Source organism: Anomaloglossus baeobatrachus, chromosome 4 (assembly GCF_048569485.1).
Source record: "Anomaloglossus baeobatrachus isolate aAnoBae1 chromosome 4, aAnoBae1.hap1, whole genome shotgun sequence".
Classification (NCBI taxonomy): domain Eukaryota; kingdom Metazoa; phylum Chordata; class Amphibia; order Anura; family Aromobatidae; genus Anomaloglossus; species Anomaloglossus baeobatrachus.
Genome location: NC_134356.1, coordinates 499,220,114 through 499,364,292, shown reverse-complemented (window position 1 = coordinate 499,364,292; position 144,179 = coordinate 499,220,114). Strand labels below are relative to the sequence as shown.

Genomic DNA, 144,179 nt, shown 5'->3' with positions numbered 1-144,179 from the left:
TATGACATAGTGTTCCAGCAGTACAACAACCCAAAGCATATGTCAGAATTGGCATTCAATGACAAAGAAGTAGAGGAGCTGGATTGGTTGCCACAGTCCGCAAACCTCAACCCAATTGAACTCTTGTGAGTGGAGTTGAATAAAAAGCTGTATACATACCCATGTGAGTCAACCAGTATGCACCAACTTTGGGAATGTGTAGAAGAGACCTGAGATCAAATTTCGGTCAAGACATGCATGCCCAGAAGGATTCAGGCAGTGTTGAAAGCCAAAAGTGGATTTACAAAATACTAGCAAAATTTTTATGAGTAAAACATTAACAACGCAGTGACATGACAAGAATCTGCATAACTAATCATATGCTGAATAGTTGCAAGTCAAATTTATGTATGAGATAGTCAAGATGATTGTCTATAAAAAGAAGAGAGTCACACATTCAAGTCTGTGGACAGGGAGATATGGAGTCTGAAAGTCAAAAGTTCAAAACATTGTTACCCTTTTGCTTGTCAGTGTATATAACGCCAATAACATCAGTGTTCATACAAAATTCCAATAAATGCCTAAAAAATGGCCAATACAAACATAGAGTATCGACTGTATACTTACCCCCAACACATGCTAATTGCTTCCATAATCCATCTTACCCTTGTCTGCCATCTCTTTGCTATCTGTCGGAGTTTTTCCATTCTATTAGGTTGTATATCAATGTACATATGCCGAATCTTTCATTGTATAGTGACCATCAACACTGTATAGTAGTAGGATATCGCCCCTATGAACAGTTGAAAGTGCTTCACCTTTAAGAGACAGGGCTCCCCTATTTCCTGTGTGTTATGGACTGGCTGGTTCACGTGCCGCCTCCCCTCTGAACTGTGGATTATTGGACTAACCCGGCTTAAAAGTGCGGGAAAGGAAGAAAGAGCAGGAAAGGAGTCTAGGTGGAACAGAAGAGGGCGGGTTGCCTGAGAGAAGCAATGCTGTCTGTGTGTCTTGCTCAAGCTCGACAGTGTGTGGGAAGAGGTGTGGTGCCGACTGCAAGAGATATTCCGAACCAGACTGAGAGAGAACCCCTGGCCGCCGTTAATCTGTACCAGATTTAGACGCTCTGGAGGCCAGCAAAGTCGATACGAAAAATGAAGACATTACTTGGAAGACTCAGGAGATTCTGGGTCCATGAAGAAGAAGAGTTCCCCATGCCTCTGCAAGGAGAAGGGCGCACCAATGTGCATCACAGCTGCTGGGAGTGGACTTGTTTCTCCTCTATCGTGCCGTGAGTCGTTACTGATGTGCACACTACTAGGGCGTAATGGAGGTCTCATTAGAGGCCCCAGTAGTGGAGGCCAGCGAGGTTGTAGTGTAGTGCAGTTAAACGTATATTTTCCCTCCTGTGTTGTTGTTTTCCTGATGTTTGTGATAGTTAGGGCGACGACCTTGGTATGCTCAGGCTAGGAATTGCAGTTTTAAAAACTTCACTGTTGCTGTCTTAGTGTGACGCCCCAGGGCTGTGGGGTACACGGTCCCGGGCTGGTCGTGCGCAGTGGGGTCAATCGTGGTTGTGGCCCAGTACTGTGGCTCTTGGGGTGCCATTCCCTCAGGAAAGGAAGGGGTTTTTTGCTAAAGTAAAAAAAAAAGGGTAAAATAAAAAAAAATAATAAAAGAGTTCTCGACTATGCCACTTGCGGTGTGCGGCCAGGTTATTTGGGGCCGTCGCTGCAGAGGTTTCTGCTGGGGGTGATGGAGTGATGCAGCCTGGATGTTTGGAGCCCTCTGCAAGCAGGGACAGGCCACAGCAGTGAATGATGTGAATAGTAGTGTGTGCACGGCCGTTAAGGAAACAGTCCACACCAGTATTGCAGTTTCAACTTGCCTTGTTTACTTTGGTACTTAAACCCATGGGAGCCGGTTCCAGGTGTACCCGCTCCCCTTGTTCTCCGTGCCAGCTGGGACCTGGGTTTGCTGTCCTACATGCACACTCATAGTGGTTGGACTCCCATGGCCTGAAGCTACTTGGAAGTCCCTTTTCTTTCTTTGGCCCTAATGCAGGCAGCCGGGACTATTTTAGGGGTTCAGTTCCCGGTCCCCTCTTTGCTGCTTGTGCTTCGGACTTGTTTGGTTGGTGATGAACCCTGGAGATCTTCTCGCCTGGCAGATTTAATAGCTGACCATAAAGTGTTCTACTGTCCTAGAGTCTGCACCCCACCTTGTGCTGAGTCGTGTGAGCCTTGGTTCCAGACTTCCACAGGCCTCCTGTGGTTCCTGGAGTTTTGCACTTCCACAGGTAACCCACAGTGCCTGGAATCCTGGTCCTGTACCCCACAGTCCCTCACTCCACAGCACTCCGGTGGTTCTTCAGGTCAGTTTCTGTACTTTCACTCTTTCCTTATAACTCCTCTACTTCACTTCTCTCTCCTTCACTCCCTCACTTGACTGACTACTACTCCCGACTACTCACTACTTCCTCCCAGCTTCCCAACTGACCACTGGCCCCTCCCCCTCACTGGGTCTCTCCCTATAGATTGGGTGGCTACTATCCAGTCAGTGCCCTTCCCTTTTACCTGTTACTAGGCAGTCTTCCAGTTTGGTGTTGGGATTGTGTATGTGGTTTGGGTTTCCACATGTTACATTTGTGGCACCTGGTACCGCAGGTGTGCTACATTAGCATACCCACGTTTGTTCGCATATACCTTTCACTTCTGCTTGTAAATAAAACACCCTTGTTTCTGCAACCTCATTTTGTGCCGTAGTCAAACGCTGCACCGCGTTGGTCCCTTGGCCATTGCTTCAGAGAAAAGAAAGTGAAATAATATATTGGGCGTCTAGGAGAGGATTTTTGTTTAATGATTTCACTAATTATACTTTTTATAAAGTGTTTTCTATTACAAAACAAAAAAATTATAGTTATTAGCATCATTCTGGGAATAATGCTGAGAACTTTATTATACTGAACTTTGGAAACATTGCTGCCTTCCCCGAGCGTGTCTAGAACACAAGAATGCTGCCTACGCTCCTTACATTCACCTTAGTGTGGAGCTGACAGACAGAATTCTATAGATAACATCATAAGTCTATCTTCCTGCTTTGTTCAGTATTTTGTTTTCTTTACAATTGTTTTCTGCATTATACTGTAGCTGTACTGGTTTATCCACTAAATTGTTTTACCCATTATATTGCTATACCCATTGTATTGGTTTACACGCTATATTTCTTTTACCCATTGTATTGGTTTACCCGCTATATTGGTTTACCCACTATATTGCTTTACCCATTGTATTGGTTTACCCACTATATTGCTTTACACACTATATTGCTTTACCTGCTATATTGCTTTACCCATTGTATTGCTTTACCCATTGTATTGGTTCACCCACTATATTGCTTTACCCATTGTATTGGTTTACTCACTATATTGCTTTACCCGCTATATTGCTTTACCCATTGTATTGGTTTACCCACTATATTGCTTTACACACTATATTGCTTTACCTGCTATATTGCTTTACCCATGGTATTGCTTTACCCATTGTATTGGTTCACCCACTATATTGCTTTACCCATTGTATTGGTTTACTCACTATATTGCTTTACCCGCTATATTGCTTTACCCATTGTATTGGTTTACCCACTATATTGCTTTACACACTATATTGCTTAACCTGCTATATTGCTTTACCCATTGTATTGGTTTACCCACTATATTGCTTTACCCGCTATATTGCTTTACCCATTGTATTGGTTTACCCACTATATTGCTTTACCCTCTATATTGCTTTACCTGCTATATTGCTTTACCCGCTATATTGCTTTACCCATTGTATTGGTTTACCTACTATATTGCTTTACCCAATATATTGCTGTACTAATTGGATTTCTTTGTGTAATTGTCTACCAAATTTAATACATTGCAGCATGGTAGCTCAGTGGTTAGCACTGCAGTCTTGCAGTGCTGGGTTCCTGAGTTCAAATCCCACCAAGGAGTTTGTATGTTCTCCCCGTGTTGGTGTGGGTTTACTAATTTAGATGATCACATCTGTAAAGCGCTATGGAATTAATAGTGCTGTATAAATGAGTTAAATAAAAAATAAATAAATACCTGTCACTAAGAATTTCCAAAAAAAAGAGGATCCCTAGCACAAAGATCGTCCATAGAAACTTGAAATAAAGTTAAAATTTTAAAAAGGGGGAAGAAGGAATAAAACATAACTCCTCCGATCTACGCGTTTCAGACGCGAACGTCCTTAGTGATGAAAAAATAGATTGGAGGAGTTATGTTTTATTTCTTCTTCCCCCTTTTTTAACCATTATTGGAATAAAATGAAATTGTAACTTTATTTCAAGTTTCTATGGACGTTCTTTGTGCTGGGGATCTGCCTTTTTTTGATTGACTACAGCCTTCTTGACCCACGAGCACCGTCTGGATTTTCCTTCCTGGAACGACTACATGGTGGGGAGCTGATTCACTCTTTTTTATGATCACTAAGAATTTCCCTAGGAACAAGAAGACAATGGATAACACATTTCCAAGGATACCTATTTCATTCTTATCTTGCTCTTTATGTTTTACTTATATTCACATAGACTCGTAACATAAGTGCATTGGTGGGCATGTCAGTGTACTCGCGGGCTTTGGCTTCCTCGCCAGTGTACCTCCGTTTCTTGATTGACAATGGAGACAAAGGCTGTGCTGCGTGACGTCACCTTGCACTCTGGGTGGTGCCAGCGGGGAGAAGCAAAGAGGAGCAGAGGACTGCAAATAAACTATGACCAACAGTGCACTTGTTGAATTTGTGAATTTCTGACAAAGGGGTGTAGGATGACAATACAATTGGTATCCTTTGTGTTATCTTCTCTGTCTTGCAATACTTTGGGTTTCCTAAGAACATTCTTAGACCCTGTGCGCACTAGAAAAAGGATTTTTCTCAAGAAATTTCTTAAGAGTCTGAAAGATTAGCATACTTGCATTCAAAAAATGCACCAATGACGCACCGAAAAACGCATGCGTTTTTACCGCGTTATTGTGCGTTTTTGATGCGTTTCTGGTGCGTTTTTCCGCAGGTTGGTCCCTGCTTTTGTTTACCATTATCTATAGCAAAAAACGCAGCTATCTGCAGAAAAGAAGTGACATGCTCATTCTTTATCTCAAGAAATTCTGCAGAAAGAATGTTCTTGAGAAAAAAAATGCATTATGCGCACAGATATTTTTTTTTCATAGGTTTTGCTAGGGGATGTCTGCAGAAAGGTTACAGCTATTTTCTCAAGAAATTTCTGCAGCAAAAATGCAAACAAAAAACGCAGGTAAAAAGGCAGTGTGCGCACAGGGCCTTAGTGACAGGTTCCTTGTAGCTTTTCAGACCCTAAAATTTAATTTTCACACCCTCACCCGGTGATCAGCTTTGACAAAAAAATGTCAGCACCTTAAAATTGTGTCCAATAAGCAAACAAAATATTGTAGTAACTATTTAACCAACTAAGTTGAAACTATTACCGCAAATGAACAGGACTTAAAAGAGAAACCTCCGGATCCGGCTCTGACAATAAAACCTCCACAGTCTGAACCCCACCGGCTTAACAAGTTAGGTTTTTCTACCTTCAAATTACTGCATGAGAGAAGCCTTAAGGAAAGGGATTAATTACTAATTCTAATGTATTCACTTTTAGGTTACAATGGAGTTAGAGCTACAGCGCTGTCTTTATTGTAAACCGCTGTTCCCCTTGATACAGAACAATGTATTAGGAAAATAACTCTCTCAAGGATTCCTACTAAGCCACACAAGATTTTTCTATATGGAAATCATTATTGAACAAGTGACAACTGAGAAGAATTAATGTCACCGATTGCTTAAATGGACATTTTTTTCCAACTAAAACAAGCTAAGTGAAGCTGTCAGAGCCCCGATAGATTTACATTCCTGTCATTTCCAAAAACGAGTAGGGGCGGAAGAGGTTAACTCATCTCCGATGTAACAACTTTGGTGGCACAAATCTCGGTCTCTTGCCTCTGTAGATATATTCAAAACAATTCTTTCCTTTTCTATTTACCTGCTTTTTAAAGATTGACAATTAACTCCCCAGGGTTCCCCTATTCAGTAGGAAAAAAAGCTCCTTAATCAAGTGCTGCTTACCTTCTGCCGAACGTGATCCCCCTGGGCTGGCGCCACTCCACAGTTCCTGTGTGACTCGCAACGCACATTCCCCATCAATTATAGCGAGCGGCTTCTTTTTCTTGTCTCACCCCACGTTCCAGCTGGGGCACTTTCCTTTTCAACAGCATCTCAAAAGTGTTTTTTTTAATGTAGTAAGACCTCAACAGTCGTTTTTCAACGAGTAATCTTCACAAAGCCGTGTAACAGGTTGGCAGAATACATGTATATTAGGCACATCTGTCTCTGCGTGATGGAAATAAACCATTACTTTCTTCAAAAATCTTTTCTTAAAACCTGAAAAGCCAACTGTGTTTTCTTTAGTATATTTTAAAGGAGTGTTCCCATATCCAATATCCTATCCCAATATGTAGAAGGTGTAACAATAATAATATTAGCAAATACCTCCAATTAGAAATGTAGTATAGTTCTCCTGATATAGCCATGTCTCTTACCTCATGTGCAGGGCATTGCAGCTCAGGTATCCATGGTTACATCCACTCATATAGTGAAAGCTGGTTATTTGCTTGTGGTTGTAACTATGGAAAACTAAGCTGCAATGGCCTGCACATGAGGTAAGAGGCATAGCTAATCAGGAGAACTATACTGCCCCTTTAATGTTTTTGGCTTGGGCTTTATTGTTACACTTGTCGTGTAGCATAAAAATTGCAATGTTTTAATGCCTCAAAAGGTTGTCAATGGGGTCACATTGTGACTTGTCCTCATCACAATTAATCTAAAGCAGTTAGATTTATGGTTGCAGATTGTTTGGTGTCTTAGGGGCACTTTGCACACTGCGACATCGCAGGTGCGATGTCGGTGGGGTCAAATTGAAAATGACGCACTTCCGGCATCGCATGCGACATTGCAGTGTGTAAAGGCTGGATGATACGATTAACGAGCGCAAAAGCGTCGTAATCGTATCATCGGTGCAGCGTCGGCGTAATCCATGATTACGCTGACGCGACGGTCCGATGTTGTTCCTCGCTCCTGCGGCAGCACACATCGCTGTGTGTGAAGTCGCAGGAGCGAGGAACGTCTCCTACCGGCCTCACTGCGGCTTCCGTAGGATATGCGGAAGGAAGGAGGTGGGCAGGATGTTTACATCCTGCTCATCTCCGCCCCTCCGCTCTGATTGGCCGCCTGCCGTGTGACGTCGCAGTGACGCTGCACGACCCGCCCCCTTAACAAGGAGGCGGGTCGCCGGCCACAGGGACGTCGCACGGCAGGTGAGTGTGTGTGTGAAGCTGGCGTAGCGATAACTTTCGCTACGCCAGCTATCACCACATATCGCTGCTGCGACGGGGGCGGGCACTATCGCACTCGGCATCGCAGCATCGGGCTGCGATGTCGTAGTGTGCAAAGCCCGCCTCAGGCCTAAGACACACGGCATTAAAAAACATCGTATTTCACTCGGACTAATATGAACTTATGTGCCAGCACCCATGAGCGATTATTTTCTCAACCCTAATCAGACCGAGAAAACAATTGCAGCATGCTGCGACTGTAATGCGATTCTGGTTTCTCTTGCACCCATTCAAGTCTATGGGGCGAGAGAAAGATCACACTGCACTCGCAGTACACTGGTGTACCATGAGTGCAGTGCGAGAATGGCAATAGCCGGCTACGGAGGAGAGAGGGAGATAAATCCCTCCCCTCCTCAGTGCCGGCCCACCCCCCGCAGCTGTGATCTGATCGCATGATCGAACCTCCGTCGCAATGACACTCGCATGACACTCGGCCCCTGCTGTGCTGCCAGCGTGAGCCGAGTGTCGTACGAGGATCGCAGTAGTCCCCCGTGTGGCCCCAGCCTTTCAGTCAATGTAGCTGTATGTCCCATCAAGAATGGAACATGAAGACACGTTAGGGCTTTGGAAGCCAAGGATGGGTTCAGATGACCACATGGAAAGTGTGAAAGTTTTTCCTCTTCATCCATATTGTCATCCATATGCCATCCATTTTTAGATATCAATCAGTTTAGAAATATACAAGGTCAACCTTTATTGCCCCCTCCTTTACCTGTACTCCACATATAGGCATTTATATATATTCTGTGATTATCCCATGTTATATTCTGAATGTTTTATATTAGTGTGAGGATTCTCTTTCTTTCTGTACATTAAATGGGGATTTTAGTTCTAATTTTTAGCTTTATCATATGCTACAATGGAAACCTCTTGCCTTTCTTTGCTTTTTAAATGTTTTTGATGAGATTTTTCCTTGTTGTTCAGTTTTCTTTGATTGTATAATACAAGTTTAATTTTTGAATGTGCCATGATTTTTGTGGATGTATCTTCATTGCTGTTATTCTTCTAATTATACATTTATATACCCTTTCCAGTGCACTCCCTCAATATGCGTTATTTTTCATCGTGCCCACCTAAGCCTCTTTGCTCATAAATTTACAAGGTCAAATACAGGAATCTATGTTCACAAATGCAATGGATTTGTAAATGAAAAAAGCCATTTGGATGATATCATTATGTAATTTGTTTTTGAAGCACTGATTGAGTTGAAAGGGCGATTCTGTTCTGAAAATCAGATCAGACTAGTTACTTGACATCAAGACTAACTCATCACTTCCTTCCATTGGTTCATATGTTGTTCATTAGGCACACAGACAGCATACAAAGGGATCATATGCTCCATATGCTATAGGAACAACAGACCATAGGAACATGATGACATTATTGATGTTGATGACAGTAACTACATTCTCACTAGTAATTTTATGGAGAAAGATTTAAGGTTCCCAATCATTCTTGTCAGTGGTGGACATACCGCCAATGCAGCCAGTGCAACTGCAGAGGGGCCAAGAAGTGAAGAGGACCCATGCCTGGCAGTTAGTAATGAAACAACCTGACCTGTTGTTCAGAGCCCGAGGCTCAGGGGGGGCACATAGTCAGATTACCCTCATCAATGATAAGCGTTGTGCCAGGCAGTGAGCAATCCTGTGGCTTTGCCGCACAGTAGAGGTAGCGGAGCAGCAGGAATCCATTCTCTATGGCTACAATGGATTTGCTCCTGTGAGGTGATGATGTCACCAGAAGGGGAGGGGCTTCCTCCTCCAGCGCGGAGCTGATCACTGTTCAGCTTGTGCTGTGGCTGCTGGAAATAATGAGGATGTGGAATGACCACACTGAGAGGACTCAGGGGCTGTACCATGGAGCGAGGGGCTTCATACATAGGACTAAGGGTGAGTATTGTGAGGTGGTGTTTGTTTTTTGGAGGCACAGGATAACTGGATGGTCCTACAGGGGTTGCATGTTGATGGATTGCACAGAGCAGGTGATGCATATTGGGGGATTGTATGGGAAGGGGGTGATTTTTCCATATGTGGAGCTGGATGGAGAAAAGGATGATGTGGAACTGCATGCTGAAGGGCTGTGCAGGAAAGGGGGTGATTTTACTTGGGGAAGCAGGGGGTGATGTTACAGTTGTGGGGCTGTGTGCTTGGGGGCTCAATGGGGAAGAGTTAGGTTTACTTGTGTGTGGCTGCAAGCTGTGGGGCTGCATATGAAAGGGGATTATGTTATGCGTTGTGGGCTGCATGGGGAGGGGTTACAGTTACTTGTTTGGGGCTGAGTGGTAAAGTAGGTGATGTTATGCATGCGGTGAATGGGGTACTGCTACTTATGTGGGGAAGTGGGTGATTACGTGTGGAAGTGGGTGATGTTACTTATGTGGGGCAGCAGGTGATGTTATGTATGTGGCACACAGCCTTAAAATTATTTGGGGGGAGAGTTACAGAGACTGATTAGTTTATTTTTATTGGGCGGCAGAGATTATAGTTAATGGGGGGACACTGCTGGCTCATTTATCACTTTATATTATGACTGGTGTGTGCCTAATTGTATATTATGGTGGGGTACATTAAGGTTAGGGAACATACAAACATCCTTATGCAATAATGTTTAATATGACATTACCCCCTTAAGAGCCAGACATGACACTACACACTTTGTACACTTAGACTGCTTTGCATACCTTTGCCTAATTGAGAGGATTCAATCGATTCATCGAGAAGCACAAACTGTAGAACGTGCGGCTGAGAAAAGCACTGCATAAGCAGAAAGCAATGACAGCCTATAAATAGTGCAGCCTATGTAACATTTAAGAGATTGCAGGCCAATAATGCGGATGAATCATTTAACCCCTATTCCCAGAATATGTGTCACCACTTTCTGTAAAAAGGGATGTTAAGCGTTAGCGGCTACGAGTGGCAGGGTAAGTTAGAGGTTCCCTGGTAGCACCAGTTTGATGGATCGCTAGCTCTTTCTGAACATCTGCTCCTCTTCTCTCTTTATGACAGATTCTACCTGCAGGCGGCTGAAAATATAAAGTCACAATATAACCCGATAGCTGAGTGACAATGCTACACTACTTGAAGGCCAACTTCACTGCTGTGTGTGTGGAGACATCCGGCTCAATGTTCCGCAGTGCACTTCATACCGGACCGCCGCACTCTTTTTTTTGTCATGTTTGTGACATGGAGCGAAATACAAAAGGGGATTAAAACTGTTCAAAGTGAATTTTTCCTGTTGCCTTTGTCCTGATGCTTATGTTGCCTTTGTCGCATACAGGGAACATAATGGCAGCTATGACACACATTACGGGAATATGCAGGGTTCTTCATCCACAGCAGTGTGCTTAACTCACAGCCTCCAGCTAATTATGTTCTAGTTGCCTGAGCCCAGTGATGTATGATACCAAGCTGCAAATTAGATATTTATGACTTTAATAAAAACCGCTGAAAATCCACATATTGACGTTTATATGGGCCATGCAAATGGAATTAAATGAACGCTAATGTATCTTAGCATTGCATTAAGAAAACGATTTATAAAAATAAAACTAAAATAGCAGTAAAAATGTAAGAAACTAATTGAATAAAGAAATTGGTGGAAAGGTACTAAGACCAGCCTTCCATTCTCCAGTGTTTAACAAAAGTGAAGCTCTCACCTCTAATTTTCTGATGTAAATTATAATAAATCTCCAGGGCGGTGGGTTGTCCCTCTCGGCTCACCTACAGACATTTTGTAGAAAAGCAACAAGAGCAACGTAAAACTGAGAAAGCCGAAACTTTAGTGCACAAAACAGACATGAGCCAAAATTTGCTATTTTTTTTAATCACAAAACTAGGGTAAATAGTTGGAGTAATTCCACCACTGAGCGTAGTACTGATACATGCGAAGCAGAAGAAAGCTGGTCATATACATTAGATGGTGTCGGACGAACACCCATCTCTCCCATACACAGGACTGCTCGCTTGGCCAAGCGCTCCTGTGTTCTCTATGAGACAGACATGTTGGCAGGTAGCTGATGTTTTCAGTGATACCAGAATTTTCCTCTATGACTTTTTGATCATACTTTTTTTTACATTTTTGATGTGTTTTTACATTCTTATTTATAATGTTTATCATATGGGTTATGCTACAGGTCTTCTTTGTCGTTTCAGTGTTTACATAAAACAGCATTTTTAGTGGCAAAATATTTTTAAGTTATTTTAAAATACTTTTATATTGAATAAAAAAGTTTTCCTTTCTTTTCTTTCCCAAAAAGGCACAAAACAGTAAAATTGATTTACCGTTAGCCCTGTATTGTAATTCTGGTCCTCATTCTGTAATAATGTCCTTTGTCTTGTACTAAGGGTCCCTTCATGTAATATTGGTCCCCTATTCCATTCTGTAATAATGTCCCATCCTGGTCCCCTTCTTGTAGTAATGTCCCCATCCTTGTAGTAATCTCCCTATCTGTGTCCCCTTCATGTACTAATGTCCCCATCCTGGTCCCATCTTGTAATAATTTCCCCCTCATGGTCCCCTTCTTGTAGTAATATCCCCATTCTGCTCCCATCTTGTAATAATGTCCCATATCCTGTAATAATGTCCCCATCCTGGTCCCCTTCTTGTAGTAATGTCTCCATCCTTGTAGTAATCTCCCTATCTTTGTCCCCTTCTTGTACTAATGTCCCCATCCTGGTCCCATCTTGTAATAATGTCTCATATTCTGTAATAATGTCCCATCCTGGTCCCCTTCTTGTAGTAATGTCCCCATCCTTGTAGTAATCTCCCTATCTGTGACCCCTTCATGTACTAATGTCCCCATCCTGGTCCCATCTTGTAATAATTTCCCCATCCTGGTCCCATCTTGTAATAATTTCCCCCTCATGGTCCCCTTCTTGTAGTAATATCCCCATCCTGGTCCCATCTTGTAATAATGTCCCATATCCTGTAATAATATCCCCATCCTGGTCACCTTCTTGTAGTAAATTCCCTATCCTGATCCGCTTCTTTTAGTAATATCCCTAATCCTTGTCCCCTTCTTGTAATAATGTTCCCATTTTGCAAGTGTCCCCTATTCTGCCATTTTTTTTACATGCACATAAAAAAGATTCTCATTACCTGTCTTGTAGCCTTGGTGAACAGTGTAGTTTTCCTCCTAAGGCAGTGCAGCGCCTAGCAGTGACGTCATGCACGGCCATGACATAGTGACAACTACAAGCCAGTTGCTGGTATAGATATTGTGGTAGAGAGCAGGACCCCCCCATTAGACCATCATCCAAACTTGTTGATATGGGTTGGTTCAGCCAACATTAGTCTAATGTGTATGGGGGCCTTAAAGCCTCATTCATACGTCTATGAACCACACACTGTGTGTTGGGGACATACCCATTTTTTATCAAAATCATAAGTCAAAATTATCCATACAACTCTTTTTTGGTGTCCATGAAAAATAACCCACAACACATATTTTAAACATTGCAACCGATCTGAGAAGTTTTCAAATGTATTTATTCTTTGGACAATGTCTCTTTATGTCCACTTGGCTCTAATGACCGTTACTTATTTCACAAAAATTAATAAGCTGCCTCAAGCCGTCTGTTAATTGGAATCTGTCATCAGGTTTTTGCTGTGTAATCTGAGAGCTGCATGATGTAGGGGCTGACAGACTGATACCTGTGATGTGTCACTCACTGGACTTCTAGGTGAAGTTTTGATAAATTCCATGTTTTCTCTGTGGTAGATGTAGAAATGGCTTAGAATGCTGAGCTGTGTATAACCCTGCCCACACCCGATTGTAAGCTTTCTGTTTATACTGTGCATTGTCATTAAGCTGCCAATTGGTATTGGGGGTGGGGTTGCACGGATCAGCTGGTCTGCTTGGGACACCTAGTCCAACAGTGATAATCTCCTGCTAGTAAAACACTCACTGTAGTGAAACTACAGCTGCTGGGAAAGTGACATTTGCTGGAATCAGGCTTCCTGACCCTACATTATGCTGCTCTCATATTAAATAACAAAAACCTGCTGACAGATTCCTTTTAATGTCCTTAGAGTTAAAAAGATAGAGATCATTTACCATTGCTATTAAAATGGCACATTGGCTGTACTAATAAATTGTTTCTTGTCTCTAACAAGATTTAACATTATGCTGCATATGATTTGTAGACATCTGTAGGAATCACATTTTTGCTACTGGGTATATTTACTGGGTATATTTACTTGGTATATTTACTGGGTAGGATCTGTTGTTAACAAACACGGATGACATTTAAAGGGCCAAAATATGTGATTAATTTAGAAACATTTTATGCACCATAGGATCAAGGTTGATTTTAGTGTGTAGTGCTCATTGCACAAGGTAATTTGAATTGATAATTTTTATATAATATAGGATCTTTATTGATTTTGTTGTGCATGTGCTATTAAACTGATTTGGCATCATGTAGATGTTATGAACACAGTGTGCTGTTTGAACATGTTGCTATTTACTTACTGAAGAAGGTGGTAAACTGGTACATGTAGTACTCCCCGCACATCTTAAGCCTGCTTTACATGTTATGATTTCGCATACGATATCGTATGCGATCATAACCGCCCCCATTGTATGTGCGGCACGTTAAATTTGTTGAATGTGCCGCACAAACGATTAACCCCCGTCACACGTACTTACCCGTCCATACGACCTCGATGTGGGCGGCGAACGTCCACTTCCTGGAGTGGGAGGGACGTTCGGCGTCACAGCGACATCACGCGGCAGCCGGCCAATAGAAGTGGAGGGGCGGAGATGAGCGGGACATAAACATCCCGCCCACCTCCTTCCTTCCGCATTGCCGGCTGGAGCCACGGGAGGCAGGTAAGATCTGTTCAATGTTCCCGGGGGGGCCCACACTGCGATGTGTGCTGCCTCGGGAACATTGAACAACCCGACATGCAATTCGTCAGGATTCAACGACGTGTATGCAATGAACGTTTTAACGTTCAATCACAATAGCACGTACCTGTCACACACTACAATGTAACTTACGATGCCGGATGTGCGTCACTTACGACGTGACCCCGCCGACACATCGTAAGATATATTGTAGTGTGTAAAGTGGGCTTTAAGCTTTATAGTTGTATACACAGTTATATGTTGTCACCATGCTATCTTTCCATGTGGTCTTCTGACCTAGACATGTCACAGAGGCATGTGTTATTTATTTTTTTTTTATTGTCTATGGGATTCATTTAGTCAATGCTGTATACTGATTGATAAGTTATAACACATACTAATTGCTCACTTGCCTTTAGTTCATGTGATCACCTCGCATTGCATTTATTATGCCAATGTTACGTTTTGGTCAAAGCTCTTTGGTGCAGTGTGCACAAATATATCTTCAGACATATATATGTGTGTGATAGTGGGATATGCTGTACTGTGTATCATGGTGTGTAGGTTCATATTCTAGTTTTGTCCACTGTCCATTATTTGTATTGCTTGTGTGTACATTGTATCGTCTGTAGGTAATTACCCCCTGTAGTTTTCCTGTTCCTAAGTCTGGGGGAGGGGGCCTGGGATCCACCTACTGTAAACTCTCTGCTTACCTGGTGGATTGGTCAGTCTGACTGAGCAGGAGAAGAAAGAAGGACAAAGATTGATCCTCTGAGTAGAGGCTGAAACCCCAGAGAGACTGTGACACCCCGATTTGCCTGGAAAAGGACTGCTGGAGGATTGTGACTCATCCCCAGGACATTTATGGAATTATTATTGGAATATTTTACCCTCTGTGTGGTGGATTATTTGATGGACATTCTGGATTGCATGGAATTAATATGCTTTGGATTGCTCACTAATCTCTTGCTCTGTTGATTGTGTGATATGGCAGAAGGACCTCATCACAATATACAGATACAGTCATATGAAAAAGTTTGGGCACCCCTATTAATGTTAACCTTTTTTCTTTATAACAATTTGGGTTTATGCAACAGCTATTTCAGTTTCATATATCTAATAACTGATGGACTGAGTAATATTTCTGGATTGAAATGAGGTTTATTGTACTAACAGAAAATGTGAAATCCGCATTTAAACAAAATTTGACCAGTGCAAAAGTATGGGCACCCTTATCAATTTCTTGATTTGAACAGCCCTAACTACTTTTTACTGACTTACTAAAGCACTAAATTGGTTTTGTAACCTCATTGAGCTTTGAACTTCATAGGCACGTGTATCCAATCATGAGAAAAGGTATTTAAGGTGGCCACTTGCAAGTTGTTCTCCTATTTGAATCTCCTATGAAGAGTGGCATCATGGGCTCCTCAAAACAACTCTCAAATGATCTGAAAACAAAGACTATTCAACATAGTTGTTCAGGGGAAGGATACAAAAAGTTGTCTCAGAGATTTAAACTGTCAGTTTCCACTGTGAGGAACATAGTAAGGAAATGGAAGAACACAGGTACAGTTCTTGTTAAGTCCAGAAGTGACAGGCCAAGAAAAATATCAGAAAGGCAGAGAAGAATGGTGAGAACAGTCAAGGACAATCCACAGACCACCTCCAAAGACCTGCAGCTTCATCTTGCTGCAGATGGTGTCAATGTGCATCGGTCAACAATACAGCGCACGTTGCACAAGGAGAAGCTGTATGAGAGAGTGATGCGAAAGAAGCCGTTTCTGCAAGCACGCCACAAACAGAGTCGCCTGAGGTATGCAAAAGCACATTTGGACAAGCCAGTTACATTTTGGAAGAAGGTCCTGTGGACTGATGAAACAAAGATTGAGCTGTTTGGTCATACAAAAAGGCGTTATGCATGGAGGCAAAAAAACACGGCATTCGAAGAAAAGCACTTGCTACCCACAGTAAAATTTGGTGGAGGTTCCATCATGCTTTAGGGCTGTGTGGCCAATACCGGCACCGGGAATCTTGTTAAAGTTGAGGGTCGCATGGATTCAACTCAGTATCAGCAGATTCTTGACAATAATGTGCAAGAACCAGTGACGAAGTTGAAGTTACGCAGGGGATGGATATTTCAGCAAGACAATGATCCAAAACACCGCTCCAAATCTACTCAGGCATTCATGCAGAGGAACAATTACAATGTTCTGGAATGGCCATCCCAGTCCCTAGACCTGAATATCATTGAACATCTGTGGGATGATTTGAAGCGGGCTGTCCATGCTCGGCAACCATCAAACTTAACTGAACTGGAATTGTTTTGTAAACAGGAATGGTCAAATATACCTTCATCCAGGATCCAGGAACTCATTAAAAGCTACAGGAAGTGACTAGAGGCTGTTATTTTTGCAAAAGGAGGATCTACAAAATATTAATGTCACTTTTATGTTGAGGTGCCCATACTTTTGCACCTGTCAAATTTAGTTTAAATGCAGATTGTACATTTTCTGTTAGTACAATAAACCTCATTTCAATCCAGAAATAATACTCAGTCCATCAGTTATTAGATATATGAAACTGAAATAGCTGTTGCAAAAAAACAAATTGTTAGAAAGAAAAAAGGTTAACATTAATAGGGGTGCCCAAACTTTTTCATATGACTGTATATATATATATATATATATATATATATATATATCTATACAAAGTGCTCAGCATAAATGAGTACACCCAACATATTTGTCAGAAAACCTGTAGTTTTCTCTCAGCATCAACATTTTTTTGAGACACCGTACTGTAACACACCCACACAAACATGGGCCACTTATTGCAAACGAGAATTGCTATTTTGCAAAAACAAAAAAAAAAATTATAACAAATTAATTCCAGACCATGTTGCAAAAATGAGAAAACCCCAATGAAAGTCTTAGGAGCAAAGCACAAGTTTAGATTACAAAATTCAAATTAACAAGAATTCAACCAAAGTAAGTTTGATTATTCATTAAACAGGTGTCCAGACAGTTGAGTATAAAAGGGTGTTACTTAACAAAGAAAACTACTTTCCATTTTGTGCTCTCAGTAATAGCACCACATGGAAAAGAAATGTGAGAAGACCTGGAAAAAAATAATTTCTTTACACAAAAAAGGTCAAGACTACAAGATGAACACCAAAGCTTTACTTATCAGTCAAAATACTGTATGAAAAGTAATTAAAATATTTAACAAAGATGGAGTTGCAGTCAACTCACAGAGATATCCAGACTAGTGTTAAGCGAGTAGTTGACTATTCGCACTCGCTGTGCTGTTAGTGAGTACTGTCCACTATTTGCATATTCGTTACCAATAGCGGGCACAATGTAAGTCAATGGGAAATACTCACTAAGTAGCAAGTAACCCGAAAGCTTTACTTTTCTTGCGAGTGGCGAATAGTATGGCTTTCTGGTTACTCGCTACTTAGCGAGTATTTCTTATTGACTTACATTGCGCCCGCTACTCATAACGAATATGCGAGTAGCCGACAGTACTCGTTAACAATATAGCAAGTATGAAGTTAATTACTCGCTCAACACTAATCCAGACCAACCATGGAAGTTTTCACATTAACACAAGCATCTTCTGGTGAGAAAGGTTAAAGAAAATTGGCTTGCATGTTCATTGCGGTTAGCTAAAGATATAAAAATCCAAACCGTGGTATTTCCTGTGACATACACTGCAGAGGCATGGCATGCATAGGTGTCATCTACGAAAGAAGCCTTTCCTGAAACCCATGCACAAAATAGTCTGACTACAATTTGCCAAGCCCCATGCTGAAAAATAAGACTACTGAGATGCTATGCTCTGGAGTGAGGAGACCAAGATAAATGTTTTTGAACTGTTGGCTTTAAAACTGTATGGTGTCGCAAAAATGAGTACTGTCAGGACTCTAGTTATTCTGGTTATTATTTTTTGCCCTCTTCCAAAATGGAATCCCCTGCTTCATTCCTCTCCATGTGTTTTTTGTCCTCCTGCCTTTATAAACCCCAGTCCACTGCTTGAGTATTCTGCCTTGTTTCCTACTCCTAGTGGTATCTCAAGTTTCTCCAGCTACCCCAGCAAATCCTGTGACGCTCCTGTTGCTGCTCATCAGAGGGTCTTCCACCTTCTGCTCACCTGCTGCTTCCAGCTGCTGATGTCTAGCCCCGATGCAGCTCTTGCCTGACCTGCCTTGCTGACATATAAGCTGGCTTGCTTAATTAACTGCCCTGTTGCTTCCGAAGCAGCAGAGCAAGGGACTGTTCTGGACATTGGTACCTGCTCTGCATCTCTTTTCTGAATGTTGTAAATTGCTCTGCATCTCGTTCTGGATTTTCAAAGACTTCCTTAAAGAGCTTCAAAGACTGCATTGCTAAATCATATTATTCTGTGAGTTTTTCAAGAGTTTCCTTAAAGGGAACCTGCCAGGTCCCCTATGCATCCAGAACCACTAACAGTTCTGGGTGCATATTGCTAATTCCTCCCTAACCGTACCTGTATACTGTTCTGGACTTTCAGAGACTTCCTTAAAGAGCTTCAAAGACTGCATTGCTAAATCATATTATTCTGTGAGTTTTTCAAGAGTTTCCTTAAAGGGAACGTGCCAGGTCCCCTATGCATCCAGAACCACTAACAGTTCTGGGTGCATATTGCTAATTCCTCCCTAACCGTACCTGTATACAATAGCATAGATAAAGAGATCTTTAGAAAAAGTATTTCTAAAGATCTTTTCTCATATATTCTAATGAGCGAGGGGACTAGTCCAAAGGGTGTTGCTTCCCTTGCTAGTCGGCCCCATTAGCATGTTAGCACGCTCCTGTGAGTGTGCTATCACGCTAATGAATGCGCAGTGTCAGAGGATGATCTCCCTCACCCCGGAATTTTGGTCATGCACACTATGAAGCTAGGTGTACGCATCCCGGCTTCAAACTGAAGTAACGCGCATGACCGAACGTCCGGGATCATGCGCACTGAGCCGAAATCCAGTGTCAGGTGGTGATGGCAGCGGAGAGGTGAGATCATCCTCGGACGCTGCACATTCATTAGCATGTTAGTACAGGGGCGTGCTAACATGCTAATAGGTCCGACCAGCAAGGGAAGCTACGCCCTTGGAACTAGTCCCCTCGCTCATTAGCATACGATAAAAGATCTTTAGAAATACATTTTCTAAAGATCTCTTTATCTATGCTAGTGTATACAGGGACGGTTAGGCAAGGATTAGCAATATGCACCCAGAACTGCTCGTGGTTCTGGGTGCATATTGCACTTGACAGTTCCCTTTAACCCTTTCACGACCGGCCGATTTTTCGCTTTCCGTTTTTTTTTTTCGCCATTCTTTTTCTGAGAGACGTAACTTTTTTATTTTTCAGTCAATATGGTCATGTGAGGGCTCATTTTTTGCGGAACGAGCTGTACTTTTAAATGAAACCATCAGTTTTACCATATTGTGTACTAGAAAATGGCAAAAAAATTCCAAATGCTGAAAAATTGCAAAAAAAGTGCGATAGCACTATGGTTTTTGAGATATTTTATTCACTGTGTTCACTATATGGTAAAACTGATGTGTGGGTGTGATGCCTCAGGTCAGTGCGAGTTCGTAGACACCAAACATGTATAGGTTTACTTTTATATAAGGGGTTAAAAAAAAATCGGAAGTTTGTCCGAAAAAAGTGGCGCACGTTTTTCGCCATATTCCGTGACCCGTAGCGTTCTCATTTTTCGGGATCTTAGGCTCAATGACGGCTTATTTTTTGCGTCTCGAGCTGACGTTTTTAACGGTACCATTTTTGCGCAGATGCTACGTTTTGATCGCCTCTTATTGCATTTTGCGCAAAAGTTGTGGCGACAAAAAAACGTCGTTTTGGCGTTTGGAATTTTTTTGCCGCTACGCCGTTTACTGATCAGATTAATTGATTTTATATTTTGATAGATCGGGCGTTTTTGAACGCGGCGATACCAAATGTGTGTATATTTTTTATTTTTTTAACCCTTTAATTTTCAATGGGGCGAATGGGGGGTGATTTGAACTTTTAGGTTTTTTTGTTTTTTATTAATTTTTTAAAACTTATTTTTTTACTTTTTTTTTTTATTTTACTAGTCCCCCTAGGGGGCTATTGCGATCAGCATTCCGATCGCTCTGCAGTATCTGCTGATCACAGCTGGAAGGCTGTAAACAGCAGATACGCTGTCTTTCTCTTTTGCTGTGCCCCGGGCACAGCGAAAGTGAAACCAATTCATGTGTAGTACAGGAGTCATCACATGACCCTGTACTACCATGACAACTATCGGGAGTCACGTGATCGCGTCACGTGACTTCCGGTTTCGGCGGTAAGTAAAAACTTTACCGCGATTGCGCTTATAATGGCGCTGTCATGTATTGACAGCGCCATATAAGGGGTTAATCGGCACGAGCAGATAACGATTCTGCTCGTGCCTAGCAGGCACACATCTCAGCTGTGAAAATCAGCTGAGATGTGTGCCGATCGCGGCATGCTGCCGCCGGAGGACCGCGGGCAGTAAGATTATGTCATTTAGGACGTAATTTTACGGCCCGCGGTCGTTAAGGGGTTAAAGGTTTCATAGATATTTTCACTGTGTTGATTGTTGATTGTTTTTCCTCTGTACTTGTTTGCTTATCACATGTAACACGCTTATTGTGTTACAATACAAACTTTATCACCTGTATACTGGGTTCAGTTGTCTCTTTGCTCCACGCAAATAGATTCCTGAGTTATCCATTATAATTATTACAAGTACAAAGAAAAATGCATGGGGCCTACAGTGAAATGTGGTAATAGCAGTCTCCTTATGTGAGGCTACATGAGATGTGTCGGTGTCTGAAAGCTACATTTCATTGATAGTATCATGAGTTCACAGATGTACTGCTCTATATTGAAAGAGAAGATGCTTCCATCACTCCGTGCCCTTGATAGACGTGCACTTTCCCAACATGACAATGATCCAAAACACAGATCTAAAGCCGCAGTTGTATTTCTAAAGAACAGAGTGAAAGTAATTCAGTAGCTAAGTATCTCTTGATCTGAATCTAACCAAAACACCTATGGGGAATTCTGAAGAGACAAGTTGAACATCACTCTCCATCCAGCATCCAGGCTCTATAAGAGGTCGTTCTTGAAGAATGGAAAAAGATAGATGTCGCAATATGTTGCAAACATGTTCCTTTCAGGCCTAGAAGAATTGGCGCTGTTACATATAAGTCAATTATGTGCCCTCTGTTTCTGGGAATTGGACATTGTTCAATTGTTTGCATGGGTATTAGTAATAATGTGAGTAGTGGTACATTGTATTACAATTTAAAGAAGTATGTACCAAAATAGTTATAACAGTGGTCCATAATGAGTAGGTCATTTTATCGTCTTGAACTAAATACAGTAGTAATTTTCTTAAAGGGAATCTATCAGCAGGTTTTTTCTATATAATTTGAAGACAGCATGCTGCAAGGGTTAAAACAGAATTCAGGGATTCCTGTTTTGTCAAGGTCCTGTTGTTTATTTGCTATGTTTGTAAACCAATCAATGAGAAGTCCTGCTGCTTAAACAAAGTCATGTTCATGGCAGTCCTGCACGCCCGCTCCTCTTACTGGCCCTCACTGTCATTGTACAATCTCTATAAAGAGCCTGGTGTGTGCTAGGCAGCTCTGCTACATGGCTAAATCTAAAAATTCTGATTGTGTCAGAACGACTGCACCCAGTAATCTAAGTGATACATAGTTGGATTCAGAGAAAAGAACAAAAACCGCTCACCACTGCAGAGACAAGCCTGAATATATCCTCCTGTTAATGTCCTTTAGTCCGGCACGGATTACAGCAGCAAGCTGAGAAGGTAATGGAACAGAACAATGGAAAAGATCCAGCTGTACTCCAAGGGGATGAATAAAAATGCTTCTTTATTTGTAACTTGGTTAAAAATAAATATCCATATTCCAAATGAAAACACGGGCTTGTGCACACTGATGAATGGCAGATGTATACCACAAAGCGTTTCGGCGAGGACCTGAGGAAGGCGTTCCGCTGAAACGCGTTGTGGTATACATCTGCCATTCATCAGTGTGCACAAGCCGGTGTTTTCATTTGAAATATGGATATTTATTTTTAACCAAGTTACAAATAAAGAAGCATTTTTATTCATCCCCTTGGAGTCCAGCTGGATCTTTTACATTATTCTGTTCCATAGTTGGATTCAGGATCTCTTTGCCTACATGACGCTGATCACAGATGAGGTGGCAAAAACCTGCTCACAGATTCTCTTTAATAAAATGTACTAACTTTTTACTATTCTATGTATGGCTCAGTACAATGTTTATGTCTGATAGCAAGTCTAAGTACATTTCCATGGTATATACACTGGGATCACACGCTGAACAAGCAATGAACAGAGCTTTATCAACAGGCTCTGTTCATGTCTCTGATTTTATTGCCAATTTAATATGGTGGTTTTGTACCATTGCAGCCAAATTAAGTTGACTTCTTTTTTGTCAATGTTTTCACTACATTAAAAAAACTTACCTCCCAAACTATGAGATAAAGGATGCTGACATGGTTTTGGAAAGTGAAGTTGCAGGGATACAAATTTAAACAAAAAAAGACAGTTTCACTCTGTAATGCTAAATCATACAAACAAATGAATGCAAGAATACTCAGCGGATATGCATTACTGCTTAAGAAAACGTAGGAAAAAATTGAAATATTTAGTGTACAAAAATGGCCATTTCGATATCTGCCCAGTAGCCACATCAAGGCATATCTCATATTCTGTAAACCTACACTGAATTGAAGCCTCTCTCAGGGTTACAAATCTCCATGTGTATTGACAAGTAGGAATCTGGCTACTGGGCAGATAGAAATGGCCATTTTTGTATGCTAAATATCTCAATTTTTCCTAGATTTCCTTAAAACGTAATGTATATCTATATTCTTGCATTCATTGTTTGCATGATTTAGCATTTCAGAGTGCAACTGTGGTTTTTTTTGTTATTATATGTCATGTTCAGTTTTGTACCTTTTCAGACTGCATTTTGGCAGTGCTGTCCATCTTTTTGTCTCAAGGGACAAACTGTGGACAAGAAAGCGTAAGAGTCTTAACTGATAAACAGTATGAAAAGAAGGCAATGGAAAGACTCACCTATAGGGGTTGTGCCAGTCACAACTCCTATATTGGCGCGATCACAGGATGAATCTGCTGCAGCCCCGAAATATATCGGTATATGTGGTTGTAGAGGAGACCGGGTTTAATGCCGCGTTTTTCACCAATTCCAGGAGGCAGGTAGGGTTAATCCATGTCTTTTTATTTAAACAAGAACAGGTCTACGCGTTTCAAGGGACTCAGGTTTATCCTGTCATTAACACATGTCCTGAGGAAGAGGGCTGAGTCCCTTGAAACGCGTAGACCTGTTCTTGTTTAAATAAAAAGACATGGGTTAACCCTATCTGCTTCCTGCAATTGGTGAAAAGCGTGACATTAAACCCAGTCTCCTCTACAACCACATACATCTTTTTGTCCAGGGATACAAACATGTCAGCAATTCAGGCATCAGAAACTAACCCTAACCCTGGAAGCTGTTCATGCACGCAGATCAATGATAGCAATACATCAGTCATATTTCTAACCATGACCATGCTTCCTCTTCATGCAGTAACGATCATGTAAATAATCCTGTATATGTCATTTGTTTAGTGATTGCCTTTCTTCTATGTTCATCTTTTTTTCTCTTTTTTTTTCCAGAGTATAAACATTAAGGCCCAAATATTTTTTTCACTTGAGTATTTTATTTTAACTTTACATGCGGTGTTAAAAACCCAAAAGTACAGAATTATTTACACATTCACAATACAACTTTACAAGATATCTACACGTTAAAGTACTCTACAGAACAAGATAGAGCAACTTATTTCAAAGGTTACCTTTATATGCTGGACGAATATAAAAAAGATACAATCTGCTTTTACCTTTTGCACAAATGGATAAAGCACTTTTTTTTAATGAAATTAATATTTTTTTTTCTTTTTTTAGCCTAGATTGAATGTTAGAAACATCAACATAAATACTGATCTCACGTTACGGTCTACAAGGCAGTACAATGTTATCCGGGTTAAGTTTGTGGCTTGACTTTTCCAGTCTCTAGTGCTCGCGACCACAATCTTACACATGAAAACACATCAGCATTTTCACTTAAAGAAATGAGTGACAACATAGACATATATTGCATAACTGGTATTAATTAAATTAAAGTATTGCCCCAAATCTAAAAAATTAAGAGTTCTCAGCTTTGGCCACGAGAAACACAGCTTGACAATTTTTTTTGTATTTTTAATAGATACGTTTTCTAGAACAAAAATAGTGAGAATGAATTCTGTTTCCTTCTGGTTTAAAAAATAGAGTCTTGTTAGACATGATTTAGTTGTAGGATCCTTTACGAACGCACCCTCTGCCTTCAGAACAGTCTGTGTATGAGCAATAAACCTTATGGTTAAGTGCATCTATACAAGTTAAAAAAGACATCTGCGTTAAACATCAGTCACAGAGAGGTACTTGATGGAGTTGCATTAGCTGAGTTGTATTCCCTTACTTAGGATTGATCCCTTATTGTTCTGGAGCAGATCGGAATATATGGTGTCCTATATAAAGGTCAATTGGGCTTTTCCCAAATGTTTCTGACGCTCAGAAAATATAGTGTGCTATACAGAAGACACTTTACATACTATCATAAATTGTATTTTCATGAATAAGGCACAAAATGCACAGATTCAGGTACCCTCACATATATTTACAGAACATTGTCATTGCCGGCATGACCCATAAAACCACTCATACATGAAATACACATACTGTCATTGCACTACTGGTACACTTCCTATTGTAGTCTGGGCAGTGGTAGACATGTTCTATTCCGTAACCTTATCGCAACGGTCTCCAGATTATTCCAATTTCAGCTCAAACACAAATTGTTTGGAAAATGGTGCAGCAAGATTTTTTTTTTTAATTTAAAGGGAACCTGTCACCACTTTTTCCGACTATAAGCTGCGGCCACCACCACCGGGCTCTTATATACTGCATTCTAACATGCTGTACATAAGAGCCCTGGCCGGGGGGTATAACATAAAAAACACTTTATAATACTTACCTAACGGTCGCGCTGTGGGCCTTATGGGCATCTCCGTTGTCCGGTGCCAGCGCCGCCTCTTTTGGCCATCTTTGTTCTCCTTCTTCTCTAGCCGTGGTGCATGACGGGTCTGTCGTCATACACACTTGCCGGCATTCAGGTCCTGAGCATGACAGATCAAAGTATTGTAGTGCGCCTGCGCAGGACCGGCGAGTGTGTATGACGTAGCCGCATCATGCACCCAGGCTTCAGAAAGAGGACGAAGATGGCCGAAAGAAGCGGCGCTGGCACCGGACAACGGAGACGCCCATAAGGCCCACAGCGTGACCATTAGGTAAGTATTATAAAGTGTTTTTTATGTTATACCCCCGGCCTGGGTGGTGGCCGCAGCTTATAGTCCAAAAAAGTTGTGACAGGTTCCCTTTAAACTGAGTGCCTATTCCAATTAGTGCTGCTCCACTGATTCTGGGACAGATTTTCTTTTTCTTTTATGCCCTTCTGTTCCAAAGTTATATCCTCAGTAAAGTAGGTGAAAATTCTCCTTTAAACAACTGAGTGTAGGCCGCGGAAATAGAAGAAAAAATGTTCCAGAATTAGTGGAGCTGCAGTAATTGGAGGAGATACTCAGTTCGCATACAAAAATACAGTGAAAGGTCCTCTTTAGGTCATTATATTACTTAGGGCACACTTTTTCTTACATCAAGAATTAGAATGTATATTAGGTGCTTTCTCATTATTAAAGGCATTAAATAAATTCTTTAAAAACATCAGCTGTTTTTATATAATCAATATTTCCACTAAAAGTCTGTGCTAATTGAGCACCGTATGTATGTAGGTTGATTAGTGTTGAACTACCTACCTTTTGGAAGTTAAGGCTGATTATACACGTTATGTAGTGGCCATGACCTGCCTTTTATATACATGCAGGATAAGTTCAGCCGAGTGTATATGTGTTCTTAAAATGGAAGGGATAGAAAGTGATTGGCAGAGATTTCTGGTGCTGGCTTTTCTCCTTGAGAGCAGAAGAATGGGACATGTTGAAATTCAACTGCTCTATTCTTCTTTTAAAGGAAATCTGTCACCAGGTTTTTCCCTTTTGAGCTGCGGCCACCACCAGTGAGCTCATATATGCCGCATTCCAGAATGCTGTATGTAAGAGCCCAGGCCACCCTGTATAACCTAAAAAACACCTTTATAATACTCCCCTAGGGGGGCGGTCCGATGGGTGTCGCTGCTCTCAGTCTAGCGCCACCAGCATCTTGTGAGATTGCCATCCTCCTGCCCAGCCCATGTGTATGGCGCGTCCTGCATCGTTCACAGAGAGGTCTACATTGCGCTCCTACGCATGTGCATGTTGATCTACCAGGCTGAGGGTAGATCAAAGTACTGTAGTGCGCATGCGTGGGCAGTCTTTGACCTTTTCTCGTGTCTGCGCATTACAGTACTTTGCTCTGCTCTCAGCAAGGCAGATCAAAGTGCGCATGTACAGAAGCGCAGTGAAGCCCATGCACATGGGGCTGGGCAGAAAGACAGCGATCGCAAGAAGAAAGGAGGCGCCAGACCGAGAGCACTGACACCCATTGGACCGGATCGCCTCCTAGGTGAGTATTATAAAGCTGTTTTTTACTTTACACAGCCCGGCCTCTTATATACAGCATTCTGGAATACTGTATATAAGGGCTCACTGGTGCTAGCTGCAGCTTCTAAGGTAAAAACCTGGTGACAGGTTCCCTTTACCCTGGGAGAATGGGGAGGTTTCATATACAGTAGATGCTTGTCTAGTTCCTGCCGAAACTTCAGTAGGTTGAGCCAACTTTAACAGAGGACCATACTGCTTTCATGCCATGGATTCACTCTGGAGAAACAAGGTGTTGTAAGATGGAGCTGTTTTTCAATGACTAAACCCCAGAGCCTTCTTTGAGGTGATGGAGGATAGGTGCTTCTAATGTCACGGTTGGCAGACGGTGTGTAGGTGGGCAGTGCTTGACAGGACAGTTTTTAGGCAACATTATATATAACAGTATCTCCAGATCTTTGCCAGGGATCTGAAAGGCAAAGCAATCCAGCACTACCAAACTGGTTTACCACTGCATAAAACGAGATCTTAAGGATGAAAATCATTTTCGAAAAAAAGACTCTTGAAAGAACTATTCAACCTAAAATGAAATTGGCTATTAAAAAGCATCAATCAACATGATTAGTGAAATATATGTGAAATAAGGCTGTGGTTGGGTGGGGGTACTATTTCTTTTGGTGCATTTTATTTCCCCTACCTCCGTTTACTAATGAACATCCGCTGCTGAACATCGAGTGTATACAATGTACACTTTTGCATAGATATTTATTTAACCGTTACCAGTTGCTGTCATATACGGGGTGAGTTGTCAAAGGTTTCGCGCTCATTGAAACTTCTTCTACAGACAGAAACACTGCTAGAAATCTATAGCTCACATGTTTTAGTGCTTGATTAGTATTACTCTCCCTTGATGGCTGGTAACATATATACACACACATAAACATTTCCCCCTCGTAATAAAAGGTAGCGCAGCTTATTTCTGAAGAATACACTATGAAGTATGGAGATATCTTGGCTTCATTGTTGGATTCAGGAGCTTTAATGGGATTAGACAACATGACAACAGTAGATTCTCACCCTGAAAGTGAATCTTATGAATGCAACTTTTGTGTAATTGCAGATGGCTGTAGTAATAACTGCAAATGTCACATGGGCTAAAGATACAACATTAGGATCCATTTATCTCCTGATGTTACCATTAGACTGCCCTCAATGTCCTCCATTCTGTGTCCAGCTTCTGTAAGCACGGCTCAGGATGACACGTCACTGCTGCACATAAGGTGCCCCAGTCTACACACCCTACATCATTGTATAATGTCATGTTAGGAGGCCTGCAATTCTTTCATGGAAGCTTTATTAATAAGTATTCTTTTCTAGTACTAGCCATTCTGATCCTTCTTCACCACCTGGTACAACATATGGTCTTAATTCACAGTGGCCAACTGATACCAAGAAGGAACAAAGCATGAACATAAATTCTCCCCATGATATCCAGTGGATTATACAATATTGTCTAAATAGCAGCATAACAAGTCTAAGAAATCTTTACATTCTTGCACGAGGTACCATGTTCAGCCAAGTTAATTATCTGGAAGGCAAAAAAAGGGGGAGAAGATTGACGCCCTCAGTTGCACAACCAGCAGAATACTTGTGGAAGGAAATCAACTGTTTGTTCAGACATGCTCAATGTAAACAGTTCATTAGTATAGAATGAGAATCTTAACGTGCACGTGTTTGTGTGTATGGAACAGTTATGCACACACACATAAAACACACACACCAAAACCATTTGTGGCATTCGTTGTGAAGCCACTGAAGACTGAGGGTATGTTTTAGGCGTGAGACAACAAAAATGTTGCAAACTTTTACAACTGGGACACTTTTTGTGACACTTGTGCAAGAGGCAAGGTGAATGCATACATATAAATGTTCACATTTAATGGGATGGCTACACACTGCGGCAGTTTAAAATGAAATCCCGTTTTTTTTCAAGTATATTTTTAAAACTTGGTACTGAATCAGTAACGGAAGTAGCTTCCACTGTGCTACATTTCTCCAACAAAAGAAGCAAAATGACCAGCACTTTCCTTTGCTTTGTTCCTACCCAGCTTGTTCTGAAGTTCCTGTGTTTGGCACAACTCGATGTTGCCAAACTAATGACAGCTTCTTTGGCCACTTAGGGACAGATTCGGCAAGCATGTCTCTGCCTAATAGGTCCTTTATAACACTATGCCGTATAACCATACACTTTTTATCCAAGGTGATATATCTCAGTAGCTATATTTGTTTAGCTGTCTAACTGTATTTTGCTGAGCAAATGAGGGTTTCGGTGGCACATCCGGTTTTATAGATGGTGTCCTCTTTATTCCCATACGAGGGAGAGTTCCGTGTCCCGTGTAACTGCTTTGCCGTGACAATGAAGTCTGTTGATGAACAATAACAGGTGTTCCTTGCATGTAGTCCATCCTTGGGTTAGGACTTGGAGGCATATAACCACCTCTATTAACACTGGACTGTCTTGATATTAAAACACCATTTGGTGAGTTCATAGTTTTAGGCATTGCTGATATAGAATGCCTCTGTGAAGAGTTTTTATGATAACCTCTTTGTGATTCTAAAGATGTCATTTGCCCACTTGGGGTGGAAGGCACATCCACTCGTTTTGTTGGGCTATTACGTGGAAGAGTTGAGGTGGGGGAGTATAAGGATGCCTCCCTGTTTGGAACTTTAGGTGGTATTTCAGACATATTGCCCATTGTATCGAGCATTAACGTTTGATGTGGAGGCTGATGTGAATTTTGATGAGCCACTTGAATATCTGCCATCAAAGCTTTGGGATTTCCTTGGGATTCATTGAGATGTTTTAAGAAGTCATTCAATGTGTTTCTAGTATCCACAGAACGACGATCTCTTTTGGTAGGCTGCTTTACCAAAGAATGCTCAATATTGTGGAGTTTTTTATCCGATTTGTGTGCATTTGAATTGGAAAATGATGTATTATAATCATGAGTGGCATTTGGAAGAACAACTGCACTTGGGATTTGTCCGTGAGCTAAAGGCGAATGGGGAGGCGGACTTGAAGGAAAAAACTGTGGACTCTTAAGAGGAGTTTCTTTACGTGAAATGTTTAGGTTATTTTGTGCCTTTTCCCACTGGTTTTTAATGGGCTGTAAGCTTTTTTGCTGAAGCACTGGAGTAGATTCTGGAGTAGGAAGTGCAGCTAGTTCTGGTGGTTGTCCTTGACTGTCCATCAATATGGATTTGGTGTCCCCAGTGGGTGGCAAATCCTTCCTACTAGTCAAAATATTGGTATAATGTTTAGGTGAATCAATGCTTTGCTGATATTCTTTAACTGGGCTGTCAAATAAGCCATTCAGTTTGGCAAAACTTCCACTTGAGTCTGTACAGGATTGGGCAGACTCTGCATCTTTGTGTATCTTTCTGGATTTCCGTGCAAACATCTCCCGATAACAGTAGACAACCACTCCTGCAATAAACGCTCCGAGAACAAAGGCAGCGAGGACACAAGTGATCAGAACATTCATATGGACCATTTGGTTAGATTCTCCTGACTGTACTTCCCATCTTACACCTGTTAAAATAAATAGATGTCAAGTTTTAGGAAATATCTGCACAATTTAGAACAAATCAACAGTCTTCAAACTGGAGGCAGCTCATTAAATGTGTTTATCTTAATGGAATCATTTGCATTCTGTTCTCATTTTCTTTTCTATCAGTCCTTGTGTCAATCAAGATAGAAAACAAACTGGAAAGGGTAAATGATGAAGCTGAAAATAAAACCGAGTGACAGCTACAACAGACTTAGTGACAATATTGTTTGTGCTTGCTATGGAGCATACAATGTCAGGTAACAGTCTGTATCTTTGGAAACTTAGAAAGTCAAGTCTTATTTAAAGGGATTTTGCAACAAGCAACTTTGCAATTAACTTATTAAAAATTATCTTCATTCACAAGAATGTATGAATTTGTGTTCTTGTCTATCAGTGGTGACCAATGTCCTAGCCAAGGAATATAGTGCTTACAAGCTCTTTGCTATAGATCTTGTTTGCACTGCTCTAAAGATGACTGAATTTCAGGATATGGCTGCATTTCAGAATCTGGCTCAACTGCAGGATCTGGCTAAGTTGCAGGATCTGGCTGAATTGCAGGATCTGGCTAAACTGCAGGGTCTGGCTAAGTTGCAGGATCTGGCTGAATTGCAGGATCTGGCTAAACTGCAGGGTCTGGCTAACGCCAGGGCCACACGGGGACTAATGCGATCCTCGCATGACACTCGGCTCACGCAGGCAGCACAGCGGGAGCTGCGTGTCAAACGAGTGTCACTGCGACTGAGGTTCGATCATGCGATCGGACCTCAGCTGCGGGGGGCGGGCCGGCTCTGAGGTGGGGCGGGCCAGTGCTGAGGAGGAGCGGGCTGGCGCTGCGGAGGAGAGGGAGAGATTTATCTCCCTCTCTCCTCCATTGCCGGCAATTGACATTCCTGCCCTGCACTCGCGGTACACTGGTGTACTGCGAGTGCAGTGAGATTTTTGGAAAGAGACTCGCATTACAATCGTAGCACCCTGCGATTGTTTTCTCGGTCCGATTAGGGCTGAGAAAATAATCACTCATTGGTGATGGCACATAGGGTAACATTGGTCCGAGTGGAATGCGATGTTTTATATCATTCCACTCGGTCCGATTTTCATGCCGTGTGTCTTAGGCCTAAATTGCAGGATCTGGCTGAATTACAGGATCTGGCCGAATTGCGGGATCTAGCTGAATTGCAGGATCTGGCTGAATTGCAGGATCTGGCTGAATTGCAGGATCTGGCTGAATTGCAGGATCTGGCTGAATTGCGGGATCTGGCTGAATTGCAGGATCTGGCTGAATTGCAGGATCTGGCTGAATTGCAGGATCTGGCTGAATTGCGGGATCTGGCTGAATTGCGGGATCTGGCTGAATTGCAGGATCTGGCTGAATTGCGGGATCTGGCTGAATTGCAGGATCTGGCTGAATTGCAGGATCTGGCTGAATTGCAGGATCTGGCTAGCGTCATTGTCCTCACAATCCTCTGTTGCTTCAAATGCAAATATAGCTCTCCTTACAGCGTTAGAGAGAGCATAGTTTGGGCCAGTTGCATGACTATACCGGTGATTGGAACTGTCAATCATCATTAACTAACTGTCTCCTGATAAACAGGATGGATAGAAGTGTTATTCCCATAGTACAGAATATGTTGTAAATGATGAGAAGCAGCGCTGCGCTCCCTCTCATCAGCGTTCTATAATACCCTTTCCTCAATATTGGAAAGGGTATTATAGAACCCATACTCAAATAATCCATGTAAATTGTGTTAACGTGTTATGGCCTGTCCCTAATTTGAGCTCTAGTCTTAGTGTGATTTGTAGTGGTCTGTTCTGTAATGTTCTGTTTACGTTGCGGAGATTCGCAGAGTTAAGACTCTGAACAGGTCATGTGTCTATTGGCATAGTATCCTGTATACATGGCCAGACTGCTCTGCATATGTGATCTGTACAGTCTGTAATAGATTGTTCAGTGGGCACGGGCCACCATTCTTCTCGGCAGCACATATGCTGCTTATACAAGACGATGCGCTGGCTTTTGTGCCGCACTAAAGATCATTTCACCTGATGAACAAGCGCTTTGCTCATTTGGCAGATGATCGGTAGCCTGTTTAAATTGCAAGATTATCAAGAGACGAGCGCTCCTAGGAACACATGATAATAGTGGACTGTAAATGGATCTTAAATCTGTGCTTCCACCCACATTTACTTATGCTAATGAGATTTTAGCTGCTGTGATATGATTACACAGAGAAGGCAGAAAAAGCAGAGCACAACCACTTAATAAGGCTGAAGGAAAGTCAGGCAGAAAATCAGAAAGAGGAAGGTTATTACCATTAGTGGACACACACTCAGTTTTTAACGTCTTTTATAGAAATACCACAATCAAATATACTTCCAAAGACCATTGTAATGCAGCCAATTTAGTTCTTAATATTTTACAATGAATTTAGAGTTGCCCTTGGAATGTATATCAGCATTTCCACATTTCAGAACTTTTATGGCCAATAATTTTTAAATATATTCATGTCATTCTTTGTGGATTTTATTATTGCTGATGTAATTCTGATCTGCAGCAATATGGTAAAATGACTGCAATACTGAGTCACATGGAGAAAGAAAGCTGCCATCACAAAAGACATATAACTGTCCCATCAAGTTAGTGACTGAATGTAACCTATACTGTCAAGAATAAGTAACCACAGACCTACAAATTAGAGAGTAGCCCATCTCATCTGTGTAAAGATATGTTTAGACCACTCACATTTGCAGAACTGTTTTACTTAGGACACACCACCAAGGTTCATGTACAGTGCCTACAAGTAGTATTCAACCCCCTGCAGATTTAGCAGGTTTACACATTCGGAATTAACTTGGCATTGCGACATTTGGACTGTAGATCAGCCTGGAAGTGTGAAATGCACTGCAGCAAAAAATAATGATGTTTCTTTTTTTTTTAAATTGAGAAAAGTTTATTCAGAGGGTCATTAATTATTCATCCCCTCAAACCACTAGAATACTGTTTGGTTCCCCTAAAGTATTAAGAAGTATTTCAGGCACAAAGAACAATGAGCTTCACATGTTTGGATTAATTATCTCTTTTTCCAGCCTTTTCTGACTAATTAAGACCGTCCCCAAACTTGTATACAGCACTCATACTTGGTCAACATGGGAAAGACAAAGGAGCATTCCAAGGCCATCAGAGACAAGATCGTGGAGGGTCACAAGGCTGGCAAGGGGTACAAAACCCTTTCCAAGGAGTTGGGCCTACCTGTCTCCACTGTTGGGAGCATCATCCGGAAGTGGAAGGCTTATGGAACTACTGTTAGCCTTCCACGGCCTGGACAGCCTTTGAAAGTTTCCACCCGTGCCGAGGCCAGGCTTGTCCGAAGAGTCAAGGCTAACCCAAGGACAACAAGGAAGGAGCTCCGGGAAGATCTCATGGCAGTGGGGACATTGGTTTCAGTCAATACCATAAGTAACGTACTCCACCGCAATGGTCTCCGTTCCAGACGAGCCCGTAAGGTACCTTTACTTTCAAGGCTCGTCTACAGTTTGCTCATGATCACTTGGAGGACTCTGAGACAGACTGGTTCAAGGTTCTCTGGTCTGATGAGACCAAGATCGAGATCTTTGGTGCCAACCACACACGTGACGTTTGGAAACTGGATGGCACTGCATACGACCCCAAGAATACCATCCCTATAGTCAAGCATGGTGGTGGCAGCATCATGCTGTGGGGCTTTTTCTCAGCCAAGGGGCCTGGCCATCTGGTCCGCATCCATGGGAAGATGGATAGCACGGCCTACCTGGAGATTTTGGCCAAGAACCTCCACTCCTCCATGAAGGATCTTAAGATGGGTCGTCATTTCATCTTCCAACAAGACAATGACCTAAAGCACACAGCCAAGAAAACCAAGGCCTGGTTCAAGAGGGAAAAAATCAAGGTGTTGCAGTGGCCTAGTCAGTCTCCTGACCTTAACCCAATTGAAAACTTGTGGAAGGAGCTCAAGATTAAAGTCCACATGAGACACCGAAAGAACCTAGATAACTTGGAGAAGATCTGCATGGAGGAGTGGGCCAAGATAACTCCAGAGACCTGTGCCGGCCTGATCAGGTCTTATAAAAGACGATTATTAGCTGTAATTGCAAACAAGGGTTATTCCACAAAATATTAAACCTAGGGGTTGAGTAATAATTGACCCACACTTTTATGTTGAAAATTTATTAAAATTTAACTGAGCAACATAACTTGTTGGTTTGTAAGATTTATGCATCTGTTAATAAATCCTGCTCTTGTTTGAAGTTTTCAGGCTCTAACTTATTTGCATCTTATCAAACCTGCTAAATCTGCAGGGGGTTGAATACTACTTGTAGGCACTGTATGAGCTCCCCATATCCCGTATCTGCATTTGTATTGGGTTCATGTCAGGAACTAATATTAATTCTTGAAGTATTCAGCCCTAGGCTTGTCCGTGTAAACTGGATTACTGAACTACTGCATGAACTAATACTTCATACAAACAGATGATTCATCCTTTATCGTACCCAAAATTCAAGAGTGGTGAAGACTTCATGTGTAGTGTTCAGCGAGTAGTTAACTATTCGTACTCGCTATGCTTTTAGCGAGTACTGTGCGCTACTAGCGTATTCGTTACAAGTAGCTGGTGCAATGTAAGTCAATGGGAAATACCCACTAAGTAGCGAGTAACCCGAAAGCCGTACTTTTCATGCGAGTAGCGAATAGTACGGCTTTCGGGTAACTCGCTACTTAGCGGGTATTTTCCATTGACTTACATTGCGCCCCCTATTCGTAACGAATATGCGAGTAGTGGAAAGTACTTGCTAACAGCATAGCGAGTACGAATAGTCAACTACTCGCTTAACACTATTCATGTGTTTTTCCAATAATTACAAGTCATTCCGTAATCCATCCCTACACAACCACATTACCACAACCACCAAATTGATTATTAGATGGTTTTCCTACGATGGAATAAAGTTTTTATGGACTGATGGATTAATTTTACATAACATAACTTGGACAAACATTATTTAATGGTTCAAGTCAGTTAGTTTTAGATCTGTCAAACTATTGGAAGAAATTGGTAGCAATATTGTAGCTGTAATATAGTAAGACCAACTGCATCAAGGGGAGTCTAGGGACACCTCTCCACATGGGGGGCATAGGCAGTAGACAAATGTTTTTATAGCACCTATGCTGGTTGAAAATGAAAAAAATTAGGAGCTGCACTTCACAGGTTAATCTCAGAAAAATGGTGTCTTTTAATTTGCCCATAATGGTAATGTTACAGTCCATGTGTGGACCGTTTCCTATGCTGGTTAGTTATATTTTTAGAATTGTTAGTATTTTAGTTATTTTACAGGAAATCACAATTACATAGCAAATCTATATTCTAGCTCATAAAAGAGGAATACCCTCTATATATAGATCATGTGCAATAAAGCATAGACAGGTGTTACCTTTATATCTAACACTTCAGGAACTTTGTTTAAAGGGAACCTGTCACCAAGTCAGTTTTTGCTCCTATTTTAGTCTCATTGCTCCCCTTAATATTCCATTTTTTTTATTTTTAAAATCCGCCATACAGTTCTAGAGATATAGTCCTTTTTATTCAGTGCAACATTTTATGGTCTTTACTAAAGCGGGCTTTACACGCTACGATATCGTTAATGATTTATCGTCGGGGTCACGTTGTTTGTGACGCACATCCGGCGTCATTAACGATATCGCAGCGTGTGACACTTATGTGCGACCTAAAACGATCGCAAAAGCAGCCAAAATCGTTTGCCGCGGAGAGGTCGTCCTAAAACAAAAAAATCGTTCTCTTCTAATTAGCGATGCTGTTCCTCGTTCCTGCGGCAGCACACATCGCTGTGTGTGACACCGCAGGAGCAAGGAACATCTCCTTACCTGCCTCCACCGGCAATGCGGAAAGAAGGAGGTGGGCGGGATGTTTACATCCCGCTCATCTCCGCCCCTCCGCTTCTATTGGACGGCTGCCGTGTGACCTCGCTGTGACGCCGCACGACTCGCCCCCTTAGAAAGGAGGCGGATCGTCGGCCAGAGCGACGTTGCAGGATAGGTAAGTCCGTGTGACGGGGGTAAGTGAGGTTGTGTGCGACGGGCAGCGATTTGCCCGTGTCGCACAACCGACGGGGGCGGGTACGATCGCTTGCGATCTCGCTAGCGAGATCGCAGCGTGTAAAGCCCGCTTAAGAGGCGTGGCTCATATAATGCAGTGCCTAAAGACACGCCCCAGAGGATTTTGAGTCACGTCCCCTTGACAGAGACTATAAAAATTAGAGCTGACTAACAAGGCCCATATCTCTGGAAACGTAAGGTGGATATTAAAATTATAAAAAAATGAAATACACAAGGGTGCAGCAGGAATTAAAGAAGAGTAAAAACTGCCCATTCTGACCTGGTGACTGGTTCTGTTTAAAGACTAGAAATTATTCTGTATTGCAATATGCAATAAAGGCAATATTTGGAAAGGGGGTAATATATGTTTAAAGCTCTTCATATTTATAGTCTCTAAATATATTTTATTTCAGACACTAATGTGTGTAATCTAACCTAAAAAGGAAAACATTCAAATTAGTAGTCATTCATTTTTCATGACTATCAGAAAGATAAGTTGGCGACCACAGACATACAAGAAGCAAAGTTCTTCACGCATAAAAGAAACAGTAAAAGTTTGGAAGTTAACACAGTTGGAGAAAATGAAGATGTCTGCTCTCATTTGAGCTCAATACTTCATTCTGCCCCCAATATTTTTTTGACAAAGAATTAGTAAATGTTAAAATTCTAAAGAGGGGTAGATTGTGTTAGTGGGAAGGCCTTTGAACATTTAGCAAGAAATGCTCCGGGTTATCAACTTTACTGGCAGTGTGCAAAGTAATTAGGAAACTTGAACACAAAACAAAAGGAACGAAAAAGAAACAAGAAAAGCAGAACGTAATGTGAAGTGAAAAGTAACGTAAAAAGCAGAGTGATATTATGGCATACAATGAAACATACATGCACTCAAAAAAGTAGTCAAAAAGGAAATAGACTGATGTGTTTAGGATCCTGAGTAAGTGAAATATTATATATTCAGCTATATAGATATATTTGGTGTGCCTAGTATATAACACGAGGATATAGTAAGTTACTAAACAACTTTTCATGTCCTCGGTTCAGTCCTACAGAGACACTTGTTATAGCTATCATTACACAAGTAATCAAAGTAGGCGACTATTGTATCTCAAGGGGTTCTCTTGTTTCCATAATAACTGTTCATTATAAAGCTGTCCGGACTGATAAAAGGATACTTTGCCTAACTGCACCATAGGCGCCCGGTAATTGTGCAGGAACGTTTTTGGATTTAAAAGGGGCAAAGGGGATCAATAATGGACACCACGAATATCATCAAAAGAGTCTCACTAAAGGACACTTTACACGCTGCGATATCAGTACCGATATCGCTAGCGTGGGTACCCGCCCCCATCGGTTGTGCGACACAGGCAAATCGCTGCCCGTGGCGCACAACATCACCCGGACCCATCACACTACTTACCTGCCCTGCGACGTCGCTGTGACCGGCGAACCGCCTCCTTTCTAAGGGGGTGGTCCGTGCGGCGTCACAACGACATCACTAAGCGGCCGCCCAATCAAAGCAGAGGGGCGGAGATGAGTGGGACGTAACATCCCGCCCACCTCCTTCCTTCCGCATTGCGGGCGGCGGCAGGTAAGGTGAGGTTCCTCGTTCCTGTGGCGTCACATGGAGCGATGTGTGCTGCCGCAGGAGCAACGAACTACATCGAACACGCTGCAGCAGCGATATTTGAGAAGGGACCCCCATGTCACCGATGAGCGATTTTGAACATTTTTGCGACGATTCAAAATCGCTCATAGGTGTCACACGCATAGGTGTGACATCGCTATGTGCGTCACAAATTCCGTGACCCCAACGACATCGCATTAGCGATGTCGTAGCGTGTAAAGCGGCCTTTAGTGACCTTTTTGCCTACACTAAACAAGCTCTGTTTAAATTCGGAGTACATTTTTGTATATTAAAGCTGTATTTTAATAGGCGCAAGATATACACTTTTTCTGTGACTTAGAAATCACCACACTTATTATGTGATGTCCTCTTCAGGGTTTTTCCAAAAAATAATTATGGAATTAGTCATATGATTAGCTATTCATTGCTCAAATTGTCTGTCTACCTAGGAAGCATCATTTATATTATTGTCTAACTTGTCTATTAACTTTTTTAAACCTATAAATTTGCCACACAATTAAATTATTGCATAAACGTTAATATTAGATATACAAGATTAAAATAAATATATGCCCCTATATTGATTGTGGGGTTTGTACTTACTATGCTATACTATTTTCACTAATATTCTTTCATGCTGTATATGTTTGTACTAGCCATGTTTACATAGGTTTATAATATACATAATCAGTTCTCTTTCATATTGCTTTATGTTACAACTTGTGATGAGCGAGCACTACTATGCTCAGGTGCTTGGTACTAGTGATGAGCGAGCACTACCATGCTCAGGTGCTTGGTACTAGTGATGAGCGAGCACTACTATGCTCAGGTGCTTGGTACTAGTGATGAGCGAGCACTACTATGCTCAGGTGCTTGGTACTAGTGATGAGCGGGCACGACCATGCTCGGTACTAGTGATGAGCCAGCACTATCATGCTCAGGTGCTCGGTACTAGTGATGAGTGAGCACTACCATGCTTGGGTGCTCAGTATTCGTAACAAGCAGTTTGATGCTCAGATGGGAGTGACTCATGCACCGAGTATACTGTAAGTCAATGGGGAACTCAAAAATTTTTCCGGAAGATTTCCTGGAAAAATGCTCAAGCTCCCCATTGACATCCATTATAGTCGAGTACTGGAGACGAGCCCATCTGAGCACCCAACTGCTTGTTACGAATACTGAGCACCCAAGCATGGTAGTGCTCACTCATCACAAGGACCGAGCACCCAAGCATGGTAGCGCTCACTCATCACTAGTACCAAGCACCAGACCATGGTAGTGCTTGCTCATCACTAGTACCAAGCACCCGAGCATGGTAGTGCTCACTCATCCCTAGTACTGTGCACCCGAGCATAGTAGTGCTCACTCATCACTAGTACCGGGCACCAAAGCATGGTAGTGCTCGCTCATCACTAGTACCAAGCAAATGAGCATGGTAGTGCTCACTCATCACTAGTACTGAGTACCCAAGCATGATAGTGCTCACTCATCACTAGTACCAAGCATGGTAGTGCTCGTTCATCACTAGTACTGAGCATGGTAGTGCCCGCTCATCACTAGTCCCAAGAATGGTAGCGCCCGCTCATCACTAATATCAAGCATGGTAGTGCCCACTCATCACTAGTACCAAGCATGGTAGTGCCCGCTCATCACTAGTACCAAGCATGGTAGTGCCCGCTCATCACTAGTACCAAGCATGGTAGTGCTTGCTCATCACTAGTTACAGCACATGGCACTTTATACTACATGGCTCTGACTTATCATATCTCACTATAGCTATGTGATTATCTATTGATATAGCCATTTATTTATATTTATTACAGCACATATCACTTCATTGGCTGGTCTCATATATCTGACTACTAGTACATACATCTGCATTTTTTTTACCCTCAAGTCATGTACTGATATTATCTTTTGTGAATTATCCTTCCCCTTTATATATTTATCTTAATCTTGTCTCATTTATATCATGCATAAATAAAATTAACTTTCAGGAGATATTTTGCTTGTGTCTTATGGTTTAGTATTTTCAGTGAATACACAACTGTTATTTATTTATTTTCATTGATGTCTACTGTGCCTATTAACTTGTGGCAAGTGCCAGGGCCTTGTTGGTTGCCCATATAAATATTTCAAGAAGGTATGTAGAGCAAACATAATGATGTGCAATAGAAAGAAATCATGTAAAATCATGTATTTAAATGTGAATATCATAATGTATGACAAAAAAAATAAAATAAATAAAATTCCATAAAATATAAAACAAAATATAAAATAATATAAAAATACGGTAAGGAAAATCATAAATACACTGCCATGCCTGAGTGGAAACCTGCCAAGTCTTCCATAGGTAGTAAGTGCCTTATCACATGAAGATGAAATCTCCACTCAGCGAAGCTAAGGCCAAGAATCAGCATCAAGTCATCAAAAATCAAAACTTAAATTTAGATGGGGCTAAGCCTGATAAAAGTGGTGATGGCAGATTTCCACTCAGTTTATGTTCTTCCCCTTTAAGGCCTTACCATTTGGGACACCTGTTAAAGTATCAATGTAATCAGAAGGGTTTGGGTCATCTTCATACACAAATTTCCGAGAACCAGTCATTCTGGGTTTCCAAGAACCAATCACTTTAGGAAGAATGACTGGACTGCTTGTCATTGTGGTTACAGACGTGGAAGGTGCTTCAATGTCTGTGGTAGCAAACAGATGTTTTATTACATTTTATTCCAATGCACAGCTGTATTACAATGATCTCGCCAATATGTCATGCTATATAGTGGCAGAACCAGGTGCAAAATGTCCTAAATGAGCACTAAACCTAGAAATTCATGTTTAAAGTACGAAGACCCTACTGCCCTCTTTGTCAGTTAGCGGCAATTTCTGTATGTTGCCTTTTTGAAATTCCGAAGAAAACATGCTTTTGGTGCCTGTTTATAATTGCTATTTGTATTTGAAAAACTGCTGTAAACGTTAAATGGGGAAAGACTTATCAATCTTGCCGTTCTATTGCACTCATAGGGGGGAGGTTCCTGCTGCATGCAGTTGTCTTAGAGCTAAAGACAGGCTAGTGAGACAAAAAAGGTTGACATGGCTGAGCTCCTGTGACCCATAGAGAAGATTTCTTTATCTATTTTTTCAATATTAAAATGGCTGATTTGCTAGGGACATTTATTGACAACACACCCCAAAAAAAGCCTGTATGCAAAAAAGGATCTGTCCTTTAAATAAGGACAAATTGGACAATAGTGCTTTGTGCTCCCATTTAAAAACCTTTAATGTGCCAATCATAAGGCTTAAAGGGAATCTGTTGGCAGGATTTTACTATGTAAGCTGAAGACAGCATGCTGCAAGGGTTAACACAGAGAATTCAGGGATGCCTGTCTTGTAAAGGGCCGATTTGTTGTTTATTTGCTTATTTTACTACAATGTCACGCGCAGTGCACTGACACTTCACTGTCAATATACAATCTCTATAGAGAGCCAAATATGGGCTAGGACAGCTCTCTCAGCTCTGCTACATTGCTATATCTAAAAGCTCCGATTGTGCCAGAACCGCTGCACCCAGCAATCTAAGTTGGATTCAGGATCTCATTGCCTACATCATGCTGATCTCAGATGAGGTAGCAAAAACCTGCTGACAGATTCTCTTTATTTACACTTTGGTAGGTTACAGCCACAAAACATCTTAAAGGGAACCTGTCAAGTCCCCAAACACTACTGTCCAGGAAATTAACTTTATTCCTCTAAGCAACCTTGGGCTTTCAGTCATAGAGGTGCGGCTGGTTCGGTTTCAGTCACATGTGAGCGGCAGCTGTAACCACGATTTGGCACTAACTGACAGCTGGCTAAACAGTGTATCAGTACTAAGTTGGCTGTTAGTTAGTACTGGAATGTGGTTACAGTCGTTGCTCGTACTGAGTCGGCTGTTAGTTAGTGCCGGGATGCGGTTACAGTCACCGCTCGTACTGAGTCGGCTATTAGTTAGTGCCATGACACGGTTACAGTTGCCGCTCGTACTGAGTCGGCTGTTGGTTAGAGTCAGGACACGGTTACAGTTGCCGCTCGTACTGAGTCGGCTGTTGGTTAGAGTCAGGACACGGTTACAGTTGCCGCTCGTACTGAGTCGGCTGTTGGTTAGTGCCGGGACACGGTTACAGTTGCTGATTGTACTGAGTCGGCTGTTAGTTAGTGCCTGGACACGGTTACGTTCGCCACTCACTATGTATTCAACTGTGACTGAAGCCGTGTGCCGGCTGCGCCTCTATGACTGAAAACCAAAAGTTGCTTTGAAGGATAAAGTTCATTTTCTTCTGGCAGCGGGGCTCTCAGTACAGCGGCCAGGGTTTAGAACGCTATTAACCTGTAGATTAAACCCGTATCTGCAGCTTAACAGGGTTTGGAGACATGACAGCTTCCCTTAAATGTATGGTTTCCAGTCCTTGTAATATATTTCTTATATAAATGCTATGAATGGAGTTAAATTTTAATTATACACTGGGTGTTTCAGGTCAGGATGTGAAATACGATCATATAACATTTTAGCGGTGTTATTAACAGTAACAAAGCTGCGATAATTTAGGGTGGGGATTGTCAGATTGAGGTGTCAGAACGTTTGGAACACTTTGCCAGCATTTCGCATATGTACACATGTAAGCCATACATACTCACATAATAGCAGACTTTGTAAAAGGTGTTAACTCTCGAATTACTACTTTTGAGTCATTAAACTCATAAATGGAAAAGACAAACGTTTAAAGCCCAGCGGTACACAATAAAGTACATATGCAACCAAATATAGAGATGTTGTATGGAAAATGTCACCGTCATCTATAAGTAATAGATGAGAAACACGCTTTGACAAATGTATGGGGAGCAGTAATGAAAGCTGGTCGGCTTTCATGCTGTGGAAATGTCACATACTAATTAAGACTTTTAATAAAAGATTTGACGCATCAATCAATGACGGGCAATCGGGTAACATGCGGTCACACATAGGTGAATTGCTTTGCTTCTTAAAGAAAAAGATAACAAACAAAAAAGGACAGATATCTCTCCTTGCAATTAGTGAGTGCATGAGGTTGAAGCACAAAAATGAGGCCAACTGCGAAAGGGGTGGGTGGGGGGGTCATAAGAGCAGAAAATGCTGAACCGAAAGATAAAGGCAGTTAATTTTAGATAAAATTAATAAAACTAACCAGATGTTGGATCGCCAAATATTTTGTAATCTGGTGTAGTTGTAGTAGACATTTTTTCTAAAATTAAAGGAACAGGTCATCAGTAAAAGAAACGAATCCAAACAAAAGAAAAAAATTCAAATCTTAAAAGGAAACAAAAAAAATAAATAAATAAAAAATTGGGTTATGATAATCAAAGATTATTTTTCCTCTATGTCCTTAAGCAGTTGCACATAGCCAAAGAAAAAAAAGAAAAACAAAAAAAACAAAAAAAAAAAGAAAACGAAGAATAAAAAAACATTTCACTACTGCTATTAAATGCAAAATAGCTTAGCCCATGAAAAAAAAAAATAATAATAAAAAAAAAAATTAGGTTACGGTCAAAAGGTGGTATGGGCATTATGGGAGGGCTGTATTCTACTTCTACGAAGCGCTAATTAAAGGGCTGTAATGAGCAATCCGAGGTTAGCCCTTACCATGGCAATCGCCAAGCTGTGCCGTGTTACCGTGTTCCACATCCTGTTCGTATCCGAAGCTGAAGAAGAAGAAAAAAAGAGATTTATTGAGAAATATTAAAAGAGCAATAAGACGCCGCACTTAAATATATAGGAAATACATTCTAGCAGCAAATACCAAAGCGACAAAATATTGTGTAAACATAGAAAGCCAATTTATGCTTGTTTGTACAGGAGAATTGCTTTGTGATAATTAATAGGAATCTCCGGAGGAGCAATACTTTACCTCCCAACTGGATTCAAAGCAGATATTACAATTCCCGCTAGGATTAATGTTTTCTGTCTCCAAAGCATTACGTTAGAAATACAATATAAAATACACAGAGTAATTTTTATCACTAAGCACAAATAATTTCAGTCACATCTACAGGCATTGTGGGAGAAAGAAGAAATCCATAATCCTAATAAAACAGTTTACATATCCCAGAATCTTAGATATATCGCCACCGCTAGCAGTAGGAGTGTAATCACACTTACAACATGCCAGGCTTCACTCTGCCGCAGGTCTCATGGTTTAGCCAAGCGCAGTAAGGATCCCTTGACCCGATACAGGACCTGTTTGTTAAGGAGAATGCTTTTGTCAACGATTTGATATGGAACCAGCAGAGATAAGCAACCTCACAAGAAGACGTTACCTACTTTTTGCATGAGCCATATCGTTCACAACGGCTCAGAGGGAGCCTGATAATGCAACTTGAGAAGGCCACGAATAAGGCATGGTGATCTTTGTCCATTTGCAAGGATAAGACTCTTCGGTCATCATCACTGTCACCGAAACACCTGCAGTGATGAAATCATGAGATCCCATAAATACCAGAGCATAGAGGAAAATAAAATGAAAGACTGCACTCCATTCATATGGATGCTGTAATAATGACATGGGGTGTCTTATAGTCAACATTTTGTTAGGCCCCCTTCACATGTCCGTGTTTCCAGTACATGTGAGGTCCGTTTACACATGTACCGGAGACACGAACACACGTAGACCAATTAAAATCAATGGGTTTGCACACATGTGCCTGTTTTCACACAAACTGTGTGTCCGTGTGCTCCACACATAGACATGTTTGTTTTTCTCCGGTAGCACGGATGTCACACGATCCCCACACTGATGTGCTCCGTGTGACACGTACTAGAGAAAATACGTGTCTGTGAAATAAAATGATTTTCTATACTCACCTTTCTCCACCGCTGATGTCTCCAGCACTGCCGACCCCTGCTCATTATGCTCATTGCATAGTCACTGCACCTCGGACCGGAAGAAACAGCAGCACCGGACACAGCAGCACCATGGACAGGTAAGTATAGAAGTTCATCCTGTCAGTGTACTGTGCAGATATCACACGGATAGCACAGGGACAGCACACGCTGACCACACACAGACACATGCACACACATATGCACCTACACCACGGACCGTGCAAAAATGTGTTTTGCACGGTCATGTAAAAGAGGCCTTAAAATGTAGACCCAAGATAAGAAAATCAAAAAGGTGTTCTCATTTGGGACATAAAAAAACACATTAACAGGATATGCCAAAAATGATGTAAAGAGACGGATCTCTGCATATATCTCAAAAACAGGGCAAACATGAGCTGTCATTCATAGAAAGGTCACTAAATGTCAAGGTTGGGCACATTTTGTTTGGAAACCCAAACGTTCAATAAATTATCCACAACACTCCAAAAGAAGAATCTTATGGATATTTAGTGTGGTGTCAGCATATGTAGCTCCAATATGTACAATGGCCAATGTTTTGGTCACTCATGGACCTTGGTCATGGTCAGTCTACATCAGGAAGCTTCTCTTGAAGTGCTCGCTACAATGAAATAGAGAAATGGTGGCACATGAGAGAGATTATGCTTCAATGATCCGCTAGCAGTGATGGGAATGAGCTCTGATTATGGGACAGACCTGTCAATCACATGCAGTGGCGCTCGGAGGTAGAGCCGGTCTAGTCTCCTGTCAGACTATGGTGTCGGTCCGGATCTTTAAAATATATTTTCTCTGACTCACCAGACCAAAGCACCTAGTCATGCTGTTTGTGGTTTGGACAGCATGAACAGGTTCCTTTTCGTACACCCCTCATGTAAAGACTAAACCAGCCTGAATTGACTGGTAATTGCTAAGTAAATAAAGCGCACAATACAAGACCTACAGCGGAGCACATAGTCTTCACAGACCTAAGGAAATCTTATCTAAAATATGCAATGTGGTGATACATTATAGGTCAGGAGGCATGAAATGAGCAATCTGTACGTGATCACTTACACGGAAATGGTCCGCTCATGTACAAACTTACATTAAAGTTGAAAATAAACACTCAGAATAGCACGTGGAGATCTTCCAACATTACAAAGTCTTCTCCTGACTCTACCCAACATTAATATACGGTTTCACTTGTAAATACGTAATGAGGAGCTATGAGGAGTTATGTAACATAATGCTTCTCATTTCTCAGTGAAAACAAGGATTATGAGAAGAGCAGTATTATTTCAGGTTTGCTACTGTTCTATTTGAGAATGTTCTCAGCCACATCATTAGAAGTAAATAGACTGAAAATGTGCAAATTGTGGAGGAGACTAAGTTGCATGTGAAATCAATACATTTGTTTTCTACAAGGTAATGCTTACTTTGCACGGTTGTAGGCATCAATTTCTTCCAGTAATACACTGTCATTCAGGGAAAATGGATTAGTCTTAGCCAAGATCTTTAGCACAATCCCAGCCTCAGAGCCCACAAATATGACTGTGTAATTAAGGTAAGGTCCGGCGAGGTGGTCTACGGCTACAGCCGTCAGCCTATATCTGTAATAAAAACGCAGAAACATTAAGCTCTAGTAATAATTTACTGTTTTATATTAGATCTCTAATTATCACATAACCTAATAATATCACTCATTTAACAGTTTAGTTCGCGGATAATGGTATAATTTACAAAAAAAGAGATGAAATATAAAATATTGTATCCAAACAGGACTTCAACAATAGAGTTTATGGAAATCAAAAAAGCATTCATCTCAGGCTCGTCTAAAAAAGAAAAAATTAACCAGGGTAGTATAATCTGTAAAAGAGCAGCTTCCACTATAGTGGACTCTGTGAGTGAAATACACTCTTGAAATCCAAATTAATAAGATTTGTTTTACGAGCGCTCAGGAAATCAATACAGCGAACACGCTTAGTATGGTGTACTCAAAGAATTCTCCTTTATTAGTGTATGTGACTAGTTTATATAAGGTCACAGACAAGGAAAGTTCCCTCTGAACCATGCACCAATAAGAGCAGTAAGGGCGTGAATGGAAATGTGAAACTTCTCCACCCATCAGTGCTAGCTGAGCCCTATGACATCATTAGTTATAAGACAAGATTGACATAATAAGAACAAAATGGATTCTAACCTCTCACAACTCTAAGGAACCATATATTACATGGTTTGTCATTCATAATATTATTTTTCCTTAACATATAAGCATTCGAAAATGTCTACTTGGCACCTTGACAATTAGAGTGAGACCCTGCTTAGACCCGAGCAACTAGATCTGTGGAGAAATGAAGTATTACACTGTGTCTATTCATATCACTCCTCTTAGTAATATATAAGAGGTCCTTCAGAGAGGGAGATGCTCTTTGTACCCGCTTTCTACTCTGGAGAGGATAATTCACAAAAACCTGAAAATGTTTTTCTTTTACCGGAACACCCCTTTAATTTATAGTTCTGAGCTATACACAGTACCTGACACGGGTTTTTGTGAACCATGGCTCTTCAACAATTGAAGGGACTGCAGAATCCATCAAAGGATGGGACTTTATAAAGGCCAGGGTTTCATCCGGAAACTCAGTGGAGGACTTGTAACCTTCCCCAGAACCATGTCTTGCACAGCAGCCCGGCCTACAAAAAGGAGTAATAATATAAGCCCCTGATATAACATTACGTGTTTTTATCAATTATCTTACAGAGTGACTCACACCTTTCAGCCCATTTATTAAACACCCCTGAAGCTAATCTCTATTTTTTCTGTAATACCTTGGTTTGGGTACTTTATCTTCAGGTACAGCTGTCCAAACAGAGTCTGGAGTCTTTTGTTCTTTAAATCTTCCTCTGAATACTTTCTCAATGTCATCCATCGTAAAAGCACAAACCGCCGAACCTGGTATGCTGAGAACGGAACAGAAAATAAGAAATCTTTCTTGTGCACGTTACACAATGGAAACAATTGCGCAAGCATGAAGAAAGTGAAAGACTCTATTTGATGTCAGTGTCTTCTTCTCTTTACCTATTTAGCTGAGTAGTAAACACGCCAACAACCGTAGGAACTCCATTGATTTCTATTATGTCTGTTATAGACTGCAGAACATCAAAGTAGAAGAATGAATCCCCTGGAACAGAACAGTTGAGTCTTGCCTTTACGAAAGAAGTCCAATGTTTTTCAAGAACCCTTTGAGACCCTCCTAGGTCATTTTTGCATATTCGTGCTACACGGGAATGTACAGCCTGGAAAACAGACAAATCCATATGTTTAAGTTCAATTATCAGCATTACAGAAAGGGTTAGTGAGGGCAAATCAACCACAATCAGTGTGTCTCAATACATTTGTTGTTACATTATGCTAATTGTGTTCCTTGTAGGCAGTAAACGCTGTACATTTTTAAAGGGAACCAGCCAGGCGACTGATCTCAAACCCATGGGCAGCAAGATTCAGGCTTAGCTACACAATTGCAGCAAGGTACGTAACTTTGAACGTTCCGATGTTCCAGAGAAAACACCATGTGAAAAACCGGCCAGAGACTATAGGAAGGGACAAAACTAGTCTGGTATAGACCCTTGCTGCCTTTTCCATGAACTGCTCCAGTAAAATGATCGGGAATGACCTGTTAATCAGCTAGATTGGTGAAGAGAGAAACCATCCGGTGGTGGCATCGGACTTGTCTCATCTTCCCTATAGTCCTTATAGCCGGAGTATTTCAGAGGAAAGCATTCCTGGCTGCAATTGTGCAGCCACTCTGATCTTGATGCTCGGAATTTGCACAGCATGAATCGGCTAGCAGGTTCCCTTCAATGGAAAGCAGCTAAAGATCTGTCAAGTCATGATGAAGGTGGACTCGGAAGAAAATGCTAATTATTTGGCGGAATTCTATTACAAACTAACGAACTCTGTTCTTACAATTTTTATTTTCGAGCTCAAGTGAAGACTTGTTGGCATTAGAAACTCTGTTTTAGTTATTTTTCTGATATAGAGCGCTATTAATATAAAATGATACTCAAAAAGGTTTCAGATTCGGTTATCAGGTACGTGAAGCTGATTTACATCTCTGCTTGGAAATCATTACACCGATTCTGGGTTTGGCTGCTGAACCCATGTTACAGTAATCCATCGGATAGAAAGAATTGCGTAGATTCTACACTTTTCCTTTCCTTGGATCACAAATTTCTGTGCCGGTCTGATTTCAGCAAGCTCTAGTTTGTCTGAATTAGGCACTGAAAGGAAGCAGACAGTTTTTAACTGCGGCCTGATGTCCATTTTAATGCACCACTGAGCAAAGCCCATAACATTCCCGCAGATTCCCCACCTTTTGTGAAGTCTTTAATTAACCATGCGTAAATGGTTTAATAATTTACCGTGGAATGTCTATAATGTGGCCAAAGTATCATAAACTGCATTTGTGTCATTTAAATATTTAACATTTGGGAGGCACAATGGAACCTGTGTTGAGATATAAACATATTTATGCATTTAATCCTTGCCAAGAAATAAAGTGATTTTCTAATCAGGGTCATACAGGAATCTGAAAGCCATTTTGCTCTCGGATAAAGCCATGTATTCTTTCCTGCACATTTTAGGAACCGATAACACACCTAGCCTGCATCCCATATTTTCCCTTTCTGGGTCATGTAAAGTCCGTCTTTGAAGATTAATTAAAGAAAAGAGTGAGGCAAATATCTGAGTAATAGATTGTGGTTGAGAAGCAGATGAAAATGAATAGCCCCGAGGCTAATGGATAATTTTATAATAGCAGAGAGATTTATCAGGCAGCGACTTGCTCGAGATATTATGCCACATTGGTGAACTTGGACTCATCTTTGCTAGTGTTATGTTAAATACCAAAACTTGGAATACCCCCAAATCTGCACTTACCTTGCCTAAATTGTTATGCTCCACAGCAATCTCTCGGAAAAAGAAGTAGATGTAGTTGCCGTACTCTATCGCATGGAGAAAATGTGGCTCTGGAAAGTCAGGAAGACAGGATATGTATATCATTAAGATTGTATAAGATGCACAATACATATCTAGAATGTATAAACTTAGGGCTGAAATCTCGCATCTCCGACCTGATGCATACACATAGGCGAGGATTCTAGCCTAATTGATCTTCGAGGCTTTAATGCTGCCTAATGGAGTGTAAGAGGACCTCGAAGAATCCAGATTTTTTTTTTTTACTGCAGAATCAATCATAAACCATTTTGCAAAAGAGGAAAAAAAAATAATATGCATTTGGAGTAAAGACCTTGATGCATCAGCATGCAAGATTTAGCTTCATCATATAGCGGTGTCAAGCCTAAAAGGGTCCCAGGTACTTAATATGCATCATATTTCTCAGAAATACTATTACACTGTGTTACGCTTCATTCCCATATCAAGTAGGTGCCTGATCTCTTTGTCATTATTAATAAAAGCTCGGTTTCAAGTACCTTTTAGCCACTTGGAGTCATATTTAATTGTCCTCAGAGCAAATCCATCCCCCATGCTCCGATAGATTACAGCATCGCTGGCTTGGAAGTCAGCCATGGTGGCAGAGTATAACTTCCCATCTGAGCGAGAAAGAAGAACGCCTTATTATATGATCATCTACAAACATATATACAGTAAATTGTGTTTTTTATCATAGAAATCTGCTATCTGTGCATGGATAAAAAGTCAGCCTTGACCAACGCTCAAACCAGGCAATATGAACTGTGTACTAAGATCATAATATCTGGCAATAGTCATCTGCTATAAAAAGCAGCTACACTATAAAGGTGCCAAGAACCAAAATGAGAGATATTGGCAGTGGAATACACATATAATGCGCATTTTTAATTAAATCTAAATCATAACAACAAAGTTACAATAGCTAGCACAAAAAATACTGGACCACGTGTAGTAATGCAAAGACTATGATCTGGATCACTCAATAATCATACTTGGCATACATAGTAAATCAGTTTATCCTTCCGGTGCTTTAACACTTTTTGTAAAGTAGGGTTATCTGTCACCATTCATTATGTTTAGGAAAAGCCAAGTCTTAGCTCAGCACTGTTATATATTCATATACACAGATGCAGGACCAGTTACATATCCAGGACATGCTACAAAGAATCTACAATTCAGCAAACAATGTACTAAATTGGTTATTCACATCCTATAAAGTCAAGGCTATCACTTTGTGATGATTGAGACCTGTCTTAATTTTCCCTATAATGGGCAATTTTGGTTTCAACTGTGCATTCACTTCAATAGGCCTGTGCTGTACATTACAAGGCTGCGCCGCTGCTGTACAAGGTAAGAACCATAAAGACAACATGGTGCTTTGTTCTCAGGATCGATGGATGTTCCATAGGTCAGACCACCACCAATCATAAAGTGATGACAAATCCACTGCAATCAATTCATAAGATGGTAAACCCCTTTAAATCTTGCCCATTAGGCAGGTGGCTAAAACTGCAAATACAACTGCATAGTATATTATATATCTATAGTAAACTATATGAATATGTAATATGACAAAAACACTCAAAATACATGTCATGAATACATCCTTTACTGGTGGTATCTCAGTTACCCATCGAACATACTTAAAATATGGCAAATGGTCTCAAACAGAGAAAAATGTTTTACCAGCGAAAAGGGCTACGTTGGTTTGTCTGGCATCAAATGGGCACCTTGCCAAGCCACTTATCTCTTCCCCATCATACTCCAAAGTGCTTAACTGCAAAGTAGAAAACATATAATTCAGCAACAAAACTCTGTGCACATTCTCTTTGCACCTCAGCACTATATTTCTAAATGACTTTATTATATAATATTTAATTACTGAGTGACGCAGCTGATGAATTTATGGACATTTTTTTTGTTACCAATTTTAAGTGCCTATGACAAAGGAAACCCTAACGATCATTTATTACCGATATATATGACATCTTAAGTACTATGGAACCGACCACCTGCGGTTCTGAGCAGTTAATCATGTGTAGATCTGGCTCGTTACGGTTCAAGCACTGGGTTAATCCACCTACTTAGAGCTTTTATCCCCAGTAACCAGCATAATAAGAATTTTACTAACATATATATCACATGCATAATATTGTATATCGTGTAGCTATAAAATGCTGGTTTGCTGACTATTTCTGGGATTATATATTTACTTTAGATGTTCCATATATTTTTTACATATATTAATCAGATAAAAGAACCCCCTCCCCCAACCTCTCCTTTCTAAAATCAGCCCCTCTGATGTTGAGCATGTCAAAACAGGATCAAAATCAACAGTGACATGTCTGTAAAGGCTTTTATTCAAGGTCTGGTTTGTTTAAAAGGGGCAGTTTAAAGGAATGCCATCATCAGATGACTGTTTAAATCAGGTTTTTGTGGTACATGTATTTTTTTTTCATTATTGGCAATGTTTTTTTCTTTCCCCATTTCACAATCTGCATTCGTAAAATGTAATTTTTCAATTTTCACATTGGCCGCTGGGTCTTTTTTGTAGACTCTAATCTGTCGATTGTTTCAAGAAACAACACATGGACATTAGCGACAATGAACATACTTCGACTCTCTTTTGTATTGAAATTGTCTCTTCAGGGAGGAAGGAGATGAACTCTAGTGCCACCTATTGGAGGTAGCAAACCTAAAAATCAAAAGTGGCCCTTTAACGAGCCTTTTCATATGACTTAGGATTTAAGCCAGATCAGAACCTCAATTTGCAGACACAGAGTTTCGGGATGGTTGCCCCTTGTCAGTGCAAAGTATGAGATCTGATATGACTGTATGAGAAGCTACTGTGGTTTCTTAGGGGAAATCTTTTCTCCTTGCGGAGACTGACAAACCAATCTGGCTGCCAGTGAGGAGTCTTATGACTGCAATGCTCCTCTGGGAAATATTCAAATTGTCTCTTCAGGGAGGAAGGAGACAAACTCTAGTGCCACCTGTTGGAAGTAGCAATCATCTAATGAGTGTGTGCAACAGTCACTGTGGAGCGAGGGGGAGCAGGGTCAGCTGTAACTTTGCATACCCTGTGTTATCAGCTGTATATAGAGGTGTTAATGTTACTATTCATTGTAATCCTGTCTTTGCTGATAAAGAGCCTGCTGAAAACTCTTCTTTATAAGACAAAAAGTAAGAGTCTAAAAATTCCCCAGTGGCCAGTGTGAAAATTACAAGATTACTATTTTTATTTAAATACAGATCATGATTAGAGATGAGCGGACATGTTGAAGTTCAGCCGGACTTTAGATAACGTTCAGTTTGGGACCCGGACTTGACCTGAACCCCAACGGAAGTCACTAAATTGGGCCGTTAAGGTCGCCACTCACATGCAGCCAGCCATATACAGATCACTTAAGGGCACTTTACACTCTGCGATATCACTATCGATATCGCTAGCGAGCGTACCCACCCCCGTCTGTTGTGCGACACGGGCAAATCACTGCCCGTGGCGCACAACATCGCTTACACCCGTCACACGGACTTACCTTCCTTGCGACGTTGCTGTGGCCGGCGAACCGCCTCCTTCCTAAGGGGGCGGTTCGTGCGACGTCCCAGTGACGTCACATGGCAGCCGTCCAATAGCAGAGGAGGTGCGTAGATGAGCAGGCGGAATATCACGCCCACCTCCTTCCTTCCTCATTGCCGGTGGACGCAGGTAAGGAGATGTTCGTCGTTCCTGCGGTGTCACACATACGACGAACGACGAACAACCAGCGGCATGCACTATCAACGATATTATGAAAAGCAGCGGCGTGTCAACGATCAACGATTTTTGACGTTTTTGCGATCGTTGATCGTCGCTCCTAGCTGTCACATGCTGCGATGTCGCTAACGATGCCGGATGTGCGTCACAAACACCGTGACCCTGACGATATATCGTTAGTGATGTTGCAGCGTGTAAAGCACCATTTACAGGAGGAAGGGGGGGACAGGGGGGTGATTGGGCGAAAGCAGGGTTTCAGCGTTTTTTGTTCCTGCACACTACATCCTATCTTGCTGTTGTTACCCCCAGTGTGCGCCATTCAAACACTGCAAGCGGCTGGCACTGGGCTGAGCACCGAGCGTACCCGAGCACAGTGATACTCGCATGAGTGGTTTGCATACATAAAGCAACCGAACCTGAACTCTGTTTTTTTTTTTATAAAGTCTGTGCTCGAATCGACCACCGAACTTCGGATTCGCTCATCTCTAATCATGATTTTTTTTTTATGAACGCCAACATTAAAAAAAAAACAAAAAAAAACAAAACAAAAAAAAGCAACAACAACATTGATTGCTCTCATTGAGAATAATAACATAACCTTTTAATAACCAACAAAATTAAAAAAAATAATGTTACAAATCTATTAGCCATTAAAGATATACTGTGTGTACAACATTATCATTGTATTTCTCCTAGTGAGAGCCATTAATATTTTTCACCAGATTAACTTGGTGACATCTTTTTTTCTTCTAAAACATACATGTAACACAGAACCCTCATTTCAGATGATAGCTTTCATTTAGGAAGGAAACCCCAAAGATTTTCATCAGATAAATACATTTCTCATAATTACGAGAACAGTATATATTTTCCTGCGTAAAACATTTCTATAGCTCAACTGGACTGAACACACGGTTTAGATAAGTGGAGAAACTCTTTCAAGATCTTTAAGTCCAAATGATTCTAATTGCACATTAATTTTTCCCGCTCTGTGATGTACAGCGGCCCGATCTATAGTCAAAGCCTCCGGGGTCCATAGCTATATCAGTCAGATCACATCTTTGTACTATCAATTGTCTGTGCGTTTCCAGACAGTGCAGAGATTGAAAAGATTTGCATCTGAGTACATAAAGATATAAAGGCCTTACTCACCCTGTAGTATCTACACATGGGATTGAAGGCATTTGTGCCACAGACAAAGATCATCTCATCATTCCGAGGAACAAAAACCTTGATGTAGTTATGGCATTCGTCCTGAATCACAAATACATGAAACATTAGAAATCAGAAGCTTCTTTCTATCAAACGTCATCTTTTGATGTTTAGCCTTCAAGAGTCCAGAAATACCTTGTGTTTGCCTTTCATTGCACAATTCTTACGGTCTGGTTGACCCGATCTCCATGTCAACTTCTGAAGAAACAAAATCAGCAAACAAAAAAAGAGAGTGAATGACATTTTCTTTTTTCTTTATCCTTTAAAAGTCAAAGCGGCTTTTTGATGGCACTCATGGAGTACGTTCACTTACTCGGCTTGGTGTTACTTCGGTCTTGTGCACCTCATTTAAATTGACGGCATAAACTTGATCTCTGTGGAAGATAAAGAAAGAAGCCACTTCAGGAAATGGAGAAAAGTGCTGGCCTTCGAGTTATTCATGCATAGCATGACAAATGTATTTTCAAGGCCCTTGTCAGACAATACACATGTTCTGCAGCCCTACTGAATGTCTTTGTCCGGGAGAGGAGGTTATTGCCGGATTACATTTTTCCTTCTTTAGGAAGAGTATCATTTTTATTCGCTTTCTTCTCGTGACAAAGCCAACTAACCTTCTCTCCATGTGTTTTCCACATCTGGGCTATGCATGTCTTAGTAGGCCGTTCTTGCACAAATCATCCATCAATGGAGAGATTTTAATCACAATTCTGAAGATCAATATCTTTCCAAGGTAAGAATGATCTGTCTGCATTACTAGGATTTTCAATTGGGCTCAATCAAGAGATTTGCAAAAACATCAATCCATCAAGCTAAAATCTGGTTTTGCAACTACTTACAGGAGGATACAGTCATTTTAAAGTATATTAAAAATTATGGTGCAGAAGAACTAAATATTGAGTCTAAATCTTTATTGATTCATTCTTTGTGCTTTCGGTTTTTCATTTCCAACCGCAAATTGACCTATAGAGTTTCATTGATCCACAAACATATCTGCTATAGGAACTGATCCAAGTGTCCAGTCCGTAAGACTCAGCGCATATCCTATTCTCATCCGTTCTGGAGATCAGACTCATCCATTAAAATCTATGAGGATCTGGGTTTCATCCATTTTACACGCATTCCCATAGACATTAATGAACGAGTCGTGTGAAATGGATGAAACACTGGAGTCAAACTTCGTACTTCAGTTCTACATCCATTTTTAACTAATCCTTTGTTCATAGTCAATGAACAAATACAATTCAGACAGACTACCTGCTTCAGTGAAAAACATGGATGCAACAAAGATGACATTTCAGAAGAAAATTGTTCCATTTCTCTTGGATGGTAACACACATATGTGTGCATGCACCCTAGGTTTCATGGTATTTTCCAAAATTTGTCATCAAAACAACCCCCTTTTAGACTGAAGACAACCGGCTGGTCAGCAGATCTCTATGGGACTGGCTTTTTAGGTAATTAAGTCCTATTGCCTGGGTAGGCTGTGACCAACCAACATTTACCCTGCGAAGGCTATTAACATTGCATTACTGTGTATTCGACTGAATGGACAACCATGTAATACATTACATGAAGAGACTGAGACAGAGCAAGGGCCACTCCATTTTAGTGATTTGCAGTCCTGGCTAGAAAAAGGATAATCAAGTGCAAAGAGGCATATATCAAAGGGTTGTCTGGATTACAACCCATTAATGTAGAATACAGCAGGTGAAATAAGTATTGAACACGTCATCAATTTTTTAAGCACCGTATTTTTCCGCTTTATAAGACGCACCTGATTATAAGACGCACCCCCAAATTTGGTGAAGGAAAAGAGAATTTTTTTTTTTAATGTTAAATGGGGTCCATCTTATAATGCCAGTGTCCCTCTAACAAATCATATAGGGTATATGTCCCTCATAGCCCCCCCATCTTAAAATTAGCCCCCTTAATCTGGATATGGCCCCCTTATATTGAATATAACCCCCTTGTGATGGCACACGTTCCCCTGTGCTGCCTATGGCCCCCTATGGATTGCACACGTTCCCCTGTGTTAGATAGTGCCCCCATGCTGCTGCCCGTGGCCCCTATAGATCGCACAAGTCCCCCTGTGTTAGATATCGCCCCCATGGTGCTGCCCATGGTCCCCTATAGATCGCACAAGTCCCCCTGTGTTAGATATCGCCCCCATGGTGCTGCCCATGGCCCCTTTATAGATCGTACAAGTCCCCCTGTGTTAGATATCACCCCCATAGTGCTGCCCATAGCCCCTATAGATCGCACAAGTCCCCCTGTGTTAGATATCACCCCCATAGTGCTGCCCATAGCCCCTATAGATCGCACAAGTCCCCCTGTGTTAGATATCGCCCCCAGGCTGCTGCCCATAGTAAAATAAAACCCTCTTTCCTTACCTCCTCCAGCGCTGATCTCCCTCCTGTCTCCCTCCGTCCTTCTCTTCCTTACTTCCTGGTTTTCAGTGCGGTCATGTGATCGGCACAGCAGACTAAGATCTCTGCGTGCCTGATCACAGTGGTAGCAGGGACACTGAGAGAAACGCTGCAGGGGGTAAGTAAAGCTTTTTTATTTCAGGATGAGCAGCAGCCTGGGGGCCAAATCTAACACAGGGGGGTGTGTACAATCACAGGGAGGCGCAGAGACATATAAAATGCACTGCTGCCCCAGCCCCTCACTGCGGTGCGATTTCAGCACCACCGGAGATGGACAGTGGCTGTGCATATTATATGAGCGGGAGCAGGAGATCAAACGCTGCCGCTGCAGCGTTCACCTGCTCCCAGCACAGCACCCCCACCTCCCCTGGACGCTGCAGTGTACATATATATATATATACACCCCCCCCCCGTATATTCGGCTTATAAGACACACCCCCTACTTTCCCCCAAAATTTGGGGTAACAAAAGTGCGTCTTATAAAGCGAAAAATACGGTAAATATATTTAGGTGCTATTGACATTAATTTCTCACCAGATGTCGTTAACACATATATTTAGTGATGTGCAATAATGAAAAAGGACACAAGGAAAAAGTGTTAAACACGCTTACTGAAATGTATTTAATACTTCATACAAAAGCCTTTGTTGCTGATGACCACTTAAAGACACCTCCTGTATGGAGAAACTAGTAGCATGCATTACGACTCTTCAAATCATCAAGGTTCCATGAGCTCTTTCTAAGAACTTTGAGCTTTAGATTCTTCCACAAATGTTGTAGTGGATTCAGGTCCGGTGATTGGCTGGGCCATTCTAGCAGCTTTATTTTATTTCTCTGAAACCAGTTGAGTTTCCTTATCTGTGATTGGGATCACTGTCTTGTTGAAATGTTCATCATCGTTTCATCTTCATCATCCTGGTAGGCGGTAGCAGACTTTTATCAAGAGCGTCTTGGTACATTTGTCTATTCAACCATCCTTCGATTATATGAAGTTTGCATGTACAGTAGGCTGAAACACAGATCCACACAATGATGTTCCCACCTCCAAACATCACTGTTGGTATGGTGTTTTTGGGTTGATATCAAGGTCTTGGCCTCCAAATCTGGTATGTATTACGGCATCCAAAGAGTTCAATTTTGGTCTTGTGTGATCAGACTATATTCTTCCAGTATTTCACAGGCTTGTCTAAATGTTGTTGAGCAAACTTTACACGCGCTTGAACAGGTTTTTGATCAAACAATGGAGGCTTGCGTGGTGAGCGTACATACAGGCCATGGAGGTTAAGTGCATTACTTAGGCATATTATGCCTTACTTATACATATACTGTATATGTATGTATATATATATATGTATATACACATATATATATATATATATTTATTTTTTTTTTTACAAATCGTACCTGCTGATTCCATATCTTTCTGTAGCTTTCCACAGGTTGTCTTTTTCTTTGGGATAACTCATCTGATATTCATTTCACTCGTTTGTCTGAAACCTAAGTGAACCTAGTCATTGGCGGCTTATGGTGAAATTATGCTCTTTCCACTTCTGGATTATCGCCCCATCAGTGCTCACAGGAACCTTACAGTAGTTCTGTAATTCTGTAACCAACGCCATCCCTATGTTTTGCAAAAATAAGGTTGTTAACCCCTTAACGACCGCGGGCAGTAAAATTACGTCCTAGCGGTCATAACGTTACTGCCCGCGGTCTGCCGGCAGCAGCATGCCGCGATCGGCGCACATCTCAGCTGATTTTCACAGCTGAGATGTGTGCCTGCTAGGCACAAGCAGAATCGTTATCTGCTCGTGCCGTTTAACCCCTGAATTGGCGCTGTCAATATGTGACAGTGCCATTATAAACGCGATTGCGGTAAAGTTTTACTTACCGCCCGATACCGGAAGTCACGTGACATGATCACGTGACTTCCGGTGGTTGTCATGGTAGCACAGGGTCATGTGATGACTCCTGTGCTAGACATGAACCACTTTCACTTTTGCTTTCTACGGAGGCCAGGGAAGCAGGAAGTGTACGTATCTGCTGTTTACAGCTGTGTAGCTGTGATCAGCAGATAGCGCAGAGCGATCGGATTGCTGATCGCAATAGCCCCCTAGGGGGACTAGTAAAATAAAAAAAAAAAAAAGTAAAAAAAAAGTTTTAAAAAATTAAGAGAAAACAAAAAAACCTAAAAGTTCAAATCACCCCCCTTTCGCCCCATTGAAAATTAAAGGGTTAAAAAAAAAAATATATACACACATTTGGTATCGCCGCGTTCAGAAACGCCTGATCTATCAAAATATAAAATCAATTAATCTGATCAGTAAACGGCGTAGCGGCAAAAAAATTCCAAATGCCGAAATGACTTTTTTTGTCGCCACAACTTTTGCGCAAAATGCAATAACAGGCAATCAAAACGTAGCATCTGCGTAAAAATGGTACCATTAAAAACGTCAGCTCGAGTCACAAAAAATAAGCCATACAAGAATAAGGCTGCACATCAAACATAGATAATGGTATAATGCCTCAAGCATATGGAAAAATATTGGAATATACAATGAAAAATGCTACTTGCTAATTTGAACATGTGAATAATGAATTGCATACTTGCCATGAATATTAGGAAAAAGGAGATATTTAGCAATTGCATTGATCAATGTAACTGAGCCCCAAAACCTCGTCAAGGTACATCTCTATATTGGGGTCCCTAGCTTTGTGACCCTAACTGTGTGTCATCTCATTGCAATTAAAAACTGCTGTGGGTGGAGAGGGGTAACTAAGGACTTTTTTATGTAGGAGATGGAAAAAACATGGCCGAAAGGGGCGGAGCTGTGTTCACATTCAGAAAAAAAAAAAAAAAAAAAAAAAAGCTAGGGACCCCAATATAGAGATGTACCTTGACGAGGTTTTGGGGCTCAGTTACATTGATCAATGCAATTGCTAAATATCTCCTTTTTCCTAATATTCATGGCAAGTATGCAATTCATTATTCACATGTTCAAATTAGCAAGTAGCATTTTTCATTGTATATTCCAATATTTTTCCATATGCTTGAGGCATTATACCATTATCTATGTTTGATGTGCAGCCTTATTCTTGTATAGTATGTATTTTTTGGCTTGCACTCATAATATATATATATTAGTGCTCACTTCAGTTATCCTATTCAGTTATATGTAGTTTTTTTTCTGAATGTGAACACAGCTCCGCCCCTTTCGGCCATGTTTTTTCCATCTCCTACATAAAAAAGTCCTTAGTTACCCCTCTCCACCCACAGCAGTTTTTAATTGCAATGAGATGACACACAGTTAGGGTCACAAAGCTAGGGACCCCAATATAGAGATGTACCTTGACGAGGTTTTGGGGCTCAGTTACATTGATCAATGCAATTGCTAAATATCTCCTTTTTCCTAATATTCATGGCAAGTATGCAATTCATTATTCACATGTTCAAATTAGCAAGTAGCATTTTTCATTGTATATTCCAATATTTTTCCATATGCTTGAGGCATTATACCATTATCTATGTTTGATGTGCAGCCTTATTCTTGTATAGTATGTATTTTTTGGCTTGCACTCATAATATATATATATTAGTGCTCACTTCAGTTATCCTATTCAGTTATATGTAGTTTTTTTTTTTTTTTCTGAATGTGAACACAGCTCCGCCCCTTTCGGCCATGTTTTTTCCATCTCCTACATAAAAAAGTCCTTAGTTACCCCTCTCCACCCACAGCAGTTTTTAATTGCAATGAGATGACACACAGTTAGGGTCACAAAGCTAGGGACCCCAATATAGAGATGTACCTTGACGAGGTTTTGGGGCTCAGTTACATTGATCAATGCAATTGCTAAATATCTCCTTTTTCCTAATATTCATGGCAAGTATGCAATTCATTATTCACATGTTCAAATTAGCAAGTAGCATTTTTCATTGTATATTCCAATATTTTTCCATATGCTTGAGGCATTATACCATTATCTATGTTTGATGTGCAGCCTTATTCTTGTATAGTATGTATTTTTTGGCTTGCACTCATAATATATATATATTAGTGCTCACTTCAGTTATCCTATTCAGTTATATGTAGTTTTTTTTTTTTTTTTTTTTTTTTTTCTGAATGTGAACACAGCTCCGCCCCTTTCGGCCATGTTTTTTCCATCTCCTACATAAAAAAGTCCTTAGTTACCCCTCTCCACCCACAGCAGTTTTTAATTGCAATGAGATGACACACAGTTAGGGTCACAAAGCTAGGGACCCCAATATAGAGATGTACCTTGACGAGGTTTTGGGGCTCAGTTACATTGATCAATGCAATTGCTAAATATCTCCTTTTTCCTAATATTCATGGCAAGTATGCAATTCATTATTCACATGTTCAAATTAGCAAGTAGCATTTTTCATTGTATATTCCAATATTTTTCCATATGCTTGAGGCATTATACCATTATCTATGTTTGATGTGCAGCCTTATTCTTGTATAGTATGTATTTTTTGGCTTGCACTCATAATATATATATATTAGTGCTCACTTCAGTTATCCTATTCAGTTATATGTAGTTTTTTTTTTTTTTCTGAATGTGAACACAGCTCCGCCCCTTTCGGCCATGTTTTTTCCATCTCCTACATAAAAAAGTCCTTAGTTACCCCTCTCCACCCACAGCAGTTTTTAATTGCAATGAGATGACACACAGTTAGGGTCACAAAGCTAGGGACCCCAATATAGAGATGTACCTTGACGAGGTTTTGGGGCTCAGTTACATTGATCAATGCAATTGCTAAATATCTCCTTTTTCCTAATATTCATGGCAAGTATGCAATTCATTATTCACATGTTCAAATTAGCAAGTAGCATTTTTCATTGTATATTCCAATATTTTTCCATATGCTTGAGGCATTATACCATTATCTATGTTTGATGTGCAGCCTTATTCTTGTATAGTATGTATTTTTTGGCTTGCACTCATAATATATATATATTAGTGCTCACTTCAGTTATCCTATTCAGTTATATGTAGTTTTTTTTTTCTGAATGTGAACACAGCTCCGCCCCTTTCGGCCATGTTTTTTCCATCTCCTACATAAAAAAGTCCTTAGTTACCCCTCTCCACCCACAGCAGTTTTTAATTGCAATGAGATGACACACAGTTAGGGTCACAAAGCTAGGGACCCCAATATAGAGATGTACCTTGACGGGGTTTTGGGGCTCAGTTACATTGATCAATGCAATTGCTAAATATCTCCTTTTTCCTAATATTCATGGCAAGTATGCAATTCATTATTCACATGTTCAAATTAGCAAGTAGCATTTTTCATTGTATATTCCAATATTTTTCCATATGCTTGAGGCATTATACCATTATCTATGTTTGATGTGCAGCCTTATTCTTGTATAGTATGTATTTTTTGGCTTGCACTCATAATATATATATATTAGTGCTCACTTCAGTTATCCTATTCAGTTATATGTAGTTTTTTTTTTCTGAATGTGAACACAGCTCCGCCCCTTTCGGCCATGTTTTTTCCATCTCCTACATAAAAAAGTCCTTAGTTACCCCTCTCCACCCACAGCAGTTTTTAATTGCAATGAGATGACACACAGTTAGGGTCACAAAGCTAGGGACCCCACTATAGAGATGTACCTTGACGAGGTTTTGGGGCTCAGTTACATTGATCAATGCAATTGCTAAATATCTCCTTTTTCCTAATATTCATGGCAAGTATGCAATTCATTATTCACATGTTCAAATTAGCAAGTAGCATTTTTCATTGTATATTCCAATATTTTTCCATATGCTTGAGGCATTATACCATTATCTATGTTTGATGTGCAGCCTTATTCTTGTATAGTATGTATTTTTTGGCTTGCACTCATAATATATATATATTAGTGCTCACTTCAGTTATCCTATTCAGTTATATGTAGTTTTTTTTTTTTTCTGAATGTGAACACAGCTCCGCCCCTTTCGGCCATGTTTTTTCCATCTCCTACATAAAAAAGTCCTTAGTTACCCCTCTCCACCCACAGCAGTTTTTAATTGCAATGAGATGACACACAGTTAGGGTCACAAAGCTAGGGACCCCAATATAGAGATGTACCTTGACGAGGTTTTGGGGCTCAGTTACATTGATCAATGCAATTGCTAAATATCTCCTTTTTCCTAATATTCATGGCAAGTATGCAATTCATTATTCACATGTTCAAATTAGCAAGTAGCATTTTTCATTGTATATTCCAATATTTTTCCATATGCTTGAGGCATTATACCATTATCTATGTTTGATGTGCAGCCTTATTCTTGTATAGTATGTATTTTTTGGCTTGCACTCATAATATATATATATTAGTGCTCACTTCAGTTATCCTATTCAGTTATATGTAGTTTTTTTTTTTCTGAATGTGAACACAGCTCCGCCCCTTTCGGCCATGTTTTTTCCATCTCCTACATAAAAAAGTCCTTAGTTACCCCTCTCCACCCACAGCAGTTTTTAATTGCAATGAGATGACACACAGTTAGGGTCACAAAGCTAGGGACCCCAATATAGAGATGTACCTTGACGAGGTTTTGGGGCTCAGTTACATTGATCAATGCAATTGCTAAATATCTCCTTTTTCCTAATATTCATGGCAAGTATGCAATTCATTATTCACATGTTCAAATTAGCAAGTAGCATTTTTCATTGTATATTCCAATATTTTTCCATATGCTTGAGGCATTATACCATTATCTATGTTTGATGTGCAGCCTTATTCTTGTATAGTATGTATTTTTTGGCTTGCACTCATAATATATATATATTAGTGCTCACTTCAGTTATCCTATTCACAAAAAATAAGCCGTCACTGAGCCATAGATCCCGAAAAATGAGAACACTACGGGTCATGGAATATGGCGTAAAACGTGCGCCACTTTTTTCAGACAAATGTCCGAATTTTTTTTAACCCCTTATATAAAAGTAAACCTATACATGTTTGGTGTCTACGAACTCGCACTGACCTGAGGCATCACACCCACACATCAGGTTTACCATACAGTTAACACAGTGAATAAAATATCTCAAAAACAATAGTGCTATCGCACTTTTTTTGCAATCTTTCTGCATTTGGAATTTTTTTGCAGTACACTATATGGTAAAATCTATGGTTTCATTTAAAAGTACAGCTCGTTCCGCAAAAAATGAGCCCTCACATGACCATATTGACTGAAAAATAAAAAAGTTACGTCTCTCAGAAAAAGAATGGCGAAAAAAAAACGGAAAGCGGAAAACCGGCCAGTCGTCAAGGGGTTAAAGTCTTAGGACAGCTCACTGCTTTTACCAATAATGAAATGTTCATTGTGTGGCACCTGGTAATGAGTTAGGCCATCATTTGAGCCAGCTGATATTATTTTTCACTAAGTGGAATTTTCTTTCTAATTACTGATAGATTTCAGCTGGTGTCATGACTTTCCATGGCTTTTTACACATCTGTTTCTTCATCTGTTCAATACTTTTTCTCTGTATCATTTCTCATTATTACACATACAGTGATGGCCGAAAGTGTTGGCACCTTTGAAATTGTTCCAGAAAGTGAACTATTTCTCTCAGAAAATAATTGCATTCACAAATGTCAATTTATACACATTTATTTCCTTTACATGTAATGGAACAAGACAAAAAAAACCAAACAGAGAAATAGGCAAATTGGACATAATTTCACACAAAACTCCAACACTGGGCTGGACAAAATTGTTGTCTCCCTCAACTTAATATTTGGTTGCACACCCTTTAGAATAAATATCTGCAATCGATCGCTTTCTATAACCACCAACAAGATTCTTGCACCGGTTAAATGGATTTTTGGACCACTCTTCTTTTCTAAACTGCTCCGGTTCTCTCATATTAGAAGGCGCCTTCTCCCAACAGCAATTTGAAGATCTCTCCACAGGTGTTCAATGGGATTTAGATCCACACTCATTGCTGCCACTTCGGAACTCTCCGACACTTTGTTTCCATCCATTTCTGGGGGCTTCTTAAAGTATGTTTGGGGTCATTGTCCTTCTTGAAGAACCATGATCTAGGACTCAAACCCAGCTTTCTGGCACTGGGCACTACATTGCGACTCAAAATCCTTTGGTAATCTTCAGATTTCATGATGCCTTGCACACAGTCAAGGAACCCAGTGCCAGCAAAACAACCACAAAACATCTTTGAAACGCCACCATATTTGACTGTAGGTACTGATTACTTTTCTTTGTAGGCCTCATTCCTTTTCAGTAAACAGTAGAATGGTGTGCTTTACCAAAAAGCTCTACCTTGGTTTCATCTGTCCACAAGACTCTTTCCCAGAAGGATTTTGGCTTACTCACGTAAATTTTGGCAAACTGCAGTGTAGCTTTATAATGTGTCAGCAGTGGGGTCTTTCTCTGCCTCCTGCATTTCATTGCATTTAAATGTCTACAGATAGTTCTCTCTGACACTGATGCCCCCTGAGCCTGCAGGACAGCTTGAATTTCTTAGTAACTTGATTGGGTTGCTTATCCACTATCCAGACTATCCTGCGGTGCAACCTTTCATCAATTTTCCTCTGCCATCCATGTCTAGGGAAATTAGGTACAGTGCCATGGGTTGTTAACTTTTTAAGTATGTTGCAAACTGTGGACAAAGTAATATCAAAATCTCTGGAGATGGACTTGTAACCTTGAGATTGTTGATACTTTTCAACAATTTTGGTTCTCAAGTCTTCAGACAGTTCTCTTCTTCTCCTCTTTCTGTCCAGCATGCTTAATGTGGCACACACAGACACACAATATAAAGATTGAGTCAACTTCTCCCCTTTTTATCTGGTTTCAGGTGTAATTTTCATATTGCCCACACAAGTTACTTGCCACAGGTGAGTTTCAACGAGCATCACATGCTCAAAACAAAGTTGTTTACCCAATAATTCTGGATGGTTTGTGTGAAATTATGTCCCATTTGCTTTACTTTCCTCTGCTTTTTTATTTGTGTTGATCCGACACACACAAAGGAAATAAAACGTGTATGATAAAACATGAATAATTGCAGTCTTTTTTTTGGAACAAATACTTCACTTTCTGGAACGATTTTAGGGGTGCAAAACTTTCAGCTGTGACTATAACTTTAGGCTGCTTTCACACTATGTTTTTTAAACATGCATCCTGAACGTTTTTTTGCAGCAAAAGCGGATCCTGTTTTTCCAAAGAGAAACGCATGCAAACGCATGTGTTATTTTACGGGATCCTATCATTTGAAGTTTACGGCCGGGCATTGGTGTCATGTGATCGAAAGTCAGTGGAAGTCAGTTCGTGACAGACTGAAAATGCAGATGCCGCCAGGGGAAGGGAGGGGAAGAGAGAGAGAGAGAAAGAGTGGAACAGAGAGAGAGAGGGGAAGAGAGAGAAAGAGAGTGGAACAGAGAGAGAGAGGGGAAGAGAGAGAGAGAAAGTGGAACAGAGCGAGAGAGGGGAAGAGAAAGAGAGAGAGAGTGAGAGAGCGTGGGCGAGAGAGAGCGAGAGAGCGAGAGTGAAAGAGAGAGAGAGTGAGAGAAAGCGAGAGAGAGAGAGAGAAAGCGTGAGAGAGGGAGAGAGTGAGAGGGAGAGACACTCTGTTAACACGCCAGGCAGGTTTCTGGGCATGCTCATTACAGCAAACAGGATCCTGTTTATCAGCATACCACCGTTCACGTGCGTTTGTGTGCGGTATATTTAGGATCCAGTGACATGCAGTATTTGGACGCATTTTTGAAAAATGTTAAAATACTGCAAGTCGCTGGATCCTGACTGTACCGCATGGAAATGCATGTGTACACATGTTTACGTGAGTCCATTGCAAATGCATTGAAATTAAAGTGCATTTGTACTAAATCCGGTTTTGCTGCAAAAAAAACCGTTCAGGACGCATGTTAAAAAAAACGTAGTGTGAAAGCAGCCTAATTTATGGACATCTATTGTTTAATTATTTGTCTGTGTAGATTGGATGGGTTGTAACCGACCTCTGGTGAGAAAGACATGTAAATAGCACCTTTAGAAATATATTTACTTTGAAAATTGGTTAGTTCACCCCTGTATATGATATGTAATGCCTAATTTAATATTAAAAAGAAAAATCATTTGCAAAATGTTGGTAATTTTATCCAAAAAGTGCAGCGAAATTTGCAATAGAGCACAACTACTTATACCAATGCTAGCGATCGTGAATCGAGTTGTGAGACTGGTAAATTCCGCCACTCGTAAGGCCCCGTATGACTTAGTTGTTTTTCTATTTCCGTTCCTTTCCATCCTAAGCATGAAATCTAATATATTGATAGAGATTACTATTTTCATTTCCTAAATCGAAGCTTTTCTCTGAGCTTTAAAAATAACTGCTGAAACGTAAAATAGAATACAAGTCCAATTCATATAAACAGATTAAAGGAAATTACCTTCCAGCAACATAAAGTGTGTCTCGAATTTTTAACATGAGTTGAAAGTCCAAGCTGTGCTGCGATTCATTGCCTGAAGGGCGTCCTCTAAATACTGGATATTGCCTTGAATCTGCAAGTTAAAATGGGATACACCATCACTCTGGATTACACAGCTCAAGAATCAATAGACAGAATTGATTAGCTGTATATACTAGGTGTAGAAGGGTTTAAGCCAAATCCCTGGTGCAACATCTTGAATATAAATGAATAAAATAAGACCAATGTCAGCAAATGTAATTTCCTTCCATTTTATATGGTGTGGTCCCTCATCAGACATCCACAGACTACATGATACGGCTTCTAGCATGTTCTCTTGGAAAAGCAGGGCATAACATGCTAGATTTCAGCCAAATCCATCCATGCTTTACAATTCTATGCAAATAACTGAGGACAATGAAACTTTCTATCTGTGAAGCTCGTATGTTATTCATATAAAGGACCTTCTCCACAAGTCTTCTTGATGACCACGCCCACTTGGCTAAAGAGGTCAGATTTATATACAGGGACGGGAACAGAAAACATACAATACCAGATGCAGGAGAACAGCGAAATTGATACTAGGGAAGAATTCTATGGTAAGTGACAAGTTTTCATTAAATAAATTTAAAGGGAATCTGTCAGCAGGTTTTTGCTATGGTATGTGAAGCCAGCATGCTGTAAGGGGTACTTCACACACAGCGAGATCGCTACTGAGATCGCTGCTGAGTCACGGTTTTTGTGACGCAGCAGTGACCTCATTAGCGATCTCGCTGTGTGTGACACTGAGCAGCGATCTGGCCCCTGCTGTGAGATCGCTGCTCATTACACACAGCCCTGGTTCGTTTTTTTATTGTTGCTGTCCCGCTGATAAGCACACATCGCTGTGTGTGACAGCGAGAGAGCAACAATCCTGAATGTGAAGGGAGCAGGAGCCGGCGTTTGACAGCCTGCGGTAAGCTGTAACCAAGGTAAACATCGGGTAACCAAGGTGGTTACCCGATATTTACCTTCGTTACCAGCCTCCGCAGCTCTCACGCTGCCAGTGCCGGCTCCTGCTCCCTGCACACGCTAAGTTAAGCGGTGTGAGCTGGTAACTAAGGTAAACATCGGGTAACCATACCCGATGTTTACCTTAGTTACCAGTGTCCGCAGCTTGCAGACGCCGGCTCCGTGCAAGCGCAGCGTCGTTTGCACGTTGCTGCTGGCTGGGGGCTGGTCACTGGTCGCTGGTGAGATCTGCCTGTTTGACAGCTCACCAGCGACCATGTAGTGATCAGATCGCTGGTCGGATCGCTGCTGCATCGCTAAAGTGTGAAGGTACCCTAAGGGTTAAAACATAGAATTCAGGGATGCCTGTCTTGTCAAGGTCCATCTGTTGTTTATTTGCTGTGTTTGTTTAGACAGTTGGGCACAGCAGGACGTATGATTGCTCAAACTATGTACAAAGTCAAGTGCACAGCACCCCCTCTGTGACTGGCACCTCACTATCTATATACAATCTCTATAGAGAGCCTGGTGTGGGTGGAACACGTCTCTCAGCTTGGCTTCATGACAAAGGGGCACTTTGCACACTACGACATCGCAGGTGCCATGTAGGTGGGGTCAAATCGAAAGTGATGCACATCCGGCCTTGCTGTCGACATCGTAGTGTGTAAAGCATTTTTTATACGATTAACGAGCACAAAAGCGTCGTAATCGTATCATCGGTGTAGCGTCAGACATTCCCATGATTTGGGAAGGACCGATGTTACAATGTTGTTCCTCGTTCCTGCGGCAGCACACATCGCTGTGTGTGAAGCCGCAGGAGCGAGGAACATCTCCTACCTGCGTCCCAGCCGGCTATGCGGAAGGAAGGAGGTGGGCGGGATGTTTATGTCCCACTCATCTCCGCCCCTCCGCTTCTATTGGCCGCCTGCCGTGTGACGTCGCTATGACGCCACACGACCCGCCCCCTTAGGAAGGAGGCGGTTCACCGGCCAGAGCGACGTCGCAGGGCAGGTAAGTGCGTGTGAGGCTGCCGTAGCGATATTGTTCGCTACGGCAGCTATCACCATGATATCGCAGCTGCGACGGGGACGGGGACCATCACGCTCAGCATCGGCTTGCGATGTCGTAGTGTGCAAAGTGCCCCTAAATCTAAAAATTCAGATTGTGTGAGAACGGACGCACCTAGTAATCTAAGTGATACATTGTTGGATTCAGAATCTCTTTGCCTACATTATGCTGCGGTCAGATGAGGTAGCAAAAACCTGATGACAGATTCTCTTTAAAGGGATACTAAAGAATGATCTTGTGCTTCTGAAAAAAAAAAAGTTGTAAAAATACAGTCATCAAAGTCATCCTTACATTTGAGGACTTCCTGGCGGACTTGTGGGTTAGTATTTAGCCTATGGAGGGTACTGATTTTTTTTTTAACACTAATAGAAGTAGGGCAAGAAAGTAGCTACCTTAAGGGCTCCGTACAGTAGGACAGGAACGTATGAAAAGAGGGCTCTATTATAATACATGTTTTTAGCTTTACTGTCTCTTTAATATATTAAATCCTAACATTTAATAACATATTTATGTTGTTTTATTGCCTATATTTTTTATTTCTTACTATACATAACAGTACTAGTGTTATTTGAAGCTTCCCACTTTGGTTTTCGCCATGACATCTCTGTAACCACTGGATATACTGTATACAAGACTTCAGCCCCCAGATAACAAACGCGATAAATCTATGACAGCTGTAAGAACATAGTGAGAAGACTTACAGTGATAGTCTACGATGTTGATCGGCTCGTCGTCTTCAGGGAAACTTACTGCATAGACCAATGACGCCATTCCCAGCACCATGCCAGCATGAAGCACACACAGCGTCATGGCTCAGAAAATGGACGAGTCCACGTTTGATAACAGGATTTTACCTACGAGAAATTAAACAAAAAATGTTAATTATCTTTTCATTAATTGAAAATATCTATATATTCTTTCATACCGGATCTATTTTAGAATGATGGCTAAATGTGTTTCTCCTGCATAAATATGTCATTCAAAGTTCATAGACGTGAGAAGTTATTACAGACACTGATTAGCGGCCTGCCTCGATCAGAGGCTTCTACGTATCATAGGTAATATATAATCACTTTGACAAATGTTTGATGAAATGGATTTCTGCTCATCTATCCTCATCTGAGTGATAACATCCATCGATCCACTGCTAAACACTGCAATTGTAGCACCAAGCAGGAAAACTGCTCGGATGGCTCCTATAAATGCGCCACAAGACTGTGTAGACATGGCCCATTGTAGAGGAATAGTCACACCCAGTTATAAATTAGTAATACATTATAAGAGAAATAAGAGCACCGGCACAACATATTATTTCACTAAAACAAACATGTCAGAAGAATCCTCTTTCATGAAGCAGCCACAGACATGGAGCCATCCACAGCATGTGATGCCAATGACATAATGAAATGCGATAATATTCACAATTTCCATTACTACATTGCATAGACCGCACTTTATGTTCTATCATAATATTGCTTAAATCCCGCACACATCGTCCCATGTACACAGCAAACCCGCACCGCACACCTGCCCTGGAAACGGGACCCGCACCGCACACCTGCCCTGGAAACGGGACCCGGACGCCGGGGAAAGCCTACTCACATTTCTGAAAGCATTTATAGTATATCTAGAATATATCTTATCATTATATTTAAATCAATCTATTAAACAGCTAATATAAAACTACAATACACCCATCATAGAGAGATATTCCATGTTTCATAGCCTTTATCGCAGAAGTGATCAAGTTTTAAAAAGTATATTTTGGTTATAAAAAAAGAAATTACAACAAACCACCCTAACAAAAAAAAACAAAAACCAAAACAACAAACAAACATTAAATCTATTACACCTATTACATCTCCACGTAAGTCTATAGTTGCCCTATTACAGCTGTTTAAGTCTATAGTAGCCCTATTACAGCTCTGTATAAGTCTATAGTAGCCCTATTACAGCTCTGTATAAGTCTATAGTAGCACTATTACAGCTCTGTATAAGTCTATAGTAGCCCTATTACAGCTCTGTATAAGTCTATAGTAGCCCTATTACAGTTCTGTATAAGTATATAGTTGCCCTATTACAGCTCCATATAAGTCTAGTTTCCCTATTACAGTTCTGTATAAGTCTATAGTAGCCCTATTAAAGCTCAGTATATGTCTAGTTACCCTATTACAGCTCCGTATAAGTCTAAAGTAGCTCTATTACAGCTCCATATAAAAGTCTATAGTTACCCTATAATAGCTCTGTAGAAGTCTATAGTAACCCTATTACAGCTCTGTAGAAGTCCATACTTACCCTATTACAGCTCTCCAGAAGTCTATAGTTGCCCTATTATACACAGTGCCTACAAGTAGTATTCAACCTCCTGCAGATTTAGCAGGTTTACACATTCGGAATTAACTTGGCATTGTGACATTTGGACTGTAGATCAGCCTGGAAGTGTGAAATGCACTGCAGCAAAAAAGAATGTTATTTCTTTTTTTATTTTTTTTTTTTTAAATTGTGAAAAGTTTATTCAGAGGGCCATTTATTATTCAACCCCTCAAACCACAAGAATTCTGTTTGGTTCCCCTAAAGTATTAAGAAGTATTTCAGGCACAAAGAACAATGAGCTTCACATGTTTGGATTAATTATCTCTTTTTCCAGCCTTTTCTGACTAATTAAGACCCTCCCCAAACTTGTGAACATCACTCATACTTGGTCAACATGGGAAAGACAAAGGAGCATTCCAAGGCCATCAGAGACAAGATCGTGGAGGGTCACAAGGCTGGCAAGGGGTACAAAACCCTTTCCAAGGAGTTGGGCCTACCTGTCTCCACTGTTGGGAGCATCATCCGGAAGTGGAAGGCTTATGGAACTACTGTTAGCCTTCCAAGGCCTGGACAGCCTTTGAAAGTTTCCACCCGTGCCGAGGCCAGGCTTGTCCGAAGAGTCAAGGCTAACCCAAGGACAACAAGGAAGGAGCTCCGGGAAGATCTCATGGCAGTGGGGACATTGGTTTCAGTCAACACCATAAGTAACGTACTCTACCGCAATGGTCTCCGTTCCAGCCGAGCCCGTAAGGTACCTTTACTTTCAAAGCGTCATGTCAAGACTCGTCTACAGTTTGCTCATGATCACTTGGAGGACTCTGAGACAGACTGGTTCAAGGTTCTCTGGTCTGATGAAACCAAGATCGAGATCTTTGGTGCCAACCACACACGTGACGTTTGGAGACTGGATGGCACTGCATATGACCCCAAGAATACCAGTCCTACAGTCAAGCATGGTGGTGGCAGCATCATGCTGTGGGGCTGTTTCTCAGCCAAGGGGCCTGGCCATCTGGTCCGCATCCATGGGAAGATGGATAGCACGGCCTACCTGGAGATTTTGGCCAAGAACCTCCGCTCCTCCATCAAGGATCTTAAGATGGGTCGTCATTTCATCTTCCAACAAGACAACGACCCAAAGCACACAGCCAAGAAAACCAAGGCCTGGTTCAAGAGGGAAAAAATCAAGGTGTTGCAGTGGCCTAGTCAGTCTCCTGACCTTAACCCAATTGAAAACTTGTGGAAGGAGCTCAAGATTAAAGTCCACATGAGACACCCAAAGAACCTAGATAACTTGGAGAAGATCTGCATGGAGGAGTGGGCCAAGATAACTCCAGAGACCTGTGCCGGCCTGATCAGGTCTTATAAAAAACGATTATTAGCTGTAATTGGAAACAAGGGTTATTCCACAAAATATTAAACCTAGGGGTTGAATAATAATTGACCCACACTTTTATGTTGAAAATTTATTAAAATTTAACTGAGCAACATAACTTGTTGGTTTGTAAGATTTATGCATCTGTTAATAAATCCTGCTCTTGTTTGAAGTTTGCAGGCTCTAACTTATTTGCATCTTATCAAACCTGCTAAATCTGCAGGGGGTTGAAGACTACTTGTAGGCACTGCATCTATATAAGTCTATAGTTGCCCTATTACAGCTCTGTATAAGTCTATAATTACCCTATTATAGCTCTGTATAAGTCTATAGTTGCCCTATTATATATCTATATAAGTCTATATTAGCCATATTACAGCTCTGTATAAGTCTATAGTAGCTCTATTACAGCTCTGTATAAGTCTATAATTACCCTATTATAGCTCTGTATAAGTCTATAATTACCCTATTATAGCTCTGTATAAGTCTATAGTTGCACTATTATATATCTATATAAGTCTATAGTAGCCCTATTACAGCTCTGTATACGTCTACAGTAGCTCTATTACAGCTCTGTATAAGTCTATTATTACCCTATTATAGCTCTGTATAAGTCTATAGTAGCCCTATTATATATCTATATAAGTCTATAGTAGCCCTATTACAGCTCTGTATAAGTCTATAGTTGCCCTATTAGATCTCCATATAAGTCTATAGCAGCCCTATTACAGCTCTGTATAAATCTATAGTTGCCCTATCACAGCTCTGAATGTCTATAGTTGCACTATTACAGCTCTGTATAAGTCTATAGTAGCTCTATTACAGCTCTATATAAGTCTATAGTTGCCCTGTCACAGCTCCGTACAGCTTGCACAGACTCATAATAAGGCCATCAACAAGAGGCCGCATACCTGAAGATCCTATTTGGATATTCCGGCTTAGGCGGGCTTTGCACACTACGACATCGCAGGTGCGATGTCGGTGGGGTCAAATTGAAAATGACGTACTTCCAGCATCGCATGCGACGTCGTAGTGTGTAAAGGCTCGATGATACGATTAACGAGCGCAAAAGCGTCGTAATCGTATCATCGGTGCAGCGTCGGTGTAATCCATGATTACGCTGACGCGACGGTCCGATGTTGTTCCTCGTTCCTGCGGCAGCACACATCGCTGTGTGTGAAGCCGCAGGAGCGAGGAACATCTCCTACCGGCGTCACTGCGGCTTCCGTAGGATATGTGGACGGAAGAAGGTGGGCGGGATGTTTACATCCCGCTCATCTCCACCCCTCTGCTCCTATTGGCCGCCTGCCGTGTGACGTCACAGTGACGCCATACGACCCGCCCCCTTAATAAGGAGGCGGGTCGCCGGCCAGAGCGACGGTCGCAGGACAGGTGAGTCCATGTGAAGCTGCCGTAGCGATAATGTTCGCTACGGCAGTTATCACAAGGATATCGCAGTTGCGACGGGGGCGGGGACTATCGCGCTCGGCATCGCAGCATCGGCTTGCGATGTCGTAGTGTGCAAAGTGCCCCTTAGTGTGTACTTTCAGCACATTCCAGTGCAGATTTCCCATGTGGATTGAATTGTATGGAAACTTTTCCTTTCCTCCATGTCAGTGCCCGTCCACAGAGGACCAGGCTGTGCTGCCGCTAGACCCTCAGCTCTGCTATGCTTCCAGTAAAGGTCTAACAAATTGCTTGTTTAATGCGGGAAGACATGTAGAAGGGAGATGTGGCTGGTGGAAGCTGCTCGCCGGAGCCTCACTCCATGCTGAGGTATGCCCTACAATAAACAGAACAAGCTATGGACTCCGTAATAGTGATATACTAGAAAAATGTTCAATTTACTAGCAATGGGGAATAATAGCCTGGTGCGCTCTACGACTGTTATAAAGAGGGATTTGGGAGGACCGGCACGCTTACACGACCCGCCGCCTGTTATTTTCACAGTTTTGGATGCAGGAGTAGCATTATTTGAAATGCATGGATATCACCTTCACTGTTGAGAGAAGACAAATGATGTTTCTGAATGTCTTGTCACTTGTCAATTTTACCCGCTAATTTATCAGTCCTTTCCCTGCGGATTTATCTACAATAACAATTCATGTTACACGGGCGGCTGGGTTAAATGCTATTTGTTCCAAACCCATGTACACGTTTGTCAGTTCCATTACTTTATTGAAATATGGACTGATGATATTAAAGTGGAATTTACAAAGCTTTTCCCCCAAATATCATTTTATCTTCCCTAGTAAAATATGTGAAAATGATTTAAAGGGGCGGGAGGTTTGTGACCAGAACCGCATGGGATAGGGAAGGAGCCTAAGAAGCCAAGGAACCAGCTCAAATCAGCTAAACATAAGAACATGAAGGAACATGGAAGAAGCAAAGAAGACATAACATTTTGGTGCAATGTGGAGTTGTGCAGGAATTTTGTGACACTTGCCATGACCACAGCACTTTGGATCAACTCCACTAAAATAAGTGGCGCGGGGGGGGGGGGGGGGGGGGGCGCCGTGCCAGGACGAGGGGCGTGTATGTACCTGGCCAAATCATGACATCTGCCAGCGTCCTCTACAACAGAAATGCTACAAGTGGAATGGCATGCTTGTCAGGGCACAGAGGTGCGCGCTACTTGCTTAAAGTGCCAGATTAATGAAATGGTGTGCGCTTCTTAATGAACCCAGTGCTGTGTACTCTAAGGGTACAGGTCCACTCTCAGTGTTTGCAGCGTTTTGGATGTAGCGTGTTTTCACTGCATCCAAAACGCTGCGTTGTATAGTACAAGCATAGTTGATGGGATTATAGAAATCTCCTGCCCAGTGTGTTGGGGCTGTCCACAGCGAAAACTGACCTCTGGTGCGGCTTTCCGAGCTGATGTAGCCCAGCTATAGGCTGCCAATAACTGCTTATTACCCCGATTTGCCAACGCACCAGGGCAAATCGGGAAGAGCCGGGTACAGTCCCAGAACTGTCGCATCTAATGTATGCGGCAATTCTGGGCAGCTGCCAGCTGATATTGTTAGGCTGGGGGGCTCCCCATAACGTGGAGCTCCCCATCCTGAGAATACCAGCCTTCAGCCGTATGGCTTTATCTGGCTGGTTTTAAAATTGGGGGGGACCGCACGCTGTTTTTTTTAATAATTTAATTATTTATTTCACTGCACAGTATAGACACGCCCACCGGCTGCTGTGATTGGGTGCAGTGAGACACCTGTCACACAGCGTGGGGGCGTGTCTCACTGCAACCAATCATAGGCGCCGGTAGGCGGGAAAGCAGGGAATACGAGATTGTTTAATGGGCGGCCGCCTTTTTCAAAATAGTAAAAGCCGCCGCAGCAGTGTGAATGCCGTGCAGTGCCGCGCCGGTGATCGGGGATCGGTGAGTATGAGAGAGGGGGTAAGAGGGATAGACTGACATAGACAGAGAGAGAGGGACAGAGATAGTGACCGACTGACAGAGATTAGTGAATGACAGACATTGTGAGGCGCTTCAGAACGCAGCTTTTCAGCTGCGCTCTGAAGCGGACCTTTTTTAAGCTGCGGTGCAGAGCGCACACCTGCGCACATAGCATCAGACATCAAAATCGTATGAGGGATGTCACACGTTTCAATTGACTAGGTTCGTGCAACAAAACGTTCAATTCTAGACAAAGATACGATGTGTTTGCGATCAACGGTTTTGCGTTCAATCCTGATCGCACGTAGATGTCACATGCAGATACCTCACAAAGGATGCCGGATGTGCGTCACTTACAACTTGACCCCAACGACGGATTGTGAGATATATTGAAGCGTGTAAAGCGGGCTTTAGACCCATAAACTGACATATTTGGTGCTATTCTTCCAGACACTCTAGAAATTGATCTTCTCACTGTGTGCACTACATTCATGAGCCAAAATCTCTATCCCCAAACTCTTCAAGGGATGCCATAGCTAGAATACATTTTTCTCTTTTTAGAGCTAGACTGATGTCTCCAAGTCGTGAAGCAAAAACTCTACCAAGCTGGAATCAATTTGTTAGGTATTGGCGGACTTGTCCTTTATTACCCTGACTTACGGTAGAGAATGTAACATATTCCCTAAGGCAGTGAGGGACCATTATATTCATTAAGTGGAGCTAAGTCAGAGCTAAGAAAGGTACCATATTCACTGCAACTTAGTGAGTGAATGGAACCTCCCTCCAGACTCTCAAAACCTAGATCAAACAACACATTACCAAACACATTAAGTAAAATAACTGGGAAACAATTCCTCATGGATTTCTCCAGAAGCTGTGAATGTGTTGATGATATTATATACTTTGGATGTGGGATATTCAAAGTCCTTCCAAGTTTAAGAGGAGGATCCTTTTTTTTAATTTAGAAGTTGTTCACAGATTGGTGACTCTCTGACCATATTTGCTTCTGAGAGACTCTGCCTCTCTACTTGTTCTTTTTATACAGTCTTGTGACTTATTTGAAAATTGACACTACAGCTGTTTTTCACTAGTACCACTTATGTTTCCAACCTTTTGTTACACTTGTCCTAATTTTTTTTAGATGTGTTTCTGCCATTAATTTCTAAATGAGAGTTTTCTTTAAATAGAATTAAAAAATGTCTAATGTTCAACTATTGATCTATGTTCTATTGTTAATAAAAAATGGCTATAAGTGATTTCTAAATCACTGCATTATTTATTTTCTACATATTTTACACTGCGTCGCAACCTTTTTTATTAGGTTGTAAAAAAAGGGGTTATCCATGACTATTTTATTTTTCTAATATATGACTAAGAAGGAACAAGCAGGCAGTTCCTTACTACCTACTGTATATGTTCTGCATGGCACTGGCTCAGAGTGGTCACGGACAGCTCTTGTCGGCGACTCTGCTGCTGCACATCAATAGAAAAGCTCTTCCACTTATGGGCTGCTCTGTCAGTGTGGCGTGACTGCTGACATCATACTGATTGACAGCAGTCACACCCTGTCAACAGAACACAGCGTAAGATGCTCGCCGACTGAGGTAATTTGTGACTACTCCTGCTGGTAGTTCTTTGTATTGGGCAAAACAGGCAGGAAGTTAGTACTCCCTGTCTATTATTTTTTTTACTTTGGGCCTAAAAGCTAAGAAAAAGTCTTGGACAACCTCCTTAAGGTATTTAATATGAAGAAACACTCTCCATTTGAGCCATGATGTCATAAAGAGGTTTTTACAAACATCTACGCATCTGGCATCATGCCTGCTAACTTCTCTGATGCCTGTGATCAGCGCAGGCAGACTCGGGCGTCGATCCACAGGCTTGTAGTTCATAGGCAGGCTAGCAAGAGTTAATTTCTGCTGGGCTGCTTGTAAGTCTCCTTTGATCACATGCTGTGGGGGAGCCAGTGACAGTTGTTCCCCTCTTTTATATTCTGGCTGGACACTTCCTTTAATGCCAGCTATAGCTTCTCTATACCGGTCTAGTAAGGTGTTATGATCCAGGCTTACTGGTGGTTGTAATGCATTATCGCTGTGTGCGGTTGTGGTGTTAACACTTGTTATACTTTTGTAGCTGCCTTGCTTCTCTTGCTTTTCTCCTCAGTTTCTTACTGTTTGTTCCTGAGAGTTTGCAGTGTGGCTGAGTTTTGTTTTTTCCCTGTCTGTCTAAATCTGTGTCTTCATTACAATTCTGCCCCTTCCTTCCCTGGGGGTGGGGGGGAGAGAACAGATTAGCTCTGAGCAGGAAAATAGCCAGGCACGGGACTCCGGCATCTTCACCCTCAGGGGTAATCTGGAGGTTAGGAATAGCCTCGGGTCCCCTAGCATGAAGGACAGCATAGGAGCCCCCTGCCCCTCGCTATCCTGTAATCACATCGTGACACATGATTGTAGTAGTTATACTGACATGAAGATGACATGACCCACTCAACAAATCTACATACAGCACAAAACTGGTGCATGTAGAGTACACCTGATAATAATGTAGCACACCAGTCTGTACTACTATTACAATAAAAAAAGGTTTCATATTACAAAAATCTTCATGTAATACAACGCAAAACGCGTCTTCAGAAACCAAACACTACGAATATACAATTATATATACTTGTGTAGAGTCATTTTACATTTTAAGTATATTGTAATGCCAGTATATGTTGAATATCATCTCTCCTTTTGTAGGGGATCTATATGTCAATGAATTCTCTCACTTTTGTATGCAATGTTTGCTCTAAACTTATAATGGCCGATTGACCAGTGGTGTGCATTGTCATAAACTAACTATGGTATATGGGTTTCTCAGGTTAGCCCAAAGTCAATGGAAATTTTACAACTTAGATCATTTCAAGTGAAAACCCAAAGTTCCAACTTTTCTCAACAATACCCATGTTTTCTCCAGCTCAGCACTTACAGTACACACCAAAAGTTTGGACACACCTTCTCATTCAAAGAGTTTTCTTTATTTTCATGACTCTAAAAATTGTAGATTCCCATTGAAGGCATCAAAACTATGAAGTAACACATGTGGAATGAAATACTTAAAAAAAAGTGTGAAACAACTGAAAATATGTCTTATATTCTAGGTTCTTCAAAGTAGCCACCTTTTGCTATGATTACTGCTTTGCACACGCTTGTCATTGTCCTGATGATCTTCAAGAAGTAGTCCCCAGAAATGGTCTTCCAACAGTCTTGAAGGAGTTCCCAGAGATGCTTAGCACTTGTTGGCCCTTTTGCCTTCACTCTGCGGTCCAGCTCACCCCAAACCATCTCAATTGGGTTCAGGTCTGGTGACTGTGGAGGTCAGGTCATCTGGCGTAGCACCTCATCTCTCTCCTTCTTAGTCAAATAGCCCTTACACAGCCTGGAGCTGTGTTTGGGGTCATTGTCCTGTTGAAAAATAAATGATGGTCCAACTAAACGCAAACCGGATGGAATAGCACGCCGCTGCAAGATGCTGTGGTAGCCATGCTGGTTCTGTATCACTGGTCTAATGTCCATTCCTTGTGTTCTTTAGCCCAAACAAGTCTCTTCTGCTTGTTGCCTGTCCTTAGCAGTGGTTTCCTAGCAGCTATTTTACCATGAAGGCCTGCTGCACAAAGTCTTCTCTTAAGGGCTAAGCCACACGGCGAGAAAATCGGTGCGAGTGGAGTGCGATAAAACATCGCATTCCACTCGGACCAATTCTAGCCTGTGTGTCAGCACACATGGGCGATTATTTTCTCAGCCCTAATCGGACCGAGAAAACAATCGCAGCATGCTGCGATTGTAATCCGAGACTCTTTCTCTCGCACCCATTTAAGTGAATGGGGCGAGAGAAAAATCGCACTGCACTCGCGGTACTGCTAGTGCAGTGCGAGAATGGCTATAGCTGACTACGCAGGAGAGAGGGAGAGAAATCCCTCCCTCCCCTCCTGAGTGCCGGCCCGCCCCCCGCAGCTGAGGTCTGCTCGCACGAACGGACCTCAGTTGCAAGGACACAAGCATGAGACTCGGCTCTGCTGTACTGCCAGCACGAGCCGAGTCTCATGCAAGGGGATCGCAGTAGTGCCCGTGTGGCCCCAGCCTAATAGTTGTTCTACAGATGAGAAGGTGTGTCCAAACGTTTGGTCTATACTGTACATATTGATGTTCTTCTCCAGAGGGTAACTGTGGCCAGACATCCTAAATCCACACAATCCCAAGAGATTGCCTAAAATTTCTAAGATATAAACAACTCTTCCCTAAATAGTTTTTCCAAGACTGTTGCTTTCAATATTTGAAGAATATTTATATACTGTTGTGGCTAATTATATATGCTGAGACATATAAAGCGTAAATGTAGTTTGTCTGTTAGGCTGCTTTCACACATCCGGTTTTTGCAGTGCGGCACAATCCGGCTCAAAAACCTATGCAACGGATGCGGCGAAAAACACGGATCCGTTGCATAAGTTTTTCCATGCGGCCCGTCCGTTTTTTGACGGATGCGGCTTGATACTGAGCATGCTCAGTTCAAAAAACCACATCCGGTGGCCAGATGCGGTTTCTGCCGCAGGACGCCGCATCCGGCGTCCATAGGCTTGTATTGTAAGTCGTGCCGTATTGCACCGGATCCGGCGCGATGCGTTTTTTTCGCCGCAGACAAAAACATTCACTTGAACGTTTCATCCAGCCGCCGCATGGGCTAAATATGTTGAATCTGTCAAAAAACGGACGCAACGCAAGCCCATGAGGCACAATACGGCACTAATAAAAGTCTATGTGGAAAAACCGCACGCGGCGGTAAAAAAAACAGATGTGGTTTTCCCGCAAAGTGCCGTAGTGTGCCGCACAGCAAAAACCGGATGTGTGAAAGCAGCCTTAATAGTACACAGGAATAAAGGAAACTTTGTAAAATATCGTATTAGAGCAATCTGCTGCTGTCTCCTCCTGGACTGGTCTTTGTTCTCCGTTCCTGGTATAATCTGTCTTCAGCGAATATAGACTTTCCTATTGCTGACATGGGAGATGACAGTTTCTGCTCATAAAATTCTTTGGAGAGGGGGGAGGGGGGAGATGGAGCTGGCGGCAGACCCAGACATTCTGCTGGAAGTCCTCGTGAAGTGACAGCTTCTCTTTAAGGTCTCTATTCACATTTCAGTCTGTTGCTGGATTATTCAGTTAATGATTGTATTACTAGCACAGGTTAGTGCTCATTGCCTGCTCCTACATGTTCAGCCATACCAGGTGAGAAAGGCACTTTCTGGGAATATTCTTTCAACAAAAGATCTAAGTCAAGTAAATCTCTCTTTGAATAAAAGATCTTTTAGCCCCAAAAATTAAACATGGTCGACTTACGTTCAAACAATGACGGACTATGACTTGGAGGCGAAAACAAATCGCTCACTCTTAAAGGGATTGTCCCATGAACAAAGTATACTTTAAATAATAGATCTTGGGAGTAATAGGTTCTGCAAGTTGATGGGTTAAAAGAAAATCTTCCTGTGCTGAGATAATCTTATATATATGGATAATCAACAAGATCAGAAGAAGGCGACACAGTCCATAGTATAACCAGAAAGTCTTGCTTTATTCCAAAAGGTGCATTTAAAAAGTGGCAGAGGAGCCGGGTGCAGGCCCTCTACGGACGACGGCCGTTTCACGCCTGCTAGCGCGTCTACAAGTCCTTCTATGTGGACCCGTAGAAGCACTAGCACGTGCGAAACGGCCGTCGTCCGTAGAGGGCCTGCACCCGGCTCCTCTGCCACTTTTTAAATGCACTTTTTAGAATAAAGCAAGACTTTCTGGTTATACCATGGACTGTGCCGCTTCTTCTGATCTTGTAGATTATCCATTGGTAACTAGTTTCCTTTGTAAGACGTGCACCCTCAACTAGTCTTTTACCTGGAGGACCTGAGTGGACTTTTTCCTTCCCAGCACATGTTAAGGTATAGTGCAGTGGAGCAGGGCAAATTCTTTCTATTTGTACTAATCATATATATATATATATATATATATATATATATATATATATATGCCCCTGCTGTGTACTGTGTAATGGCCGTGTCTGACCGTAAAGGTCTGATCATACAACAACTCTTGGGCAGGGGAGGTCGTAAAAAACTATACAGGACAGGATCACTGCTGAATCTATCTGTGAGGTAAAATATGTTTTACCTCACAGAAACCAGCAGCTGTGATACCATGCTGTCCTGTCTGTATATTCTCTGTTGTTTCTTTGCCTGCCCAATAAATGCATGAGCAGGCCATGTCCCTGTCAGACTTGGACATTACACATTACATATCAGGGATACATATACAGTGTGTCCACCCATATCCTGTCCACCGCCATTAACCACCACCAGCGCCACTGCTGTATGAAATGTGTCGATTTGTATTGAATTAATGATGCCCTACAACTTTGTAATTCACTTTTTTTCTCTATCTCGTTCTGTTTCCGAGATAAAAATGCTAACTTTGTTGTTTTCCACCAGGTGGCGCTATAGGTGGTTTCATTGCGTAGCGCATGGCTACTTTACTATACCTAGACACCACTTCTATGCCTATAGCTGCCGCCGTTCTCAAGTTAATGGCGGTGGGCAGGATATGGGTGGACACACTGTATATGATTATCTCAGCACAGGGACATTTTTTTAACACATTCGATCATGGAACATATTATTATTGCAAGATCTATTGGGTAAAATGTACTTTGTTCGTGGGGAAAGCCCCTTTAAGTTTTCTCCACATGTTTTGGTTGAAATGGTTATTTTGACCACCTTTATTCTAATATTTATAGAGGCCTTTAGAAATGAACTTCGATGGATATGTTTATATAAATGCTATTAAAGTCTTGTTTAATCTAATGAAGCTGCGGAGCGATCAGCCAATGTCATAATCCTACTTAAATGAATTAAAATTATTAAAATTCAATCACCTGCAGGCAAAATGCTAGCTACATCACAAAAAGGGCAGCGTTTTCTCTTCGGAAGCAGTTACTGACATAAGCACTTTGGACCCTGTTCCAAAATCCGATGAGGCTTGCAGATAAAGAAACCTTTGCAGAAAAGCTGGAGCTGCAAGTATCACTACAACCATCCGTCTCAGGGACCCGAAATCATATTCAAGGGTAAGAACAGAGGTCTGAGGATGAATGTGGAGATGAACCTGTGGAGGAACCTGGTCATTGTCACCTGGAAGAATGGAAAAAGTTATTCTCTTCTAACTGATAAAGTTTAGATCCATTTCTTTACTGACGACTACTGTACAAAAATATATCCCTTTACTGATATTGCTTATACAGTAGCTTCTCCAATGTGTCAAAACCTAAAAATGACAACCAAAAGTAGGTCATACACCCATTGAGTCCCCCCATGCCACAGCAAGACATTTATCGCAACCTCAGATCCTCACAAGATCTCCTTCTCTACTCCTGTCTTATCTACTCCTCTCACAATCTCATACAAGATTTCTCCTGTGCCTCCCCCATACTCTGGAACGCTCTACCCCAGCATATCAGACTCTCACCTACCATGAAAAGCTTCAAGAGGAACCTGAAGACCAACCTCTTCCAACAAGCCTACAACCTACAATAACCCTCAGTCCAGTACACCACTGCGCAACTAGCTCTGTCCTCACCTATTGTACCATCACCCATTCCCTGTAGACTGTGAGCCCTCGCGGGCAGGGTCCTCTCTCCTCCTATACCAGTCTGTTTTGTACTGTTAATGATTGTTGTACTAGTTTTCATGTATACCCTCTCACTTGTAAAGCGCCATGGAATTAATGGTGCAATAATAATAATAATAATAATAATAAAGAATTTATATATGCTAAACTCTCACTAATAGAAATCTATACATTATTCCTAGGCTCGCTAATTAATCTGAGCACAGCTCCTACACAAGGTTAGATTCTGAGCAGTCTTGTTTGGACTCCCTAAAGGCCCCGTCACACACGAGATCGCTAACGAGATCGTTGTTGCGTCACCATTTCTGTGACGCAGCAGCGATCTCGTTCATTGTGACACCTACCAGCGATCAGGCCCCTGCTGTGAGATCGCTAGTCGTTGCTGAAGGGTACAGACCAGGTGATGTCCTTTTGGGCAGGACGCATTGCTGTGTTTGACACCTAACAATGACCTCCTATACAGGTCGCTCATCGTTATACAGGTCGCTCATCGTTATACAGGTCGCTCATCGTTATACAGGTCACTCATCGTTATACAGGTCGCTCATCGTTATACAGGTCGCTCATCGTTATACAGGTCGCTCATCGGTATACAGGTCGCTCATCGTTATACAGGTCGCTCATCGTTATACAGGTCGCTCATCGTTATACAGGTCGCTCATCGTTATACAGGTCACACATCGTTAGACAGGTCGCTCATCGTTATACAGGTCGCTCATCGTTATACAGGTCAATCATCGTTATACAGGTCACTCATCGTTATACAGGTCGCTCATCGTTATACAGGTCGCTCATCGTTATACAGGTCGCTCATCGTTATACAGGTCGCTCATCGTTATACAGGTCGCTCATCGTTATACAGGTCGCTCATCGTTATACAGGTCGCTCATCGTTATACAGGTCGCTCATCGTTATACAGGTCGCTCATCGTTATACAGGTCGCTCATCGTTATACAGGTCGCTCATCGTTATACAGGTCGCTCATCGTTATACAGGTCACTCATCGTTATACAGGTCACTCATCGTTATACAGGTCGCTCATCGTTATACAGGTCGCTCATCGTTATACAGGTCGCTCATCGTTATACAGGTCAATCATCGTTATACAGGTCACACATCGTTATACAGGTCGCTCATCGTTATACAGGTCGCTCATCGTTATACAGGTCGCTCATCGTTATACAGGTCGCTCATCGTTATACAGGTCGCTCATCGTTATACAGGTCGCTCATCGTTATACAGGTCGCTCATCGTTATACAGGTCGCTCATCGTTATACAGGTCGCTCATCGTTATACAGGTCAATCATCGTTATACAGGTCACACATCGTTATACAGGTCGCTCATCGTTATACAGGTCGCTCATCGTTATACAGGTCGCTCATCGTTATACAGGTCGCTCATCATTACTGCATCGTTGGTAAGGTCTGACTGTGTGACATCTCACCAGCGACCTCCCAGTGACTTACCAGCGATCCTTATCAGGTCGCACCATTTTCGGGATCGCTGGTAAGTCGTTAAATGTGACGGGGGCTTAAGTCTCAAGACATCAAGAAACTGGTGAGCAAATACTGAGACCCAATACATTACTTTACTCAATGGTAGGCACTTATTTTATTTTGTAGTTTTATTGACAAGCAAGCAATTATAAGCTAATCTGGGTATCGGGGTCATTTTGTTAAAATTTTTAAAGATGAAATATACATTCCTTCTTAAAGGGTTTTTCCAGGTTCAGGGAGAATTTAGGCTATATTTTATAGTGTAAAGGGGTTGTCCACTACTACGACAACCCTTTTTGATTCCACATGTTTCCCCCATGCAAAATAATTAAGACTATACTCACCTCCCGTGCCGGCATCCTTCCAGCAATGTCTGGACTAGCAGCGTCGGGGCTCATATGGGATTGTGATGTCATGCAAGCGCCATGTCTAATCAGTGCATGACATCCCAACCCAACTTGAGCCCTGGCACCGCGAGTCTGGACACCACTGGAAGGGCGCTGGTACAGGAGGTGAGTATAGGCTTTATTATTTTACCTGGGGGAAACATGTGGAACAAGAAAGGGTTGTCTTACTAGTGGATAGTCGCTATAAGACATCTCATCATAAATCCCTCTGTAACTTAATTTTGGTGTAAATATTGATTTTGATCATTAATTACCAACTGATGGTTATTCAACAGAGCAAACTGATACTCTAATGCTCTTAAAAAATAAAAAACACACAAGAAAAATGCTGCCAGCTTGCTCAGCCACCTGCTGGTAATTTTTGTATAGAAGCTGTCATGCAAATAATGCTGCCACCAATCAGTGGAATCAGCAGTCATTGATGGGAATTGCTGTGTTGGGCAACAGAAGATTGAGGAGGAAAAAAGTGTTTTTGAAAGGGAACCTGTGATAGGGAAGTGCCTGTCAATCATCTGGAGCAGGGCGGAGAGAAGCTTGATGTGATGTCACCGGAGCGGGGAACAGCAGTTTGCAATAGCGCCTCTCACAGGCACTATTGCCAACATAAGGTATTTGAGAGAAACATTGTTTGTCACAGCTCAGCGCGTCTCCTGCTTGCAGACTTGGTGCAATAGTCTAAAGTAAGCCATACACAAGTGGGCTACCAGAGGGGAAAACTGCAGCGTAGCCTAATGCATGTCATACACAAGTGGGCTACCAGAGGGGAAAACTGCAGCGTAGCCTAATGCACGCCATACACAAGTGGGCTACCAGAGAGGAAAACTGCAGCGTAGCCTAATGCACGCCATACACAAGTGGGCTACCAGAGGGGAAAACGGCAGCGTAGCCTAATGCACGCCATACACATAAGTTCTTATCCTAATAGCTATTTGCCCTATACCCATCAATGTGACCTCCTGGAACAGCTCATCATAAAACAGATTTCTGGAAAATTAGTCATAAATACTAAATTGTCAAATTCCACCAAAGTGTTAATATAAACAGCCCCAAACCTCGGCTGTCAATGTTCAGAAAGCTGATCAGCGCTGCCGGAACGTTCTGCCCAGTTGTCGATAGCAAACAAGAAGTTTCTTTGTGTTTTGTAATCATTCGCCTCCGATCCATAAAATCATTTTGGAACAATTGTGGAATGATCTAACGGCCGAACAATCGGCTAATGCAGAATTTGGTCATTCTTTATGTTGAAAACTTTGGCCCGCAGTCCCATTGTTTATTGATGGAGTCATCCGCCAGGAAAAGGGAGCCATTCTTGGCCGTCAGCTTCACGCACCAGCAGGCTCACGAAAGTACACTAAACCGTAGAAGACAAAGCACAATAAAGAATAAATGGGCCTTAGACGCACAGTTCTAGCTCCGCCACTTGGACTTTAATATCTGGATATGAGGAATCATTCTGAGAACACCAGTATGGCGCCATAAAATACCACTGCCTCATTATTCCCGGGCTCCTCAATCTTCTTTGTTTTAAAGAGCCAAATAAACGTGGGTCAAATTATTCTGGCAATGCCGTAGATCAAAAATCCCATTGTCAGGTAAAGCATCCTACAGACTTTTACTACAGGTGATATATGGGGTCCATGAAACACTCATTCTCCTTCTGTCGTAGCTGGACAAACCTCTGCAGCCAGGTAGCCAATGGCCGCATAAATCTGAGATCGACCCCTACTCTATGGTTTGTCTATGACCATTTTTGCTGGAAATTCAGTTTTCAAAGTGATTACAAAGTGGTCTAACTGGCTCTAGCGTCAGCAGTATTGTATTCATTCCTGCCTTACTTACACCATGTTTTCCCGAAAATAAGCCCTAGAGTATTTTTTTTTTTTCAGAGCAAAAAATAAAACAAGATTTTTGGGGAAACACATGACAGTACCAACACTAACAAAATAGACCATACTACTACTATGTGTACATGTTAAAGGGAACCTGTCAGGTCCAATATACACCTAGAACCACGAGCAGTTCTGGGTGTATATTGCTATTCCACAGGGGCGTACTAACATGCTAATGGGCGCGACTGGCCAGGGAACTAACCTTCAGAAATCCTTTTTCTAAAGATCTCTTTATCTATGCTAGTGTATACAGGCACGGTTAGGCAGGGGTTAACAATATGCACCTAGAACTGCTCGTGGCTCTGGATGCATATTGCACCTGACAGGTTCCCTTTAAACCCCACGTCACCTCCCATCTATTTCCTGCTCCAGGGAAACATGGGTAAGAGGTGACGTGGGGTCATCTGGCCAGCGCTTGCGCAGAACGGTGGAGGCAGAGGGGAAAGCACGGGCACGAGATTATGGGCGGGTACTTGCTGATGACAATCACAGCGCCGCCCATAATCTCTTGCCTGCGCACACGTCACCAGCGGTCACACTGTGCTCAGTCCCGTGAGACTGGCACTGGGCATGCGCGGGGACCACTGGAGCACTGGGCAGCGTTATCAGCTATGGAAAGGAGCGATGGGGGACGGCATAAAGGACCAGGAGGGAGAATAACGGACGCCAGAAAGCCCGCCCCCGTGACTATAAAAAAAGATTTGCATAGGAAAAGGTAAGACTTTATAAAGTCTTTATTTTGGTCTCACATGGGGCACAATAACAACAGGAACATTGCTAGAATGCAGCCCAGGAGCTGCAGAGGGGAATCTTTTAGGTTTTAGGGGAAATTTCTGCTGACAGGTTCCCTTTAGGCTATGTGCCCACGGGCGCTCATACCTGCGGATGTATCTGCAGGTACGAGCGCATGTTTCCCGCAGCTGCTCGCCGGCGTCCGCAGCTATTTTTAGCTGCGAGATTCCAGCGGAATAGCTGCAGGAAACCTGCGGACATTCATGCAAATTCCCTGCGGACGTCCCGGCCTCTATCTCCATAGCGGAGGGCCGGGACATCCGCAGGTAATTCTGCATGAACAATTGACATGCAATTATACGTGCGGATGCGGACATCCGCAGCATGTTCGGCAGCCGCACTTTCCGCAGCATGGACACAGCACTCCCCATGTCCAATAGGATAACATGGGGAGTGACTGTACATGCTAAAACCTGCGGATTTATCTGGAAAATCCAGAAAAATCCGCAGGTTTTCCGCGGCAAAATCCGCAGAAACAAGCTCCCGTGGGCACATGGCTTTAAGCATTTCTAGCAGAATTTTCTGCACCAAAAACCAGAGTTGGGAAGAAAAATGCTGTTTAAAATAAGCACATTTTTTAAGAGTCTTTATGTGCATCCTTGTTGCGTTTTTACCTACATTTTGTTCCCTGTTCATTTAAATGGGTGAAAATGGTGCAGAAACGTCAAGGCTGTGTGCACATGTTGCAGATTTGTCTCAAAACATGAAGGGTTTCCTGATGCTAACAAAGTGAATGAGAATCCTGACGTCTCGTGCACATGATAAAGGTTCTTCCTTTGCAGATTTGGTGCTGATATAAATCTTCATCCTGTCAATTCCTTCCGGTTTTTGCTGCAGATTTCACCCATACTAATGAGAAGGGAAAAATCTGCACCAAAACCACAAGAAAAAAAACACATCTAAAATGCATGTGTTTTCTTCTGCCTTTTTACTCCCAAGGAATTTAGGTTTTTTATTACAATAACTACATAGTGGTTGATCAGATTATTTAAAGGGACTCCTTCACCTGATCCACAGGCAGCATGGATCATAGTCAGGCAGCATGGATCATAGTCAGGCAGCATGGATCATAGTCAGGCAGCATGGATCATAGTCAGGCAGCATGGATCATAGTCAGGCAGCATGGATCATAGTCAGGCAGCATGGATCATAGTCAGGCAGCATGGATCATAGTCAGGCAGCATGGATCATAGTCCGCAGCACGACTGCAGCCAGCTGCATCAATGTTTCAGAGACAATACACTTCAAAGATCTGGCAGGCGCATATAGGAATAGATGAGACTAGTCCCCTGCTGCCCCCGGCCGGTATTTGCTGCAGGTGACACATATGGAACAGACCTGTCAATCACCTGTAGCAGCGCTGGGAGAACCTGGATATTTAAAGTATATTTTCTTTGAAAAGTCAGAGCATTTCAGTTTCTGGCTGCGAATTTACGCCCATTCCGATTCTTGCAGCCCGAGGTTAAAGCAGCATGAATCAGGTGACACGTCCTCTGTCATGATATACATTTCTCCCTAATAAATGGTCCTTACAGTGTTTAGAGAAACATGAATTATTCTGCTAGCTAATGACAACCTGCTTTATCTATTTTAATTTTCCCCACTATCATTTGTCCAGCCAAAAAGCCCCCATAAACATTAAGTAAATGGCAGCGCGACCCACCATCCATCCACTGTGTAGGAGGGGACTGTCGATCCGCCTCTGTCAGATGTAGGCGAGAAAGAAGGATCGGGAGTTTGTGACTGTGTGTCTGGCCCATAAGTGGCTTCCTCTCATCTCCCTATTACAAACTTGTACAAATTCATCTGAACCAAGGTGAATGTGTAGGGAGCCCAGACTCATCAGGGTGACCTAAATGGCCAATGTCAATCAAAAGGAACGATCACCGGCTGGTTCAGTTTGATAGTCGCTGGAAACACAGGTCGGCCATGTTGGATTTATGCAGGTGAGGATCAGCACTGGCTGCATAATCATCTGAAAAAACTCCAATATTAGCCAATGTAGTCTGTGATGTACTGTGCACAATCAATGGACAATCATTCCTTCTGCCATATTGATCTCACAGGAATGGGGGTCTTATGCTCAGCTTGTTTGGCCAACAGCTATCAGTGGTGCATAGCAGCTTATATCCATAATAGATCCTATCACAGGAGCGCTGTATAAGCAAACCACAGAATATTATGCTGTTCCCATCGAGCAGGTGGACACTCGGAAGGGTTCGACTTGTGTCCAAGTATTATGAAAGTCAATAGGAAACTTGAGCATTTTTCCGGAATATCTTCTATTGACTCAGTACAGAATTCAAGCACGTCTGTGCGTCCAATTGCTTGTTACAAATATTGAGCACCTGAGCATGGTAGTGCTCACTCATCACTAGTACTGTACCTGAGCATGGTAGTGCTCGCTTATCACTAGTACTGAGCACCCGAGCATGGTACTGCTCACTCATCACTAGTACTGAGCACCAGAGCATGGTAGTGCTCGCTCATCACTATTACAGAGCTCCTGAACATGGTAGTGCTCGCTCATCACTAGTACCAAGCACTCGAGCATGGTAGTGATCGCTCATCACTAGTACCAAGCACTCGAGCATGGTAGTGCTCGCTCATCACTAGTACCAAGCACTCGAGCATGGTAGTGATCGCTCATCACTAGAACAAAGCACCTGAGCATGGTAGTGCTCGCTTAGCACTATTACAGAGCACCTGAGCATGGTAGTGATCACTCATCACTAGTACCAAACACTCGAGCATGGTAGTGATCGCTCATCACTAGTACCGAGCACCTGAGCATGGTAGTGATCGCTCATCACTAGTACCGAGCACTCGAGCATGGTAGTGCTCACTCATCACTAGAACAAAGCACCTGAGCATGGTAGTGCTCACTTATCACTATTACAGAGCTCCTGAACATGGTAGTGCTCGCTCATCACTAGTACAGAGCACCTGAGCATGGTAGTGATCGCTCATCACTACAACAAAGCACCTGAGCATGGTAGTGCTCGCTTATCATTATTACAGAGCTCCTGAACATGGTAGTGCTCGCTCATCACTATTAATAACCTATCAATGAACCATGAATGCAGTTTTTTATACTAACCATATTACTGTAGGAACAATATCTACTTTTCATGATCACATCCACATTCCCCCATGTAAAATGATATTAACTCCTTATCTTCAGAAAAGTCAGCTGGACAGGTAACACTTATTATCCGCCTGCCACTGCACTGGGGTAAGGTAATGTGTGATAATAGCCATGCCTGTCTCCCCTACGTGTCTGCTAGAGCTATTATTAACCATTTTGAGACAGGTAACATGTGACCTGCTCCACGTGTATGTGTTATTGGGATAATTTCGGAGGGAGGACTGTGCTTTGTTCTTCATCACTGTGTACTTAGTCCCTTTTTTCCCCTAATGAGGCGTCTTCTTCTATGAAAGCCTCCAGTGCTGTTCTTGTTTGTCAGCATCAGATACTTCAGATACAGCATTGCAGAAGTAAAGAGGATTAGAGGGTATGATACTAATTGATTTTGATAGAACAAATAGCAGTTCTGTCACTTAAAAACACGACTTGACTTGTTTCAAAGAATCCACATTAACACCTCTTGATCTATGTCAAAGTGAAAAAATGTTTAATATTAAAAACGATGAAGCCTCACTACTGAACATCTCGGCTTTGATCTTAATTGGCTTCTGGTACTGCTAGTTAGATTTCAGTTGTTTGCCAGCTTTTAATATTACAGAAAACCAATCCTTCCCCCTTGAACAAGAACACGCCGGCAGAATTCTCGAAAATGGCTTCAATGCCTTTTAATGATGCTCGCGCCGAGTGCTTCGTTTGACTCACTCCGAGAAGTAAATGCTGCTTTGATTAATAAAAGCACTTTGTACAGACTGTTTCAAGAAGGGAAAAAAAGTCCTAAAACCTGAAATAACTGCATTTTTATTTTACAATTTCACTTTGAATAAGGGTACTTTCACACTTCCGTTTTTTTTTTTGGTGCAATCCGCTGTCTTGGGAATCAGCGGAATCCGTTAACGGATTCCGCTGATTCCCATAGACTTGCATTGATGACGGATTGTGCCAAAAGTACCTGCGTTGCTTCCATTGGCCGACGCTCCGTTGGTTCCGCCGAGCGGAAGCAACGCTGAATGTAACGTTATTTGCTTGCGTCAAAATGACGCCGACCAGCGGATTCCGTTGCCTCCGTTAAAATTTATAATGGCTCCCTATGGTAGCGGATTCCGTTGCAAAGTGCTTTACAATGGAATCCGCTGCTGGATTCTGCTAATTTCTACTGAGCATGCCCAGAATGAAAAAAATGAAAAAAAACCAGAGCCGACGCATTCCGTTAGACGGACGCCTAACGGACGCCAAACGGATGCAACGGGTCCGTTATTTCACAGGAATCAGCTAACGTATTCCTGTGAAATATCGGATCCGTTAAATCCGTTGACACCACAAAAATAACGGATGCGTCAAAACGACGCAGCAACGGACCCAGAGGATTTCGCCCAACGCAAGTGTGAAACTAGCCTAATACATACATGTGAGATGATTCCATCTGCGCAGTCTACAGCATTCTCCTATTAGACACAACTACTGTTAATAATATATAGCATTTTCCCTTCCGTATTGCCGCAAGTGCATTTTGAAACTTTGCAGGCAAAAACGATTCCCTGCTCCACTGAGCTCCTAATATTATTTTGTGCCGTAGGCCTGAGATTACAAAGCGAGTTGACACTGGGATCAGGACCAAGTTCTGCCATCTGAAAAGCAGCGGTCTACTTCTTGATGGGAAATATTTCACACGCCATAGCGAAAGAGCTTATTCATCATTTCTCTTAAATTACTAAATTAAATTCAGTCCTTTTGAGATGCTCTCTATGTACCATGACTGACCCGTCTGAGGCTGAACCACAGCCACGAAACTTGTAATAGCACTTTCCATCAAATCATCTCTACATCAGAGACTTTACAACTGCTCGACTAGATAAACTGCAGCACCATTGTCACGCTAGGTACGGGAAGGTACCAAGCACACGGCAAAAGGGAAGCCCTGTGTCTAGGGAGAGGGAAGACCGAACCTACCGCTGGTCCCTGGGGTCCCTCACCACCCTAGATAGGTTCCACACCTATGCTACGAGCCGGATACCTGACCCTAGGTGTCCCTAGTGCTAGGCCCTAAATAGGGAACGGATGGGATGAGCTCTTCATCAACCCCACTAAATAACTAAAGACACAAGAGGGTCACACAGGGGGAAAAGCATGGACTACTTATCATTAGATGAATCAGGTAGGAGTTCAGCAGCGAAACCAAAGAGGAGTACAAACCACCTGCCTGCAACCTCAGCTTGACGGAACTGAAAATATCACCAGCACAGTCCAAAGGAAGGAAGGGGTATATAAACACCAAGGGAATACTGACAATCAACAGCTGGGTGGAAGTCGAGCTCCTGCTGGATCCAAAATGGAGATGAATCCAGCAGAAAAGCTACCTATACCAATGAATACTGACAGCAGGAACAATGGAAAGTCAGAGAGCATTCTGCACAACCAGACGCTGTGACCTTCGATGGCCAGAAACCGCATGACTGTCTGTCACACCCGTGACAACCATCTCCTGTGGTCTCCAAACTTTGCCTGACTCCTAAACGGCAAATCTGAGATAGCTGGCCACCTGTCCCTATATTACTGCCTTCTAAACAGATTTGTTAAGTGAACCTGTCATGGAAAAAATGCTATTAACCTGAAGATATGGGGTTAATCTGCAGGTTAATAGTGTCCTAAAGCTGCCCGGCATCCGCACTTACAGCCCTGCTACCGGGAGGAAATTAGCTTTATTCTTCCCAGCAGCTTCGGGCTTTAAGTCAAAGAAGTGCTTCCAATATGGTTTCAGTTATCAATCTGTCTATCTGACTGTCAGTCAGTGCCGGTGGTGTAGTTACACACGACGCTCATTATGCGCAGAGCTGAAATTGTGCCTGCCGCTCCCCTGTGACTGAAAGCCTAAGGCTGCTGGGAAGAATATAGTTAATGTCCTACCAGTAGCCGGGCTCACAGTGTGGGCGCCGGGCAGCTTCACAACGCCATTAACCTGAAGAGATGGTTTAAATCTGCAGGTTAATAGTGTTCTGAAGCTTCCCAGTGTGCGCACTAAAGGCCCCGTCACACACAGAGATAAATCTTTGGCAGATCTGTGGTTGCAGTGAAATCATGGACATATTGTTCCATTTGTACACAGCCACAAACCTGGCACTGATTGTCCACAATTTCACTGCAACCACAGATCTGCCGGAGATTTATCTCTGTGTGTAAAGTGGCCTTTAGAGCTGCACCACCGGGAGGAAATGAACTTCATTCCTCCCGGCAGCCTTGGGCTTTCAGTCATAGAGGTGCTTCCAGTGTGGTTTCAGTCATTGATCTGTCTTGCTTGCTGTCAGTCAGTGTCAGGGTTACAGACGACACTCACTATGCACAGAGCTGAAAATGTGCCGGATGCTTCCCTGTGACTGAAAGCCTGCAGCTGCCAGGAAGAAAAAAAACTTAATTTGCGGACGCCGGGCGGTTTCACATCATTATTAACCTAGAGGTTAACTCCATTTATGCAAGTTAATGAATTAATATGCAAGCATTTGCTACATGACAGGTTCCCTTTTGAGGGTTATTCTGAAGTTGTCTCTTGAGCAGGAGGACGACCCTTATGGAAACGGTAATATGACAGGCTCTTTACATGCAGTAAGAAAAGGAATATACAGATGCTTCTGCTGCATTGCTGCTATAATAAGATGTCCAATGCAGATGATGGGGAAGAAAGAAAAGCAATTTATTAAATCAAAGCATTTCAAAGTTGAACCAAGTTCTTTGTCAGGAAAAAAAACGCAAACTGGATTGTGTTTTTTTCTGAAGATGGAGTTGGTTCAAGTCTGAGACATGTTGATTCAATAAACTGTTTCTTTCTTCATCTCCATTGAGCATGTTGTTATATCAGCAGTGCAGCAGATTTATCCGTATATTCCCTTCTTACTGCCTTTACCGTTGGATTTATTCCAGTATACGGAGCAGCAGCAGCTGGTGTATGTGCCCGGAGGAGCGGTGCCTGACACAACCCGCCAGGAGAGCACAGTCCTCGGGTAATGTCCTAGCGGGAGCTGCTTCTCACATTTTAGCTGTTGCACACGCTCTTTAATTGGGATCTTTGTTGTAGGGAATCCTTAATTTTTAGAAGAGTTCATTGACAATAAGCAGACAAATTATTCTTCTGCCCAAAAATCAGCTGTCATCGGTTTGGAAACGTAGAAGTAAGCGATTCATTTTCCTGCAACGCTGCCCAGGGGACATGAAGGGTTACATAGTATCCATTCACCTCAGTAGGGTGTCTGTATAAGGCCTCCGGTATGTGTTTGGCAGTTTTCTCATGTAGCTGAGACACATATACACGTAGACCTAAGTATTCCTATGATTTTAGACACACGTATTTGCGCATTGAACGTGTGTCCGTTCCATACTTACGTGTGTTTGTGTGTTTCTCACGCCGCCTCCATCGTTTGTGCGGCATGGGCAATTTCTTGCCCGTGTCGCACAATGTTGTAACTCCCCGTCACACGTACTTACCTTCCTAACAACGTCGCTGTGGGCGGCGAACATCCACTTCCTGAAGGGGGAGGGACGTTCGGCGTCACAGCGACGTCACACAGCGGCCGGCCAATAGAAGCGGAGGGGCGGAGATGAGCGGGACGTAAACATCCCACCCACCTCCTTCCTTCAGCATTGCCGGCAGGACGCAGGTAAGCTGTGTTCATCGTTCCCGGGGTGTCACACGGAGCGATGTGTGCTGCGCCGGGAACGATGAACAACAGGACGTGCGATTTTTAGAAAATGAGCGACGTGTCAGCGATGAACGAGAAGGTGAGTATTTCTGCTCGTTCATAGCTGTCACACGCTACAATATCACTAATGATGCCGGATGTGCATCACTTACGATGTGACCCCGCCGACATCTCGTTAGATATATCGTAGTGTGTAAAGCCCGCTTTAGACTCTCGTGAGAACTGCATTGCATCATCCGGTCCGGCTGCCAGCTCTCCTGACAGGAGCATGCAGCTGCATAAAAATACATAAAGCTGATACGCTCCTGTCAGGAGAGCTGGCAGCCGATCCGGGCAATGCGATGCGATCCTTGTGAGAGTCACACTCATGAGATGCGATCCTTGTAAGAGTCACACTCAAGTGTGACTCCAGCCCTCCAGCCTTATACTATGGAGCAGTACTGATCAGTGTCTTCTTTATCGCTCCATGCTGTGACTGGCAGCTTATATCAGACTTTGCACATACATTCAAGTCTACGGGTGCGTGTGAAACATCGGCCTGCAGTGTGATATACACAGAGATAGGCAATGTAGAAGTTGGGAGAAATGAATCTCTTCCCCTTCTCCGCACCTGTGCTCCAATCGTCACATGCGAGAAAATCGGAGCACAGTGATTAACACTCTGATCATGCTCGCAGCAGAGTCCGAGCCGAGTATCATTAGCATATCGCATCCAATGCCATACGCTAGTGTGACCCTGACCGCACGTAGTCAGAATTCCCTGATAAGTATATAAAAAGGATTTTTTGAACTAAAAACTCAAATATTAGCGACTCGAGCACAGCAAAAAAAAAAAAGTATTCAAAAATAACATTGGTGGCGCACTAATGGTTGAGGTAAAATTCTTCAGCTTTTATTATGAACATCTTTTAAAAATCCATACAGATGCACACGTCACCGCTGATTTTGAAACAAGTAGACTTGCTCTGGTAAGGCCGGGGTCACACGACGTATTAATCGGATGAGGGTTGTCCAATTGTTTTTATATGACAGCACTCGGGCCAATGTTATTCAATGAGGCAGTGCTGATCAAGGTGTCTTTTATTCTCATACTGAATAGGCATGAGAAAATAAATCACACCAGGCTATGATTTGACAAGGAAATCAAGCCACGGTATAGCATCCGATTTTTACGGCTACATTACCATACTGTAGTGTATGGCGCAGTCAATACTCTAAGTGGTTAAAGCAGATGAGGAAAAAAAAAAACGGATTGTACACGGATGACAAGTGAGAAAATAATCATACGACTAGGGTTGATTTTTATTCGCTTGAGTGACCCCAGCCTAATTGTTTTGTCCGCTCAAGTCTTCTTTACAGAGCCGAAAGTTTACAGCACTTAGATGTCAAATCCGAATCCTGCTATATCTGGGACGTCAAAGAGATATATAGAAAGGGTTAACGCCGCGCATCAGCCGATATGAAACTGTAGAGTAGTTGATGAAGGATAACTTTCTTTTTATTTCATCGGTCTATGCGTTTCGAGGTCAAAGACCTCTTCCTCAGGACCAGTACATCAACAAAAAGCCTTTTTGTTGATGTACTGGTCATGAGGAAGAGGTCTTTGACCTCGAAACGCGTAGACCGATGAAATAAAAAGAAAGTTATCCTTCATCAACTACTCTACAGTTTCAAATCGGCTGATGCGCGGCGTTAACCCTTTCTATATATCTCTTTGAACGCTCTTTCACGTGGGGCTGCAGCAGACGCCATTATCTCATGCGTATCAGTAGTTGTGACTTTCACAACTATACTAGGTGAGTGTATAACTGTCCATCTGGTGTTACACTATTAGTGCTTCTTATTTTTAGATACATATCTGGGATTTCAGGCACAGCCAACCCCTATGGCACTTTCTACAGCTCTATGGGGCACCTGTTGGATTTCTGTGACACTTGACTACTCCCCGAAGATGAAAAATCAGATATACAAACAGTGTATGAACCCAGAGAATGATGAGAGCCGCCACGCATGATACACTACTGCCAGAGAACAACACCCCTGGCTCAGACCGAGTTTCAATAATCAATACAGGCTTGTAGCAGAAACCAGAGGGAAATTTCATGAATTCCAAAGGCTCGGAAAGCTCAGAGCATCTCCAGCTGGAAATGAGCCGCACAACAGCCGCCAGTGTCAGGTCAGCGTGGAAATGGGACCGTTTGTAGGGTTAATCTGGACAGAGACCTCTTTTGGCTATGTGGGCAGGTTGAGTATTTGGTTACAGAAATTTCTGCACCATTTCTGCATCTCTTGGCTGGAAAATACGCAGTGCGAAAAGGTGTTTTTTAGGCTTTTTTTTTTTTTTTCATTGCATTCATTGGTGAAAAACACATGCAAAAATAATGAAAGTGCTCCAGAATTTTTTCTGCACCAAATATGCAAGAAACTTCAGGTTTCGCATTTACTTTGCTGGCATAAGGAGTTGCTTGCAGTTTTGAGAAAAAACTACCAAAAAACACATTAAAAATGCAAGAAAAACGCACAGTGTGCACACAGCCGTATACCCCAAACACGCCTTTTTCAAGCCACTATCCTATTTTTAAACAGCCTATAATTTCGAACACAAAGTACCACGGGCACCATGATGTTTTCTCTATGTAAGCTATATCCAGTTGTGTTATGCCCATTTCCACAGCCAGAGAATCCACCCGTGACCGGCTCCAATCAACAATATATCAAGTGGATCTGCGCTGTGTTAGGTCTAAAACCCACTTCCGCAAAAAAAAGTACGTGTCTTACGGTCCGTTTTTCGGGTCCGTGTTCCGTTTTTTAGGGGCGTTTCTCCGGTACGTATGGCATCCGTGTGATGGCGTATGCGAGCCGTGTGTGCGTGTGGAATGTCCGTATTGACATAAAATACGTCCGTGTGCTGTCCGTTTATAAAGGCCCGCATTCTTACCCAATTAACGTTGTTAATCATTCATCATGAGATCCTGGTGTTGTTGTTTGTCATCAATTGACCTGATAGATTGGTAACAAGTGTTTCTGATTTTGTGATTAAAAACGGACACGGACGATACGTGCTGAACACGGACATACTCCGTGTGCGGTCCGTGCAGGCACGGACCCAAAGACTAAAGCGGGTCCATACCTGCGTGCTGCCGGCCAAAAACGGACATGTCGTCCGTGTAGAAAAGCGCACACACGTAATTACCACACGGACACACGTTTCGTGTGATTTTACGTGCGTGTGCCATCTACCATTGAATAACATGGGTCTCCGTGTCTCCGGTACGTGCAAATACGTACCGCACACGTACAAAAAAAACGGATGTGTGTTGCGGGTCTTAGGCTGAGTTCACATGTCCTGTAATCATCCATTTGCAATGGATCCAACAGATGAATAGGAACACATCAGTTTGCTGTTCGGTGTTTGCACGAAACGCAGACTTTACAGAAAAAACAGAGTTTGGGTTCAGAGATCGGGTACTTTACGCATGCAAAACTCTCACGTAAGCATCGTTGTGGTTAGGTACTCTAGCTGCATGTTGGCGGAGACCTGAACTGTCCAATCAGTGACTTCCATTGTGGTTCAGGTCAAGTCCGGGTTTAGAACAGAACTTTATCTAACGTCCGGCTGCATCCACTGAACCATACCTCTGTGGGTCCGCTTATCTCTGCTTTTTTTCCCGATCCATTAGTATTTTTAAAGGATTTGTTAACCGATAGCCTAACTGATGCTTTAATAACGGATCCATCCCCATGATGTTTTAACAGATCTGTTGACCATCTGTATCTGTTGTTGCTGGACAAGAAATATTCTGCACTCAGCACTTTTCACCTGTCCAAAAAAACAGATGTCTGACGGATTTGCACAGAACGGAGGTTAATTTCGGACAATTCTGTAATCAGTATAGTCAATGGATCCGCTAATGATTCCGTTTTTTTCTGATTTTGCATTTGTGCAAATGATCATTTATACAAGATCCTTTACATTAATATTGGCATCACATTACCAAAGACCATCCATGACGTTGATGCCACATAAAAAACATAATCCCCAAAAACGAGCATTTTCTCATACAACCAGCGTATGAAACTAAGGGGTACTTTGCATGTTGCGACATCGCTACTGCGATATCGTCGGGTCAAATCAAAAGTGACGCACATCCGGCGCCGGTAACGATGTCGCAACGTGTAAAGCCTAGATGCGCCGATAAACAATCGCAAATGCGTCGAAAATCGGTGATCTGTGTAGTGTCGGACATTTCCATAATGTCGCACCAATAGGAGATACGATGTTGTTCCTCGTTCCTGCCGCAGCACACATCACTGTGTGTGAAGCCGCAGGAGCGAGGAACTTCTCCTTACATGCCTCCACTGGCTATGTGGAAGGAAGGAGGTGGGCGGGATGTTTAAGTCCCACTCATCTCCGCCCCTCTGCTTCTATTGGCCGCCTGCCATGTGACGTCGCTGTGACGCCGCACGACCCGCCCCCTTAGGAAGGAGGCAGGTCGCCGGCCAGAGCGACGTCGCAGGGCAGGTAAGTGCATGTGAAGCTGGCGTAGTGATAATGTTCACTACGGCAGCTATCACAAGATATCGCATGTGCGACGGGGGTGGGTACTATCGCGCTCAGCATCGCTACCATCGGCTAGCGATGTCGCGGCGTGCAAAGTACCCCTAAGGGTATGTTCACAACGGGGGTTTTGTTTCTGGCTGAACAATTCACTTACAAACATTGCATGGAAACAAACTCAAGCGCACTCCATAAATGATATCATAGACAGTGTCCTTGCATAACACGTACGAATATAACTTTGCATTAAGAGGAAAACAAATAGGAAAATATAACATAAGATGGAAACCCCGGACTGATATCTTCACAAGTCCATTGCAACTAAAAAACATCTAGAATGATTGTTCTCTTTTCTCAGGTAATTAAGCGTGGGAAAAATCTTTAGTAAAACTTAGTAAATTGTTTTAAAATGTGATCATTATGTAAACTGTTCATTCCTTTCCCCTTACTGTCCCCCCCCTTTTATTCCCCCCAAATCTTTCCCAGGTTTTCCCAATAAAGTTAACTTTCCTAAACCTCCCCCCCCCCCCTTAAATGTTGGTTCATAAACTTTGAAAATCAAATATAAACACTTTATGCACAAACATTGCAAAAAGGTTTTCTCTCTGAAATGATTTGGCATTTAAAAAAAACCATACTATAAACCTATGTTCACACACGGCGTTTGTGCAGCGTTTTTTATCCTGCATCCAAAATCTTTGCTCTTGGCAGTAAGAATGCTATGTATAAGACTCTGTAAATCGCTGTGGTTTACTGCGTATTTCAGGGGGGTTAAAAGTGTGATTTGTCTACAGTACAGGTAAATAAAATTAATTTTATCCCCTAAAAACGCAGCACTAATGTCAGGCTGTATTTTTGCACATTCTCAATGCTGTCTAGGAGCGAAAAAAAAAAACGCTGAAAGAATTGACATGCAGTGCTCAATATCAGTCAGGAAAAAAAAAAAAAGCTATGTGTGCATTCGACTTCTGAAATCTCTCAGCTTTAGATCATAATGTAACAAAAAAAAAAACAAAAACAGCAAAAAAATGCTGAAAAAATGTCACGGGTGAACACAGCTTTAGGGTCACAATGCTGCTCTGGTTGATTGACAGGCATCTTGCTATACAAGACAAAAAACCTGACGGCACACCCAAAACTGCAATGTGAACAGGTGCGTAACTGAACATGACATAAAATGACAAAAAAAGAGACAGTTTCCGCTATGAAATGCTAAAGCATGAAAACAATTAACGTAAGAATATAGATATGCATTACTGCTAAAGTAAATCTAAGGAAAAATGGAGATAAACCTCAGTTCAGAGGAGGTACCCAGAATATGAGCTATGCCTTGACGTGGCTACTGGGCAGATATAAAATAGCCATTTTTTATGCTAAATAACTCAATTTTTGTTAGTGCAACTGTCTCTTTTTTTTTGTCATGTTCAGTGACGGACCTGTTCACATTGCAGTTTTGGTGTGCTGTCAGGTTTTTTGTCTAGATTAATAGGGGTCATGCCTTCTGACCGTGCACCCCTCCCCCACTAGCCACAGGATTTTAGTCTCTATAACAGGTTCTGTTGTGAATACATTTGAATTAGATTCCAGTTTGGGGCTCCCTCTTGTGGTCAGTGCTGGTAATGCAGCTGACTTGTTGCGTGGGAACTGGACAGCTGAGTAGGATTTGCAATCAAGCCATTTGGTTTGGGCCTATATAACTATGTAGCTTCCTTTTGTTCCTTGCCGATGCTCAATTGTATTTCCTGTGTTCTAAGGACTTCCTGAAACCAGCCCTGTTCTATGTGTCTACCAGAACTCCTTTCAGATAAGTTGGTCTTGTACCTTTGCTTATGGTTGTTCACTTTCTTGTGATTTTTCCTGTGTGCAGTTCCTGGTGGAATTGGATTATTCCCTGCTGGGGGTATCTGTGTACTTTGCTCCATGTTCTGTTATGCATTGTGTTTTGTCATGTTTGGTACAATATTCAGTCCCCTCTCTATATCAATGTTTTTCTTGGATTCCAGTAACACCAGAGTACTGATATAGCGGGGGAGAGCCTGTTCAGGCTCAGTATTTTTCCATGTCAGGCGTGCTGGTATTTATTAGGGTTTTTATGGTTGCAGTCAGTGCTCTTTCCTATTCTTTCATATGCAGATAGTTTTGGGCCTCATCTTTGCTGACTCTGTTCCCTAGCTACGTATTGTGTTTTCCTATATCACCGTAATCTTTACATGTGGGGGGCTATCTATATCTTTGGGGACTACTCAGAGGCAGATTAGCTTTTCTACATTTCTCTCTGTTAGAGTATTTACTTCTCCGGCTGTGTTGAGGCGTCCAGGTCATCGTAGGCTCGTCCCACAGCTACTTCTAGTTGTGTGTCAGTATTAGGTCTGCAGTCCGTTAAGGTTCCAGCCATTCTGGTTATTTTCTGGGTTTCCGAGTTATTGCTCTTTTTCTGATGCTCCTCGATCACTGGATCACAACAAGGTCCCTATTTGCCCATACGCAGGAGGTTTTTAAACCCAGAGAGAGGCTTCAATTCAGAGTAGGTACCCAGTAACGAGATATGCTGTGACATGGCTACTGGGCAAATATAAAAATGGTCGTTTTTGTGTGCCAAATATCTCAACATTTCCTAGATTTCCTTTATCAGTAATGCATGTCTATATTCTAACATTCATGGTTTTCATGCTTTAGCATTTCAGAGCGCAACTGTGTATTTTTGTCGCTATAGAAGAGACCTGGAGCGTTTCAGAGGAAAATATATCTGACTGCAATGGTGTCGGGCTCGGATCCATATACGTGTGGTTTGGAGGGCAGCATGGATCCGCTGACAGGTTCCCTTTAAATCATGTAATGATACGTTATACATAAGGTTTCCTATACAAGCCATTCTAGGATCCAAACCAACCAATGTTCCATTTTCTATCTGTATATTCATCATAAACACAACTTTTTACTTTTTAAAGTCTGTAGTGGACATCAATGACAATTGTACATAATGCCAAATTCCATTCCCGACTGAATCCTTATCCTCTACATCAGGGGTGGGGAACCTTTTTACTGCCGGGGGCCATTTGGAATTTCCTACTAACCTTTGGGGGCCGCACAACATTATCAACTTGAAAAATAACCCAGCTATATTTGGTCAAACGATTAATTAACTCACCCCTACTGTGGAGGCAGGAGCTGCTTCTGTTTGGTGTGACTGTGATGTTTGGTGATATTGATCATCTTGTTTCTCACAGCTGCTTTTCCAGGTTTGTCTCGGTCTGGAGAAGCTGGGGGCATATAGATCACAGGAGGGGCTGGGGTGCATAAATTACAGGAGACACTGTGAGTACACATCACAGGAGGGGGCTGGGGCATATACATCAGTAGGGGGGCATGGACAGCATTGGCTGTGGCACGGACAGCACTAGGTGGCGGCACGGACAGCACTAGGTGGCGGCACGGACAGCACTAGGTGGCGGCACGGACTGCACTAGGTGGCGGCACGGACTGCACTAGGTGGCGGCACGGACTGCACTAGGTGGCGGCACGGACTGCACTAGGTGGCGGCACGGACTGCACTAGGAGGCGGCACGGACTGCACTAGGAGGCGGCACGGACTGCACTAGGAGGCGGCACGGACTGCACTAGGAGGCGGCACGGACTGCACTAGGAGGCGGCACGGACTGCACTAGGAGGCGGCACGGACTGCACTAGGAGGCGGCACGGACTGCACTAGGAGGCGGCACGGACTGCACTAGGAGGCGGCACGGACTGCACTAGGAGGCGGCACGGACTGCACTAGGAGGCGGCACGGACTGAACTAGGTGGCGGCACGGACTGCACTAGGTGGCGGCACGGACTGCACTAGGTGGCGGCACGGACTTCACTAGGTGGCGGCACGGACTTCACTAGGTGGCGGCACGGACTGCACTAGGTGGCGGCACGGACTGCACTAGGTGGCGGCACGGACTGCACTAGGTGGCGGCACGGACTGCACTAGGTGGCGGCACGGACTGCACTAGGTGGCGGCACGGACTGCACTAGGTGGCGGCACGGACTGCACTAGGTGGCATCACTAGGGAGACACAGAGAAGTCTGGGGGAGCATAGACATCAACAGGAGGGCACAGACTGGGGGGCATAGAAAGCAGTGGGAGGGTACAGACAGCAGTAGCAAGTTCAGAGCACTGGGGGGTACATAGTACTGAGGGGTGACACACAGCACTGGGAGGCACAGACAGCACTGACCGTGGGATGGACAGCACTGGTGGCAGCATGGACAGCATTAGGTGGTGCGGACAGCACTGGGGGGGCATAGACATCACCCAAGGGGTACAGACAGCACTAGGGGAGCACACACAGTACTAGGGGGTACACACTGTACTAGGGGTGTACTCAACATTAGGGGGTACACACTGCATTAGGGGGTACACACAGCATTAGGGGGTACACACAGCATTAGGTGGTACACACAGCATTAGGTGGTACACACAGCATTAGGGGGTACATACAGCATTAGGGGATACACACAGCATTAGGGGATACACACAGCATTAGGGGATACACACAGCATTAGGGGTACACAGCATTGAGGGGTACACACAGCACGAGGGAGTACACAGCACTTAGCGGGGGGCCGGCAGCGATGGGTTGCGTACTCACAGTGAGGGGGAGGAGGAGTCACACACACAGCAGGTCCGGGAGGCTGGTAAATCTGCTGCAGCTCTTCTGTGACATATCGCAGCGTGCTGCTTACCCCGCCCACCAGAGCACACTAGCACAGGCCGGGGTTAAGCCTAGAATGTATGGGCTGCAGTCAGGTCCTGGAAGTCAGGATCTGGATAGAGCCCGTACATTCTAGCATCTACCCTCAAGGCATCAGGCAGTGAGATTTAAAGGGCCGGCAGCCGTGAAAAGCGCGGCTGCTGCCAGAGCACAGCGGTCCCTGGGAATGTGCCTGGGGCCGCATAAAAAGTCGTCACGGGCCGTATACGGCCCGCGGGCCGGTGGTTCCCCACCCCTGCTCTACATGAATGAGAGCCCACCTCTGCCAGCGCCATGTAAGTGCCCACCTTCCCATCATTAATGAATATAAAGCTCATCTAATCAGAGAAGAAATAGCTGGGCTATATAAAGCCGTGTGTCTTCTCTAAATGCAATTAGGCCGGGTTACTCATCAGTGAGAACAGCTCAAATTAAACCAGGTCCTTTCTAAATGTTCTTTAAATTAGCCAAATAGAAATGGTGCAATGATGAGTCAAGGCTGTGATCATAGGGGCCTTATTTACATATGAAATACACTTTTGTATCTCCCATGAATATAGTTAAAGTGAAACTTTGCCTCGATTATAATAATAATGAAGGCATTTGTTTCCCCCATTGCAAACCGGCAGCCTAGAGCGAGCGGCACGGCTCCGAACATTTACACAGTCAACAGCTAGGAAATAAAATCATTCTAAAATAACATTTCCACAGCCCATACTAAGGCATTTTAATATCCTTTTGTGGTCTTGAAACACAACAACCCAAACCACATGTGAATAATGACCTGGAAAGGCTCATGTGTATTTCTTAGGGGCTACATTGAGTATAAATACATATATAGCAAGAGACATGACTAGAAACATATATACGGAAAGCAGAAGAAAGCCTGGACCGTCAGTGTTAGTAGATGGGCACAAGAAAAGAGTCGTCAGCATCTGTCCACATTTCTCCTGAATGCTGAATACAAGTTAAAGGTGTTGCCCCCTACTTTTACAATGATGGCCTATCCTTATGATAGATCATCAAGTCTGATCAGCCGGAGTCCGACACCCCAAAACCCTGCTGATCAGCTGTTCTCGGTGCCGGCGGCTGGAGCAGGTGGCTCAGTTCCGGAGCTGCCCCATCTACTGCACATCTGACTCCTATTGATTTGAACAGTATGCGATGTGCAGTCTTAGCCGCTATCAGAAGATGAGGGAGCTCCAGAACTGAGCATTTCCGGAAACAGCTCATCGGAGGGGTGCCGGGTGTTGGACCCCGACCGATCAGACATTGATGACCTATCTTAAGGATAGACCATCAATGTAAAAGTAGTGGCCAACCTCTTTAAGTGGTGTTCTGTTCAATGCATTGCCCGCTGCCAAAGTGGATTACCACTGATCGGTAGGGACGCCAGTGTTGGACTGCCACCAATCTGGTATTGGTGACTTATAAGTAGAGATGAGGAAATCTGCTGAGAATCGAACTGATCAAAGCAAACAGATTTTACGGGGATGTCAGATTCGCGGCAAAATTATTTTGTCACTTATTATGCTCTCAAGACTTAAGCGTGGTTATTTTGTTCCTTATTATGCTCTCGAGACCCCAGAGAAGTTATTTTGTTCCTTATTATGCTCTTGAAACCCCAGAGTATGATAACAGTAGGACTCAGACCAAGAAAGAACAAAGAAGCAGATCACAGAGCCACTCCATTAACAATGAGTAAACATAACAACCTTTTATTGAAATATGCAAGTACCCCCCCTGATGAAGCTCTACTAGTGAGCGACACGCGTCGGGTGGTGATATTTTTACTTGACACTTATTTATATGGCTGATTAACCCTCTGGTGGTTGGATGGGTACATTGGGAATCACCATTTGGAGGAAATTCTACATATGTGTTTCAGTGACAGTTTTCTAGGTATGTTTAATTCCTTGTGCATTACCTGCATTGACATTGTATACTATTGTCACTGATTTTTTTGGTTTCCCAGTGTAATAGGTATCTTTAATATATATTGAGGAAACCCATTGGATTTTATAACCCTTGATGGTATATATCTGGTTATTAATCTCCACCTTGAGGTGCATTTACCGTGTCTATGTGTCAGTTGTTTTTTAAAGTTTTTCACCTGTGTGCATATTTCAATAAAAGGTTGTTATGTTTACTTATTGCTAATGCAGTGCCTCTATGATCTGCTTCTTTGTTCTTTCTTGGTCATATATTTCAGCAGATTGTGCACCCTTAGGGGTGCTTCACACACAGCGAGCTCGCTGCCGAGATCGCTGCTGAGTCACGCTTTTTGTGACGCAGCAGTGACCTCATTAGCGATCTCGCTGTGTGTGACACTGAGCAGCGATCTGGCCCCTGCTGCGAGATCGCTGCTCGTTACACACAGCCCTGGTTCGTTTTCTTCAAAGGCGCTCTCCCGCTGTGACACACAGATCGCTGTGTGTGACAGCGAGAGAGTGACGAAATGAAGCGAGCAGGGAGCAGGAGCCGGCGTCTGACAGCTGAGGTAAGCTGTAACCAAGATAAACATCGGGTAACCAAGGTGGTTACCCGATATTTACCTTAGTTACCAGCCTCCGCAGCTCTCACGCTGCCAGTGCTGCCGGCTCCGGCTCTCTGCACATGTAGCTGCTGTACACATCGGGTTAATTAACCCGACCATGTAGCGATGCAGCAGCGATCCTGACCAGGTCAGATTGCTGGTCGGATCGCTGCTGCATCGCTAAAGTGTGAAGGTACCCTTACTTAAGGCTGCTTTACACACAATGATATCGTTAGCGATGTGACATGCCCAGATTGTTGTTACGATTTGCCGAGATCGCTCATAAGTCGTTTTGTAGCGGTCACACGTACACATCTCACAAACGATGCTACATCGTTCGGCGATATATTGTTTGAACAAGGCGGTCGTGTGGATGTTGTTCGTCGTTGGCAGGGTGTTAAACGTAGTAATATGTCTGCTGCGTTCCAAACGACGAACAATATTTTGAAACTGAACGACGTGTCAACGATCAATGATTTTCACCCTATTTGCGATCATTCGGAGTCGCACGTAGGTGTCACACGCAACAACGTCGCTAACGATGACGAAAGTGAGTCACGAAAACCGTGCCCCCGACGACATATCGTCAGATAAATCGTAGCATGTAAAGCGGCCTTTAGTCCTATTATATGTGTATTATTGGCTGTGCATTCCCGCCTCTTTCTTTTGAAAAGTAGGACTCAGGACTCAAAAGAAAAAACCCTCACTGCTCACTTGTCCTGCTATCCCCGCAGCCTGCCATCCTCAACACCTCTACTTTTGTTCTTCACCCATTGAGCGCATTCTATTCGTCCTCTTCACTCCAGGCCAGGACTTCAGGCAAGACTAGGCCTCTGATGTCCTTGCCTGCCATGCCATGACTTGGGTAATGTGCCTCCTAACTTTGTAACATCACAGCGTACACCGCGATGGCACAGCGTACAAGGACATCTGAAGCCTGGTCAAGCTGGCAGTCCTGGCCTGGAATGAAGAGGTCAAAGAGAATGTGCACAATGGGGGAAGGAGGAAAAAAGTCTCTTGGAGAAAGGAATGGCAGGCTCAGGTGGCAGTGGGAGAGATGAGCAGTTAATATAAGGGTGCATTCAGATGACTGTACAAATCAGTCCGAGATCAGACCACAATGCTCGGATTGGCCGCATCTCTCCAGACCCGAGCGTGAGACCTTCATATATTACATGCAGCTGTCACAGTCGGGTCAAGAGACTCGCAGCCATTCCATGCATTGCGGTCTGATTTGTGCGGGCATCTGAATGTACCCTTTCTTTTTAACTATTGCCTGGCCTGTTAAGAGATCAGCAAAATAGTGTCTGCAGCTGACCACCATTGCAGTATTCTGCAGAATTCACATGGAGCAAATTTACAAAAAAAAATCTGTATTTTGGGAAATAATAATTTTTTGTAAAATTTGAGAATTCAACTACACTAGAATAAATTTGCCCATCCCTACCAATAAGTATAGGCCATCAATATCACTGTACTGAAAACTCCCTTTAAGATTACATACTTGTGCCCTAACAAGCATAAAATACTCATTCTGCTCTTCTATGTACAGCACACAGCTTTATATCCCAAACAACAAACACGAGAGGCATTAGATATGAGACAATGGCATGGTCACATGAAGTGTAATCCTATGTGAGGGCCACAGATGGAAGAAACGAAGAAGGTTAATAAGAGCCAGCAAAGGGGGGCAGCACAGGACCAGGAATCCTGTGGCCATGCAGCAGTGGCAGGCCGCGGAAGCCTCACTGACTGTTCTCTTACACTCTTCGCTCTACAATGTTAATATCTTTAATTGTCTAACAGAAAAGAATTACTCATAGCTTTTTGCAACCATCCAAACCCAAATTGTACATATTTTTTGAAATTCTATATGTAATAAAGTCATAATGTAAAATGTTAGCTGATTTTTATTAAATTCCCTATTACTTTGAAGCAAAAAGTATTTCTATAGGGAATCTGTCTGCAGGTTTTTGCTATGTGCGGCTGCTTTCACACTACCTTTTTTTAACATGTGTCATGAACATTTTTTTTACCGCAAAAACAGATCCAGTGCAAATGCGTTTTCATTTCAATGCATTTGCAATGGACTCGCATCAACATGCGTTCACCTGCGTTTGCGTGTGTTATAGTGAGGATCCAGCGACTTGCAGTTTTTTAACTTTTTTCAAAAACACTACTTGTAGTGTTTTTGAGCTGCGTCCAAATACTGTTTTTCACTGGATCCTGACTATACTGCATGCAAACGCATGTGAACGCTCGCATGCTGATAGACAGGATCCTGCTTGCTCTACTGAGCATGCCCAGAAACCAGCCTGGCATGATCAGTACCTCTCTCCCCCTCCCTCTCTCTCCTCTCTATCTCTCCCCCGCCTGAGAGCGGCGGACGCTCGTAACCAAGGTAAATATTGGGTAACCAAGCAAAGCGCTTCGCTTAGTTACCCGATGTTTACCTTGGTTACGTGTGCAGGGAGCAGGGAGCCCGGCTCCTAGCAGCTACGGACGCTCGTAACAAAGGTAAATATCGGGTATCCAAGCAAAGCGCTTCGCTTAGTTACCCAATGTTTACCTTGGTTACCAGTGTCTGCAGCTGTCAGATGCCAACTCCCAGTCTATCACGTTCAGTTCCCCTCACTCCCGATCACATGACTTCAATGCCCGCCCATAAACTTCAAGTGGCAGGATCCTGCAAAATAACACATGCGTTTGCATGTGTTTTTCTTTGTAAAAACAGGATCCACTTTTACAGCAAAAAAAGGTCATGACGCATGTTAAAAAAACGTAGTGTGAAAGCAGCCTAACCTGAGAGCAACATAAGGTCAGGGCACATGTGTCATTCACTGGACTGCTCGGCGTAGTTTTGATGTAATTCCGTTTTCTCTATTGTAGATGTAGCAGTGCTCAGAATGCTGAGCTGTGTATAACTCCCCTCACATCACTGATTGACAGATTCCTGTGCACAATGTGCATTGTCAGCTAGCTGCCAATCAGTGGTGTTGGTGGGGTTACATAGATGGCTGGCACTGAGACCAAGTGATAATCTTCTCCTGATAAAAGACTTGTTGTATTGAAACTACAGCACACAGTCTAATAAGTGATACATCCCTGAAATTAGGCTCTCTTCCCCTGCTCTCAGATGAAATAGCACAAACCTGCTGCCGCAGTTTTTTTAAATATGTTTGAAAAATTATTTCAACACACTTTTATTGGCCAGGATATAACATGTAGTTGTTACCACTAAGATGCATTGTATGAAATTACTCACTAAACGCAACCAAAAAGAAAGTTTAATGACAGTAGAATTTGGCTAACCAGTTAGACATTTTCCATCTTTCAAGCTCACAAGCTGAACTAAGGGCTTAAAACAATATGATACATTTTGTTCAACATCTTTACTATTATATAATAAAGGTAGACCTTATAGCACAAGCCCCTGGCTTCCATATACACCTGTGCCATGACAGATGAGCCATGTGTGTATTGAAAAATGCTTCAAAAGTACTAATGTTCTCAATCAAGATTTTTATTGAAACTCTGGGGTGGCAATGACGAAAGAAATTCAGACCAATCTATTTTTTATCGTCAAAGATACAGTAACTTGTAGACTGGGAGCCCTCATGGGCAGGGACCTCTATCCTCCTGTACCTGTCTGTGCCTTGTATTGTTCATGATTATCGTACTTGTCCCTATTATGTACACCCCTTTCACATGTAAAGTGCCATGGAATAAATGGAACTAGAATAATAAATAATAATATTATTATTATTTATTATTATTTATTATTATTATTATTTATTTATAGAGCACCATTAATTCCATGGTGCTGTACATGAGAAGGGGGTTACATACAAAATACGTATACAAGTTACAGTAGACAGACTAGTACAGAGGGAAGAGGGCCCTACCCTTGCGGGCTTACATTCTATAGGATTATGGGGAGGAGACAATAGGTGGGGTGTAGGTCAGGCGGCGGCTCCGCACGGTGGTCGGGCGGCAGCTCCGCACGGTGGTCGGGCGGCAGCTCCGCACGGTGGTCGGGCGGCAGCGAGTTCATTGTAGATTGTAGGCATTTCTGAACAGGTGCGTTTTCAGGTTCCGTTTGAAGTTTGCAAGGGTAGGGGATAGTCATATGTAAAAAGCCCTACGTGTTGCCCCATATTTCCTTTTATTTCTTCTGATGTCTTCTAAACTTGGGATATTTGAAGGGTACCTGCCAGCTGATGTATACAGCCTGAGCTACACAATGGCTATATCAGTTCAGCCAAGTATGTTTTACTCTGAAACATATCAGAGAAAGTATACAAAGGTGGCCGTGGACCAAACCAGTAGGGTGACTAGTCCAAAAGACCGTTCTCCAGTGGCTTCTCACCCACATGGGGATAGACTAATCCCTCAAGTGGAGAGGGTAGTGGCGAAACCATCTCACGACCGAGGTTAGGGCAGCAGGTATCAGCTGTCAGGTTCCCCTTAACATTCTATCATATCTCCCAAAATGTAGATAAAATATAGAGCCTGTTGGGGCTCCCTAGACTAATATATCTTTAGAGTGTCAGAGGAAATAGGAGAACTTCGAGAAAACCACACACAAACCCTAGTAGAACAGACTTATCACTCAAGTGGAGAGGGTAGTGGCGAACCCATCTCACGACCGAGGTTAGGGCAGCAGGTATCAGCTGTCAGGTTCCCCTTAACATTCTATCATATCTCCCAAAATGTAGATAAAATGTAGAGCCTGTTGGGGCTCCCTAGACCAATATATCTTTAGAGTGTCAGAGGAAATAGGAGAACTTCGAGAAAACCCCACACAAACCCTGGTAGAACAGACAAACTCCTTGCAGATGTTGTCCTTGGTATCTACTTCAACAACTATAAATTTATCCTAAGCTTTAAAAATACTAATAAGCACTTGGGAACCTCCAAATGTTGGCATATCTGTAACATAGCTGGCAAGACATTTGGCTGGCACGTATCTGATGTGTAGGGCTAGCCTTGGTGACCTACCTATTGTAATCTCTACTAGGCCAGGCTCTGTCCTATGTTCTTCTAGCTGTATGAATCCAACGTCATTTTGGATACATTTCTAACTACGTCTTCGGGCTATTGTGTTGGCAAAATGTGTGATATTGGCAGAACGGAGCTCGATGGATAATAACTGCAGTCAATGACTCGGCTGTGATTCCGTCCTGACAACAGATTACCAGAATATATTAATGAAATGCAACAATATAATTGACAGTAACACTGCACGACCTTTTAAGATGATCAATAATGGTTGCATTTCTGGAGCCACATTAAGTCACATCTAGGAATTTGCTTAGCAAAGTAGCTTCAAGGCTAACTCCAGAAACATTGCAGAAATGTGGCCATCACGTGAAAAATCTCAGATTGTTATATCAGAATGAGATGCAATAATATAAGACAAAATTAATGTACAAAGTTTAACCGAGTTTAGCCGACCTAACTACACAGGCGCGAGATTTGAAAATGTGACTGAGGACGGAGGCGTCATCCCATCAATCAAGAAAGGAGGACGGCGATCAGCGGCAGGAGAGGGGAAAGGAGCAGAAAATGAGCGTGCCCATCTGGCCAACATAGGTCATTAGCATACCTAACGGCCAAGTTTTATAAAGTTATTTTTGGGGTCTGGAAGGGGAGTCAGGGCCAAGGTGCCCCTTCATAGAATGCAGCCCAGGAGCTGCAGAAGGGGATACTTTTATTTTAATAGGGAAAAATCTGGTGACAGGTTCCCTTTACGGAGATTTACCACTAGCACAGATGTTTAGAAGACAAATTATCTACTCTCCTCGTTGAAAATCCGTGAATGTTCGGGTGAGACAAATACTCATGTAAATGGGGAAGTTGGGACAGATAGTTGTCAGTGAATCCATCCGACAGGTATCTTATGTGGTTGGTGGCCTTTAGGTCTCTACATACACAACCTAGGGGGAGACTCATCAAGCTTTCAATCTTTGACAATGGAGCAGTAAGAAGTCACCATGGACATACCTCTGTCCCAGTTTCCCACTGCAGAATTTCAGAGAAGGCCAACATATCTACAATACAGGAGTTGATGTTGGATTCGAGCTGTATGTGGACTGTCCATCATGAATCCCTTTAACATTGGCACATAAGCATATTAACAAGGGTACATCCTCCTTCTGAGATCGCCTATAGATCCACATAAAAGGCTATGTAAATTAATTACAGCCTGAATAATAACCAAGTTCACACTTCTGTCTGTTGCTATTGGAAACAGTCAACAGACTAGTTGACAGACACATCGGTAATAGCTTTTCTGACTGTTATATGCCGATGAGGAACGCTGACGAATGTTAGCCCAGAAGACTGCAGAATTGTGAATGCAGCTCTGCAATCCCTGAAATGTAAAGCTGCACATACACAAAGTTACCTAATATCTAAGGTGAATTCTATTTATATTTCAACTGTATAATGTTGTCCTAATGTAACTAATATCATCTGTATCACTTTTCTATCCTACATTGCCGTCTTTTCTTATTCTAATTATGGTGAATTAACACAATACAATTCCCACCTCACAACGAGCGTTTCACTCCCCATACATACAGGAAATTAGGAAGACTCTAGAAAACAGCCCTGAAAAGCCAACCAAACATTAATTTCCATTTCACAATATCATTTCAATGAAGAAACTTTTAGAGTGTATTCACACATAGCTTTTACGGAAAAATGTTTTTGTTTTTTTATGGTGTTTTTAATAGAGTTTTTGGTGACTAAAGTCTTTATGAAGCACATTAAAATATAAAACAGGTTTTTTGGAGGTTTTTTTTAAAAGCAGAAAGCTCTGATTATGGCATTCTTTTCTTCTCTAAAGGACTTGGAAAAACACTTTGAAAACTGCACCAAGCAGATCATCAAAAGAGCTACAAGTTATAAAAGTTAGTGAAAGTTGTAGAATAATGTATAACGTAATAATAACTGATTGAATAATGTTATATTATTATTTGTTTTGTATCGTCTGACGCCTCCGCTCTTCCTTCTAGCAACGTCTTCCTTCCCGGCTTCATGTGGGTGACGCGTCCTACGTCATCCACTCTTTGTCCCCATCACACACCCGTGCAGGCGCACTTCTCTCTGCCCTTCCAAGGTACGAGAATAGCAACCAGCTTTACATAAGGGTCAGTAGTACTCTGCGGCCTTTCCCTGAGCATGTGCATTACAGAACTTAGCACGGTTTCCAGCAGGGCAGAGAGAGGTGCGACTGTGCAGGAGCGTGATAGGGGGGACACGGAGGATGACGTAGGACGCGTTATCCACACTAAGCAGGAAAGGAGGACGGTGATAGTAAGAAGAGAGGAGACACTGAATCAAGACCAAATCAAAGATGCCTACTAGATCGGGCTGCGCCATCTGTGGCTATAAAGAAAGCTCTTATATTGTGCCTTGCATAGTGGATTGAGGACTACATACAGCTTACTGGAATACTGTAAAGGAGGGCTTAGAGGTGCTGGCTGTATCTATATGGGGAAAACCTGGTTACAGGTTCCCTTTAAATGGCTTTCAGCTAAATGATGCTTCGGCTGATTACTCTGCTGATCGCCATCTCAGATCACCGAAAATAGGAGTGTTCGCTTGGCCAAGCACTCATGTGCTCTCTATGAGAAAGCCAGTGCCTTATTACAGGGAGAACATTACGATTGACAATCCACAATCGTACATGTGCGATCGGGATCTCTGACGAAAATCGCTTGGCTTATGGCACCAATCACATCCCACCGATATCTGCAGGTTCTGCCAACATTCATCTAATGTGGATGAGTACGTTACGAGAGTGATAGATACAATATTTTACAATAGTCAAACACCTATTTTAAAGCTGTTTTAAAGACATTTATGTAAAATTAGTAGTTTGTAGTCAATCCAATCCTCTGAATATAGGAAAATAGCTGATGACCCTATCTCCAATCAGAGTACAAAGTATTTGTCAAGGCCTTCTAATTCACAGCCATGGCCAAAAGTTTTGGGACACTTGAAATTGTTCCAGAAAATGAAGTATTTCTCCCAGTAAATTATTGCAATTACACCTTTTGTTATACACATGTTTATGTCCTTTGTGTGTATTGGAACACAAAAAATAGAAGAAAAAAAAGCAAATTGTACATAAATTCACAAGAAAACTCCAAAAGCTGCAGGGACAAAATTGCTGGCTCCATCAACTGAATATTTGGTTGCACACCCTTTGGAACAAATAACCACAATCGCTTCCTATAACCAACAACAAGCTTCTGTAACACCGGCTTGGAACCAGTCTCAGAATGGCTGTAATGGACAGGTTAGAGGAAAGCCGCTCACAAAGCAGGACACCGAGAATTCTGAAACCCTTTAACCCCTATACAGGGATTTGGAATTACACAGGGCCCCGGAGATCACCTGTGATAGGCTGCAGTCCGATGAGAGTAGTCGTCAGGCAGGGTCAAACTAGGAGATGCAGAATAGGGACAAAATCGGCAAACACGTAATCAGGAAACCAGGCAAAAGTCAAATCCAGATCTGGTAGCGAGGTACAAAAACGGCAGGCAGGAGGGTAGTCAGAGAACAAGCTGAGGTCAAAACACAGGAATAACTATTAAGGACAGAGCAGGAAAATGCAGGAATTCAGCACTATGTCTGGCAGTAAGCAGCAGACAAGAGGGGGAATAAGAAGGGTGTGGTGTCTTCCCATTAGATGTAGCTGAATGGCGGTAACTTAAGCTGGAAGACATGCCATCTACAGTCAGCCAATGGTACTGCAGGTCCCAATGAAACCCAGCTTAGTGGATGAGCGGAGCCTGCACCCACCAGAGCCACTGGCACCAACTCCTCTCCCATCACCAGCACTATCCATGGCAGCAACAAGGCGTTGCCTGGTGATCAAAGCAGAAGTCGCAGGAGCGGACTCAGGTGGGAACGTGACAGTGTCTTACACATCTCAATGGGACTTTTGGACCACTATTCTTTCGCAAACTGCTTATCATATTTGAAGGCGCCTCCTTCCAACCGCAATTTCTACAATCCCTCCAAGTATTCAATGGGATTTAAGTCGTTACTCATTGCTGGTCACTTCAAAACTCTCCATTGCTTTCTTTATATCCATTTCTGAGTGGTTCTTGAAGAATGTTTGGGGTCATTGTCCTGCTAGAAGACCATGACATAGGATGCAAACCCAGCTTTCTGACACTAGGCACTACATTGCAACCCAAAATCCTTTGGTACTCTGCAGAATTCATGATGCCGTGTGCACAGTCAAGGCACCCAGTGCCAGAGGCAGCAAAACAACCCCAAAACATCTTTGAACCTCCACTATATTTGACTGGAGTTATTGTGTACTTTTCTTTGTAGGCCTTATTCCATTTTTGGTAAACTGTAGAATAACGTGAAGTTCTATCTTGATTTCATCTGTGCACAAGACAATTTCCCACAAGGATTTTGGATTACTCCAGTGCATTTTGGCAAACTGCAATCTAGGTTTTTATCTCTCTGTGTCAGCAGTGGGGTCCTCCTGGGTCTCCTGCTATAGTGTTTCATTTTATTCAAATGTAGACTGCTAGTGGACAGAGGGACATCAAGATCTATGGAGATGGACTTGTAACCTTGAGATTTTTCAACAATTTTGGTTCTCAAATCCTGACAGGTCTCTTCTCTTCTTTCTGTCCTCTATGCATAGTGGGGCACACAAACACACACAATGCAAAGATTGAGTCAACTTCTCCCATTTTTATCTGGTGTGATTTTCATATTGCCCACATAAGTTACTTGCCACAGGTAACACTGAACGAGCATCACATGCGTAAAACAAAGTTCTTTACCCACAATTTTGTCTGGCCCCTTTTTGGGGTTTGTTGGGGACAAACAATTATGTCCAATTTGCCTTTTTTTCCTCTGTTTTGTTGGGTTGTTCCACAACATACGAAGAAAATAAACGTGTGTAAAACAAAAATATGTAATTGCAATAATTTTCTGGGAGAAATACATCATTTTCTGGAACAATTTCAAGGGTGACAACACTTTCGGCCATGACTAGTAAGATATGTTGATTACTGGTATGGTAGATGAGCGCCGCCATGAATGTAAATGTATTAATATATAATTGGCTTATTTGCTCATCTGAATCTACACCTTTGTGTCTGCTTTGTCTTCAACGACCATTTATTTATTAGCTGGATGAGAATCAGAGCTAAGATGAAGGTCGTTCTGGTGGAAATATGCCAGCATCTAAGCAGCTTAAATTCAGCCTCATCAATAAGGGCACAGACAGGGTGCTGTTTTCATTTGGTTTGATGGCAAGCCTGCTTGATACGAGAGACTAAAAAGCGACAGTAACAGTTTTGGACATATTACTGGCATCAAGTAATTAGAAGGCGTTTCATTCATAATGGCTCATCAGCAGAATATGCGTTGTCAAACTTTTCAGGAAACTCAGAACACTGGATGGCGCAGATGGCTCCACATATCTCCACACCCTGGGGCAAGAAGTAAACAGGCCGTGCTAGGTTTATGTTTGGGTTTAGGACTAGTAAAAATATACAGCCCCGGGACACAAAACGGATGGATCCACCCTATAAATAGTCACGATTCACAGGAGTGCTCAAATATCCGCAACCTTCAGATAAAAGAAGTCGGCTCTCTGATCTCTGGTGATGACGGGAGTGGTCTAGACTCGGAGACAATAGCTACACAACCCTAATCCCAGCCGAGCCCGGTCTGATAGCTGAAAAGTGCCTGGCCTGGAGCTATGGAAGAAAGGGCTAGAAAACGCTGGCTAAGGAGACTAGTCACAAGTCACAAGAAAGGAGCCAGTAATACGAGACGCCCAATTATTTACATGGTACGACGGATTTAGGGCATTTATAAGGAAAGCAATGACAGAAGTCACGGGTGAGACAACGGCTAAGAAATATGATGTATATAAAGGTAATACATGAAGAATAATGGAAAATGGATTTATGCAAATCTAAAATGGAAAGTCTCAGAATACAGTAATGATTGTCATAATGTGATAGCCTTACATAGTGTACTCCATGATATAGATATAGATAGATAGACGGATAGATAGACGGATAGATAGATAGAGAGATAGCCAGACAGACAGACAGATAGATAGATAGATAGATAGATAGAGGGATAGATAGATAGATGGATGGATAGATGGATAGATAGATAGATAGATAGATAGATAGATAGATAGATAGATAGATAGATAGATAGATAGATAGATAGAGGGATAGATAGATAGATAGATAGATAGATAGATAGATAGAGGGATAGATAGATAGATAGAGGGATAGATAGATAGATATAGATAGATAGATAGATAGATAGATAGATAGATAGATAGATAGATGGCTTGATAGATAGATGGATAGATAGATAGATAGATAGAGGGATAGATAGATAGATAGAAGGATAGATAGATAGATAGACAGATGGATAGAAAGATAGACAGACAGATAGAGAGATAGATAGAGTTGCCAACTTGACAGCTTATGAAAAAAATCATGGACAGACAATTGTTTTTATGGTCACATTGGAAAACTATAAAAAAAAAATCATTATTATTATAAGAGATCCATGTCTGCAGCCCATAGTTGTGATATGAAGACATCAGCTGCATTCGTTGTAAACTGTAAAATGATGATAATTACAGACAAAATAAACTATATGGCTATGTGCGCACAGTGCGTTTTTCGCGGCGTTTTTGCGAGTTTTTCGGGTGCGTTTTTGGCCTCAAAACTGCAGGACTTTGCTTCCCCAGCAAAGCCTATGAGTTTTCATTTTTGCTGTTCGCACACAACTGTTTTTTTAAGCTGCGTTTTTGAGCTTAAAAAAAAAAATGGACATATCAATTCTTTCCTGCGTTTTTCTGCGTTTTCCCCCCATCCATGCAATGCATTGGAAAATCGCTGAAAAATGCAGAGATCAAAAACGCAGCAAAACGCAGCCAAAAACGCACCAAATCGCGGTAAAAACGCATGCGTTTTTGCCGCGTTTTTTTGCTGCGGGTGCGTTTTTGTGCGTTTTTAGCGGCCAAAAATGCACAAAAACGCAGCGTCAAAAAAAACGCTGTGTGTGAACTTAGCCTATAACTTTCTTCAGCTTCAAAGCACATTTGTATGGACGGTAAAATAGTGCCCTATTTTTAAGGGCTGTCTTGGAATTTCAGGATGGATGGATGGATGGATGGATAGATAGATAGATAGATAGATAGATAGAGGGATAGAGGGATAGAGGGATAGATAGAGGGATAGACTGATTGATTGATAGAAACATGCAGGCAGCACTTTAAAAGATGCAAAATGCTGGTTATTTATCTGTCATGTGTAAAATGGTAATGTCTCAGCTCATGTAGCTCAGCCTTTGTGAACCCTGACAATGGCTGAGCTACCTAGGAGTCAAAACGTTGTCATTTTACATATGGCAGAGAAATCAACTTTTGTCATCTGATTCTATAGGAGTGTTGTCTGCGTGTTTGAGTTTTCCTACTAGTCATGGCTGTTTTGGGTTAGAACTATTGGGCTTTCTACTGGTGCTTCTTGTTTTATTCTTTTTTAGACACAGACAGTCTTTATTGACCCAAGGTTACTAAAGTCCAATATTTCTGCACTACTGGGGAGCCTCCTTACTGGATGTATATGGACAGGTTGGGTGGTATACCTTGCAGGTTTGCACCATGAGTTGATGAGGACCCACCTTACTGGGTGTATATGGACAGGTTGGGTGGTATACCTTGGAGGTTTGCACCATGAGTTGATGAGGACCCACCTTACTGGGTGTATATGGACAGGTTGAGTGGTATACCTTGGAGGTTTGCACCATGAGTTGATGAGGACCCACCTTACTGGGTGTATATGGACAGGTTGAGTGGTATACCTTGGAGGTTTGCACCATGAGTTGATGAGGACCCACCTTACTGGGTGTATATGGACAGGTTGAGTGGTATACCTTGGAGGTTTGCACCATGAGTTGATGAGGACCCACCTTACTGGGTGTATATGGACAGGTTGAGTGGTATACCTTGGAGGTTTGCACCATGAGTTGATGAGGACCCACCTTACTGGGTGTATATGGACAGGTTGAGTGGTATACCTTGGAGGTTTGCACCATGAGTTGATGAGGACCCACCTTACTGGGTGTATATGGACAGGTTGGGTGGTATACCTTGGAGGTTTGCACCATGAGTTGATGAGGACCGATGCTGCTTTGACTTTTTTTTAATAGGTAAATGGAAAGAGATAGCTTTTCTAAAATGTTGAATTAGGAGGCATAACTAATGCATGCCCTGAGCAGGAAAAACTACAAAGAGCCAAAGTGGTCTAATACAATATCGCAGAGAAAACCAGAATATAAAGACCTGATCTGTAAACCATCTCTTTACTTTCTATTATCCAATGCAGATAGACTAAGATCTGGAAGCTCTGCTAACTGTGTGTACTGAGGGTTGCATCTATACTGACAGTATATACAGTATTTACAGGCTCTGAATAGTGATATTCTATATTAGTAAATTTAGCGAAAAAAAGACCAGGAACCTCACGGAACTTACCCTACTGACGCCTGCACAGATTCACCTGTGCAACACGATATAGCCGTGAAAATAAGTGTAAACTGATGATATCTATGGATGTACCCAAGAGCACAGTAAGTATATCGAGCCACCACAGAAAAGAACACTTTCTACCATTGATTTCCCTTTAAAAAAACGATAGAATTAACACTTTTAGACAATATTTTATGGTCTCTCGAGCTTTTCAGCGCAACAGAGAACAATCAGCCAAATTTATCAAGTCATAACCAACCAAGGCATGGATTCTTTTACAATTTTATGGAGAAGCAATCTAGGAGATAAATTACAGGACGATCAGTTTATGGAAACTGTAGGTAAACCCCAATTTGTCCTGCCATTGTAACACTGCGACCAGGCTATATGGAGAACTAATCTCCAGGCTTCCTTTAGGATACTAATAACCAGGTGGTAACAGGTGGTAAGACAAGCAACATGTAATGGACAAAAGAAGCATTCTTCTTAAAATACTAGGTTAAAAAGTTTTAAGATCAATCCAGGGATGAAAGCAGGCATGTTGAGAGGGGCTTTGGATGGATAGCTTCCAAAACAAGTGGAGGATCAGCAGAGCTACAAACCAGTGATCTCACACTATGGTGGCACCACATCTCCTACCACCAGGACCAGGGATCTCACACTATAGTGGTATCACATCTCCTACCACCAGAACCAGGGATCTCACACTATAGTGGTACCACATCTCCTACCACCAGAACCAGGGATCTCACACTATAGTGGTATCACATCTCCTACCACCAGAACCAGGGATCTCACACTATAGTGGTATCACATCTCCTACCACCAGAACCAGGGATCTCACTCTATAGTGGTACCACATCTCCTACCACCAGAACCAGGGATCTCACACTATAGTGATACCACATCTCCTACCACCAGAACCAGGGATCTCACACTATAGTGGTATCACATCTCCTACCACCAGAACCAGGGATCTCACTCTATAGTGATACCACATCTCCTACCACCAGAACCAGGGATCTCACACTATAGTGGTACCACATCTCCTACCACCAGAACCAGGGATCTCACACTATAGTGGTATCACATCTCCTACCACCAGAACCAGGGATCTCACACTATAGTGGTATCACATCTCCTACCACCAGAACCAGGGATCTCACTCTATAGTGATACCACATCTCCTACCACCAGAACCAGGGATCTCACACTATAGTGGTACCACATCTCCTACCACCAGAACCAGGGATCTCACACTATAGTGGTATCACATCTCCTACCACCAGAAGCAGGGATCTCACTCTATAGTGATACTACATCTCCTACCACCAGAACTAGGGATCCCACACTATGGTGGCACCACATCTCCTACCACCAGAACCAGGGATCTCACACTATAGTGGTACCACATCTCCTACCACCAGAACTAGGGATCCCACACTATGGTGGCACCACATCTCCTACCACCAGAACCAGGGATCTCACACTATAGTGGTACCACATCTCCTACCACCAGAACCAGGGATCTCACACTATAGTGGTATCACATCTCCTACCACCAGAACCAGGGATCTCACACTATAGTGATACCACATCTCCTACCACCAGAACTAGGGATCCCACACTATGGTGGCACCACATCTCCTACCACCAGAACCAGGGATCTCACACTATAGTGGTACCACATCTCCTACCACCAGAACTAGGGATCCCACACTATGGTGGCACCACATCTCCTACCACCAGAACCAGGGATCTCACACTATAGTGGTACCACATCTCCTACCACCAGAACCAGGGATCTCACACTATGGTGGCACCACATCTCCTACTACCAAAACCAGGGATCTCACACTATAGTGGCACCACATCTCCTACCACCAGAACCAGGGATCTCACACTATAGTGGTATCACATCTCCTACCACCAGGACCAGGGATCTCACACTATAGTGGTACCACATCTCCTACCACCAGGACCAGGGATCTCACACTATGGTGGCACCACAGCTACTACCACCAGAACCAGGGATCTCACTCTATAGTGATACCACATCTCCTACCACCAGAACTAGGGATCCCACACTATGGTGGCACCACATCTCCTACGACCAGAACCTAGATGAACATCAAACCATCACAGTTCAGCCGAATGTCGCCTTTCCACATAAAACCAATTTTACGATGGCCAAGTTAACTTTTGTTGCTAGGCACGACCGTGCTGGCAGCGCTGTGAAAGAGAAGAAAATGCTACAGCCAGCTGTGTTGTTCACAGTCGGGTAATCTCTCTATAGCTGTGAATGGATATGGGGCCAGTAGCCTGTTGTGGCCAAGGACAGAATGATGGATGATCAACATACTGTGCCCAAGTAGAAGAAGAAAGACAGAAGTTCAATGCGCCGCTGTTAAAATGCTAATATGGGTTAGGTAACAAAAGAGCAATGGGACAGAAGAGTTCGGAGGGACAGGCACCCCTCATGTTTCGTGTGCGCACTAGCCACTTGATGGCTCTTCATCCTTACGTATTAGCATATAGGAAATCATCCAGCTCTCACAGGCTTATTATTAGCTGCATTGAGTCTTGTATATGTGACACTGTATCTAGACCATGACAGGTCTCCCGCAGCTTCAGAAATTGGCATTGGACCGTTAAAATATGATTTTCCTCCAACATTTCTCAGTGACAAGGAAAAAAAAAAAGCCTGAACACAATTTCTTCTGAAGCAGAAATTGGCAGCTATTCTCCCAGTAAGTAAGAACTTAATTTAATGGCTTACACGGATTTCTGACTGTAACCGTAATGGCTTATCTAATGTATGAAAACAGATCATCTCTCCAAACAGACATGAGCAATGCCTTCACTGTTTTAATTATGTACACTTTGCTACTTCTTGGGGAAAAACTCATCTATCGGAGTAAACAATTCCCTTCTTTTTCTGCCATGAATAGTAAAGCCCTGATTAACGCTCCTTTTCTTTTTTTAGATTCTATTTCCGGCATTAGTAATTCTATTTGGACTTTGCTGCACTCGATTACTCGGAAATTAATTTTATATACGTCCTAAAGTCCCAATCTTAGAAAAGAAGAGCTCCAGTAGTGGCCGCTATCAGTCACGTATCAACGCGTTTTGAGTTTTTTTTGTATATGGAGAGTAAGCAGTGATCAAGGGGCAGTAAACTATTCAGTCTCTAGCCTAATATGGCTGCTTCCAGAGAACGATAGCTTGCAATCAACTACAAAGGACAAGTGAATGATTTACGTCAGGTTCAGAGTCCTTGGTAATCAGCGCTTGATGCGTTTTCAGGGTTTTTTGTATATGGAGAGTAAGCAGTGATCACGGGGCAGTACACCATTGTGGTCGGTCTCTAGCCTAATATGGCTGCTTCCAGAGAACGATAGCTTGTAATCAACTACAAAGGTCAAGTGAATGATGGAGGTCAGGTTCAGAGTTATTGGAAATCAGCGCTTGACGCGTTTTGAGTTTTTTGTATATGGAGAGTAAGTAGTGATCATGGGGCAGTAAATCATTGTGGTCAGTCTCTAGCCTAATATGGCTGCTTTCAAAGAACGATAGCTTGCAATCAACTACAAAGGACAAGTGAATGATGGACATCAGCTTGAGAGTTATTGAAAATCAGTGCTTGACGCGTTTTCAGGGTTTTTTTTGTATATGGAGACTAAGCAGTGATCACGGGGCAGTAAACCATTGTGGTCGGACTCTAGCCTAATATGGCTGCTTCCAAAGAACGATAGCTTGCAATCAACTACAAAGGACAAGTGAATGATGGACATCAGCTTGAGAGTTATTGGAAATCAGCGCTTGACGCGTTTTGAGTTTTTTTGTATATAGAGAGTAAGCAGTGATCATGGGGCAGTAAACCATTGCGGTCGGTCTCTAGCCTAATATGGCTGCTTCCACTTAACGATAGCTTGCAATCAACTACAAAGGACAAGTGAATGATGGCCGTAAGGTTCAGAGTCCTTGGAAGTCGGCCCTTCAGCTGCTGAGGGTGATGACAGGCGTGCAATGCCAGGCATCATTACAATGTGCGTTCTCAGGAGTAGTAAGTCATGACCTCACAAGTCCTCATTTATGCAATGATAATTACATTCACGGTAGGGCTTGCTATTCCTCATCTTACATTTAGAAGATTCTTATTTAACAATGCCTTAAGGAGCTAGCGTTAATCAGACCCGTTGAGACAAGTAATCTAAAGATAAGATGATATAAGGATGAGCCTGGCTCCCAGAAGAGCAGACAAACCTCGGGCCCATTACCTGTGGCTGCAAGAAACCTCCCAGCAATGATGAGGGTAGTAGTTCAGAAGCTACTACCTTCTCGAGGAAGCGTCCTCATCACAGACAGGTCTTCCACCGATTCATTGCTATTTTTACTTTCCAATTTCTACCTGCATTGATTTAATTACACGTCGCCTATAGGTGGGAGCACAAATATGACAGATCTTACAAGGACTTGTGGCCCTCTTTTAATTAGATGCTTGAGATCTGCCATTAGATAAGAATGACAGGACACATCCATCTTCCCATGAATTTCCTTGGCACAAGGTAAATGTTTACCGGTTGTGTCATCAGCCAATGCGGAGCGCAGGATGCTCATTAGGTGCACGGTTACATTAACCACATGAATGCCTGGCCCCGGGCTAAGGAATAGAAGTAACAACAGTAATAATCACAATGTAAAAGGAGGATTAGGAGACACAGCACAGGTAATGGAGAGAGGCACGCGTGCACATACATGGTCCTATATACCGCCCCGGAGCAGGCAACATATGGATAATGGACTTGTAGTGCCACACCTGCCCGGAGCCCAGACTGGAGCTGCGGTATCGATAGGTGTTGCACTAAATCCAGCTCCACAGTCCTAACAAGAAAGCCATCATGCTTATATAATCAGAGCCGGACTAACATGCAGGAACCTGCTGTCCACACATCCATCAGAGCCGGACTAACATGCAGGAACCTGCTGCCCACACATCCATCAGAGCCGGACTAACATGCAGGAACCTGCTGATCACACATCCATCAGAGCCGGACTAACATACAGGAACCTGCTGTCCACACATCCATCAGAGCCAGACTAACATGCAGGAACCTGCTGCCCACACATCCATCAGAGCCGGACTAACATGCAGGAACCTGCTGCCCACACATCCATCAGAGCCGGACTAACATGCAGGAACCTGCTGACCACACATCCATCAGAGCCGGACTAACATGCAGGAACCTGCTGTCCACACATCCATCAGATCCGGACTAACATGCAGGAACCTGCTGTCCACACATCCATCAGAGCCGGACTAACATGCAGGAACCTGCTGCCCACACATCCATCAGAGCCGGACTAACATGCAGGAACCTGCTGCCCACACATCCATCAGAGCCGGACTAACATGCAGGAACCTGCTGCCCACACATCCATCAGAGCCGGACTAACATGCAGGAACCTGCTGCCCACACATCCATCAGAGCCGGACTAACATGCAGGAACCTGCTGTCCACACATCCATCAGAGCCAGACTAACATGCAGGAACCTGCTGCCCACACATCCATCAGAGCCGGACTAACATGCAGGAACCTGCTGTCCACACATCCATCAGAGCCGGACTAACATGCAGGAACCTGCTGACCACACATCCATCAGATCCGGACTAACATGCAGGAACCTGCTGTCCACACATCCATCAGATCCGGACTAACATGCAGGAACCTGCTGTCCACACATCCATCAGAGCCGGACTAACATGCAGGAACCTGCTGCCCACACATCCATCAGAGCCGGACTAACATGCAGGAACCTGCTGCCCACACATCCATCAGAGCCGGACTAACATGCAGGAACCTGCTGCCCACACATCCATCAGAGCCGGACTAACATGCAGGAACCTGCTGCCCACACATCCATCAGATCCGGACTAACATGCAGGAACCTGCTGCCCACACATCCATCAGATCCGGACTAACATGCAGGAACCTGCTGCCCACACATCCATCAGATCCGGACTAACATACAGGAACCTGCTGTCCACACATCCATCAGAGCCGGACTAACATGCAGGAACCTGCTGCCCACACATCCATCAGAGCCGGACTAACATGCAGGAACCTGCTGCCCACACATCCATCAGAGCCGGACTAACATGCAGGAACCTGCTGCCCACACATCCATCAGAGCCGGACTAACATGCAGGAACCTGCTGTCCACACATCCATCAGAGCCGGACTAACATGCAGGAACCTGCTGTCCACACATCCATCAGAGCCGGACTAACATGCAGGAACCTGCTGCCCACACATCCATCAGATCCGGACTAACATGCAGGAACCTGCTGCCCACACATCCATCAGAGCCGGACTAACATGCAGGAACCTGCTGCCCACACATCCATCAGAGCTGGACTAACATGCAGGAACCTGCTGTCCACACATCCATCAGAGCCGGACTAACATGCAGGAACCTGCTGCCCACACATCCATCAGATCCGGACTAACATGCAGGAACCTGCTGTCCACACATCCATCAGATCCGGACTAACATGCAGGAACCTGCTGCCCACACATCCATCAGATCCGGACTAACATACAGGAACCTGCTGACCACACATCCATTAGATCCGGACTAACATACAGGAACCTGCTGTCCACACATCAATCAGAGCCGGACTAATATACAGGAACCTGCTGTCCACACATCCATCAGAGCCGGACTAACATGCAGGAACCTGCTGCCCACACATCCATCAGAGCCGGACTAACATGCAGGAACCTGCTGCCCACACATCCATCAGAGCCGGACTAACATACAGGAACCTGCTGTCCACACATCAATCAGAGCCGGACTAACATACAGGAACCTGCTGTCCACACATCCATCAGAGCCGGACTAACATGCAGGAACCTGCTGTCCACACATCCATCAGAGCCAGACTAACATACAGGAACCTGCTGCCCACACATCCATCAGAGCCGGACTAACATGCAGGAACCTGCTGCCCACACATCCATTAGAGCCGGACTAACATGCAGGAACCTGCTGTCCACACATCCATCAGATCCGGACTAACATGCAGGAACCTGCTGCCCACACATCCATCAGAGCCGGACTAACATGCAGGAACCTGCTGTCCACACATCCATCAGATCCGGACTAACATGCAGGAACCTGCTGCCCACACATCCATCAGAGCCGGACTAACATGCAGGAACCTGCTGTCCACACATCCATCAGAGCCGGACTAACATGCAGGAACCTGCTGACCACACATCCATCAGAGCCGGACTAACATACAGGAACCTGCTGTCCACACATCCATCAGAGCCGGACTAACATGCAGGAACCTGCTGCCCACACATCCATCAGAGCCGGACTAACATGCAGGAACCTGCTGCCCACACATCCATCAGAGCCGGACTAACATGCAGGAACCTGCTGCCCACACATCCATCAGAGCCGGACTAACATGCAGGAACTGCTGCCCACACATCCATCAGATCCGGACTAACATGCAGGAACCTGCTGCCCACACACCCATCAGAGCCGGACTAACATGCAGGAACCTGCTGTCCACACATCCATCAGAGCCGGACTAACATGCAGGAACCTGCTGCCCACACATCCATCAGAGCCGGACTAACATGCAGGAACCTGCTGCCCACACACCCATCAGAGCCGGACTAACATGCAGGAACCTGCTGTCCACACATCCATCAGAGCCGGACTAACATGCAGGAACCTGCTGCCCACACATCCATCAGATCCGGACTAACATGCAGGAACCTGCTGCCCACACATCCATCAGATCCGGACTAACATGCAGGAACCTGCTGCCCACACATCCATCAGAGCCGGACTAACATGCAGGAACCTGCTGCCCACACATCCATCAGATCCGGACTAACATGCAGGAACCTGCTGCCCACACACCCATCAGAGCCGGACTAACATGCAGGAACCTGCTGACCACACATCCATCAGAGCCGGACTAACATGCAGGAACCTGCTGCCCACACATCCATCAGAGCCGGACTAACATGCAGGAACCTGCTGTCCACACATCCATCAGAGCCGGACTAACATGCAGGAACCTGCTGCCCACACACCCATCAGAGCCGGACTAACATGCAGGAACCTGCTGACCACACATCCATCAGAGCCGGACTAACATGCAGGAACCTGCTGCCCACACATCCATCAGAGCCGGACTAACATACAGGAACCTGCTGTCCACACATCAATCAGAGCCGGACTAACATACAGGAACCTGCTGTCCACACATCCATCAGAGCCGGACTAACATGCAGGAACCTGCTGCCCACACATCCATCAGAGCCGGACTAACATACAGGAACCTGCTGTCCACACATCAATCAGAGCCGGACTAACATACAGGAACCTGCTGTCCACACATCCATCAGAGCCGGACTAACATGCAGGAACCTGCTGCCCACACATCCATTAGAGCCGGACTAACATGCAGGAACCTGCTGTCCACACATCCATCAGATCCGGACTAACATGCAGGAACCTGCTGCCCACACATCCATCAGAGCCGGACTAACATGCAGGAACCTGCTGTCCACACATCCATCAGATCCGGACTAACATGCAGGAACCTGCTGCCCACACATCCATCAGAGCCGGACTAACATGCAGGAACCTGCTGTCCACACATCCATCAGATCCGGACTAACATGCAGGAACCTGCTGCCCACACATCCATCAGAGCCGGACTAACATGCAGGAACCTGCTGCCCACACATCCATCAGAGCCGGACTAACATGCAGGAACCTGCTGCCCACACATCCATCAGAGCCGTACTAACATGCAGGAACCTGCTGCCCACACATCCATCAGAGCCGGACTAACATGCAGGAACCTGCTGTCCACACATCCATCAAAGCCGGACTAACATGCAGGAACCTGCTGACCACACATCCATCAGAGCCGGACTAACATACAGGAACCTGCTGTCCACACATCCATCAGAGCCGGACTAACATGCAGGAACCTGCTGCCCACACATCCATCAGAGCCGGACTAACATGCAGGAACCTGCTGCCCACACATCCATCAGAGCCGGACTAACATGCAGGAACCTGCTGCCCACACATCCATCAGAGCCGGACTAACATGCAGGAACTGCTGCCCACACATCCATCAGATCCGGACTAACATGCAGGAACCTGCTGCCCACACACCCATCAGAGCCGGACTAACATGCAGGAACCTGCTGTCCACACATCCATCAGAGCCGGACTAACATGCAGGAACCTGCTGCCCACACATCCATCAGAGCCGGACTAACATGCAGGAACCTGCTGCCCACACACCCATCAGAGCCGGACTAACATGCAGGAACCTGCTGTCCACACATCCATCAGAGCCGGACTAACATGCAGGAACCTGCTGCCCACACATCCATCAGATCCGGACTAACATGCAGGAACCTGCTGCCCACACATCCATCAGATCCGGACTAACATGCAGGAACCTGCTGCCCACACATCCATCAGAGCCGGACTAACATGCAGGAACCTGCTGCCCACACATCCATCAGATCCGGACTAACATGCAGGAACCTGCTGCCCACACACCCATCAGAGCCGGACTAACATGCAGGAACCTGCTGACCACACATCCATCAGAGCCGGACTAACATGCAGGAACCTGCTGCCCACACATCCATCAGATCCGGACTAACATGCAGGAACCTGCTGTCCACACATCCATCAGAGCCGGACTAACATGCAGGAACCTGCTGACCACACATCCATCAGAGCCGGACTAACATGCAGGAACCTGCTGTCCACACATCCATCAGAGCCGGACTAACATGCAGGAACCTGCTGTCCACACATCCATCAGAGCCGGACTAACATGCAGGAACCTGCTGCCCACACATCCATCAGATCCGGACTAACATGCAGGAACCTGCTGCCCACACACCCATCAGAGCCGGACTAACATGCAGGAACCTGCTGACCACACATCCATCAGAGCCGGACTAACATGCAGGAACCTGCTGTCCACACATCCATCAGAGCCGGACTAACATGCAGGAACCTGCTGCCCACACACCCATCAGATCCGGACTAACATGCAGGAACCTGCTGCCCACACATCCATCAGATCCGGACTAACATGCAGGAACCTGCTGCCCACACATCCATCAGAGCCGGACTAACATGCAGGAACCTGCTGCCCACACATCCATCAGAGCCGGACTAACATGCAGGAACCTGCTGCCCACACATCCATCAGAGCCGGACTAACATGCAGGAACCTGCTGACCACACATCCATCAGAGCCGGACTAACATGCAGGAACCTGCTGTCCACACATCCATCAGAGCCGGACTAACCTGCAGGAACCTGCTGTCCACACATCCATCAGAGCCGGACTAACATGCAGGAACCTGCTGCCCACACACCCATCAGATCCGGACTAACATGCAGGAACCTGCTGCCCACACATCCATCAGATCCGGACTAACATGCAGGAACCTGCTGCCCACACATCCATCAGAGCCGGACTAACATGCAGGAACCTGCTGCCCACACATCCATCAGATCCGGACTAACATGCAGGAACCTGCTGACCACACACCCATCAGATCCGGACTAACATGCAGGAACCTGCTGCCCACACATCCATCAGATCCGGACTAACATGCAGGAACCTGCTGCCCACACATCCATCAGATCCGGACTAACATGCAGGAACCTGCTGACCACACATCCATCAGATCCGGACTAACATGCAGGAACCTGCTGCCCACACATCCATCAGAGCCGGACTAACATGCAGGAACCTGCTGTCCACACATCCATCAGATCCGGACTAACATGCAGGAACCTGCTGCCCACACATCCATCAGAGCCGGACTAACATGCAGGAACCTGCTGCCCACACATCCATCAGATCCGGACTAACATGCAGGAACCTGCTGACCACACACCCATCAGATCCGGACTAACATGCAGGAACCTGCTGCCCACACATCCATCAGATCCGGACTAACATGCAGGAACCTGCTGCCCATACATCCATCAGATCCGGACTAACATGCAGGAACCTGCTGACCACACATCCATCAGATCCGGACTAACATGCAGGAACCTGCTGCCCACACATCCATCAGAGCCGGACTAACATGCAGGAACCTGCTGCCCACACATCCATCAGAGCCGGACTAACATGCAGGAACCTGCTGTCCACACATCCATCAGATCCGGACTAACATGCAGGAACCTGCTGCCCACACATCCATCAGAGCCGGACTAACATGCAGGAACCTGCTGCCCACACATCCATCAGAGCCGGACTAACATGCAGGAACCTGCTGTCCACACATCCATCAGAGCCGGACTAACATGCAGGAACCTGCTGCCCACACATCCATCAGAGCCGGACTAACATGCAGGAACCTGCTGCCCACACATCCATCAGAGCCGGACTAACATGCAGGAACCTGCTGCCCACACATCCATCAGAGCCGGACTAACATGCAGGAACCTGCTGTCCACACATCCATCAGATCCGGACTAACATGCAGGAACCTGCTGACCACACACCCATCAGATCCGGACTAACATGCAGGAACCTGCTGCCCACACATCCATCAGATCCGGACTAACATGCAGGAACCTGCTGCCCATACATCCATCAGATCCGGACTAACATGCAGGAACCTGCTGACCACACATCCATCAGATCCGGACTAACATGCAGGAACCTGCTGCCCACACATCCATCAGAGCCGGACTAACATGCAGGAACCTGCTGTCCACACATCCATCAGATCCGGACTAACATGCAGGAACCTGCTGCCCACACATCCATCAGATCCGGACTAACATGCAGGAACCTGCTGTCCACACATCCATCAGAGCCGGACTAACATGCAGGAACCTGCTGCCCACACATCCATCAGAGCCGGACTAACATGCAGGAACCTGCTGTCCACACATCCATCAGAGCCGGACTAACATGCAGGAACCTGCTGCCCACACATCCATCAGAGCCGGACTAACATGCAGGAACCTGCTGCCCACACATCCATCAGAGCCGGACTAACATGCAGGAACCTGCTGCCCACACATCCATCAGAGCCGGACTAACATGCAGGAACCTGCTGTCCACACATCCATCAGATCCGGACTAACATGCAGGAACCTGCTGTCCACACACCCATCAGAGCCGGACTAACATGCAGGAACCTGCTGCCCACACATCCATCAGAGCCGGACTAACATGCAGGAACCTGCTGCCCACACATCCATCAGATCCGGACTAACATGCAGGAACCTGCTGACCACACACCCATCAGATCCGGACTAACATGCAGGAACCTGCTGCCCACACATCCATCAGATCCGGACTAACATGCAGGAACCTGCTGCCCACACATCCATCAGATCCGGACTAACATGCAGGAACCTGCTGACCACACATCCATCAGATCCGGACTAACATGCAGGAACCTGCTGCCCACACATCCATCAGAGCCGGACTAACATGCAGGAACCTGCTGTCCACACATCCATCAGATCCGGACTAACATGCAGGAACCTGCTGCCCACACATCCATCAGAGCCGGACTAACATGCAGGAACCTGCTGCCCACACATCCATCAGATCCGGACTAACATGCAGGAACCTGCTGACCACACACCCATCAGATCCGGACTAACATGCAGGAACCTGCTGCCCACACATCCATCAGATCCGGACTAACATGCAGGAACCTGCTGCCCATACATCCATCAGATCCGGACTAACATGCAGGAACCTGCTGACCACACATCCATCAGATCCGGACTAACATGCAGGAACCTGCTGCCCACACATCCATCAGAGCCGGACTAACATGCAGGAACCTGCTGCCCACACATCCATCAGAGCCGGACTAACATGCAGGAACCTGCTGTCCACACATCCATCAGATCCGGACTAACATGCAGGAACCTGCTGCCCACACATCCATCAGAGCCGGACTAACATGCAGGAACCTGCTGTCCACACATCCATCAGATCCGGACTAACATGCAGGAACCTGCTGCCCACACATCCATCAGATCCGGACTAACATGCAGGAACCTGCTGTCCACACATCCATCAGAGCCGGACTAACATGCAGGAACCTGCTGCCCACACATCCATCAGAGCCGGACTAACATGCAGGAACCTGCTGTCCACACATCCATCAGAGCCGGACTAACATGCAGGAACCTGCTGCCCACACATCCATCAGAGCCGGACTAACATGCAGGAACCTGCTGCCCACACATCCATCAGAGCCGGACTAACATGCAGGAACCTGCTGCCCACACATCCATCAGAGCCGGACTAACATGCAGGAACCTGCTGTCCACACATCCATCAGATCCGGACTAACATGCAGGAACCTGCTGTCCACACACCCATCAGAGCCGGACTAACATGCAGGAACCTGCTGACCACACATCCATCAGATCCGGACTAACATGCAGGAACCTGCTGACCACACACCCATCAGATCCGGACTAACATGCAGGAACCTGCTGACCACACACCCATCAGATCCGGACTAACATGCAGGAACCTGCTGCCCACACATCCATCCCTTAACAAAGAGAAAACTTCTCTCCATGGACAAAGCCCAAGACGTGAGCCTGGAGCCCGGTTGCCTCCTCCAGCTCCGCACAGATAGCACCTATTTGTTTCCATGCATAATTTATATCCACAGTGAAATCTAGCTGCCTCTCCAGTCCACAGCACTGGGGGGAGACTGCGGCCCCGTCCCCGGCTCTAAATCACTCCTGGCTTCCAAAGTTACAGCCCAGAATACATGGAGCTTTTAATACACCAGACACGAATAGCAGCAGAGACAACTGCATCATGATCCCTATTCATCCGCCCCACCATCACAGGGACAACTGAATCACCAGTCATGGCAGTGTCCAGAGCAAACAGTGCCAGTCATGTGTACAGATATACCTCGTACGTACACATACATGGTGGATACAGTGCGATCTCTACACATGTATATATACATATGGCATATAGTGCAAATTATGTGTACAGCTATACCTAGTACGTACACATACATGATGGATATAGTGCGATCTCTACAAATGTATATACGTATACATACAGCATATAGTGCAAAGTATGTGTTCAGATATATCTAGTACGTACACACACATAGAGGATACAGTGTGATCTCTACATATACATGATGGATACAGTACAAGTTATGTGTACAGATATACCTAGTACGTACACATACATGATGGATAATAATAATAATAATAATAATAATAATAATAATAATAATAATAATAATACAGTGTGATCTCTACAAATGTATATACATATACATTATACTGCATATAGTGCAAATTATGTGTGCAGATATATCTAGTACGTACACACACATGGTGGATATAGTGTGATATGTGCACATGTATATACGTATACATACTGCATAGAGTGAGAGTTATATGTACAGATATACCTAATATGTACACGTACATGGTGGATACAGTGTGATCTCTACAGATCTATATGCACATACATACTGCCAATTATGTGTACAGCTATACCTAGTATGTACACATACATGATGAATACAGTGTAATCTCTACAACTGTATATATGTATACATACTGCATATAGTGTGAGATGTGTACAGCTATACCTACAATGTACACATACTGCATATAGCGTGATCTCTACAGATGTATATATGTATACATACTGCATATAGTGCGAGTTATGTGTACAGCTATACCTAGTACGTACATATACATGGTGGATACAGTGTGATCTCTACATACACATGTTGCAGATAGTGCGATCTCTACAGATGTATATACATTTACAGGATGGATATAGTGTGGTCACTACAGATATATATACATATACATGGTGGATATAGTGCAGTGACTACAGATGTGTATACATATACATAGTGGATATACTGTGATCTCTACAGATGTATATGCTATACCCAATACATATACATGGTAGATCTAGAGCGATCTCTACAGATGTATATACGCACACACACTAGATATATTGTGATCTCTAGAGCTATATATGGGGCCAAATCTCATAAATATATACAATGCATATAGTGTGATTTCTAGGCATGTATATAACAGTAAAGTATGTATATGTATATATATATCTATATAGTGCAACCTCTAAAGATGTATACGTCTGTGCATTGTACATACGCACAGTGTGATCTCTAGAGATGTCCATGGCAGTGCCCAGCACACACACTGCATACAGAGCGAGGTCTAGTTATGTATATGGCAGTGCTTAGTATACACAAACTGTGCATATAGATACAATACACTTCTACTGTGCTATGTCATCAGTATGTGCACAGGGCGATCTCTATGGCAGGGTCCAGCACATACACTGCCTCTGCATATAACACACTAGTGCTGTGCGATCTCCTGATGTGCAGGTATATGGCACACACCGAGCGATGGCGGCGGTCACTGGACACTACTCAGCAGATCACTGCTTCTGTCTATAGAGATCCACGGGGCACATACATATAAAGCAGTGTATACATATAAAGCAGTGTATACATATAAAGCAGTGTATACATATAAAGCAGTGTATAAAGAGCAGTGTATACATATAAAGCAGTGTATACATATAAAGCAGTGTATAAAGAGCAGTGTATACATATAAAGCAGTGTATAAAGAGCAGTGTATACATATAAAGCAGTGTATAAAGAGCAGTGTATACATATAAAGCAGTGTATAAAGAGCAGTGTATACATATAAAGCAGTATATATAGAGCAATGTATATAGAGCAGTGTATACATATAAAGCAGTATATATAGAGCAATGTATATAGAGCAGTGTATACATATAGAGCAGTATATACATATAGAGCAGTGTATACATATAGAGCAGTGTATACATATAGAGCAATGTATACATATAGAGCAATGTATACATATATAGCAGTGTATACATATAGAGCAGTGTATACATATAGAGCAGTGTATACATATAGAGCAATGTATACATATAGAGCAATGTATACATATATAGCAGTGTATACATATAGAGCAGTGTATACATATAGAGCAATGTATACATATATAGCAGTGTATACATATAGAGCAGTGTATACATATAGAGCAATGTATACATATATAGCAGTGTATACATATAGAGCAGTGTATACATATAGAGCAATGTATACATATAGAGCAGTGTATACATATAGAGCAGTGTATACATATAGAGCAGTGTATACATATAGAGCAATGTATACATATAGAGCAGTGTATACATATATAGCAGTGTATACATATAGAGCAGTGTATACATATAGAGCAGTGTATACATATATAGCAGTGTATACATATAGAGCAGTGTATACATATAGAGCAGTGTATACATATAGAGCAGTGTATACATATAGAGCAATGTATACATATAGAGCAGTGTATACATATAGAGCAGTGTATACATATAGAGCAGTGTATACATATAGAGCAGTGTATACATATATAGCAGTGTATACATATATAGCAGTGTATACATATAGAGCAATGTATACATATAGAGCAGTGTATACATATAGAGCAGTGTATACATATAGAGCAGTGTATACATATAGAGCAGACATCCAGTGCTCCCTGCAGTGCCAATGTCGGTACCAGTCCATGCTGCACATCCAGCACCTATACATCTATATACCTCTATATATGACTATGTCTATATCCAGTGCGACCGCACTTCTCCCCATACAAAGTACCGGACACGACACGGTGGTAGATGCCAGGGCGTCTCTGGGGACACAAAGAACTTACCTATAGAAAGTATGGGTGCCAGTCCTCACTGCTCCATGCCCGGGCACAGGTCCTGGTATCCAGCTAAGTTTGCCCCACAGAGGAAGGCTTCCCATGCAGCTGCCAATCCAATGCCCATGCCCAGTATCCCATAGACCCGTCCGGGGAGGCCCGGCTGTTTTGCTCACTGATCTTCAAAGCTCCAGTCTGATCTCCAGGCAGACAGCGCTGCCCTCACCCTGTGCTGCACCAGCGCCTCCCCCTCCTCCCCCCGCACACTCCCATCCCCCTCACAGTAAACACAACTTCTCCACACAATGCTCTGCCGCTTCTTCCAGGCGCAGGAGAAACTTTCTCCGTGGGAGCCGTGTGCAGGGAGTGCCAGGCTGCAGCCCCGGGTGGCACCGTGCCGCGGGAGCCGGGAGAGCTGCGCGGTGCCTCCTGCCTCGTACAGCAGAATAGAGGAGAGAGGAAAACAGCAGCAATGGTGGAACACGATCCCTCCAGTCAGTCCAGCGCCATCAGCCAGGAGCCTCCCCCAGCCCCGGAGATTTGGGCAGTCCCCCTCACCCTGCCTATTCCTCTCCTGCTGACCCCATAGTGGCCTCCCCTCCCCCACCTCTGCCAGGAGGGTGCCATCATGTCTTCTCCCCAAGTCCCCCTCACCCTGCCTATTCCTCTCCTGCTGATCCCATAGTGGCCTCTCCTCCCCCCCCCCCCCCTCTGCCAGGAGGGTGCCATCATGTCTTCTCCCCAAGTCCCCCTCACCCTGCCTATTCCTCTCCTGCTGACCCCATAGTGGCCTCCCCTCCCCCACCTCTGCCAGGAGGGTGCCATCATGTCTTCTCCCCTCATCCTCCCTAAGTCCCCCTCACCCTGCCTATTCCTCTCCTGCTGACCCCATAGTGGCCTCTCCTCCCCCCCATCTGCCAGGAGGGTGCCATCATGTCTTCTCCCCAAGTCCCCCTCACCCTGCCTATTCCTCTCATGCTGACCCCATAGTGTCCTCCCCTCCCCCACCTCTGCCAGGAGGGTGCCATCATGTCTTCTCCCCAAGTCCCCCTCACCCTGCCTATTCCTCTCATGCTGACCCCATAGTGGCCTCTCCTCCCCTCCCCCCCCCCTCTGCTAGGAGGGTGCCATCATGTCTTCTCCCCAAGTCCCCCTCACCCTGCCTATTCCTCTCATGCTGACCCCATAGTGGCCTCTCCTCCCCTCCCCCACCTCTGCCAGGAGGGTGCCATCATGTCTTCTCCCCAAGTCCCCCTCACCCTGCCTATTCCTCTCATGCTGACCCCATAGTGGCCTCTCCTCCCCTCCCCCCCCCCTCTGCCAGGAGGGTGCCATCATGTCCTCTCCCCTCATCCTTCCTAAGTCCCCCTCACCCTGCCTATTCCTCTCATGCTGATCCCATAGTGGCCTCTCCTCCCCCCCCCCCTCTGCCAGGAGGGTGCCATCATGTCTTCTCCCCAAGTCCCCCTCACCCTGCCTATTCCTCTCATGCTGACCCCATAGTGGCCTCTCCTCCCCTCCCCCCCCCTCTGCCAGGAGGGTGCCATCATGTCCTCTCCCCTCATCCTTCCTAAGTCCCCCTCACCCTGCCTATTCCTCTCATGCTGATCCCATAGTGGCCTCTCCTCCCCCCCCCCCTCTGCCAGGAGGGTGCCATCATGTCTTCTCCCCAAGTCCCGCTCACCATGCCTATTCCTCTCCAGTAAGCCCATAGTGGTCTCCCCTTGGCCAGGGGGTTGCCATGATATCTTTTACCCTCATTCTCCCAAAGCCCCCTCACCATGCCTATTCCTCTCCTGCAGACCGCATAGTGGCCTCCCCTCCACCACCTCTACCAGGAGGGTGCCATCATGTCTTCTCCCCTCATTCTTCCCAATGCCTCCTCACCCTGCCTATTCTTCTCCTGGTCTCCCCTCCTCCATCTCAACCAGGAGGGTTTCATCATGTCTTCTCCCCAAGTCCTCCTCACCATGCCTATTCCTCTCCTGCAGACCGCATAGTGGCCTCCGTTCCCCCTCCTCTACCAGGAGGGTGCCATCATGTATTCTCCCTTCATTCTCTCCAAATCCCCCTCACCATGCCTACTTCTCTCCTAGAGACCACATAGTGGCCTCCCCTACACCAGCTTGGCTAGGAGGGTGCCATCATGTCTTCTCCCCTCATTCTCCCCAAGTCCTCCTCACCTTGCCTATTCCTCTCCTGAAAACCCCATAGTGGTCTCCACTCCCCCACTCAGGTCAAGAGGGTGCCATCATGTCTTCTCCCCAAAACCTGCTCACCCTGCCTCTTTCTCCTGGTGACCCTATAGTGGCCTCCCCTCCCCCATTCCGTCCAGGAGGGTGCCGTCATGTCTTCTCGCCTATTCTCCCCATCATCCATCATGTCTTCTCGCCTCATTCTCCCCATCATCCTTCCCTCTGTGCTGCAGCAAAGTTCATTCTTAGTTTTCTTTGGCAGGGGAAGCAATCAGAGAGGGCTGTCATTTACATGGAAGATCAGATTCTCATTTATTTCTGAAGTAAACTTCAGCCGTTCGGTGTCGTTTGCGGCGCAGCTAATAGGAGTTCTGATTTACTGACATGGCCGAATGCAAAGCAATTTGCAAGAAAATAATACACTGAAAACACAATCGTCTGCTGAAGTGGCAGCACAAGATGTAATGGTATTAGGGTTCATTATTGGTCCCATGCCAACGATAACGAATAGTCGTGATTATCAGCACTTGGAAATGGCCTAAATGTGGGGATTATACAGTAAATAAGAATCTGCGCCCAAACATATGATATTGGCAGAGATCTTACAAAATATGCAATTAGTAGTGATGAGTGAGGGTGCTCGGCACTGCTCGTTACTCGACCGAGCATTAGCAGCCTTTTGGAACTCGTCCAAGTATCATGGACGCTGCTTCACTGCATGTTTTCGAACGTAGTGTGACCCCCCTCAAAACAAAACCTGCCTTCCCTCCAGCTGGAAATGCTCTGTTTATGGCAGGCTGTATGTGCGCGGAGACCTGAACAGGCCAATCACTGACTTTCCATAATGCTCACAAATCGCATCAAGCTCACCCAAGCCTCTGACCAGCTTTAATCAAGTAGCGAGCATTCAGTCATTTTAGTGCTCACCCGTCACTAGGAATTAGGAGCAAAATCTCTTTAGAAACTGCTTAATAGCAATTGCTCCATATTGAAAGACCTAAACCTTACAACCTCATAGTGATGAGCGAGCACTACCATGCTCGGGTGCTCAGTACTAGTGATGAGTGAGCACTACCATGCTCGGGTGCTCGGTACTAATGATGAGCAAGCACTACCATGCTCAGGTGCTCAGTACTAGTGATGAGCGAGCACTACCATGCTCGGGTCGTCTGTACTAGTGATGAGCGAGCACTACCATGCTCGGGTCCTCTGTACTAGTGATGAGCGAGCACTACCATGCTCGGGTCCTCTGTACTAGTGATGAGTGAGCACTACCATGCTCGGGTGCTCAGTACTAGTGATGAGCGAGCACTACCATGCTCGGGTCGTCTGTACTAGTGATGAGCGAGCACTACCATGCTCGGTGCTTGTAACAAGCAGTTGGATGCTTGGACTCTCTTGACTCATGGACCGAATATAATGGAGGTCAATGTGGAAATCTTCCGGAAAAATGCTCAAGCTCCCCATTGAGTTCTACTATGCTCATTGTTTGAGTCGAGCCGATTTGACCATACAACTACTTGTTACGAGTACCCAGAGCACAAGCATGGTAGTATTCTCTCCTTACTAGTACTGAGCATTGTAGTGCTTGCTCATCACTAGTACAGAGCACCTGAGCATGGTAGTGTTCACTCATTACTAGTACTGAGCACTTGAGCATGGTAGTGCCCGCTCATCACTAGTACTGAGCACCTGAGCATGGTAGTGCTCGCTCATCACTAGTACTGTACCTGAGCATGGTAGTGTTCACTCATCACTAGTACAGAGCACCTGAGCATGGTAGTGTTCACTCATCACTAGTACCGAGCACCTGAGCATGGTAGTGCTCGCTCATCACTAGTACTGAGCACCTGAGCATGGTAGTGTTCACTCATCACTAGTACAGAGCACCTGAGCATGGTAGTGCTCGCTCATCACTAGTGCCGAGCACCTGAGCATGGTAGTGCTCACTCATCACTAGTACCGAGCACCTGAGCATGGTAGTGTTCACTCATCACTAGTACAGAGCACCTGAGCATGGTAGTGCTCGCTCATCACTAGTACTGAGCACCTGAGCATGGTAGTGTTCACTCATCACTAGTACAGAGCACCTGAGCATGGTAGTGCTCGCTCATCACTAGTGCCGAGCACCTGAGCATGGTAGTGCTCACTCATCAGTAGTACCGAGCACCTGAGCATGGTAGTGTTCACTCATCACTAGTACAGAGCACCTGAGCATGGTAGTGCTCGCTCATCACTAGTGCCGAGCACCTGAGCATGGTAGTGCTCACTCATCAGTAGTACCGAGCACCTGAGCATGGTAGTGTTCACTCATCACTAGTACAGAGCACCTGAGCATGGTAGTGCTCGCTCATCACTAGTGCCGAGCACCTGAGCATGGTAGTGCTCACTCATCACTAGTA

At 43.5% G+C, this 144,179-nt stretch overlaps 1 protein-coding gene across 3 annotated transcripts; it reads right to left on the bottom strand.

The window, feature by feature from the left end:
• Positions 1–28,341: 28,341 nt before the first annotated feature.
• On the bottom strand, positions 28,342–139,824 carry SEMA6D (semaphorin 6D). Of its 3 annotated transcripts, XM_075345796.1 has the most exons (19): positions 139,592–139,824; positions 70,851–71,003; positions 68,074–68,185; positions 55,543–55,603; positions 55,365–55,427; positions 55,170–55,271; positions 51,947–52,037; positions 50,761–50,880; positions 50,207–50,295; positions 48,347–48,564; positions 48,097–48,228; positions 47,806–47,961; positions 46,707–46,880; positions 44,713–44,853; positions 44,551–44,628; positions 44,035–44,093; positions 43,580–43,636; positions 40,907–41,074; positions 28,342–30,596 (listed from the first exon to the last, which is right to left on the bottom strand). In XM_075345796.1, exons 2-19 carry the CDS (start codon positions 70,957–70,959, stop codon positions 29,275–29,277), a joined length of 3,252 nt encoding a protein of 1,083 aa, XP_075201911.1. In that variant the 5' UTR covers positions 70,960–71,003; positions 139,592–139,824; the 3' UTR covers positions 28,342–29,274. The 3 variants fall into 3 exon arrangements, with proteins under 3 accessions (XP_075201911.1, XP_075201912.1, XP_075201913.1); XM_075345797.1 differs by lacking the exon at positions 40,907–41,074; XM_075345798.1 differs by lacking the exons at positions 40,907–41,074; positions 43,580–43,636.
• Positions 139,825–144,179: the final 4,355 nt, after the last annotated feature.

Coding starts and splice junctions, on each gene's coding strand:
- SEMA6D (XM_075345796.1), bottom strand. CDS start 70,959: ATGACGCTGTGTGTGCTTCATGCTGGCATGGTGCTGGGAATGGCGTCA. Junction 46,881..47,805: donor TTCACAAAAACCCGTGTCAG/GTACTGTGTATA, acceptor TTTTTATTACAG/ATATAGGCTGACGGCTGTAG. Junction 30,597..40,906: donor TTTAACAGGTGTCCCAAATG/GTAAGGCCTTAA, acceptor TTATTTTAACAG/GTGTAAGATGGGAAGTACAG.